Raw genomic sequence first — 142,275 nt, 5'->3', positions numbered from 1 at the left:
AAACGAATCCAGTCCCTCCTTTCTGAGTCACAATGTCGTCTTCCCTAAGTATGAATGAATAGATACCTGAAATTTGAACATTTCATCAGCCTGGGCATTCATAATGTTACAGATCTGAAAAAGGACCAGAAACACAGTTTCACTTGAAGCGGCCAAATGTACGGTACGACGCTAACATAGACTCTGTCCAAGCTGAGGAGCTTCCAAGCGAGCAAAGCCGGGGCACACAGGCCGGTGGGAAGGGCTCCGGGGACTCACAAAGCCACTTTCTGCCACGTAGGTTGGAAGGCCACTGGCGAGGGCCCAGTGGTCGGCGGGGGGTGAGCTGTGGGAGAGAAGCAGAGGGTCAGAGGACCAGACGCTCAGCTGTGTGTTCGTGCTGATTCCCGCCTCTGACCCCAGGTGGGCTGTGGGGAGCTGGCAAGCACTGGAAGAAGACGGGGGAGGCCAGGGGTGAGGTCTGGGGGCGCCTGAGCGGCCTCACTCCTCTCCTCTGCCCACGCTGAGGCCCCTTGCCCTACAGGGGCCGCACGCATCCCAGTCCCTGCGTGGGACCTGCGGGCTGGGGTCCTGACAGGCTAAGGGGGCCACGGAGGCCACACGGCCATGCGGCTGGAGGGCTGGTAATGGCTAGCTGCCGCCTGCCAGTCTCTCTGGGCTGCCCTGAGCTCCACGCGGCTCTGCTGCCCGCTGGGCTGGGTCCCCTCCTGTCCCGCCCCATTGGGTGTGCAGTGTTGGGCCTCCCCTGCCGGGGGCTCCACCTGCTGGGCTGTCTGGGTCAACCAAAACGAGACCCTGAGGGCCTCCAGGGCCAGTCGCTGCTGACAGGGCTGCCTGGACAGCTCATCTGACCCCCTGGACATCCGCACCAACAGCCGTGGGGCTTCGGGCCTCCTCAGGCCCCCACTCATTTCCTCCCAGACCAGTAAGTGGGCCTCCCTCCCCACCGCATCCTGCCGCGCCCCCCAGCTCAGGGAGCACCAAGGTGTGCGGGGCTGAAGCTGGGACTGCTGACTCCGCCGTGACAGGTCCTCAGGCCAATCCAGCCGGGGTCCGGGGTGGTCCTGCCCTTGGGCGACGCTCCTCATAAAACCCCGACACTTACGGGATGACCTTGATGTCTTCCTTGCCGTGGAGGATGTAGTCGATGACTTTGTAGAAGACGATTTCCTGAGAAACAGACCACAGCAAGCGTGAGGGGCTCCCCGACGGGAACCCGTCACACATATGCCCACATAGGCACACAGGTGCACACGGTGTACACACACGCCACCCGTCGTGGGACACACATTACACACTGGTTTACATCTGTCTTCCCTCCGTCTGTGTCCCACTCAAGCCCATGCAAAAACTGGGCCCTGTGCTCCTTCACACATACGCACGCAGCTGACCCAGGCCTGTACGTCTGTGACACACACACACACACACACACGTAACTATGAGAAGCCGTGGTCACAGCCAGCCTTTGTGCAGAGAATCCTGCGTGCACTTGGCACACAGAGCCCATGGAATCCTCTGATGCCCTGTCATTATCCCCGTTTGACAGGAGGGGAGACTGAGGCATGGCCACGCTCTGAAGTGTGACCCGGGTTGGACACACGATAAGTGACAGAGATACCTGCCCATGTCCCTACCCTGCTCACACACACCCACGAAGCCCCACTCAGGCAGATGTTACAATGATTTAAGAATAGGGCAGCAGGAGGTTAGGGTCAACCAGAACCAATGTTGGCCTTTACAACCAGGCTGACAACCCTTGTCAGGAGACCAGGCCTGGCCCTCGGCCCCAAAGCACCGCAGGGCTGGAGTCAGGGGAGATGGCCCCCGGGGGCCTGACCTCTGCAGCGGTCAGATAGCCAGCCGGCCCACAGCCTCGTCCTCGGCCCCCACACCCTTCCCCTAGCCTTCCTTCCCTCTCCCACCCTGGGTCGGGCCGGGACAGGCCCCTTCCCACCCTGGGGTTGGAGTCAGGAAATCCAGGCTGCGCGGGCAGGGCCTGTCCCTCCCCCCAACCCCATGACTCACACGGCCGTCAGGTGTGCGTGGGCCTGAGTACGGCGGGGCTTCCCCCATCAGCACAGGCCACACGTCAAAGAATTCCTGGGTGGAGGAGAGAAGGGAGTGAGTCATGAGTCAGCGGCGGAGCTGGGCGAGGCTGGCCGGGAGGTCTTTGGGGCGCTGAGGCCTCACCTTCTCCTTGGTCATGTCCAGGAGGCCCACTGAGTATCGGTCGCAGTTCAGATAGGCCCGCACAGTGTAGAAGGCCTTGTGGAACTGCCTCTCGATGTCCGTCAGCTCCTCAAACACCTTGTTGGCTGACCACAGCAGCACCTGGGGAGTGACATACCTGTGGGTCGTGGCCACACCTGCCCACACCCGTCTGACCACAGCGGCACCTGGGTGTGAGCTGTCACGCCTGAGACACACACATTCACACACGCTCTGACCTCGGAGCCCTGGGGGACACTGGTGACGGTGCCTCTCCCAACAGGGTGCCGGCACCAGGCTGTGATCCAAGCGCGTGACTCCCTGCTCCCTGCCGCAGGGGCCCTGCAAACCTTCTGGAAGGTAAAGTCTCCAGTCTTTGGCCACATCCCTGCCGCTCACTGCCTGGTGCTGGCCTCAGGCTGGGTTGGTGAGGGAATGAGTGAAAACTGAAATCGATTGCTGTGAGCTTGAAGGGCAAAGATCTGACCAGCCAGCCCTCCATAATTAGCCTGTGAGAAGCTGGGGCTTGAGAACATGAATTCATTGTTTCCTGGATGTCAAGTGCTTTTGTGGTCTCTGCAAAGTGAGTTGAGAGTGGCCCTGGCCAGACCCTGCCCCAGACATTGACGCCCACCTGGGCCCCAGGCTGCTGTCCAGGGCCACCCATCGGGCTCTCCTCCCCCCTCCTCAGCCACGGCCCACGGGCAGGTCCCTCTAGACCCCACCCTTTCACACTCACTCACCACCTCCGTGCCCTCTGACCTTTAATAAGGGCGGCCTGGTGCCCAGCCCCTCCGCCTCCACTGCAATCTTCCTTGCCTGGCTTCCTCCCTGCCGGCCACCCTCGGGGCCCTCTGCAGCACCTGTACCCTTTGTTGTTACAGGTAGGGATGGGCACTGGAGACCCCACTTGCCCTAGAGTCCTTTCACCAGGAGGCAGCCCACTGCCCATCTCGCTCTATTGGTAGGGGAGGCTTTCCCAGCAGCCCGGCCCCGCCCCCTCTGCGCCCACTTCCCCCCATTGGTGGAGGAGGCTTTCCCGGCAGCCCGGCCCTGCCCCCTCTGCACCCACTTCCCCCCATTGGTGGAGGAGGCTTTCCCAGCAGCCCAGCCACGCCCCCTCCGTGCCCACCACTCCCCAATGGTGGAGGAGGCTTTCCCGGTGGTCTGGCCCTGCCACCTCTCTGCCCGTGTGTCTGAATCGCACTCCCACTGTGACCTCAAAGCTCACTCTGACCAACCACAGGGCCTTTGCACAAGCTCTGTTCTCTGCCTTCACAGCCCTCAGCCCAGAACTTTCTCATCCTTGAGCCTCAGCCTAAAGTGGCTCAGGGAAGGCCCTCCTTGAGCACCTGCGGCACCAGATGCCCTGCAGCACCCCATCTCGTCCCCGGCCTCTCAGATGTACAGTCTCATTGTCTCCGGACTCGACCGCAAACTCCATGAGGTTGGGAGGCACAGGTTTTTCATGGCTAGAGCAGTGCCTGGCCCCTGAGTGCTCAGCCTGCATTTGCAGAGTGCATGGGAGGCGGCGAGATTCGCTGTTCTAAGGATCTTTAATCCTCCCAGCACTCACAGGGCAGAGCCTCGCTATCCCATTTTACAGGTGGGGAACCTGAGGTCTCGAAGTTACTTGACTTTCCCGAGGTCACAGAGCTGGGGAGCCGCAGATCGGCATCCTTACCCACTGCGCGTGGGGGGGAGGTAGAGAGTTCCGTGCCGGGTGCATTCGTTTCCAGGCCGTTAGCGGCAAGGGACTGAGGTGCTTAGTCACCAGCTGACAGAGGAAGGACATGCAGGGCAGTGGGTGTGGGTGACCATGGAGCCCCCCTCCCCTGACACATGTGGGAGACTCCCAGGTGGCAGACTCTCTAGGAGACCCGCGTGCCAGTGAGAGCAAGTCTGTGAGTGTGGGTGTGTGCGAATGTCAGTCACCCGTGCATCCATCCCACAGGTACTCGCTGAGCTACCCCTGGGTACCAGTCCTGGTTGGGACCAGAACCCATGTCACAGATGTCAGGGTGGGGGAGGTCGGGCGCTCAGGGATGTCCTGGACAGCTGAGCTCAGGGGTGGGTGAGGGTATCTGGGCCACACACCTAATTTCTGAGCCATCTGAGTAATTCAGTCCCCGAACTCATCCCCTAGGAGGGGGACAGAGTGAGAAGGTGTCCCCGCACAGCCTCTAGGCGAGACCTTCCTCCACTCTCCACCCTGTCCCCTCCTTCTGTCCCAGCAGAGAGGGTCCTGTCTCCCCTGCCCTTCCAGTGCCCCAGTCGGACCAAGGACCAGTCCCCACGTTGGACCCTGCTCTGAAGCAGGTACTAATATGGCCCCAAGGAAACGGGGGCTCAGCGGGCCAGGCAGCGTGTCCACGGTGGTCTGAAGCCAGAAGCGCGGGCCACCCTAGGCCTCTGCCCTTCCCCTTCTTCCTGTTTCCATTTTTAACTCTCTGAGTTGAGTCCAGGGTGCACCCTGAGTGAGGTGCAGGCATCTTCGGAGGCACCTGTAGCCACTGCCAGGTCAGGGTTTAGAGTTTTCCAGCCTCCAAGAAGGGGGCTTTCACTGCCAAGGGAGTGGGTTCAATCCCTGTTTGGGGAACTAAGATCTCACAACCCATGCGACCAAAAAATAAATTAATTAAATTAAATTAAAAATTAAGAAAATTACATTAAGGCAAAGGTAATAAATACGCAAATGAACTGCTTCCTCATTATTTCGCTACAGTTCACTGTTATTCATACTCCTAAGGTTTCTGATGGTGGAAAGAAGGTCCACACTGTGGCCCGTCTCTTCCCAACCTCATGTCCAGTGACATCGCGGTGGGAGCTGCAATGACAGAACCAGCCTGCACCGCCCGGGGGTGGAGGAGAGCCAGCCCCTCCTTGCTGCTTCAGACTCACATATCCTGACCTCTGAACGCTCCACTTGTTCACAGATCAGGGCTGCGTGACAGCATTTGAGCCTGTATGCTCTCTCTGTAGCTCCTGCATCGGGACGTCTCTCACCCCATCCTGGGAGGGGCAGCACACATGCTCCAGTCTTCACACCAGCCAGTGGGTCGTAGACAAAAGCACAGCCTGGGGGGCAGCACGGAGGCCAAGGCCCTGCACCCCTGGGGACTTTCATCCAGTTGTGGTGCAACATGGACTGTTGGGCAGGGGGAACCACAGCTAAAGCTGGCCAGTCAGCTTGATGCAGCAGGTCTGAGATAAATTCCAACATCCCAGGGCCAAACCTATGACTTATTTGTTGCTTCTATGGCCTCTGACCAAAGTGGCTGAGACACTCTCAAAAAGGGATTAACGGGAGGCCCTGAGCCAGAGTCCATGGAGATAGTGATCAGGAAGGACTGACAGTGGTTCTTGACTAGGACCCTGGAGGGCTGCTAAGGTCCGGGGGAGGGAAGGATGGGCACTGTGCTGAGAACCGCTTTAATTGGAGGCCGGGGCTCCCCTACAGCACGAGGAGGAAGCGGGCACCAGGCTGAACTACAGGCAACGTGGCCGCCAGGCTTGGTTCATTTTAGACTTTTCTTTTCAAAAAGAGCTGTGAGGTAGAGCTGTGAAGTAATTAGGTTTCTTTAAAATGCCATTCAGAGTGTAAGGTCTCAGAAACGGCTTTCTACTGGGATTAGGCGACGTCTGAGGGGAAATCAAAGTACTTAATTGAGACGTGTATGCCCATTGTTGGAAGTCCCCTTTAGAACCCCCACCGAAAGCACGTCTGTACGCGCACGCGGTCTGAAGAGCTGGAAACGAGTCTCCAGGTAGTCGTGTTTCCTAAGTGTCAGAAATTCATTTGCTGGAATGATATTTATTGCCTGCTTTAGGTCTGGTAAACTGGACAACAGAACAGACAAAAATCCCCAACTCTTAGAATTCACTTTCTAAAGCGGGGAGGGGTTGGCAGCTAGAACATGAACAAACCGACCAACCAGATGGCTTGGCACAGGGAGATGAGTAAATGCAGGGGATACGGCAGGTGGAGTTGGGTAGGGAATACAGGGCCAGAGTGTGGGGATGCTCAGGTCAGGGGAGATCTCTCCACGGAGGAGCCATGGGGTGTGTGGGACAGTATTCTTGGCAGAGGGACCTGCAAATACAGAGGCCCCTGAGGGGAGCATGGCTGGGGCGGAATAGTGGAATGGGGTGAGCCAGAAAGGTGCAGGGGAGTCCCTGAAGACCACCAAGTGACAGGACCTAAGTTTTCAAAGTATGGCTCTGACTGCTGAGTTGGGGTGGCTGATGAGAGGTGCAGAAGGACAGGGACCCTGAGACAGTCTGCATGAGGGGGAGCAGAAAAGCGGGGTATCCAGAGAGGGAGGTGGGGACTCAGGACATGACAGGCAGAGAATCAAAACCCTGGCTTCTCCTGAGACCTGACTTTCCTATAGAGGGAACACAATCCCCCTGGGGGAGATCCACTGGGGGAAAGTGTGTGTGGTGGGGTAAGACCCAGAAAATGCTCCAGACGTGCCTCACTAGGCCCGCACCTGGGGTATGTGGGGCTGCATTTGAATCTTGCCTTGAGGCAACTGTTACGGAGCTGCTGATACAAATTTGGGGAAATGTCTTCACAGCAGTTAGGTTAAGGGGCTTGGCTGAGAGGAAGCTGGGAGAAAGCAAGCCTCAAAGCAAGGGCAGAATGAGAGCCACTCAGAACACCTCCTCCACGGGAGATGGGCTAGACCTCACCTAGGGCAGATGGACACACAGCGAGACTATTTGGAGAAATAAAGCCTGGAAACCCCTGGAATTTGATGAAAGACATGCATATTTCCACCCAAGAAGTTCAAAACACACCAAGTAGGATGAACTCAAAGACACCCACACCAAGACACATTATAATCAAGCTGTCAAAAGACAGAATCTTGAGAGCAGCGAGAGAAGTGACTCATCGCATACAAGGGATCCTCAGTAAGTTTATCAGCAGATTTCTCATCAGGAACTTTGGGCCCAGAAGGCAGTGGCCTGATGTATTCAAAGTGCCTAAAAGAAGAAGAAAAAATAACAGCAAAGCTGTCCTTCAGAAGCGAGGGAGAAATTGATGTCCCCAGAAAAACAAAGGCTGAGGGGGTTCATGACCACTAGACCTGCCCCGCAAGAGCTGTCCTGCAGGTGAAATGAAAGGACCTCAAAGCTGTATGGAGAAATAAAGATCCCAGCAAAGGTAAATACATGAGCAATTACAACAATTGCTGGAATTATTGTAATGATGAAAACTATAAAACATCGCTGAAATAGATTAAAGGAGACACAAATACTTAGAAAGACACCCTTTGCTCATGAATTGGAAGACTTAATATTGCTACAGTGTCAATACTACCCAAAGTGACCTACAAATTGAATGTAATCCGTATCAAAATCTGAATGATGTTTTTGCAGAAGTAGAAAAACCCATCCTAAAGCTCATATAGACGCTCAAGGGACCCTGAATAGTCAAAACAATCTTGAGAAAGAACAAAACCGGAGGCCTCATATCTTCTGGTTTCAAAACATAGTACAAACCTGTATTAATCAAAACATGTGATACTGGCATAAAGACAGACCTACAGACCAGAAGAATAGCTTATAGAGTCCAAAAATAAACCCCAGCCTATATGGCCAAATGATTTTTGACAAGAATGCCAAGACCATTCAGTGGGGAAAGGGCAGTCTTTTCAACAAATGGTACCAGGAAAACTAGATATCCACATGCAAAACTATGAACTTAGAAGAAAACACAGGAAAAAAACTTCATGACATTGGATTTGTCAATGATTGCTTGGATATGACTTGAAAGACACTAACAACAAAAGAAAAAAATAGACAAACTGGACTTTCTGAAAATTAAAAACCTTTTTGCATCAAAAGACACCATCAACAGAGTAAAAAGGCAATGCACATGGGAGAAAATATTTGCAAATCACACTTCTGATAAGGGATTAATACCCAGATTATGTAGAGAACTCCTAAAATTCAACAAGAACAAAAACAAACAACCAGATTTAAAAATGGGCAAAGAACTTGAATAGACGTTTCTCCAAAGAAAAAATACAAATGACCAATAAGCATATGAAAAGATGACCAATATCACTAATCGTTAGGGGAATGCAAATCAGAACTACAGTCAGAGCTAACTAACAGCCATTAGGATGACTAGTGTTAAAAACAAAACAAAACAGAAAACAAGTATTGGCAGGGATGTGGAAAAATTGGGACTGCTTTGCACTGTTGGTGGGAATGTAAAATGGTGTAGACACTTTGGAAAACAGCATGGAAGTTCTTTAAAAAATTAAACAGAATTACCATATGATCCATCATTTCCACTTCTGGGCATACACTCAAAAGAATTGAAAGCAGGGTTTCAAAGAGGTATTTGTACACCCGTGTTCACAGCAGCATTATTCATAATGGCTAAAATGTGGAAGCAACAAATGCGTCCAGCAACAGATGAATAGATAAGCAAAATGTGGCCTATACATACAATGGAATACTATTCAGCCTTAAAAAGGAAGAAAATTCTGTAATATGATACAACAGGGATGAACCTTGAGGACATTCTGCTCAGTGCAAGAAACCAGTCACAGAAAGACGAATATTGTCGGGTTGCACCTGTATGAGATAACTCATAGAAACAGAAAGTAAATGTGGCTCCCAGGGGCTGGGATGGGGGCACTGGGGAGTTAGCGCTTAACGAGATAGAGTTCCAGTTTGGGAAGCTGTGTAGAGTTCTGGAGATGGACGGTGGAGATGGCTGTGCAACATGAATGTACTTAATACCACTGAACTGTAGATTAAAAATGATTAAGATAGTAAAATTTTTGTTATGTGTATTTTACCACAATGAAAATAATGGGGAAAAAATTAAAGGGATGCAGAAATATATACCATGCTGACACCAAGCAAAAGAAAGCTGAATAGTTATATTAATTTTATACAAAGCAGACTTCAGGAGAAGAAAAATGATCAGGAGTAAAGAGGGCTATTACATAACGATAAAGGGGTCATTTCTCCAAGAAGACATAACAGCCCTTACTGTGTATGCACGTAACAACGGAGCATCAAATTCCATAAAGAAAAACTACTAGAACTGCAAGAAGCAATGGCTAAATCCACTACTATAGCAGGAGACGTCAATGTTCTTCTTTCAGTGAATTGATAGATCCAGCGGGCAGAAAATCAGTCAGAAAATAGTTGAACTAAACAGCAATGGGTATAATGAATATCTATAGACTACTTCATCCAACAACAGCAGAATACACATTCTTCTCAGGGTCACATGGGACATTCGCCAAGAGAGACCATACTCTGGGGCACAAAACACATTTGAAAGAATTAAAAATCATAAAGAATACATTCTCATACCACAGGGCAATAAACAAGAAGTCATTAACAGAAAGATGTTGGAAAATTCCAAAACAGATTAAGCCATACACTTCTAATTAATACATTTCTCTTGAGAAGAAATCTCAAGAGAAATTTAGAAAGATGTCGAACTAAATGAAAATGGAAATAAATACATGTCAAACTTTGTGGGATGCAGTGAAAGCAGTGCTTGTAGGGAAATTTACAGCATTGAATGTACATATCAGAAAAGAAGAGCGATCTAAAATCAGTAATCTAATCCTAGGAAACTAGAAAAAGAAGACTAATTTAAGCCTAAAGGAGGCAGAAGAAAATAAGTAATAAATTGTAAAACTCTCTGCCCCCCAATTTAATAATCTAGATTAAATAGCTTAGATTAAATGAATGTTTCAACGCCTTGAAAGACACAAACTACCAACACCCACAGAAGGAGGAATAGAATAATCCTAGTAGAGCTGTAAGTATTAAAGACATTGGATCAATAATTAATAACCTTCCAAAAAGAAAGCACCAATCCCTGATGGATTCACCGGCGAATTCTACAAAACATTTAGGGAAGAAACGACACCAATTCACTACAATCATTTCCAGAAAATAGAAGCAGAGGAAGAGCTTTTAACCCATTCCCTGAGGCCAGCATTACCCTAATACAAAAACCAAATAAAGCCATTACAAGAAAGAAAAACTACAGGCCAAAATCTCTCGTGAACATAGGTACAAAAATTCTTAACAAAATATTAGTGAAACAAATGCAATAGTATATATAAATAATTATGCTCTGTGACCAAGTGACAGTTATCCCAGGTGCGCAAGGCTGGTCCAGCATTTGAAAATCAATTAATGTAATCCACCATATTACCAGGCTAAAGAAGAAAAAAATAACACGATCGCATCAATTGATGGAGAAAAATATTTGACAGAATCGAACACTCATTTGGAATAAAAGCTCTCAGCAGAGTGGAAACAGAGGGGAACTTGGTCAACTAGATAAAAATTCTACAAACACCCTACAGCGAATGTCATACCTGATGGTGAGAAACCGGTCCTTTCCCTAATACTGGGAGCCAGACAAGGATGCCCCTCTTACCACTCATAGTCAGCATCATACTGAAAGTCCTAGCAAATGCAATAAGACAAGGAAAGGAAGAACAATGGATAGAGATGGGTGGGGAAGGAGAAAAACTGTCTTTGTTTGCAGATGACATGATCATCTATGTGAAAATACCAAGGGATCAATCTTTAAAACCTCTTGGAACTAGTTACTGTCTTAAGGTCACAGGATAACAAGGTTGACATACAAAAGTCAGCTGCGCCCCTTTATACCAGCAATGAACAATTGGAACTTGAAATTAAGAACACAATACCACTTACATTAGTATAAAATTAAATTCTTAGGTACAAGTTAACAAAATATGTACAGAATCTATATGCAAAATCAACAAAACTCTGAAGAAATCAAAGACGGTCTAAGTAAACAGATATTCTCCGTTCATGAGTTGAAAACTCCTTATTGTTAAGATGCCAATTCTTCCCAACTTAATGTGTCAGCAAGCTATTTTGTGCATATGGACAAAGTGATTTTAAAGTTTATACGGAAAGGCAGAACCCCACAAAATAGCCTGCACTAGACTGCAGAGAAGAAAGTTATATGGAAAGGCAGAACCCCACAAAATAGCCTGCACTAGACTGCAGAGAAGCAAGTTATATGGAAAGGCAGAACCCCACAAAATAGCCTGCACTAGACTGCAGAGAAGCAAGTTATATGGAAAGGCAGAACCCCACAAAATAGCCTGCACTAGACTGCAGAGAAGAAAGTTATACGGAAAGGCAGAACCCCACAAAATAGCCTGCACTAGACTGCAGAGAAGAAAGTTATATGGAAAGGCAGAACCCCACAAAATAGCCTGCACTAGACTGCAGAGAAGAAAGTTATACGGAAAGGCAGAACCCCACAAAATAGCCTGCACTAGACTGCAGAGAAGCAAGTTGGGGGGTTGAAATTACCAACTTCAAGACGATAAAGCTATAGTGATCAAGACAGTATGGCATTGGTGAAAAAAATAGGAACATACATCAATGGAACAGAATAGAGAGCGCAGAAGTAGACTCACACAAATACAGTCAACTGCAGTTTGACAAAGGAGCAAAGAAATTCAATGGAGAAAGGCTGGTCTTTTCACTAACTGCTGCTGAACAACTGGACATCACATGCAAAAAACGGTGTATGTAGACACACCTTTCATGAGATTAACTCATAGAACTGAGTGTAAAATGCAAAACTATAAAACTGCTAGAAGGTGACATAGGACAAAATCTACGTGACCTTGGGTTTGCTGAGGTGTTTTAAGATACAACACCCAACTACAATCCATGAAGGAAAAGTTTATTAAATAAATTTATTAAAATTTAAAGCTTCTGTTTTTCAGACTCATGGACATAGAGAACAGACTTGTGGTTGCCAAGGGGGAGGGGTTGCGGAGGGATGGAGTGGGAGGTCGGGCTTAGCAGGTGTAAGCCTTTATATAGGGAATGGGTAAATAATAAGGTCCTACTGTACAGCACAGGGAACTATATTCAATATCCTGTGATAAACCATAATGGAAAAGAATATTCAAGAAGAATGTATGCATATGTATAACTGAATCACTTTGCTGTACAGCAGAAATTAACACAACATCGTAAATCAACTACACTCGATTTTAAAAAAAGAGAATGTAAAGGGCTTCCCTGGTGGCGCAGTGGTTGAGAGTCCGCCTGCCGATGCAGGGGACGCGGGTTCGTGCCCCGGTCCGGGGGGATCCCACATGCCGCGGAGCGGCTGGGCCCGTGAGCCATGGCCGCTGAGCCTGCGCGTCCGGAGCCTGTGCTCCACAACAGGAGAGAGACCAAAACAGTGAGAGGCCCGCGTACCACAAAAAAAGAAGAATTACTTAAAAAAAGAGAATGTAAAACTTCTGTTTTTCCAAATACACTGGTAAGAGAATGAAAAGACAAGCTGTACTTCTGGAGAAAATATTTGCAAAATACATATCTGATAAAGGACTTAAACTCCAGTTTTACCAAAAAAACTCTTAAAACTAAACAGTAAGAAAACAGACAACATAATTTTAAATTGGGCAAAGGATCTGAACAGACACCTCACCAAAGAGTAGGATACACAGTTGGCAAATGAGTATTTGAAAAGATCCTCAACATCATTTGTCATTAGAGAGTTGTAATTTAAAACAATAATATGAAACTCCTATTAGAATGACTAAAATCTAAATAACTGACAATACCAAAAGCTGACAAGGATGCAGAGTGACAGGAATTTTCATTCATTGTTGATGGGAATGTGAAACGGTATAGCCACTTCTGCACAGTTTCTCAGAGTTAAACACAATTACACCATATTATCCAGCAATCACACACCTTGGTATTAACTCAACCGAATTGAAAATTGTACCCACACAAAAACCTGTCTACAAATGTTTATAGCAGTTTTATTCATAATTGCCCCAAGCTGGAAGCAATCAAGATGTCCTTCCATGGGTGAATGGATAAATAAATTGTAATGCATGCAGACATTGGAATGCTATTCAGCAACAGAAAGAAATGGGCTGGGAGGAGATATGGGGATGTATGTGTACATATAGCTGATTCGCTTTGTTATAGAGCAGAAGCGAACACACCTTTGTAAAGCAATTATACTCCAATAAAGATGCTTAAAAAAAAAAAGAAATGGTCTACTAAGCCATGAAAAGACACGGAGGAACCCTAAATGCATATTACTAAGTGAAAAAAGCCAGTCCTAAAAGGTCCCTACCATATGATTCCAAGTGCATGACATTCTACAAAAGGCAAAACTATGGAGACAGTGACAATATCAGTAGTTGTCAGGGCTTTGGTGGAGGTGGGTATCTTTAGGGTGGTGAAATGATTCTTTATGACACTGTAATGGTGGGTACATGTCATGATGCATTTGTCAAGACCTATAGACATTTACGGCACAAAGAATGAACCATAATGTTTGCAAATTTAAATATCATTTGGTAGGTTGGGGGACTCCAGGAAAGAATGCAGACTGTGACAAGAGAATGCAAGAGATCTCACGGAAGCAGGTGGGGAAAAGGTGCTGACCTCAGCGTTTTTGGAAATGCGTGACATCTGCAAGAGTAAAGGCAAAGGAACTGCACACATCTCTGTGCTCCAGTGATGAACTTGTTTCTCATGGGTCACAGGTACCCTGCTGTACGCGTGCAAGGGGGCTGGACAACAACGTTAAGTGGATGGCAGAGGACGGGAGCCAGGGGTCTCCATGTAGCGTGGGGGGGCGGGGGGCGGAGGCCAGAACGATCCACATCGGGATGACTGGGGTTGGTGGCATCAGCAAGAACTCAGGCTTAACTTAATACAGATTCAGATGGTTACACGCAGAAGTATTTACAGACGTGCACCTGCACGGGCTTGTAGACACACACCTATCTCCTCGCTCTGTCAGCTGAGAGGACCTAGAAGCTATGACACGCCAAGCCAAGATCACACCTGGTGCCCAGGTCGTTGTTTCTAAGACCGTCTCCAGCAAAAAGAACCAGTACTCCTTGAGGAATGGCTAATTCCAGGACTGGGCCGGAAAATACAAATGAGATGGAAGCATTTTGTAGTGCCAGAGAATAAGGAGGTACAGAACCCCCAAACCAAAAAAATCCACCCACCAAACAACCAAACAGATGGGGTCGATGGGCATGTCAGAGGGCGCAGGAGCTGCTGAGAAAACAAAGAAATCAGTCGGGTCGCGGCGGAAACACCCGAGAGTCCCGACTCATAGACAAATGTCGGCAGAAGGAAAGAAGCGGGCCGAACAAATCCCCCGTGCAACCCCGTCCCCACAGCGTGGGGCTGAGTCCACCTGGTGGCCTTCCGACGTGCCCTCCGGAGCCCCACGCTGCAGTCCCTCTGGCCGCAGGCTTCCAGCTCCTCTGCAGCCTCAGGCCCTGCCCAGCGCCCTCTCTCACGCCCTGCCCGCCCCACTGTGTCCGCGCCCCCTACCGCCTTCTGCACGGGCCACAGAAGGTGGAGCGCGTGTACCCCCGGGGCCCCCAGGCCTCCTCGCTCAGGGGGAAGCCGACTGCAGTCCTGGAAGCCATTGCTCTCCTGTGTGGCCAGAGGCAGAGCCCACCGGGAGGCTCGGCCGCGGACTGTGGGACCCTCAGCCCCTGCTCTAAGTTCATAATCCGCCCCTGCTCCTTCCACAGAAGGCTTGAGGCAGCTTCTAAGGAGGAATGCTGACGCCCGTGTTTGCAGGTGGTCACAGCCCTGGGGACCGAGGGCGAGGCACCCGGCCTCGCTGCCCTCAGCTTGGCATACTCACAGCTCCACGTCCACAGCCACGAAAGCCCCGGGCCCTCTCCCTCGGCTGCCCAGGTGCCCACAGAACCATGTGCCTCTGTCCAGAGAGACCAGGGTGGGGGGACCTGGCCACACTCAGGCAGCCCGGGGGGCCTGGAGCCAGTGGGGGTGCCCTGGCTGGCAGCACGTGTGGGTACCTGGCCTCGACGTGTCTCGCAGTTGTGCAGGTAGCTTAAGTGGTAGATCTTCAGGTTTAACGTCCCGAAGTTCAGATACTTCAAGAAAACCTGAAACAGGAGTTGTGACAACAGCAGATCAAAACCCTGGTTTTCGGATGTGTGCCCAGGTGTGCGTTTGTGGAGGAGAGACCCGGCTGCCTGTAGATGAGCCCTCGGAGCAGAGCCTAGGAGAGGTGCCTACACAGACGTCACCCGCCAGGCATGGGCCCCGCCAGGCACAGGACCGTGAAGACCCCGGGGACAGACGCGTGTGCGCGTCCAGAGGGCTCCCGGACACTCACGTCTTCATCTTCACTTGTGAAACACGGGCCGTCCAGCTTGTTCACAGCCATGATCACAGCCACAACATCTTTGCCGTTCATGATGGGCGTGGCCAGGATGTTCCTTGTCACGTAGCCCGTCAGCTCATCAGCAAAGGAGCTGAAGTGGGGACACTGCAAGGCAAGAGGAGAGAAGGGAGAGGCCGTCGCCCTGCGGACCTGGAGGCTTGGTCTCCCTGGTCCCTGGGGGTCAGGGCTAAGCTGCCCAGGCCAGGGCTGAGACCCAGGTGGCTATGCCCCGGGTATCAGGAGCCTGGGAAGCACATGAGGACACGGCCAATGGTCTGCCCTCGTGCCTCCAGCCTGCCTCAGTCTCTATCACCCCATCTCAGAGCGAGCGACCCCCAGCTCTCGATCCACGGGCTCTGCAGAGTCCTTGCAGGCTCTGCACGCCCCCTGGGCTGCGGGCAGACCTAGCTCCTCCCACGTCTGCTGCCATCTGGCCGACTGGCCTTCTAGATGCCTCTTGACTCTGTCTAGTCCTCCTGTCCCCAAGCCCCTCCTTGTCTAGGCTGCCGTCTCCTGCTACCCTCAGCCACCCTGGGCCACCTCCCATACCCAGGACCTATCTGCCAGGCCCCAGGGGGCGTCTCCTGGGCCCACGCTCCAGCGGGCTTCCTGCCCCCACGATGAGACCTTTGCCCAACTCTGGCCCCCAGGGCAGGTTCCCCCAGCCTTAGAGTTGCTCTTTGGGGCCTCTCCCTAGTCAGGGGCCAGTTGAAGGGCTCTCAGGTCTGTCTCCACAGGGAACAGTTCATCTGAGCTTTGTCCTGGCCCAGTTGATTGAGTGTGACCAGCCTCAGGCCCATTGCCCCTGAATCTCACTGCCAGAGACACCTGCCCGCCCCTGTCCCCATTCCGAGGATTGGCATCCACCCTCCGCCCCACAGAGAGGACCTGGGCCTTGGTGCTTCCCTGCCCCTCCGACCCAACCCACTTCTTTAAAGTGCCCCCAACTCTCTGCTTCCGCTGCCCAGACCCAGTCATTGGTCACCACAGCATCCCCGGGCCCCCCCGCCTCCTGGCCCAACTGTGCTCGGCACGGCTTGCTCAGTCCTGCCCCCTCCTCCCTCCTCTGAGCCATCCCGGCTCCTGGGAATTTCCTCCCACGGCCAGCCGCCCACCTCGACAGGGTCTAGATGCCTTGGCGACATGCCGGACCCTCTGGGACCTCCTGCCCGGCTGCCTCCCCATGAGCCCTGGGGTCTCAGGGGCCACAGAGGGGTGGCGGGGTGACATCACAGCCCTGCGGCGCCCCCTCTGGCCACCGCTGTCCACACACTCCCCCCCCCCCCCCCGCCACGGTGGGACACAGGCTCTGCCTCAGTTTCCCCTCCATAAAGTGACATCTGGGCTTCATGATACACTTATTGGAGACTCGACTTTTTGCTGATTTTGACCCTGCTCTCTGCTCCACTACAGCGTAGCCCTGAGGATTAAGGTGAATGCCATGCCCCTGCCCCATGAAGGAGGCGTCTAGCATGCTGGGCAGTTGTGGAAACATCAGAGGGAGCTGTCCCAACGAGGCTGGAAGAGAAGCTGAGCCCCAGGGAGAGACAGCCCCGCCCCGGGGCGGGCACAGGCAGTTTGAACCAGACCCTCAGAGACACCAAGAGCACAGGTGGGGGGTGCAGCTGGAGGCTCACAGAAGGGAGGGGGCAAGATGTAGTGGGAGAGGCGGGGGTGGCAGGGGAGGCACTCATTGTAGCCCCCCCATTCCTGCCGGACTTCTGTTCCTGGTAATTTATGCTCCTGACATCCCAATTCACGGGTGACCCGTTTCCTAAAAAGGAAGCGAAGATGAAGGTAATCCGAGAGATTACTCTATTCAGGTCGCTGGGCCGAGGCTTGTTTGAGCAGATAAGTTTAAGAGGATTGCAGCCAAGGAGCCAGGGGTCTGGGGGTCCGTCCACACGTCCGTTTGTCTCCAGGGACGAGGGGACATTGGCTGCTTTGGGAGAGGCCTGTCCCGCTGGATAACGCCCTCTGGATTCCGTCACAGAAAGTGGAGGAGGTGAGCCAGCCCAAGGCTCCTGCTTCCCGCTCCCAGGCCATAGCAGCAGCCCTCTCCGGGGTGGGACGGAGGGGACGGGAGAAGGCGGCCGGCTCTCCCTGCGCCCCCTCGGGGCCCTGTCCCTCACACGTGTCCAACAGGCGTGGTCCCCCCAGTCCCAGCCCCCCTCTCCCCTGGGGCATCTGTCCTCCTGGCACCCCGCCCCACCCCCAGAAGTGTCATTGGCCTCCCCCTCCTTCCCGTCCAACCAGAACCTGTCCTCCCAGACTTCTCCGCTCCAGGCACTCACTGCGTCCACCCCTCCTGCCCCCTCCTGGACCAGCTGCTTCTTCTTCTTCTTTTTTTTTTTGGCTGCGAGGCCTGCAGATCTCAGTTCCAGGATTGAACCCAGGCCGTGGCAGTGAAGCTGCCGAGTCCTAACCATTGGACTCCCGGGGAACCTGGACCAGCTTCTCCTGAACCCCCAAACTTGCTCGCCCCAGTGAGCAGTATGGTTAGGGCTCTGGGGTCCACTGGCCCCTCCATTCTGGGCCTCTGCGCCAGCCCCTGCTCAGACGCCGTACTCCCAAACCCCCATCCAGGGAATCATAGGTCAAGGGGGCAGCAGGGCCTGCCCAGGCTGCCCTCCCAGCCACCCCAGGGCCTCCTTCCTTCCCGCGAGCTCTGGCCTGGACCTGTTCCACTTGCCTCTCTGGCCGCCTTCCTAAAAGCCGAGGGCCCCCTCATAGCCAGTGGGCTGACCCGTCCTTCGGGGACTGTGGGAACCCTTTGCCAACTCCCACGAGGCCCAGGACCCACCTCCGTCACATCCTTGACATTCACCACCTTCTTGGTCTGAGCCACGTGGCCCACGACCCCAATGTCCAGCGGGAAGAAGATCTCGGAGTCGGGAGGCACCAGGCAGTCCTCCAGGGCGCTGCCGGGCTGCACGCTGAAGAGGCGTGTGGCGAGCTCGGCCGTGCCGTTGCGCTGGCGGTACATGAAGAGGCTGCAGCGGTCGGCATGCAGGATGGAGCAGAGACGCCGCAGGATCTTGAAGACCACGCGCTCCATGTTCACGCTCTCCTGCATGTCCTGCACCAGCTCGAACAGGGCCGTGCTCTCCTCCACCTGGCACAGCTCTTGGAAACTGGTGCAGCCCGCCGGGCACCCATCCTCGCAGGTGCTGGCCACATCCTCAGGGCTCAGCTTCTTTCCAAAGTACTGGTCCGCAAAGCCAGGGTTCTGGTCCAGGAACGTCTGCACCTGCTCCTCGCTGAGGCTCATGGTGTCCGGCTTCCCGTCTGAGAGAAGCGCCAGACCCCAGCGCACAAGGCCCTCCCGCAAACACTGTCATCAGCAAAGCCTTTCTTAGCGACGATTACCGTACCAGCTGGCACGCCCACGCCTGCTCGCCCCCCTCCCCTTAGGTCCCGGACTGTCCGCTTCCTGCCTGGGAAAATCAGACCCCCTGGACTGGGGGCTGCAGTGTAACAGCTCAGGACCTTCTGCCTGAGGCAGGGATCCCGGGCGCTGGGATAAGCCCTCACACCCAACCCCTGGAGAGGGGTAACCCCTGGAGTGCCATGACCCCTTCTGCCTGAGCGGCCACCCGAGGACTTGGAATGCTCCGACAGGTAGCTCCAAGTCTCTTGGGCCCCCAGACCCGGGCTGAGGTGTGGTGGGGTGGCAGGGCACCAGCTCTGTCTCGGGGAGGTGGAGGGACCCCCGACAAGGCTGCCCATGCCCACGGAGGGAAGTGGGAAGAAGGGAGGAAGGTGTCGGGGTGCGACTGTAAGGGGGGCCTTTCCCTTCTCTTCTGTGGCGAGAAGCCGGCTCTTGCCTGTTAAGAGACAGCAGCCCTAGATAGAAATGGTCCTGGCGAATGCCCAGCACGCATCTCCCTTTTGGCCTAATTCCTACTCATTGGGACCCTTATTCGTGCTGCTGGACCCTCTCCTTGCACAGCGCCCACAGCTGCACTGCCGGCACTGCCATATTTTACCGCCGGGATCATTCCTGAGCGTCCGTGCCTCAATCAGGGGTCCATGGGCCCAGACGCCAGCAAGCTCCTTCCGCTGAGGGCACGGCCGTCCTCCCCCGAGTCAGACAGTTATTAGCCTCCCTGCGAGCCAGGGTGCGACAAGAAAGGTTGGGGGCTACGACTGGAGGACTCATCCCAGGTCAGTCTGACTCTCTGGTCGCAGGAGTGCCCTTCACGCCACACAGAAACCACGTGCAGATGTGTGTGTGCGTACACGTGCGTGGGTGCTGGGTGCGCACGAGGACGAGGGTGTGTGCGTGCGTGAGTGCGCACGTGTGCCCGGGGACTGCCGGACGGCTGGGGGTGGGAGCTCTGTCCACAGTGTGACACATCACACCGCGATGTGTGTGTGACCAGCCGTGCACATCACTCACGAAGGTTGGGTGGGCACCTGGCGTTCTGGGCTCGCCTTCTGCAGCAGCCAGAGGGATGCTGACCACCCTGTGCAGGGACGGCAGCAGAGCAGCTCAGCTGGAACCGGGAGTCACCGAGGGCCAGGAGGGACAGAGCCTGAAGTGCCTCTGTCTTCCTCATGCTGCCTGTGTCTATATTGTTATCATGCTCCGGACTGGGAGGCACGGTTTGCGTGCACTGAGCTGGTAGAAACGTGCACGCGCCCGTTTGCGTGTGGCGCCTGCGCCCCTTGTGCTTGCACGAGTCCGTTCCAGGGAGCCTTCTGCGTGCGCCCCGGGCGGGCTCCCGGCAGCTGTACCGGCCACAGTGGGCCCGGCGGGCTAAGCGCGGTCACTGGCCTCGGGCCGCGACGTTCCTGCCTCCGCTCAGTCACCAACAGATTCTTTTCACGGGTCGGCTCTGAGGTCCCCCACTTCCCTGAAAATAGTGACTGTGACTGGGGCCGAGGGACAGCCACACGCGTGGGAAGTGCTGTGGGCGGGCGCTGCTGCTTGGCTTTGCGGCCAGGGCTATGGTCACCGCGCTTGATTTCAGCCCCAGACGGCTTCCAGAGGCCCCAGAGCTGGAGTCCAGGTCACGCCTGGATGTGAGGCCAGTGCCCACGAGGCAGTCATCTGGCCGAGCGGGTCTCTGGGGGGATGCTTCCCAGACCCTCCGCTCACGCCACCCGGGCCCACCCTCCCTGCTTGTGCCTCTTTCCTCTCCGCCTCCCGCAGGGCTGAAGAGGGCGGGGCGTAGGCGTGGCGCTCAGCTGTGCGAGGCGTGCCCGCTTCTGCCGGGGCTGGGGGCACGGCCCTGGGCTCAGAGGCAGCCCCGCTGGAGGGGCTCGGTGGGGCTGCAGCTCAGGGTCGGTGCGGAGCGCTCGCGCGGGACACCGGGGGCAGTGAGTGATCTACTGGTGGGTCTTGCTGCCCCCAGCCCTAACGTGCTTGCAGGTGTGGGAGCAGAGGTGCGGCTCCCGGGGTGGAGGTGCCCAGCCGCCTCACCTGCAGCGCTCCTCCCCTCTCACTTCGCAGTGTGCCCACTCGTGGTGCCTGGGCCCCTGAGCAGCCCCCAGGGGTGGGCTCGATGCAGTTAGATGCACCACTTAGGGAGTGCCTGCAAGGTGTGCAGAAAGGCGCGTCTGGAGGGGCTCCTGTAGGGTGCGCCTGTGAGATACACCTTTGAGATGCACCTGTGAGGTGCTGCACCTGTGGGGTGCACACGTGACGTACACCTGTGTTCAAGGGTCCATCGGATACAAGAGGTAACTTCTCCACAGGTGAGCCTGGAGGGCGTTTGAGGAGAAATGGGATTACTCCTTCACCAGGGTCCTGCTAATTTTACCTCATTATCATGTGGGATTTTGTCAGCAAGCCCATCCTGGGAGCCATTTACAACAAGGCGTGTCTCAATAGCTATTACACGGAGAGAGTTCTAGGTTCTTGTCCCAAACTATGGAGAGGATGCAATTTCACCAGGAGCAAATGCCCTGAAATTAAAATTAACCAGTCAAGAGGAATGGCAAGAGGTGGAAAGGGTGAGAAAATCGGAGCTCCCATTCAGAAATCTCATGAACTTTGTGGTGCAGAAAATGGACACATCAAGACCTTTTACAGGGTGGTTTCGCTGGAGAGATGATGAGGAGGCGGTAGCGGTCCCGCCGTGAGAGGATGGGTGCTAACGGGGGCTGGGGTGAGGGGAGCCGCTCAGACTCTGACCCATGCACCCCTGCCCCCCACCCCCACCGCGCTGCCTGACTCCGGGGCAGACTCCAGCCAGCCAGCACCTTGCCGTGTGTTGTTGTGAGCTGGGGTGAGGGGAGCCGCTCAGACTCTGACCCATGCACCCCTGCCCCCCACCCCCACCGCGCTGCCTGACTCCGGGGCAGACTCCAGCCAGCCAGCACTTGCCGTGTGTTGTTGTGAGCAGTGGCGGCATGAAGTGCGTGGCGAGGACCCACTAAACAGGCCACGGAGGGCCGGGCGAGCAGGCTGGGACTGGGGAGAGAGCAGAGGTCAACCTCGAGGGGGCCTGGGGGGAGGGGGCGCAGAGCCAGGAGCAGTGGGATGAGGTGGCGACGTGGCCACCCGTCTGGGGTCTGTGTCGGTCTGGGGGTGCCAAAACGTGGGTAAGAAACAACATCAGACCGAGAAGAGAAAGCAGGGCCAGCGCCTGGCGTTTGGGCGGTGGCGTCCAGGGGAAACTGGAACTTCCTCACCCACGTTTTGTCATCATCTTCAGTGTGGCACGGAGGTGGGACCACACACCTAGCGGGGCTGCGGCTCTGGAGCCGCCCAGAGCACAAAGGGCAGGGGCAGGAGGGAGAACACGTGCCCCCCGAAGGTTGGGACATCCCTGGTCCCATCCCGGCAGGCTCTGCGGTGCCCCCAGGGAGGCTCAGGGTGACTGAGGTCTCTGTGAGCCGGTCCCCTGCGGCAGGCAGGAGCGGGGGCGTGCGGAGGGGGCCCGACCCCCAGCCAGGGGCCGGCCCCACTGCCAGACGTATGAGTGTGGCCATCTTAAACTGTCCCACCTCAGGCCAGCGGCCAGCTGACCACGGCCCCAGTGTGACCTCAGGTGAGACTGGCAGAACTGCCCAGCTGAGCCCCGCCCAAATGGGTGACCCACAGATCATGAGACAGGAAGTGCTTAAGCCATTAAGATTTGGGGCGTCTTGTCCTGTCGTGCGTGGCTGATTCCCTGAAAACAGAGCCGGGGGCAAATACTTCACAGGAGAGGTACGATCCCGGGGGTAGTGGGGGTGGACGGAGAGTGAATCCTGGTTCCCAAGGAGCCACAGACACAGTTGGCCGAGCAGCAGGTGTGACCATTCGGTCACGTACCCCAGGACAGCTGAGGAAGCGGGAAGGAGGGGACCTGATCTCCTCTTTTCCTCCGGTCTCCCGCTTCCCATTGGCCAAGGCTTGCCTGTGCGGAGTGAGGTTCCACACCCTCAGGGGCACCCCAGCTCTGTGGGCAGCCGTTCAGAAACCCTGGCACCCTGCCATGGGGTGGCAGTCCACTCTCGGCCAGAAGTGGCAGGAGAGGCAGCCAAGGGGGACTGTGCCTCTCACGCAATGTTCCCCGTGGGTCACCACCCAACAGGAGGCAGTTCTCCAACCGAAATCGGACATGTTAGAAGTAACACGAGAAAACACGTGTCGTTGGAGAGCTAGCAATGCAGAGAATCACCCTGCCAACTCCCACGAAGGGGCTGTGTCGGGTCCAGGGGGCAGATGCAGCCACGTTTACTGGCGCCGTCTCCCGGCCAGGAGCTTTGCTGGTGATGTTGGTCCCTGCTCTCTGCACACAAGTCCAAGCCAGCGATTCTGTACTGGGAGCCAGGGCACCAGCCTTTTCTGGCCTGCCCATCACCATTTTTAGTGGCTGCACAGAATTCCATCTGGGGGAGGTTCCACACTTATTTCATTAGTCTCCATGGACATTTACGATGTTCCTGTGTGAGTTTTGATGGGAATTAAATGCTGCCTTGTTCTCCGCCCCACTTCTGGAACAGCGGATGGAGGGGACTGGCACCTCTGTTGCTGCCAGCCCTCCAGAGAAGGCGTGGCCTCGGGTGCTGCCAGGTGGCCTTGCTAATGCTGCCTGCCTCCCAGGTAAGGGCCTCCCAGGCCATTACCGACATGGATCCAGGGGCAGAAGAGATGGAATCCCTCAAGCTTTCAGAATTTTAATAGCTTCGCTTGGCTCAACCAAAAAAGGACCTATGGCTGTGACTGCCAACCAAGTAGCATTCCGCCTCCATGGGGTGGGTTGAGAGGGGCACATGGAGAGCTCAGGGGGGCAGGGGTGTGGGAGCAGGCATCCCCTTGGCACCACAGGGCTTTGTCTTTTCTGTTTAAAACTGTAAAGAAGGCCTTGGTGAATTAACTTCTGCCTTTCTGGTTTTTTTTTTTTTTTTTTGCGGTACGCGGGCCTCTCACTGTTGTGGCCTCTCCCGTTGCAGAGCACAGGCTCCGGACGCGCAGGCTCAGCGGCCATGGCTCACGGGCCCAGCCGCTCCGCGGCATGTGGGATCCTCCCGGACCGGGGCATGAACCCGCGTCCCCTGCATCGGCAGGCGGACTCTCAACCACTGCGCCACCAGGGAAGCCCCCGCCTTTTGTTTTTTTAACCTGGAATCTGTGAATGGGAATCTATTTGGAAATAAAGTCTTTGCTGCTGTAACCCATTTAAGATGAGCCCTACTGGACTAGGGTGGGTGGTGCCTCTATAAGAAAAGGCACAGAGGAGAAGGCCACTCGTGGATGGAGACAGAGACTGCAGTGCTGTGTCTGCAAACCAAGGGACGCAAGGACAGGCAGCCCACACCAGAGCTGGAGAGAGGCCTGGACTTCTGGCCTCCAGAACTGAGAGATAATAAACTGTTCAAGCCCCCACGTGGTGTACTCGGTTAGGGCAGCCCCAGGAGGCTGACACAGGTGGTGGGCTAGGTTTGGCTGTGGACTGTAGTTTGCCTGGTCTAAGCCAGCCTCATCTTGGGGCCAGAGACTGGCTGGGGGCCAGCTTGGAGCTGCCTCGAATGTTTCCTGACAACTGCCACCGGTGCAGAGGGAAGCACCCGGGCCATGCTGGCCAGTCATGATTCTTTGCTCTGGGACATGCACAGTGGTTGCCCAGTTGTGGCTGTACTGGAGAAGGCAAGTCTGAGGGCAGGGCCGAGACCCGAGGAGGGAAGCGCCGAGAGCTTCAGAACTTGAGGGGACTGGCCTGGAGCCCACCCTCCTCAGTGGGTGTTCATTCAGCCCTGTGAGCAGCTTTTCTCAACCTGTGGGGGAAATTCAGCGGTTACCGTGTGAGCCCAGGCTCCCCAGAGAAACAGACCAGTAGGCTCTGTGGCCTGAGTGTGAATCTCACAGCGACACTCACCGTGGGAAGTGTCTGGATGCACAGAAAACAAGCTGAAAGGGATGGGCCTTCACCTCAGATGGGGTGTATGCTTGACTGAGATAGGAAACTCAGGCGACGATCTCAGGCCAAGAGGAACGTTGCAAAGCCCCGTGACAGAACATTCTGGTTCAAAGGATCAGTCTGCTCAGAAGAAGCCGTGGCTGCACATAAGGTGACAAGTAAGGAGTCGGGATAAAACACTACTGCCCAGCGGGGATCGTAAAAGCGGCGGCTGACAGTCTGGTAAGAGGATTAAGCTCCACCCCCCATCCCTGCGACTGACCTTAGGCAACTGACCTGTGGCTTTGGCTAATGGAATGTGGAAGGAAGCAAGAATGGCCCTTCTCAGCAGCCGTGGGGGCCTCCAGGGCCCTTTAGCCCTCTTCTATGAACGCGTCACATCCCCAAAGGGGCTATTTGGGGTCCTAGAATGAAGAAGACAGACCACAGCCTCCTGCAACCATGAAGTATGAGTGAGGGATACTTTGATGGCTGTAAGCCACACTCACCTGAGGCTGATTACTACCCCAGCACAGCACGGGAAGTTAACTTCCTCTTTAACCGCAGATCAGGGTTGAGTTGAGTTGACCCTGTTCCCCAGCTCGTGACACACTGTCACCACTGGTGCTATAGTCCATCTTGCGTCTTATTTTATCCACTTATCCTATTTATTTATTTATTTGGCCGTGTCGGGATCTTCGTTGCAGCGCGTGGGCTTCTCTCTAGTTGTGGTTCGTGGGCTCGGTAGTTGCGGTGCACGGGCTTAGCTGCCCTGCGGCATGTGGGATCTTAGTTTCCCAAACAGGGATCGAACCCGTGTCCCCTGCACTGGAAGGTGGATTCTTAACCTGGACCACCAGGGAAGTCCCCCACCTACCCTATTTATCCATCTATCCCTCCACCCACCATCCATCCGTTCTTCCAGCTCCTGTCTTTCAGTTTGAGTACTACCTTCTAGTATCTTCCATCAGGTACCACCTTAAAAAGTTATGGGGGCATGTAAAGAAAAAGTGAATTTTCTTTTATGAATTCAAGTTCAAACTAAGGGATTCAATTCACTCAGTGTTGATGTAAGCCACTAAGCAATGTTTAAAGGGAAATTTATAGCATTAAAGGACTACCTAAGAAAAGAAGAAAGGTCTCAGATCAGAACCAGAAAAAAAAAGAGCAAACTAAAGCCAAAGTAAGCAGAAAAAAAGGGGGAAAATAAAAGAGCAGAATCAATGAAATATAAAACAAAAAATAAAGAAAATAATGAAACCGGAAGCTAGTTTTTGCAAACGGTCAAAAACTGACAAACCTCTAGCCAAACTGATCAAGCGAAAAGCACACAGATTCTCAATATCAGGAACGAAAGAGGGAATTTCACTACAGACCCTACAGACATAAAGATTTTTAATTTTTAAACATTTTATTCTTTCAGCTTTATTGAGATATATTTTACATATAATAAAAATCACAACTTAAAAGGGAATATTGTGGACAACTTTATGCCAACAAATCTGAAAACTTAAATGTAATAGACAAATTCTTCAAAAGACACAAACTACTAACGCTTCTTCAAGAAAAACATACAACCTCAGTAGCCCTATAACTGATTTAAAAAATTGAATGTACAGTTAAAATCATCCCAGAAAGAAAAATTTAACCCCAGATGGTTTCACAAGTGAATTCTACCGAACAATTAAGGAAGAAATAATACCAATTCTACACAGATTCTTCAGAAAAGAGAAAATAAGGGAGCACTTCGCAACTCATTTATGACGTTAGCATCACTGTGACACTAAAACAAGACAGAAACATTACAAGAAAACTAAAAATAGTAACCCTCATTAACCTAGAGACAAAAATCCTCAACATCACTTTGTTATAAAGCAGAAACGAACACACCATTGTAAAGCAATTACACCCCAATAAAGATGTTTAAAAAAAAAATCCTCCACGAAATAATAGCAAATCGCATCCGCCCCAGGATAAAAAGGACAACATGTTATGACTGTTGAGAAGGGCAATCCTGTGCACACAGTCTTTTAATCCCCCACTTGGCCCATAACAATGGGCCTTGGGCCTGGAGCAATTCCTCACCAAGAGGTAAAGAGTCCTCAAGCCTGTACTGGGCTTGCCACCTTGTGTGGGAATATTTTCCCGTTTTGGGCTCAATATGTGTTCCTTTGTTCTGCTTAAGAGTGTGTGCCGTAGGGCACCTGACCAACCCCACATCTACTCCTTGTAGGGAGGAGACGGGGTCCTTCTGCCGCAGCACAAGCAGGGTGCGTGCAGGCTAATGGCCACATGTCAGCTGCTGGGAAGGACCCGCCGGCCTCGGGAGACCAGCACTCACTTGGGAAGCTGCTATTTGGCTCTGTCCCTTCTCTGTGCGTAAAGCTTGTTCCGTGAGTGCTTGACTGCATTGTGTTTTCTTGGTGACTCCTAAAGCAAGATGCAGTGGGCAGAAGTGTCTGTACGTCTCTTCCTGATTATAGGCAATAGACGCTGCTTGCTTGAGAATGACCAAGTGGGGTTTAGATTAGGAATGCCATAAATGTAATTCACCATACTAACAGACTGAAAAAGGAAAGCCATATAATCTCAACAAATACAACAGCAACAACGACAAATTGACAGAACTCATCACCTGTTCATGATTAAACAAACTCTCAGAAAACTCGAAGTAGATTTCAACCTGATGAAAAATTTCTCCAGAAAAGCATCGTACTTGAGGATGAAAAATCAAATGATTTCCCACTGAAATCAGAAACAATGGGGAATTCCCTGGTGGTCCAGTGATTAGGACCCTGTGCTTCCCTGGTCAGGGAGCTAAGATCCCGCATGCTGCGGTGCAGCCAAAATAAATAAATAAACAAATAAATAAAAGATAAAAGGCATGCAGATAGGAAAGAAGCATTAAAACTGTTTCTACTTACTGTGATATGATTATCTACATAGAAAATGTTGAGGAATCTACAAAAATAGCTGCTAGCATAAGTCAACTTAGCAAGGATACAGAACTAAAAGGCAACTTAAAAAATCAGATGTAGGGCTTCTTCCCTGGTGGCGCAGTGGTTGAGAGTCCGCCTGCCGATGCAGGGGACACGGGTTCGTGTCCCGGTCCGGGAAGATCCCACACGCCGCGGAGCGGCTCGGCCCGTGAGCCATGGCCGCTGAGCCTGCGCGTCCGGAGCCTGTGCTCCGCGATGGGAGAGGCCACAGCAGTGAGAGGCCCGCATACCGCAAAAAAATAAACAAACAAACAAAAATAAAATGTATCTCCATATACTAGTAACAAACAATTGGACAAGAAAGTATTATTTAAAGTAGTATTTACAGAAGGATTAAATATACAAAATACTTAAAGGTAAATTTAACAAAATGTGTGCAAGGCCTGTATACTGAAAACTATAAAACGTTGAGAAAAATTAATGAAGACCTAAATAAATGTAGAGATAAACCTTGTTCATGGATCAGAAGATTCAACATTGCTAACATATCAGTTATGCTCAAATTAATCTATAGGTTCAATATAATTCCAATCAAAACCATCTGGTCAGCATTACTAAGAAGACGGCTGATAACACCGAGGTTTGGTGAGGGGATGGAGTGCTGGGAACTTTCATTCTGCTGAGGGGAGTGCAGAATGGTACAGCCACTCTGGAAAACGATTAGTCCGTTTCATATAAAGTTAGATGTAAAAGTAAGACACAACCTAGCAATTCCACTCCTAAGTGTATACCCAAGGAAAATTAAAACACGTTCACAAAAGACTTGCACGTGAATGTTAACTCACAGTAACTCCACATGGACAAACTATGTCCATCATCTTGTGAATGGAGAGTCAAAGTTTGGTGGAATTCTACTCAACAATAAAAACAAAGCATTGTCAAGTGAAAGAAGTCAAAAATGAAAGACTACATACTGTATGATTGTAGGAGCATGAAAGTTTTTACGAAAACTACAGCAACAGAAATCCGATGAGCAGTTCTGTAGGGCCTGGGGCGGGGGAGAGCATGACTGAAAAGGAGAACTTTGGTGGGGGGTTTGGACTGGTCCTGTATTGTGACTGTGGTGGTGACTCATACCAATGTGTACAGTTGTCCAAACTCGTCGGATCGAACACTTAAAATCAGTGATTGCTATTGCACATAAATTGTGTCTCAGTAAAAACGCGCACGAAAATCTGAACATACACGTTACTCACGAGCCAACAAAATGCAGGCTCAAGCGCATCAGTGCACAAGCGTAAGCAAGTTCAAAGCAGCTTATTCATAACATCCCCAAACTAGGAACAGTCAAGCGCTCGTCATCGGTGAAACGGATAAACAAATTGTGGCTCACTCACACGATGGCTTAGTACCAACATCAAAAGGGATAAACTAGACACAACAACAGGCATTCCGTTGGACGAAAGAAACCAGATGTGCAACAAGCATGCTCTATGATTCCATTTGTAGAAAGTTCAGAAAACAGGCCAAGCCAAACTGAAATGTTTAGGGGTGCACGCTTAGGTGATCAAAGTACAAATAAACACGAAGTGGTTTCACTGAAGTCAGCAGAACCTTTGGGGGAGGGCAGGGCGAGCTGCATCTTTGGATCTTCAGTGTTCTGCTTCCTGATGTGGGGGCAAGGACGCAGATGCTCACATATAAGTCATTAAACGGTTACATGCATATTTTATGGAGTTTTCTGTGGCTGTTATATTGCACAAGACAAAAGCTTATAAAATAGTAAAGTGCATGCTGTATCTCCAGTAATTCACTGGCTCTGGTTTTGTGAGACTGAGTGCTTTATATTAGCCATCACTTCTGCAGCGTTGGCACAGAGACGCACACACTGCACCTATACGTGAAGACCAATATTGATTGTTCCTGGGAAAAAAAGGGGCTTAGAATTAATAATAAAAGAAAAATTTGAGCATTTAACCAGTTAAAAAGATAAAGGATAAAAACGCTGGAAAGTTAAATGAAAAACAAATTAGAAAAAATAATTAGAATCAGACAGATTAATTGAAGTGAACACAGCAGGAGGTTGGACTTTAAATGCTAATAAATATGTGAGATTAAAATGCAAGTTAAAGTTAATAGGGAAAATATCTTCACTTGACACATGATTGCCTCTGTAATCAGAAAAAAAACACAAGACGGTTTAAAAACATCGTCATCTCTGCTCTCTGGGCCCTGTTTTTACTTTTTTTTTTTTTTTTTTTTTGCGGTACGCGGGCCTCTCACTGCTGTGGCCTCTCCCGTTGCGGAGCACAGGCTCCGGATGCGCAGGCTCAGCGGCCATGGCTCATGGGCCCAGCCGCTCCGCGGCATGTGGGATCTTCCCGGACCGGGGCACGAACCCGTGTCCCCTGCATCGGCAGGCGGACTCCCAACCACTGCGCCACCAGGGAAGCCCTCTGGGCCCTGTTTTTAAAATGTGGCAGTGATGTGTCCCACGCACTGGCGACTCAAGTGTCCCTGTGAATTTGCTTGGCATGTGGTAGGGTCTGTGATTTTAAAACTTACTTCTTCCCACCTGCCCCTCACCACCTAGAGACGCATTTCTCACGAGGGCGGTGCTTCTTTCCGGAGGGAGCTCCCTGCCTCAGAGTTCACTGTGGGGGCCCCCAAGTCACTCCCTGGACCGCAGCTGTGCCAGGGTCCCCTCTGGCTGCTGCCGGGTGGCTGGGAGGGGAGGAGCTGCACAGGTGAGCCTGTCAGGGGTTGGGGAAAAGGATTCTGTCAAAAAGCAATGGAATTAGCTTTCAAAATGTGCATGGGTTGTTTTAATTTACATCCCTGGCCGTAGGTGTCAGAAAGCAGCTCAGGTGCAGAGGCGCTCACTGTGAAAGTGGGCGGTTACGGGCCCTGTGAGCTGTGTATGGCAGGGACCCCAGACTTCTGCCCCTCCCTCCCGCGGACACAGAGGGGAGACAGACACACACTCGGCAAGATAGCTGACCATCTGCTGAGTGCCAGGCGGTGGGAGGCTGGGCAGGGGGGAAACCCGAGATGAACACCGTGATGGGGGCAGGACTGTCCACCTGCATGAGACCCCCCACATGCCGCCATTTCCGCAGCCCAGCCTTCTCGCAGCAGTGCTTCTAAAACACAGCACAGCATCCTTTGGCCCTTCTAGGGTCTCCCCATCCTCAGGATGAAGTCCGAACTTGCACAGCTCAAGACCCTTTACGACAGGACACCCGCTGGCCGCTCTCTGCCCGCAGAGCTCCACAAGCTCTCCGCAACAGGGAGGTGGGTCCTCTCCCGCCTGCTGGCCTGGCCTGTGTCACCTGGCCCTGTTCTCCTTGTGAGCAAAACTGGACTGACGTTAGATGCTGTCACGGGACAGAGCAACCCCAGGTTGGCTGCCATCAACCCATTCATCCATCTGCTCGCTCGTCCATTCCACTCGGCTAGGGCAGCGCCGGGTCCTGACGGGGAGAAGGTGGGGACAAGTCGGACATGGACCCTACCTGCACCGAGCTCCCAGTCTGGTCGGGAAGACAGACGTTGAGACCACTGGGAGATCCTGCTTGTTATGGGAGACTCTTTGTTAGGAGCTGGAGGGCAGGGAGGTGGGGTGCCGGGTGGTGGGGTGCAGGGAGGTGGGGTGCCGGGTGGTGGGGTGCAGGGAGGTGGGGGGCAGGGAGGTGGGGTGCCGGGTGGTGGGGTGCAGGGAGGTGGGGTGCAGGGTGGTGGGGGGCTGGGGGAGGGCACAGAGTCTGGGTTTGAGTTCTGTCTCTACAGGTCACCCGATCTTGGGTGGGAAGCCTCTGTTAGGATCACAGTGCCAGGTGCTTCAGGGTTTGTTGCAAGGACTGAACAAAAGCCCTGGGGAGCACTCTCTACATTGCCGGCAGGACAGAGGGCACCCAACAAAAGTTAGGTCCGATTAAGGGAGCTGAAGCTAAGGTCTAAGAAATGAAAAGGCTGAGGATGTGGCAGGGGGGACATAAAGCAGAAAAGCACGTGCCGAGGCCCTGCTTGTGGAAGAGGCGCGGCTCACTTAAGGAACACAGAGGTGGTCCAGGGGAGGGAAGTGTCTAGTGCGGGGGGGGGGGGGGGGGGGGGGTTAGGCGGGTGGCGGGCTCGCGAGGAGAGAGGAGACCAGATCCCGGAGAAATACTAAACCACAGACCTGCCTAGCTCAGGTCTTCCGATTTGAGAGGCTGCTACACGATCTCGCCTGCCAGCCCGCCCAGGCCGACTCAGGCCTCCTTTCGAGGCCCGGCGCAGGACCAGGCGACGTCAGCTCCCTTCTCCCCGCAAAGCCTAATCAATCGGGCTGCTGCGGCACCGCACTGGGAATGGAGAAGCGGCTGCGTCCTTCACGGAGGTGGCTGCAAACCTCGTCTCCCTGGAAACCGAAATAATCATTGGAAGTCAGCTCATGGCAACTCCGCTTACGCGCGTGGGTGCCACGATTATTATACAAGCTGATTTACACACTGTCCTTTTCAAACCTATACACCATAAATGTGAAAGAAGACTCACTACCCCTACTTTTCTGGCAAGTCGTCATGCATGCGGAGCAGGACGGAATCAGGAGGTTCAGCCGATGTGCTAAAATCTGCGTCCCCCGCTAAAAATACAGCGAAACCCGCTCCTTCTCTGCGCAGCTACTGACGTTCAAGTCGATCCCACGCAAATGTCCAGAGAGCCGCATGAAGGGCGCTCACATATATTCAGTGGGCAGATGGCTTCCGTGAAACGTGGGCGAGGGACCCCTGCGCGCGGGCTGCCTGGCGAAGGCGGGTGAGGCTTTCTCCGGAGGCAAGGGGCCTCTGGGGGCTTGTGCCCCTGCCCGCCGGGCACCGTGGACACTCTATGAAGGAAGGGGCACGATGCTGTGAGTTCTGGGGGACGTCTTCACAGGCCTGAACTTGCCAAACGGGCGGCAGGAACGCGGGTGTGTTCTCAAAGCACCCCTGCACCTCCCCCGTCCCCTCCTCCCCCAGCGCGTTCCCTAGCCGCTGCCACTCCCGCCTCCCCTGGATCCAGCGCAAAGTTATTTAACGCTGCAATTAGCCGGCAGGGTGAGTCATCGGCTCCCCGTGCCTCGCTGCAGCAGCCGCAGCGACGGTGTGGAAAGAGCCGAGGGCGCGGGCCCAGCCGCTCGGCCCGGTGGGACCTCAGAGGGCTTTCCAGAGACGCCCCTCCCAGGCCTGGTTCCGGGAGGAGGATGGGGGCCCAGAGAGGCCTGGGGGAAGGCCATCTCCACGCCCCACGCTTCCCCAAGCCTTCCTCTTCCTCATCGGGAGTTCTTCTCGGCCCGCGTCGGTCGGAAGGAGGCGATTTACCCTCCCCCGCGCTGCACCCCCCTCCCCCACGTTGCTCTCAGGCCATGAACCGCCTTCTGATGAGTTAACTCACTCGCACCCGCATCTGGGGTAAATTCCTGCATGATCCCTGAGAAGGGCTTTTGAGACTAAAGCGCTACGAGACTCCTCCGAGGTTCTGCCTGAAGCTTCACCTCCAGTTCCGCAGCACTTCCACCCCCTCCCCCGCGCACTCGAGCCAGAACTACCCGGGCGGCGCCGGAGGGTCGCAGCACCTGAGCTCCTCCTCCAAGCCCTCCCCCCAACCCCGCATCCAGACTCCGGCCCTCATCCCGCCAGCAGCCCGGCTCACCCCTCCCCCGAGCTCCCCTCTCCCCGTCCCTTCCCGCCCCACCCCCCGCGCTCAAACCTCCTTCCCACCCGGGCTCTCCCTCCTTCCGCTCTCCCCCAGACTCGCCTCTTCCCCTGTCCCGCAGTCAGGCTCTCGCCCGTAGCCCCCTCAGCGCCGGGGCTCCCCTATTCCTGCCCCCAAGCTGACTTCCCAGGCTTCCTGATTTCTAGCGGGCCGGTGGGCACGGAGTGAGACCCCAGCCCTGTGACCAGGGGAACGCAAACGCAGGGTCTCGAGAGGTGGGAGGTGCCGGAGGTGGGGCCTGGGGGCATCAGGGGAGGGAGGCAGGAGTGGGGGGGGGGGTGTTCCCAGAGGGGGCAGGGGCGCCGATAGGGGGAGGAAGGCGGAGAGACGCGGCGAGCGGGCACCTCTCCTTGGGGAGGCGACAGAGGGGTGTCTTAGGGGCTACGGGGGTTGGGGGGAAGGGGGGAGGGCGGCGCCTGGGCCTGGCGCGCCGGGCCGCGGGTGGTGGTGGGGGAGCTGAACGTCCTGGGAGGGGCGCCGCGGGCTGGGGAGTGGGCGCGCGCGTCCTGCGGTCCTCCGCGTCGCATCGGTTCCCTGCGCGGGGCCGCGGCGGCGGCGGGAGGCGGAGGATGCGGGCTCCGGCGGCGGCGGCGGCGGCGGCGGCGGCGCGGGCCCGGGAGGACGCGGGAGGATGAGGAGGAGGCCGGCGGTCCGGCCGCGCGGCGCCGGGAGGAGGCGCAGGCGGCGGGGGCGGCGGCGGGCGGCGGCGGGCGCGCGGGGTGCGGGCCGGCTCGGGCGCGGAGGATGAAGTGGAGCATCCGCGGGGCCTGCGCCGCGCTCTCCTCCTGCCTCCTGCTCGCCTGCGCGCTCAGTGCCGCCGCCGTCGGCCTCAAGTGCTTCTCGCTGGGCTCGGAGCTGCGCGGGGAGCCGTTCAGGCTGGGGGCGGCCGCCGGCGCCTTCTACTCGGGGCTGCTGCTGGCCGCCGGCCTCTCGCTGCTCGGCGCCGCCCTGCTCTGCTGCGGGCCCCGGGACGCCGCCCTCGCGGGGCCGGGGCCGGGGCCGGGCCCGGCGCTCGGGGGCCCCGCGGCCCCAGCAGGGGCTCCGGAGGCTGCGCCGGGCGAGCCGGGGAGCGCAGCCGGGCCCTCGGGGCGGGTGAACAGCCAGAACCTGCTCCTGCTGGGCGTTCTCGTCTTCATGCTCGGGGTCCTCAGCGCCTTCGCGGGCGCCGTGATCGACGGCGACACCGTGTCCCTGGTGGAACGCAAGTACTCCCACTACTGCCTGCCCCCGCGCGCGCCGGCCGCGGCCCCCGGCCCGGGCCCCGGCGCGCCGCGCGGCCGCAGCACCCTGGACAGCGCCACGTCCGCCAAGTGCCGCCAGCTGAAGGACTACCAGCGCGGCCTGGTGCTTTCCACCGTCTTCAACTCGCTCGAGTGCCTCCTGGGCCTGCTCAGCCTCCTGCTGGTCAAGAACTACAAGTCCTCGCAGGCCCGGCGCGGCCGGCGCGGCCGGCGGAAGGGAGGCCGGGCCCTGGCGCGGCCCCGCGGCGGCCCGGGGTTCCGTGCGCAGCCGCCAGCCTCCCGGGCGCGGCGGGGCCGACGGGGTCGGCGGGGGCGGAGGCTGCAGCAGCGGCCGAGCGAGGCTTCCATCCTGTCCCCGGAGGAGTCGGACTTCGCCGCCCCGGGGGACTGCGCGGGCTTCGCGGCGCGCCACGCGGTCTCCTACATCAACGTGGGCGTCTTCCACGCGTTTGACGAGGCGGGCGTGGAGGTGTGCTGCGGGGGGCACCCGTCTGTGGAGCTGCCGGGGTACGCGCCCTCGGACCCCGACCTCAACGCCTCTTACCCCTACTGCTGCCGGCCGCCCTGCGAGGCGGCCCGCCCCTGGGAGCCGAGCCGGGCCTCCTGAGCCCCCGGGCCGATCCGGATGTACTGCGGCCGCCTCCCTACCCGCCACCGCAGCGAGGGAGGTCGGGGGCTGGCGGGGCGCGAAGCCAGGCCTCTCCGTGGCGACGCATCTTCAGGGGCGGTCTGGCCCAGCGCCTCTTGGGGCCCCCCGCCACGAGACTGGCCCTCCAGTATGATTATTTCTGTGTCTGGGAGGTTTCTCTTCTTTTCTGTGTCTGTTCGTATCCGGACTCCATTTTAAAGTTTACAATAAATGTTTTGGGGTTGGCTCGCCCCACCGCACTTCTCTTTGGCAAGTCCGTTCCCTGGGCGCGTTCCCTGGGCGCCCTCCGAGACCCGAGTGAGAGCTCACCCAGAGAGGGTGATTTCGCGGCCGGAAGAACGCTCGCTGAGAGGACAGAAAGACAGCGCAGCTGGTCCTTTAGGAATGGAAGTGGAGAAGCACCAACAGCAACACTTTGTACACGGATGTGCCTGCTTTTGTTGACACTTTCTTACTGTAAAGCTCTCCATAAACAGTGAAAATGTTTGGTAAATTTATTGCAATTTAAAATTGGTGAGTTCCTTTATTAAATTATTGCCATGTTATTGGAGATATTCATCAAATTGGGGTTAGAGGATGTCAACACAAATCCGTTTTGGGGGGAAATGATTGGATTTGGTCAGACAAATGTTGGGTTTGAACAGTTGTATTATGCTAGTTGGTTGACTAAATCCAGCCTCTTTCTGAGGCTAAATTTCTGTGTGTATATCAGGTCCCATACATTTCTTTTTCTGGAAACTGGCGATGGGGTTTTTACAGCAAAGCTGACCTTATTTTGGTTAATACATATGAGTAATCCAATCCTGGAAAATCACAGTCGTAGTTTTTCTGGCAAAGATTATTCTGTTGATTAGCTCATTAATCTGGTGATTTTGAATATTATAGCATTTCATTTGAAATATACCCCTTAAATAGCCTTAACTGATGTGAAGGTCATACTTTCAAATCATTAGAATATGCATGTGTTTGCGTGTGTGTTTACACATGCAGTATGAAATGCGTTCCAAATGATGGTGAAGTGTGTTTCCACCCAGTCTTGTGGGCTGACTGGGAGCCGGGCAGGCTCTGAATCTTGGGAAAAGGTGACCCGACTCCCATGGGCTGGAACTGTGGTGCCCGGCAGGTGTGCTGCTAATTCTGAACGCGCTCTAAGCAGAGCCCCACCTTGACCCAAATGGTGTGTGCCTCCTGCAAAAGGAGTTGAGGATACACTCTGTGCTCTGCTAGGGTGAGCACAGCACAAGACACTTGAGGTGACAAAAGCTACGGAAATAATGTGTAATCTCTCTAGAGTGTATAGGGGTCCACTTCTAACTGTGAAAAAGTAGCCAGATTTAGCGTTAATGTAGTTTCCAGGTGCGGGCTTTGGGGTGAGACCTCTCCTAAGCTCCCAGGTGCACTGCCTGCAGCTCGAGTTCCCATGTACCCAGGTGACCGAGGCCCACGTCCAGCCGGGACCTGGCCACACTGCCCAGCGGCAAAGGAAACTGCTGGAGAGAGGAGGCCCTCTTTCTACCCAGAGAAGCGAAGACCTGTCACCATTCAGTGGAGGTGGCAAAGCCGTGGTGCTGATGCTTGGACAATTACTTTGAAACCTGGGGATTCTGATGGAAGAGGCCATGGGCAGTGTCTTCTCCTTGTTATGCTGATGCCACCCGAGGAAAAAGAATCATTCAAAGCCAATCTACTAGGTCCTCATCCGCAGACCTCTTCAGATAATGGTCCATATTGGGCCTCTTTCAGCCAGGCTGAGGGCCCGGCCCAGCTAGTCCCACTGCCGGTCCTTATGGCCTGGGGCCCCCTGCCCCCCCACCCCCGGCCCACTGGCCATCAACGTAAGTAGAAAAAGCAATAAATGGCAGCAAAAGTGACTTGTAAAATACTGAAGCCCATCTACCTAAGCCAGATCAATACGGCACTGCCAGGCGTTTCCTGCACCCTGAGCGAGGCTGCTGCTCCGTCCTGGAGCAGAGCCCTCACTGGCAGCTGCAAGGCTTACCTTCCAGAACTGCACAAGGGGGAAGCCTGGCCAGAGTGTGCCCATTGGCTGGGCACACGGTGGGCTCTTGCGGAAGGCAGCTGGGCAGGGACCCCCGGCACGGAGCAAATACGTGTGCAGCACAGACATCAGATGTCAGACCCTCCCGCCTCCTTCCTGTTTTCTGAGGTTCTGTCTTACACGGTCTGTACAGCTGAAAATGTTAGATGCCTTATGAGTCTTCAAATTTGCAAGCAAAACCAAGTATCAAACTTTCCTTGGGATAGAGCAGAAGGCAGAACGGGGCGGGACAGCAGAGAGCATCTGGGGGTGCAGACAGCGGCTTCTCCCCTGTCAAATGTACGTTTGACCAAGAAGCCAGATGGGATTTTTAAAGACGTGTTTCTAACTCCATGAATATGGTTAAGTCCACGTTATAGAAGCTGATATAATGATGTGGGATACCAGGGTTTTAATTTTTAAAGTTTACTAGAGGAAAGAAAATCTCAAATATGCCTACATTCCAATTGTTCCAAAGACCAGTACTCGGGGAAACGAGTGGAGAATCGTGAAGCTGCCCAGCTTCCTTCCACTTGGGACAGACTTCCTGTGATGGCTCCAGCGTCCGGAAGGTTACCACCGCGCAAGCCCTTCTCATTCACGCTTGTTCTCCTTTTTGAGAGTTCAAGTTAGTTGTTTAGAATTGATTCTTTCTGCTCCTTGGAAAATAATGCCAGTCCTTGGAGCTTTCTTAAAATATGGGTCTTATTCTATTTCTCAGAATTATAATAAACTCTTGGCCTGGTGGAGGCCAGACCAAGAGTTTATTATCATGGTGAAATGCCAAAATTAAACTAAACACATTTTAGTGTTTTTACATCACTTAATGCTGAGTTCATAAGTTACTATTTTAACCATAAAGGTTGTTTACATTTAAAAGAATAATTTAATTAACACACACATGACACAGTCACCAAACAAGCCGTGTTTTCTTGAGACTGATGAACCAGTGATCCCAGAGTGCCTGTGTTTACGTCCTCCTCAGGCAGAGGACGTGCTCTCGGCAACACAAATCGCAACCACACAACTGAAGTTTTGACTGATATTCGATGAAACAATCATTTAATTAAAAAGATCAGGCAGATGGTGTTTGTGGTGGAGGTGAAACTGCCGGCGAGCAATGTTTTTACTCTTGGCTGGTGTCGTGACACCGAGCAGGTGGGAGCCTCCAACGTGCACGGAGCCACACACATACGTGTGTACGCACACACATCACGTGAGCGCACGTACACGTAGGAAAGCCCACAGCTGCACACGCGTGCACACACACTGGTTTGCAAGCACATGCACCAGTGATGAACACTCACACACACACACACACACACAGCCTCCCTGGCGATGTCTGAGGGCCAGGCCAGTGGCCCTGCCTGGGGCACCCAGGACGCCAGGTGCAACGTGTCGGGTGGAGTGGCCTGGCCGTGGGCTGCTGCTTCCCTTGACAAGGCATCATAGGAGCACTGCTTGGAGGGCACCTGTGGGTGCTGAGTGGCACCACATAGACCCGCACACTCTGTCACATCCAGGTGTGGCAAGCTGGTGGGACGGCTCCTCACCCAGAAGCCAGCACAGCACAGCCAGCCACGGCAGGGCTACACCGGGGTCAGGGAGGCTGGGGGCAGGCTGAGTTCCCAGGCTCCCAGGCGGCAGTGTTGCAGAGACACTGCTGGGCTTGGTGGGCACTGACCTCTGGGTGACCTCCGGGCCGGGGGAGGGCTGCACGCAAGCCCTCAGTGTTGTTATTGCCCCAAAGCACTGTTTTCTCACCGAGATATGCATGAAAATTAATAAAAGAGAGATGAAGACAAATGAATTCTGGCATATAAATAAGTATAAACTCTTTATATACCTGTGTACCTATTTTTATAGGAGACAGAGGCAGCAGCCTAATCCATTGGTTTGTTTTCTAGATGACCCAATATCTTTGCTTAATTTGCTACTTTTCAGCCTAGTGATTGACAGGAAAAAACCCACCAAAATGGAAAGAAAAGGTAACTTTTGAAAACAGTGCCCATACATCATTATGTCCCCAGTTTGAATTCTAAGGACTTACTGGGGAGGTGGGAGAAAGCCTGGTGGTTCCTGTCGCTGTTTTTAATGTTTGTTTCATCTAGAGAAGCTGTGATGTGAGTTTCATGTAGAGAAGCCAAGATCTCCACTTTACCTTTTTATCTAGTATTGATCCTCAACAGAATGTCAGTAGAAATGCCGTTACGTTAGGACCAGTGAGATCTGTGTTAAAGCACAACACATCCCACAAAATGATCATTTCCTTCCTGTCTCTGTGCGGCGCTTGTCCTGTACGAGCAGACTGCGTGGTCACGACCACTTGGGCTGTACCGAGGGCAGGAGCTCCCAGCAGACTGGGGGCGGGGGGGCGGGCGGGCGGGAATGGGGACGGCTCTGGCACCTGGAGGGGTGCCTTTCTCCCTGACCCCAGGCTGGCTTCGGCTGCACACCTGCCATGCCCTTCCAGTATTCCTACACTGCCAGCCTGAGCCCTTTCTCAGCTCCACTCCTGATACAACTTTCTCCTAAAACGTGTGTCAGACCATGCTGTCCTACCCAGAAACTTTCAAGAACTGCCTTTTCTGAAGAAAAGTAAACCCTCGTGGACCTGGCCCAGCCTGACCCTTCAACCTTCTCTGTGGGCCACAGGGGGCTCCTGTCTGGTGGGACCGAAGTAGGTGTGGCGACCGAGGCTGGTGTGCTTCCTTGGGGAAGCTAACGGAGAGGCATCGCTGAAGCAGAGAGGAGAGAAAGGGGCGCGAGGATGTGGGCCTGGACCTTCGCAGGGGTCTGTGCTGCCTCAGGCGCCTGGACGTTTTAGGAGCTTATCTTAGTTTCCTGGGGCTGCTGTCACAAGGCTTCACAAACTACGTGGATTAAAACAGCAAGTATTTATTCTCTTACAGTCTGGAGGTCATAAGTCTGAGGTCAGGGGGTCGGCACGGTTGGCTCCTTCTGGAAGCTCCGAGGAAGAATCCATTCTGTGCCCCCCTCGAGGCTCCTGGGGGCCGGCAGTCCTAGGCGTGCCTGGGCCTGTGGACTCACCGCTATCTCTGCCCGCCTTTGGTGGCCTCCACCTCTGTGCGTCCTTCTCTGCCTCTTAGAAGGACACCGCTGGCTTTAGGTCCTGCGAAGACCCTATTTCCAGGTAAGGCCATGTTCTGGGTGAACAAGAATTTGGGGAGGACAGTGTTGAACTATATTGAATCCAGTAGAGAACTCCGTCGAGGCTGAGTGGTTTGCTCCTTCCTTCCTACCTGGGGCCAGCTCTGAGGACCCCTGGGGACAGGCACCCCTCCCCTGAACCGGGGCACAGGCATGAAGCTGGTGGAGCCCTCATCAGCCCTCAGATGAACATTCTAAAAGAAGCTGAAAGAGTAAAATTAATCCCCCGAGGCGAAAAACTTTCTGAAAATAAGTTCCATTTGGTGTATTTGCAAACATTTTCAGATACGAGCCCCGGAGACTGCGATATTTGGTGAATCCAGCCTGGAATGGATCACCCTCCTCTTCTTGGCAGGTCGGGGAGTGGGTGGCCTTGGTGTCAGAGGCTCTCCTCCTGCTGGGATACTCCACTCGTGTTGAGGTGAAAGGCCACGGACTGTGTGCTCCCTGCCCCAGGCTGCTCTGAAAGGGGGCTCTCCCATCTCCAGGCCTCTCTGCCTGAGGCAGCGTGGGACCCTGCTGCGGCCTCGGTGTTGCTCATTTTAAGGGCTTTCTCCCCACCTGCTCTTTCACCTGCCAGCTTTGGTTCCCACAGTCCCCCCAGCGCCTCTGCCCATTCCTGGACCTTTGTCCCCCCCGCCCCGTGTCATGGCCCCGCTGGGACGTAGGCTTTGCTGGGAGCGCCCCTCAGGTGCACCTGCTGGACCACCTGCTCCACCGGCCCTTGAGGCAGCGCCCCTTGCCCCTGCCCAGTGGAGCCGCCCACAGCTGTGAGCTCTGCCCCCCTCCCACCTCCCTCACCTCTTGCCATCCCCATCCCTTCCTGGAGGCTGGGAAAAGCTCCAGGGGCTGCCGGAGACCTGGCCCTCACCTGCCCGCACAGCTAGCCTTGACGGAGCCTGCGTGCCAGCCCCCGGGGGCCCACACCCGCTGCCATCTCTGTCAGCACAGGCAGCACCTGATCAAGGGCTAATTGTCTTGAGGGCTCACCATGGGCCAGGCCCCCTGTGGCAAGCACTTTGCAGCCACTGCCTCCCCTAATCCTGGAAATGGTACTTTACAGGTGGGAAAACCGAAGCTTAGGGAACGTGCTGTGTGCCCGGGATGGAGCTGGTGTGAGAGCAGCGGTCTGAGCGCAGTGCTGCCTGGTGCCCGGGCCCCTTGCCGGGTGCAGTCACAAGCAGGGCCATCTGTTCCCAAGTGGCGTTTGTGGGCGTTGTGGGCCCAGGCGTGGGGCGGGCGGTGTGACAATCTCCAGCTCCCTCCAGACCTCTGTGCCTTCAGCCACTGGCCTTCTCACTGCCCCCTTCAGGGTCTGCCGCGGACCAGCCAGACGAGGAAGACCAAACCGCCCAGAGCCAGAAGGGAAGGGCTCAGGAACGGAAGCAGCGCCGACGAATGGGGTCAGAGGACCAAGACAACTGCTGGCTGCAGGCAGATTTGATTGCACTACAGCTGCAGATTACACAGACTAGAAGAGGGAAGGTTGCCAGATGGTGCTTTACATCATCTAATGGCTGTCTCGGCTCAGGGTTAACTTCCCTGGGAGAAAACCCATAAACCCAGAATCATCAAAAATAACCTGCACGTGCCGGGGGGAGACAGCTTTGCTTGTCTCAGTTTACATTCTTTCTGATCTCTGGGCCCTGGTGATTTATCTCTCATGGAATGGAACAAGGATGGGAACAAGCAGGGACAGTCCCCTCGAGCAGTGGCGGCATGCCTGGCACGTCCGCAGCCTGCTCTCATGGCTGACTGCTTCCCACAAGGGTCCCTCAGGACCCTAAACTCAGCCTTTTGCCAAAACTCAGCATCTCCCTCTTCCTGGTTGAGGGACTCCATCCCTACGCCTGTCACCAAGCCCCTCAACTCAGCCTCTGCTAATTCATCTCAGTGTTCATTCAACAGCTACCCACTGGGCCAGATGCTGGGAATTCCGGAGGGAGCTGCGCGTTCCCGCCCTGCCGCTCGCCCCGGTGCAAGTGCATGTGCTCACTCTTGGGGGGAAAAGAGACTTTAATATTCTTTTTTTTCCCATACTAAGTGCACAAATCTGGTTGTATTTTACACATAAGGCACATCTCAATTTGGACCGGCCACGTTTCAAAGACACAAGAGCTGCCGTGGCTAGTGGCTGCTGACCAGCCTAACTTCGGGCAGTCTCCTCCCCACACGCTTCCTTTATTTTGATCAGTAAAAATGTTAAATACGATGTACCTCATGTAATATAATACACACATATCCACTGTTTAGATTCAGTTTACATTGCATCAAAAATAAAACAGAAGGGCTTCCCTGGTGGCGCAGTGGTTGAGAGTCCGCCTGCCGATGCAGGGGACACGGGTTCGTACCCCGGTCTGGGAAGATCCCACATGCCGCAGAGCGGCTGGGCCCGTGAGCCACGGCCTCTGAGCCTGCGCGTCCGGAGCCTGTGCTCCGCAACGGGAGAGGCCACAACAGTGAGAGGCCCGCATACCGCAAAAAAAAAAATAAATAAATAAAAATAAAACAGAAAACTCTTTTAACAGTCTAAAATGTCATTCCCCATACTTGGTCCCCATTTCTCTTCTATTTTTAAATATGTAAAGTTGTACATGGGCAGCCAGGGTGTCCCCCTTATCCTCTGGGTCACCACTCACCTCTCGTTCGTTGTGGGTCATGCCTGGGGTGTTTTCGTGCTTCCACAACAAAAGTGTGTGTCTGTGCATATTATATAGTGTGGCTTTGAATTTTTTTTTTTAATCGAACTATAGTTGATTTACAATGTTGTGTTAATTTCTGCTGTACAGCAAAGTGATTCAGTTATGCATATATATACATTTTTTTGATATTCTTTGCCATTATGGTTTATCACAGGATATTGAATATAGTTCCCTGTGCTATACAGTGGGACCTTGTTGTTTACCCATCCTGTATATACTAGTTTGCATCTGCTCATCCCAAACTCCCACTCCTTCCCTCCCCCTTGGCAACCACAAGTCTGTTCTCTATGTCTGTGAGTATGTTTCTGTTTTGTAAATGAGTTCATTTGTGTCATATTTTAGATTCCACATATAAGTGATATCACAGAGTATTTGTCTTTCTCTTTCTGACGTACTTCACTTAGTATGAGAATCTCTAGGTCCAGCCGTGTTGCTGCAAATGGCATTATTTCGTTCTACTTTATGGCTGAGTGGTATTCCATTGTATATATGTACCACATCTTCCTTATCCATTCCTCTGTCGATGGACACTTAGGCTGCTTCCATGTCTTGGCTACTGTAAATAGTGCTGCAGTGAACGTTGGGGTGCACGTTTTTAAACTTTACATAATGGTGTCATACTGAGAAGAGTTCCTGGACCCAATTTCAATGACTGTGTGTGGAGGCTTGTTCACACCAAGCAATTCTTGATGCCAGCGTGGAATCTGAGAATTCCACTCAGTTCTGACACTATCAACCCAGAGGTAGAGTCTGATTTTGCCCTCCACTTCAGACACCAAACACAAGTCCAGGTTGTACCTCTGACCGACTGACTATAAATCAGAGGTTCCCATGAGTCCCTCCTCTGGGTCGTTCCATTAATTTGCTAGAATGGCTCAGAGAACTCAGGAAAACCTTATGTTTACTCAGTAGTTTAACGATTTATTATTAAAGGATATTAAAGGATATGAATCAACAACCAGATGAAGAGACACACAGGGCCAGGTCCTGAACAAAGGCGCTTCTGTCTTTGTGGAGCTGGGGGCCCAGCACGGTGGCACCAGGAACCTTCCTGGTTCCCTGACATGGAAACTCTCCAAAAAGGGTCAAAAAGAACTCCTTTTTTTTGGTTTTTATGGAGGCTTCATTAAACATAGTCATGATTGACTAAGTCATTGACCAAGAGTGATTGACTCAACCTCAGCTCCTCCCCTCCCCTCCCCAGAAATGAGGGGGTGGAACTGAAAGTTCCAGCTCCCTAATCACCTGGCTGGTTCTCCTGGCAACCAGCCCCCATCCTGGGGTGGGATACAAAAGTCACCTCATTAACATAAACCCAATTGTGGTAGAAAGGGCTTGTTACGGATAACAGGACAGCCGCTTCACCTTCATGGCTGTGAAACACTTTCAGAAACTGAAGACAAGAGGCCAAATATTATAACAAAGGATACTCCCGTTGCTCTCATCGATATGAAAATTCCAAGGGCTTTGGGAAATGGAAGCCAGGAACTGTGGGTGAAGAGCAAATATATCTGAGAAACACATTTTCATCACATGCACATTTTGTAAATGATAATATCACAGGACGCGTAGTGTGTTAACCTCAACATCATGTCTTTGAGATTTGTTTGTGGTCTTACTGGTATTCTTGTTCCTGCATTCTAACTGCTGTGCTGTGTCCGATCGTGTAGCCAACCCTCAGCTCATGTGCCATTTCCCCACCGAGTCACTCCTAGGGGATTTCCTTTCTCCCCTTACAATCCGTGCTGCACAAAACCCCTCACCTGTCTCATTCTCAGGGAAGGCTTCTCTAAGCCCCACACTCAGGTGTGTTCCTGGGGCCTGTGCCTTTCTGCCCTCCCAGGAGCTGCACCATGGGGGCTCTGGGTAGGCGTGTGTAGGGCCTGCCCGCCCTGCAGCTCAGGGTCGTCTCCTGAACCTGCCTCAGAGACCCTCGTGTTTCCTCTTGTTAGTTGCTGTGAAATGGTATCTCACAGCTTTCACCTGCATTTCCACAGTTACTAGTGAGGTATTGACTGCTCTGTAACTCCTACATTCTTATTCTCTAGCATGAAAAAAATTTCTTGTCTTTTTACTGATTGATTTCTAGACACATACGCTGGGTACACTACTCCTTATCCCAGAGCTGAGTTGCCTTTGCGTTTGTCTGGGGTGTCATTTGTCAAAAAGTAAATCACATTTATTAATCCTTTCCTATATGGCTTGTGATAAATAAAGAAAATGCAGATTAAGTCATCAGCCACTGCAGTGCTGACCGACACGCACCCTGAGAGGGATTTAGGAAGAAAGCAGGATGGGCGATGTGTGCTCTGGACAAGCAGGCTCCTTACATCGTTAGATGCATAACTCAGGAAGAGTTTTAATGAAGCCAGGCTCTTGCATCTTCCCCTACATAGAAAAGCACTAAAACCTTTAACTTGAGTTGCCTGTTCTTTGTGAATAGCAGTAGTCTTTTACCAGGATGTAAGCTTTACTGCACATGTTCCCAGGCCAAAGATGATATATAAACTAGGCTTCTCCCCTGACCCCTTCAGAGCAGTCTCTCAGAGCTACTGAGTGGCTGTCTCCCAGGCCGCTGTCCTCCGTAAGGTCCCTGAATAAAACTTAAGCTCACAACACATATGTTGTGCACTTTTCTGTAAGTCGACGCTTGTCTTCTTGTTTCTCGCTTAAGAAATTCTCCCTATCCTGGTGGTTTTTTGTTTTTTGTTTTTTTTTTTGTTTTTTTGGCCCCACAGACTCTTCATTGCAGGGCTCGGGCTTCTCTCTAGCTGTAGTGCACGGGCTAAGTAGTTGCGGTGCGCGGGCGTAGTTGCAGTGCGCTGTCTCAGTTGCCCCGCGGCATGTGGGATCTCAGTTCCCTGACCAGGGATCAACCCGTGTCCCCTGCATTGGAAAGCGGATTCTTAACCACTGGACCACCAGGGAAGTCCCTATCCTGATGTTTTAAAGATATTTTTCCTTTTCTTGTAAAAGTTTTACAGTTTTGCTTTTATATTTAAGTTGTTGGGGCCCAGGGTAGGCTGCCCCAAAATATGCCTCAATGGCATGTGGATTATTTAGAATTAAAGTTACTTAAGAAATGGCCATTGCAAAAGGGACACTCTGAACGTCCTCTCTGTGCCCTGAAAGCAGGAAATAAGTCTCCCATGTGAAGGTGCCCTCCCTGCATCTGGACGTAGAAGGACACCCTTATCTCCAGGGACAGGGAATTAGGACTGAGAAGCTTGTCTAAACAAACCTTGTTACTTTTAAAATTTATTCCCCAAGCCCAGACTCTGCTTAGATTCTTCGCTAATTGAGCACTAAAGCCTAAGTTTTTTTGTCCTCTCAATCCTTCACAAAATTTATAGTTTCTTTGTCTAAAAAGCATAAAACCTGCCTACTTTGGCCACTTCTTAGGTACTATTTCTATGAAACCTCTGTGCACATGTATTAAATTTTGTTTCCTTTTCTCCTGGTAATCTGTCTTGAGTCAGTTTTATTACTAGTGCAGCCACAAGAACTCACGAGGGATAGAGAGAGAAATTTCCCTCTTCCCAATAAGGCCTTTAATCCATCTGGGAAGTTATCTTCGTTTATAATTTAAGGTAGAGATCTCACTTTATCCTTTATTATTAGATATAAATGTACGTGTTAACCAACAGTTTAGAATCTGAGGTGAGACCTGATTAAAATAAAAAGGTGTTTAATTGGGGTTTGTTAGAACTGTAGCCCAGGAGACACAGATTCAAGATTACTTGCATTGTGTTCTGTGGGACTACAAAACGGGGGGTGCGTATGATGGCAAAATCAGCAAGGTTACAGTTAGTTAAACGAGTTTTTGATCAAGAATATAACTGGAGCTGGCAAGAAGTAAGGATGCTAGTTAAGCAAGGATTGGTTGGAGTCCGAAATGTTTGCATAGTTAGAAGGGGAGACCTTGAGATCATAAGGTTACAGCTGGCAGTGGCCAGCAGATACTGTCTTGAGAACGGCTGGTAGTGTCCTTGAGTTTAATACGGTTCAGAAAGTTCACGTTCTCAGTGGTGCGGGTAGTGTCTGAGACCAGGTCCTCAGTGGTTGCCTGACTCCATTTTCGTATGCCTTGAGGCAGGAGATAGATGGGCCCCAGGCTGAGCAGTTGGAGTCTGTCCCCCGTGGGCAGATCCTGCCGGATGAAGAGGCGGACCAGCTGAGCCCCGCCCAGATAAGAGGCCACGTATTTCTCATGCTTGAGGTCAAGGAGACCTTCCCGACTACACACGCACAGAAAGACTCCTTGGAGGTCAAAAAGGGAGTGATGTCAACCTACCCATAGGCCTCTTCACTAGAATCCATCTTGGCTAAGAGATGCATGCACATACATGGGAGGATCCTGAGATAAAACAAATACGGACTCAAAATGAGGCAAAGCAAGATGATTGGCCAAAGGAAACCTGGAAGAAATGCCCCATAAAAGTGGTTCAAACTACCACGAAGGGGCTTCCCTGGTGGCACAGTGGTTGAGAGTCCGCCTGCCGATGCAGGGGACGCGGGTTCGTGCCCCGGTCCGGGGGGATCCCACATGCCGCGGAGCGGCTGGGCCCGTGAGCCATGGCCGCTGAGCCTGCGCGTCCGGAGCCTGTGCTCCGCAACGGGAGAGGGCACAACGGTGAGAGGCCCGCGTATGGCAAAAAAAAAAAAAAGAAAACAGAGAACAAAAAAAACTACCACGAAGGCCACTCTCTCAGCCTACCCGTGTGCCTATTCACACGTACTCTTTTTCCTCCTAATAAACACTTCACTTATTTCACTACTTTCTGTTTCTTTGTGGAAATTCATTTTCTGCAAAGCCGTACGGGCCAGGGCCTTGTCACTGGCCACTGGTCTAGTGGCTAGGATTCAGCGTTCTCACTGCCGCAGCCTGACTTCAGTCTCTGGCCAGGAATCGAAATCCTGCTTCAAGTTGCTGCAGGCCAAGGCCACCCAAGATCATAGCCTAAGCTATTGTTGCCGAAAACTTGGCGTCTGTGCACTGGTGCCGAATCAAATCTCAGAGACGGAGTTTTGTGTGAAGTAGAAAAGAAGAGCTTTATTGCTTTGCCGGGCAAAGGGGGCCACAGTGAGCTCATGCCCCTCAAAAACTGTGTGTCCCCACCCAGGAGGATTTGGTGAGGGGTTTTATAGCAATGGTTCAAAGGCAGGTTGCTGGTAGGATCAGGGTGTGTGCAGGGCCTGCGCTCCTTTAATCTGGCCTCAGGTGGTCTTCTCTGGAATGAAGAATGCTGACATCTTCCATTTGTTGGGGGTTTTAGTTCTGTAAGAAGCTCAAAGATATTGGTGTTTTAAAAAAATTATTATTTATTTTATTTTTGGCTGCGTTGGGTCTTTGTTGCTGCACACGGGCTTTCTCATGTTGCAGCAAGCGGGGGCTACTCTTCGTTGCGGTGCACGGGCTTCTAATTGTGGTGGCTTCTTGTGTGGCAGAGCATGTGCGCTAGGCGCTTGGGCTTTAGTAGTTGTGGCACGAGGGCTCAGTAGTTGTGGTGCACAGGCTTGTTGCTCTGTGGCATGTGGGATCTTCCCGGACCAGGGCTCGAAGTCATGTCCCTTGCATCGGCAGGCGGATTCTTAACCACTGTGCCACCAGGGAAGTCCAAAGATATTGTTATATGCATCCCTTGAGGGGGAACCGGACACTCCCCCAAGGCTGCGCTATTGTTTCTTGGCCACTCCTCCCTTGTTGTCTCTGCATCCCCTCCCTTCCCTGATTAGCAACTGTTTGGACCTGCCATTTAGGACTCAGGGAAGGTCATGGAGGCTGGAGTCTGTTCCCTATAAACAAGAAACGGGACACAGAAAGGCTTCTGTGTCCAGGAGCCCCACAGAATCCTCTTCAGTTTCACTATGATTACTCTATTATAATTTTAATTTGTCATCAGATGTGTGTGTGTATCTATCTGTCATCTATCCATGTATCTCCTTTATCATTTTATCTTTATAGTATGGGTAGCTAATTTTTCTCACACCTTTTCTTTTTTATTTCAGTGCCTTTATTAAATCTATTATTTTTAAGCTGTTTGTAACATCATCTCTCACTTAGGGGAACAAAATTTGCCACCCTAAAATGTGTGTTGTGGGGCCTTTAGGGACTTTCCACCCCCTCACTTGTTCCCGTAAACCAATTCTTCTCCCTATCGTGCGCCACTCCTTCTCCCTATCGAAACCAATTCTTCTCCCTATCGTGCGCCACTCCTTCTCCCTATCGAAACCAATTCTTGGAGTTTTTCAGTTGACGGGGACTTGCCAGACAGCGGGTAATTTTCCAGTTGCCCGTAACAGGTATACGCCCTAACCGCCACAATGAACAGACAACTATAACGGCCAGAAGGTGGGACAAAAGTTCCTAAGCCAATGAATTCAAAAGTCACCACATTTACCCAATCATTGTGAGAATATACCCGCCCTATGAGTAAATAAACCTATAAAAAGTATGTGATTCCGCTTTTAGGGGTTCCCCATCGGCCTCCTGCGTGAGGTTCAGGGAACCCCGGTGCATCGGCTCCTAATAAACCTCTTGCGTGTTGCAGCGGCTCTCGACTCTTGGCGGTTCTTGGGCGAGTTGGAATCCCTCGTAGACCGTTTGGGTCTAACATTTGGGGGCTCGTCCGGGATCCCCTCTCGCCCCCGGGTCACAAGAACATCGGGAGTCGGAGGTATCAGGTAGGCTCGAGCCCAATTGTCTGTTTGTTTGTCGTTTGTTTGTTGCTAGCCGCCATTAGGAAAAAGCCGTGCGAACCGGCTTGCTGTGGAATCTGTATTGGACTCCTGGCTAGGCAGACGTGCCGAAAGCTGGTGTCCACGGGCCCCGGGGGACGCCCTGGTGGTCCATCTGGAAGGAGAAACAAATTTTGTCTCCCCTTCATCTGGTTCTGGCAGGTTATATAAGCTGCCATCTGAATTTGAGTTGGTTTCGGGTTTAAGTTCGCGGCGGCTGGTTCTGGCAGGTTATATAAGCTGCCATCTGAATTTGAGTTGGTTTCGGGTTTAAGTTCGCGGCGGCTGGTTCTGGCAGGTTATATAAGCTGCCATCTGAATTTGAGTTGGTTTCGGGTTTAAGTTCGCGGCGGCAATATCAATGTGTGTCTTTTGAAATTTTATTGTTTTTCTGTACTATTATCTTTCTTTTGACGGACGACAATGGGACAAACTATGACGACTCCTCTTTCTCTTACCCTAAGCCACTGGACCGAAGTTAGGGCTAGGGCCCACAACCTTTCGGTAGAAGTAAGGAAAGGAAAATGGCAAACGCTGTGTACCTCTGAGTGGCCTACATTTCAGACAGGGTGGCCACCCGAAGGATCTTTTTTGTTAGATAAGGTTGGGCTAGTCAAGTCTAGGGTCTTTAACACAGGACCCCACGGACACCCAGACCAGATACCATATATCTTGGTCTGGGAAGATCTAGTTCTCTCCCCGCCTCCGTGGGTCCGGCCCTTTGTTTCCTCAACAGGCACATCTGCATGCGCTCCAGCACAATCGGAGATATTGGCCCTGAAGAAAACCCCAGACACGGAAAAGTCATCTGCTGCCCCGGACCCGCCAAAGGCGATATATCCTGACCTGCAGTCTGATTTGCTTCTTCTAGATTCCCCACCTCCTTATCCTCCGGCCCTAAATCCCATGTCGCCCCTAGGACCCCCAGCTTCACAACCCTCCGCACCAGTAGGGCCACCTGTTATGGCGGAAAGGGGGGGGTCCCTCGGCGGGCACCAGAAGCCGGAGGGCTGTTTCCCCGGATCCTACTGCTTTACCCCTTAGAGAATATGGCCCCCCCGATAACCACGGGAATAGGCCCCTTCAATACTGGCCCTTTTCCTCCGCAGATCTTTATAATTGGAAGATGCATAACCCTACTTTCTCTGAAAACCCACAGGCTCTTACTGCTCTAATAGAGTCTCTTGTCTTCTCCCACCAACCCACCTGGGATGATTGTCAACAGCTCCTCCAGACTCTCCTCACAACTGAGGAGAGGCAACGGGTTCTCCTGGAGGCTAGAAAGAATGTGTTAGGCGCCAATGGACAACCTACCCAGTTGCCTAATGAGATTGATGCCGGTTTTCCACTCGTCAGGCCGAATTGGGACTTTAATACCCTGGAAGGTAAGGAGCACCTGAAAATGTATCGCCAGGCTCTGGTGGCGGGTCTCCATGGAGCGGCCAGGCGCCCCACGAATTTGGCTAAGGTAAGAGAGGTAACTCAGGGGCCCCAGGAATCGCCAACCGTGTTCCTAGAACGCTTAATGGAGGCTTTTAGACGATTCACTCCTTATGATCCAACCTCTGAGGAACATAAGGCCACCATAGCAATGGCCTTTATTGACCAGGCGGCCCCTGATATTAGAAAGAAGTTACAAAGGCTGGATGGCCTACAAGGTTTCTCCCTTCAGGACTTAGTAAAAGAGGCAGATAAGGTATATAATAAGAGGGAGACAGAAGAAGAAAGAGAAGAAAGAAAGCAGAAGGAACAAGAGGCTCGTGAGGTAAGATGAGATAAGAGGCAAGAAAGACATTTGAGTAAGATACTGGCCACTGTAGTCAGAGGAGGAAACAGTAGAGACAGAAATAGACAGGAAGGGCGAACAACGGATAGAAGGCGGCCATTAGACAAGGACCAATGTGCCTACCGTAAAGAAAAAGGTCATTGGGCAAGAGAATGCCCTAAAAAAAGGAACGGGGGAAGGATCACTAAGCCTTTTCATCTGTACGTGGCCGAGAATAAAGGTATTGCAAAGGGAGTACTAACTCAGAAACTGGGCCCCTGGAATCGCCCGGTTGCGTACCTATCAAAGAAATTGGATCCTGTGGCAGCAGGATGGCCCGCCTGTTTAAAAATAATCGCCGCGGTGGCCGCTTTGGTCAAAGATGCTGACAAACTGACTTTGGGGCAGAACCTAACGATAACAGCCCCCCATGCATTAGAAAGTGTAATTCGCCAGCCACCCGACAGATGGCTAACAAATGCCAGGATGACTCATTACCAAGCCCTGCTGTTTAACTCAGATCGTATTAAGTTTACCTCAGCCACAGGACTCAACCCGGCCACCTTGCTACCCGACCCTGACCTGGAAAGCACTACCGTCATCCATGATTGTCAGGAAGTACTGGCTGCAGCACACCGTAGCAGACCAGACTTGATGGATCAGCCCCTCCCCAACGCCGACGTTACCTGGTTTACTGACAGAAGCAGTTTCCTAGAGGAAGGTAAGCGTCGGGCGGGAGCAGCCGTGGTAGACGGGAAAGAGGTCATCTGGGCAGCCACATTACCGCAAGGGACATCGGCCCAACGGGCTGAACTAATCGCCATGACTAGAGCATTGGAACTAGCAGAAAACAAAAAGGTAAACATCTATACGGACAGTAGATACGCATTTGCTACCGCCCAGGTCCATGGGGCCATTTACCAACAAAGAGGGTTGCTCACCTCGGCGGGCAAAGAAATTAAAAACAAAGAAGAAATAGTGGCACTGCTAGCTGCCCTCATGCTCCCCACTAAAGTCAGCATCATTCATTGCCCTGGACACCAGAAGGACAATACCCCGGTGACAAGAGGCAACAACATGGCAGATAGGGTGGCACGAGAAGTGGCTCTATGGGAAATCATACTAGAACTATCAGATGAGAGTCCTGGGAAACCAAATGATAGGGGAACAAGTACCCCAGCCATAACTAAAGGAACATTATCTCCTCAACAAGCAAAATCCATGCTACAACAGATTCACAGATGGACACACTTGGGAACCAAAAAGATGATGTCCCTACTACACAAGACAGGTTATGATACCCCTGGACTAACTAAATTAGCTGAGCAGATTGCACGAGAGTGCATTCCATGCCAACAGGTAAACTCCCATAAAGGAAAACTTGAGGTCGGAAAAAGGCTCAGAGGAGACCGCCCAGGAGCCTATTGGGAGGTCGACTTCACTGAAATACGCCCTGGAAGGTACGGTAACAGGTATCTTCTAGCTTTTATAGATACCTTCTCAGGATGGGTAGAAGCTTTCCCGACGAAGAAGGAGACAGCTACTGTGGTGGCCAAAAAGATCTTAGAAGAAATTTTCCCCCGGTTCGGGGCACCAAAGGTAATAGGATCAGATAATGGTCCCGCCTTCGTCGCCCAGGTAAGTCAGGGTGTGGCCAAATACCTGGGGACTGATTGGAAATTACATTGTGCCTATAGACCCCAGAGTTCAGGACAGGTAGAGAGAATGAATAGAACTCTAAAAGAGACCCTAACTCAATTGTCCATAGAGACTGGCGGTACAGATTGGACGGTGCTCCTTCCCTTAGCCCTGTTCCGGGCTAGAAATACCCCCTCCCGCTATTATCTTACTCCATTTGAAATACTATACGGGGCCCCACCTCCTCTTTTTACGCTAAGGGAGAAATTAAGTCCTGACTGCCAGAATAACACTGACTTATGTGCTAGGCTGTTGGGACTCCAGTTGGTCCAAAAGAAAGTGTGGTCCCAGCTGGCAGAGGCTTACCGGCCAGGAACACCAGCAGAGGCTCATCCCTTCCAAGTCGGAGATTCCGTGTACGTCCGTCGGCACCGAACCCAGACTCTAGAGCCTTGGTGGAAAGGACCATACATCGTCCTGCTCACCACCCCCACGGCTATAAAGGTAGACGGCATCGCTGCGTGGATCCACGCTTCACACGTGAAGGCCGCACCAGCATCTGCAACATCGGAATGGCTAGCCCAAAAGACCAGCAACCCGCTCAAGCTCAAGCTTCTGCGATCATCAGATTTATAACTTTAACTTTGTTACCCCTACTGACTGTGAGTAATTTTAGTCCTCACCTGCCCCAGCGTTTAACCTGGCAGGTAATTTCCCAGACTGGAGATGTAATATGGTCTGTTAGCAATATCGCTCCCCCATGGACCTGGTGGCCAAACCTTTTTCCTGATGTTTGTAAACTGGCCATAGGGGCTCCCGGTTGGGATTTAGAAGACTATTATGATCAACATAATGTTCCAAAAATTTTATCAACTAGAGCTGATTCCTCCGGAAAGGGTTGCAAAAACGGGATTCGGAGGACTGGGCTCAGAGCTCCTGCTTTCTACATATGCCCCGGGTTCCATCGCCACAGGTCCCTTAATTATAAATATGGAGGAACTGAAAACTTTTATTGCAAAAGCTGGGGATATGAAACCACAGGAGACACCTATTGGAAGCCCACCTCTGGCTGGGACTTTATTAAGGTGACAGCCAATTATACACACCCAACCAACCCCTTAACTTATAGGCCTGAATGTACTAAATGGTGCCATCCCCTTAAGATTTCTTTTAGTGAACCAGGAAAAAAAGATAAAAAACTGGATAAATGGCCATTCATGGGGAATCAGGTTTTATAAAGAAGGATATGATGATGGATTACTAATGACCATCAAACTAAAAATTGAAACCCCTACTCCAGTTCCTATAGGCCCCAACCCTGAGATAGGGCACTCTTTGCTACCTTTGGCCCCTCCCACAGCGTTACCAGAGATAAGAAACCAAACTTTTGAGCCAAAAGAAATGACAATCAAGCCCAAGACCCCCCGGGACCGAATGCTCTCATTGGTCCAGGCGGCTTTTGAGGTTTTAAATGCCACAAACCCGGAGGCTACCAAATCATGTTGGCTTTGCTATGCTGCTCCTCCCCCTTATTATGATGCTATAGGATATAATTCTAATTATAATAATGTTAACACTCCAGATCAATGTCGATGGAAACAAGAAGAAAATAGTAAATTGACCCTGGCCTCAGTATTAGGAAACGGTACATGTGTAGGAACGCCCCCCTCGTCCCACCGACATCTTTGTGCCAATTTAAGCCTCCCACAGGGCTCAGGGTATCTCCTCCCTCCTCCGGATGGATGGTGGGCATGTAACACAGGATTGACCCCCTGCATTTCTTTAGAGGTCCTTAAAGCTTCAACCGATTTTTGTGTGTTAGTTCAGCTAGTCCCCAGACTCATTTATCATTCAGATTCATCCTTTCTAGATGAATATGAGGGCAGAAGAAGGTTTAAGAGGAAACCCATAACACTCACCCTGGCTGTACTCCTAGGACTAGGAATGGCAGCCGGGGTAAGAACAGGTGCAACAGCCCTCATTCAACAACCCCACTATTATGATGCCTTAAGACAAGCTGTAGATGTTGACCTCCGGGCGTTAGAAAGTTCCATAACTCAGTTAAAAGAATCCCTCACCTCGCTTTCAGAGGTGGTAATGCAAAACAGGAGGGGATTAGATCTGCTGTTCCTTAAGGAGGGCGAACTATGTGCTGCACTAAAAGAAGAATGCTGTTTTTATATTGATCATTCTGGGGCTATTACCAAAACTATGGACAAACTTAGGGAGCGCCTGGACAAAAGACAACAGGAAAGGAAAAATCAAAAAGGATGGTTTCAATCGTGGTTTGATAAATCTCCCTGGCTTACTACTTTAGTTTCCACCTTGTTAGGGCCCCTCATTATTTTATTGTTGCTCTTAACTTTTGGACCATGCATTCTGAATCGCCTGATAGCCTTTATTAGAGAACGCATTAGTACGGTACAAGTTTTAATGCTAAGGCAACAATACCAAAACTCGCAAAAAGAAACTGAAATTCCATGATTGAAATTAGTTACAAAAAAAAAAGGGGGGAATGTGGGGCCTTTAGGGACTTTCCACCCCCTCACTTGTTCCCGTAAACCAATTCTTCTCCCTATCGTGCGCCACTCCTTCTCCCTATCGAAACCAATTCTTCTCCCTATCGTGCGCCACTCCTTCTCCCTATCGAAACCAATTCTTGGAGTTTTTCAGTTGACGGGGACTTGCCAGACAGCGGGTAATTTTCCAGTTGCCCGTAACAGGTATACGCCCTAACCGCCACAATGAACAGACAACTATAACGGCCAGAAGGTGGGACAAAAGTTCCTAAGCCAATGAATTCAAAAGTCACCACATTTACCCAATCATTGTGAGAATATACCCGCCCTATGAGTAAATAAACCTATAAAAAGTATGTGATTCCGCTTTTAGGGGTTCCCCATCGGCCTCCTGCGTGAGGTTCAGGGAACCCCGGTGCATCGGCTCCTAATAAACCTCTTGCGTGTTGCAGCGGCTCTCGACTCTTGGCGGTTCTTGGGCGAGTTGGAATCCCTCGTAGACCGTTTGGGTCTAACAGTGTCACAGCATATTATTTTAAGCTGGTTATTTTCTAAGAAGCAGCAGGACATGGGGAAAACTCTGAAAAACAAGCAGGAATTTCCTTCCCTTTTGTAAGAAACATTTACACTTGTAAGGGAAATCTCCCATTTGTGAGGGCGTCTTCACCTCTATACCAGGAAGAGGAGGGTGACCAAACCTCTAGAAACTCTTAACAGTGGAGAAGGCACTGACTTAAATCTGCACCACAATCTTACCCTTGTTTACTGTGCTTTTCCTGTAACTGCCCGTAATTGATTCATCCCACCCTAAACATCCTCTTCTGTCTTTAGCTGAGGATGGTATTAAAGGTGAGGGCTTTGGCCATTTTGGTCAGTTTTCCTGGGTCTCTCCCTGTATACGTATTAGTAAACTTTTGTGAAATAAAATTCATATTTTATGGCAAGACAAGAAAAATTTAAACATAAAAAATTTTCTCTGCCCTTTGGCCTCCTCCCTCCCCTACCGTGCTTTGTGGATATGCATTATGCATCAAACAAACCTCCCCACTGGCAGGAACACCTGCTCAACCGTAAAGAGAAACGTTCTTCCAGTGTCAACAAGGCAACTCCTTAAAGATAACATTCTGTCTTGATCTTCTAAGGGGTCACATGACCCATCACGATGCCGCTTAGATCTGGACTATGTAAACTGTCAATAATACATCTTTTGATGTATAGCCCTCTGTCTCAAGAAACGTATATAACTATGCCTTGACTTCTAACAGGCAGAATGGTTCTCAGTTTTCTGAGATGCTCTTCATGGGTTATAATCCTCAAATTTGGAGCAAATAAAATTTTCCATTTCTTCCTTAGATTGACTAATTAACTTTTCATTGACAGTTTGATTTTCTCCTGTTAATTTGTCTCATGTCAATTTAATTGTTAGACCGGCGGGAAAAACCTAGAAGGGGCAGGAAAATTTCCCCCTCCCAGACACTCACATGTATTTTCTATATTTATACAAATTTTCTTCCACGTCATTCATTTTTTTCTATTGAACTGCGTGTCCAATGTCTTTCTTCAGAATGTTGCTCTTGGCACTTTCCATGTGCATTTCAGATAAGACCGTCAGGTACCCTGCATTACCTTGCCAGGGCGCGGGCTAGAATTGCATGGGGTTTACACATTACTCTGAGTAGAATGCCATCCTGTAATTTTGGGTCCTTCCATCTTTGAATAGGTCTATCTCTCCACTTATTTGTGTCTTCTTTTATGTTTTTCAATAAAGCTTAATACTTTTCTTTGTAACTGCCTTGCCTGATTTTTGTTAGATTTTCCCTGAGATGCATTTTAGTTTTTGTGGCTATTGTAAATGTTGCCTTTTTAAAAACTTCATGTTCTATTTGGTTATTGCTGGTGTAAAGACTGTTACTGACCTAGTGTACTAATTTTGTAACCAACAACATTGCAAAAATTTCTTTTTAGTTCTAATTATTTGTCCATTTCCAATATCATCTGTGGCTAATAATGTTGTCTTCCATCTGGTTCTACAAGGGCCAGGTCATTAACCACTGCAGTTGTTAACCTACTGTTACGGAACACAAGTCCATGTGCCCGACGCACAGTGAGGCCAAAGAACCAAAACGTCGGAGTTTGGAGCAGAGAAAGGTTTATCGCAGGGCCATGCGAGGAGACGGGTGGCTCAAACTCCCTGATGGGAGTATTTCCCAGCCAAAAAATGCACATATACTGACTGCTCCCCTACCTCTTCTGAGCAGTTCCTCAGAGCTACCTGAGAGACTATCTCCTAGGCTATTGTGATCAGTGATGTCCCTGAATAAAACTGAAACTCACAGCTCTCACGTTGTGCATTTAAAAATTTCAGTTGACATAAATGATGTCCTTGGTTTCCAAACACTCTGCAAATGATCCAAGTGTTCTTGCTAAGACCTCTGCTGGGGCCCAAGGTAGGTAGAAAAGTGTACCTCAATGGCATTTTAGTTAGTTTGAATTAAAGTTACTTAGGAAATGGCCAACACAAGAGAGACACTCTGACCTTCCTCTCTGTGCCCTGAAAGCAGGAAATGTCTCCCATGTGAAGGTGCCCTCCCTGCATCTGGACGTAGAAGGACACCCTTATCTCCAGAGACAGGAAATTCAGGGCGAGAAACCTGTCTAAACAAACCTTTGCTTCTTTACTACTCAAACCCAAATTTTGCTTACATTCCTTTTTATTATTTATTTAGTTGTGTTGAGTCTTAGTTGTGGCACACAAACTCTTAGTTGTGGCATGTGGGATCTAGTTCCCTAACCAGGGATCGAACCCGGGCCCCCTGCATTGGGAGCACGGAGTCTTAACCACTGTGCCACCAGGGAAGTCCCATAAATTCCTTCCTAGTCAAGCACCCAAACCTAAATTTCTTTGTCCTGTCACTTACTCTCAAATTTATTGCTTCTTTGTCTAAAAAGTCTAAAAGCTGCCTGCTTTGGCCACTTCTTAAGTCCTTTCTAAGAGACTCATGAAACTCATGAATTAAGTTTCTGTCTTTGTCTCCTGTTAATCTGCCCTGTGTCAATGTTATTAGTCCAGCCACAAGAACTCAAGGTGGGTACAAGGGGAAAGTTTTCCCTCCCAGACATCTCCAACACAAAGTTGAGTAGAGGTGGAATGACAGGCCTCCTCTTCTTTTCTCTGAGCTAAGTCATTAAATATGAGGTTTGCCTGGAATTTTGGTAGATAACTTTTTTAACATTAAGGAAGTTTCTTCTCTTCTAAGTTTGCTAAGAGTTTTTTTTGGGGGATGGATTTGTTTTTTTGTGCGTGTGGTTTTTTTTCCCAATATAAATAAGCATTGAATTCTATCTACGTATTTTTCCATCGATTATCATGATCATTTGTTTTGTCAACCAAAGAGGAAAAAAAGCCACAGAAGCTTGCAATTAAGAAAAGAGTTTATCTGGGGTCTTAAGAATTATAATTCAGGAGGCACAGATTCAGGTAAAACCAAAAGCGTGTTCCAGGGAACAGAAAGAGGCAGAAGCTTATAAAGCAAAAGCCATGAGACTGTGCTCTGACACAAGAAAGAAGATATTTGTCCTTAAGTGACGGCTGTCATTAGGGTGAGGGTCAGATTAGCATCTGGAGTTTCCAGCGGATGCCTTCATTGGGACCTTAACTGGTCAAAAGGTCAGATTCCATTCAGGTTGGGCCCATATAAGCTCCCGCAGTGGCCCCCAGCTCCATTTCAGAGCTCTCTTAGCAATACTGACTCCATTTTGATTTTCCTTCCACAGTTTTTTCCTGGATTAATCTGTTACTGTGGTAAATTATACTAATCCAGTGTTCAATTTTAAGCCAAGCTAATACTACGTGTAATTTGAAAGTCAATTGTACTATTGTTTTATCTGTCTATTCATATTTCCACCCCTGTAAGCAACCATTTTCTTTGATAATATGCCTCCATGTGTATGGAAAAAATGATTACTGTGCTGGTTATTTCCATTTTAGACGATTACTGATTTCTTTTTTAAAAAATTTTTATTGGAGTCTAGTTGATTTACAATGTTGTGTTAGTTTCAGGTGTACGACAAAGTGAATCAGTTACACATATAAATATATTCACTCTTTTTTTTAAGATTCTTTCCCATATAGGTCATTGCGGAGTATTGAGTAGAATTCCCTGTGCTGTACAGTAGGTTCTTATTAGTTATCTAGTTTATACATGGTAGTGTGTATATGTCAATCCCAATCTCCCAATGTATCCCTTCCCCCGCTGATTTCTTACTACTGAACATTGGGGCTACCCCCCACCTGACACACAACCTTCTCTCCCCAGTAGAGTTTTGGGATTTTTAGGGGTCAAATCAGTATTCTCCTTTATTAAGATCATAAACATTGTCCATAGGTGAGGTAAATGGGGTTCTGCGACTACATTCTCTTTCTTGTTTTTGTTGAAATTAACAGCTGACTGATGTTTTCCATGAACCTGTGGCCATGTCATCCCCAACTTTTAATTTTTTTCTTTTTAATAAATGTATTTAATTAATTTATTTTTATTTTTGGCTGCGTTGGGTCTTTGTTGCTGTGCGTGGGCTTTCTCTGGTTGCGGCAAATGGGGGTTACTCTTCGTTGTGGTGTGCGGGCTTCTCATTGCAGTGGCTTCTCTTGTTGCGGAGCACAGGCTCTAGGCGCCCGGGCTTCAGTAGTTGTGGCACGCGGGCTCAGTAGTTGTGGCTTGCAGGCTCTAGAGCGCAGTCTAAGTAGTTGCGGCGCACGGGCTTAGTTGCTCCATGGCATGTGGGATCTTCCCAAACCAGGGCTCGAACCCGTGTCCCCTGCATTGGCAGGTGGATTCTTAACCACTGTGCCACCAGGGAAGCCCCACCGCCAACTTTTGACAGAAGTGAAAACATTCTCTCCATGTGTTCAAATGTTCCAAGTAATCCAGGATTTCTTTTCATACAGACCTCCTTCTTGAGCTCTCATCCCTCCAGACATGGGCTCTGTGGGGGTCTCTGCACAGTTAATATCCAGGGACCTCGCTCTGCTCTGCTCAGGTCCCTGCATGCAGCTCTACACTGTGTCCCAAGATCTTGGTGTGTGGCAAGTGGGGCTGAAATCCCACTGAGCACACTAGCCAGTCACAGATGTTTATAGCAACTTTATTCATAGTTGTCAAAACGTGGAAGAACCCAAGAAGTCCTTCAGTAGGTGAATGGATAAACTGTGGTCCATCCAAACAGTGGAATATTATTCAGCACTAAAAGGAAATGAGCTATCAAGCCACGAAGAGACATGGAGGAAACTTAAATGCATGTGACTGAGTGAAAAAGGCCAACCTGGGAAAGTTACAGACTGTATGATTCCAGCCATGGAGACAATAAAAAGAGCAGGGTCTCCAGGGAGGGTGTGGAGCGCGAGGGATTCTTAGCGCAGTGAAATTATTTTGTATGATGATATACCAGTAGATATATGTCATTATACATTTCTGAGAACCAGTAGATATATAAGACAAAGAGTGAACACTAACGTCAACTGTGGACTTTAGCTAATAATAATGTATCAATATTGGCTCATCAATTGTAACAAGTGTACCACACTAACGCACAATGTTAATAATAGAGCAAACTGTGTGTGTGTGCAGAGAGGAGACTGTAACATGAGAACTCTCTGTACTTTCCACTGAATTTTTCCATACAACAAAAACTATTCTAAAAGATAGTCTGTTAATTTAATATAAAGACAATGGTGAAGATAAAATGGAACACTAAAAAGTATTAAATTAACCCAAAGAAGACAAGAAAGGAGACACAGAAGAATGACAACAATGACCAAAAATGAAACAAAGAGAAAAATAGCAGCTCTAGATCCAATTGTATCAATAATTACATTAAATGTAAATGGACAAAATATTTCAATTACAAGGCAGAGATTGTCAGACTGGATAAAAAATCAGGATGCAAATTTTGAGCTTACAAGAGCCACTTTAAACAGTCACAGTAGGCTGAAATTAAAAGGATGGAAAAAGATATATGCAAACAGTAATCATAAGAAAGTTGGAGTGGCAGTATTAATATCAGACAAAATAGAATTTAAGACAAGGAGTATTACTGGAGATAAATAGGGATATTTCATGATGATACAAAGTAGATATATAAGGAAAATATAACAAACAGTGTATACGTGTCTAATAACACTTTTAAAATATATAAAGAAAATCTAACAGATCTAAGAAACACATAAATCCACAATCATAGGTGTGTTTTTCTTCATTGTTTGAAGTATTTACAATTAAAAAATGACAAAAAATACTACTTTTCCTTAAAAAGGTGGGGTGGGGCAGGCCCTAGGAAGGTAAAGGAGGAGGGGGAAGAGGGCAGCAAAAAGAGAAATAAGAAGGTTCAAGGTCAAGAAAACAGTGCAGGAAATCACAGCTCCATAAACCGTACCACACACGACTGGGCACTGCCTTGTGTGAAGAAGGAGCTGGTGCAGGCTGCAGCATCTGCTGAGGTGAGGGCAGGGTGGCACAGGCCAGGACCAGGAGCTTGGGTTTTGTTTTAAATGAATGAGATGAGCCCTAGAAGGGTTTTGACCAGGGCACTGTTGCCTGATTTTTACTTTCAAAGATGACCGTGGCCTGCTCTATTCAGAACCCAGGCGAGAGACGCCTGTGACTGAGGCCAGGTGACGGGGTGCATTGATGGGTGGCATATGCCGCTGAGGGGGGTGTGATGGGCACCTGGGGTGGGGGAGTGCTGCGATTTCCGACACAGGGCCAGGAGGCGAGGTCTGGAGCCTTCTCCTCTCACACCAGGTCGGGGGTGACCCTGAGCGTTCTCACACACTGCCTGCATCCCCAGGTTGCTCCTCCCCCGCATTCCCGCTGTGTGGCTGCTCTGCCCTCCGCTGGCCACTAAGCCCAGAGGGCCACTGACCCTGGACCAGCTCTCTTGCACTTAACTCTTCATCCCACGTCCTTCACCACAGCAGAGCCTCATAGTGTCTGCTCAGACTGTCCACACATTCACTAGCTTTGTGGCCCCAAACGGAATTTTCGGCCTCTACACCTGTTTTTCATCTGTGGTTAGTTCTGGTAATAATAGTCCAGGATGGTGGGAAGGTCATAGGCAAAGGGCCTTGCAGACAGGGCATTGCCTGCTTTCCTCAGCGGCTCCCCCTGGGGCACGTGCCCCTCTAGTACTCTGGTCAGTCCCCCTTTGTCCTGGCTTTGTGGCACTCTTGCAGCAGCAGCTGGCCAGCCCGCTCCATTCCCTCCCTGTTTGCACATCTCCCTCAGCTCCTTCCTGCCGCGGGGCTGTGCTGACCTAGGTGTAGCTCGTCCTCGCTTTGTTCAGGGCTCTGCTCAAAGTTGCTTCTTCAGAATAGCTGACTGTGAACACCGTCTCTAAAAACAGCATTTTGGCCACTCTTTACACACTTCCCCTCTTTATTATTTACTTCTCGGCAGGGAACAATGGATCTGGGTTTTACCTGCCTTCTTCCATTAGAACGTCAGCTCCGTGAGGGCAGGGTTTTGCCTGTTTTGTTCACTAAGGTTCCCCAGAGCCCAGGATGTGCTGGCACCCAGGAAGCAAATACTTGTTCAGGGGCTGAAATCAGGCTCTAATTCCTAGTACCTCAGCAAGAACGATCAGAGGTTCATTCTTTCGAATAAACCCTACAGGCTGCCTGTGATGGGCACCAAGCACATTAAGAGCAACAGTGGGTCAAACTGCTATGCCCGTGGTCACGGTGCACCTCACCGCCGTAGCTCAGCACAGGGGCACCAGGTCCCTTAGGACATGCTGGCAGAAGCGGACCGATCCCTCACGGAAAAGATCCATTCAGGGAGCAAGACAGATCAATGGACTTTAATGAAGCAGAGCACGAAAGTTCAATGATATGGTTTCAGATTCCACAATGCAACTGATCTGTTCTTTTTTAAAATAACTTTTATTTTGAAAAGTTTAAATCTCACAAGTTATAAAAATATTACTGAGAGTCCCACGTACAATTCACCCAGCTTTCCCCAAGAACAAACAGTACCTAACATGGCCACAGTCCTTGTCAAACCTGGCAGTGGACATGGGTGCCAGTCTGTTCACTCAGGTGAGACCTGAGTAGGTCTTCACCTGTTTTACACACGCTCATTTCTTCTTTCTCCAACTAATCTTTAAGAAACTATCACAGGTCCAATTTTAGTGCAGTATCAAGAAAGAACATCCATGATGATCAGAAAAGGATATTAAAGTACTCTTCCCTTTTCCAATGACATATCTGTGCGACTGCTGCAACCACACACACACACACACACACGCACACCCCACAACAGACAGATGCAGAATCCAACCACCTTCAATTAAGTCAGACATTAGATTCACAAAAATGTAAAGCAATGCCACTCTCCCCGCTCAATATTTTTGTTCTGGAAAAAATATTTTTCTTTAAAATGTTGTATTGACACACAATGGGTTTATAACCTTATTTTCAAATGAATACATATTTTTGAATGCCTTAGTTTTAATTTTAAATGCCATAAATGCTGACAGACGTAGCCCACATAAACCCAAGCAGCTGGGGACCCCGGTAGTTCCTGAGCTCTGCGAGGGGACCCCGGCAGCAGATGAGCCCCGTCCCACAGAGCCCCCAGGCCCCCCGAGGCTCCCGTGCACTGTGACAAACCTGGAAACTTTTTATTCTTCAGTTTAAACAGATATATTTGGGTAACTTATCCAGAGGAAATTAAAAGTTCAGAAGTTTCTGGAGTGATTGTCAACAGGGGAATACAATTCGTATCCAAACTAAGTATTTCAAAATGACCTTTTAAAACCACTTACTATTTAACCTAAATTCAAGTACAGTGGTCAAAGAAATGGAAACTATTATCAACCTTATAGAATTCACACCTTGTTTTTTTAAGAATGATCTTGCATTTAAACAGATTTCTTTCATTATGCAAATCCATGAAGTAAACAGTAAAGTTTAAAAAATATATTCTTTCTAATAACTTAGTCTAAGACTTTGTGTTGGTTTGGTCCATGGCTGTGAAGAATACACAGACAGCAGCTGTGATGAGTAGATGCATTCCCTCATAGAGAAGTTTCGGAGAAAACACACTCCATATAAATAAATGATAACGCAGGGATGTCACAAAAATGATATATGCAGAAACTGGAATAGAACAAATCAGTGCGTAGCAGAAGCAAGCGTGACTCAGCGCCGAACCGCTGTTGATAAAACGGGAAACATGCATTAGTACACGCCACTTCTGGATCACGTGAGGCACGAACGCACACAATCGATATCTGTACTTTGACTACAGTAATTCCTGTTCCTGGGACTTCGTCTGGGGGGCACTGTGGTGCCCGAGGAGAGGACAGCTGCAGACGGGCACCTCCAGTCACTTAGGGCCACCACAATCTGCAAAATAGTTTTGAAAAATACACCCCCAAATTCTACAGTTATTTATTTTAAAATTATACACGTTATAACATATAAACAATGAAGAGAAAATCACGCAAGGATGAGAGATACGCGTGGTGTCCAGGGGGGTGTCTGGTCTGTCTGGTCTGGTCTGGGGACGTTGGCTCACTCCTGAAATACGAACAGTCCCCCTCAAAGCACATGCATGCACTGTCTTTGTTTCCAAGCCATCCCCACACATTACATAAATCCAGCCTGTTCTTCAAGGCACCTTCCGGGGCCTGTGACCATTTCGGGATGACAAATTCCACCACCCAGGCACCTTTCACTCCTCGTCAACCCACAGATCCTCGGGGGCCAGGCTTTCCAGATTCCGGTCCTGGTGCCTCTCTTCACACCCCGCACGGAGTCTCCAGGTGGCCTGTCCGCGGTCATCCGCGACATGCATCGCTGCTGCTAACCCCTCCTGGCGCAGGGGCTCCGCCACGCATGCCGGTGTCCTTGCCTGGCCCTAACTGGCTCCCCACTGGGGCTTCAGTGCCCATCCTTCCTGCTGGGCTCTCCAGCTGCCCGTCACCCTCAGTAGGCAGCGCGCTCTGCTTCCTTCTCCTTGATGCATTACGCAGCCTCGACTCCCACCTGCAGGTCCTCTTCTGGGATGCGGTCCTGACCCCTCACAGCAGCGCTGTGACTGGCTCATTTCACCGCTGCCCCACCAGACCACGCGCTCCTGGAGTGACTCCTCACGCCCACGCTTTGGGTCCCACTTGGGATCCAGTCCATCCCGCAGGGGATCCCTGGAGAACTGGGCCCCGAAGCATCGCCTCCTCCCTCCCCAGGGCCTTTCCCCCAACACCCAGCAAAGGGCACCCTAGGGAAAGGCCTAGTGGACGATGGGCCTCAGCGCGGGCTCTGCTGCCCCCTCCTGGGGCATCAGGGCGTCTGTGCTCAGCTGGGAGCCTGCTGACCCCACTCCCCTCTCGACCAGACAGTGAGGGAGGGGAGCTCAGGACACTCACTTCCTTGTGTTTCGATTTCACACACTCGGAAGACACTGACTGGGGTCCCTTCCAGAGCGACAGCCAGTGGGGTGACAGTTCCCGTAACCTCAACAACTGACAATTTGCGACCTAGGGGATGAACGAAGGACCTGCAGCTTGGACCGCTTGGCTGTCCCCGCTGCCGAGCTCCAGACTGGAGGCCAGCTCCCAAAGCAGAGGGGCACGGGCCACCCAGTGCCCAAATTTTAAGCCATTAGAAATATGTTTTCTTTTTCTACCACTTTAATCTGGTTATAGCTTTCTTATTTTACTAGAAAAAGTAGAAACAATGAGTGAAACTTGAGTGAAAATGAAGAAAAACCTTTTCTAAAATAAAGGAGAAACATTCCTTAATTAGGGAAAACATCATACAACACTCTCCAACTGATTAAAACGCTTCAACTCACTTTAAAAAAATGCTTTCATCTGTCTTTTTTTCTCCCCAGTACAAGTGCAACAGATGAGAAGTGCCAGGAAAATCAAGTTGTGAATTTAGCACCAGGAAGCTGCTCTTCACAGAAGCCCAGGCTCTCACCGTCTGGCCCTCACCCGCCTGGGTCCCCCTGCCCAGCAGACCTGGGGTCTGCAGACGCGGTACACGCAGACAGCCGTGCTCCAGGGCAGGCAGCCCTCTGGGGCAGCGGTGAGCGCACCTCACCGGCTCACCTTGGTCCCCGACATGCAAAGACACCTGTCGGTCAGTTTGGGCCTCTCGACCCCACCAAACCCACCCCCTGGGGCATCTAGGAATCCGCTAATGAAAGAACCCCCAGCTTGGCGGCGATCCTGCGCTGACGTGGGCTCACGTCCAGCAAGAAAGCCTGGAAGGGCGTCCTGGGCCCCCCCACAGCGACCCCACGTCCGTCCGCTCCCGCCAGAGGCGCTCGGCTCGCGGGAGACCAGATAGGCAGCGGCTGGTCAGAGGGGAGTCTGCCCACAGACACCCCAGAGGCCACACGCAGGCACTCCCCTCGTCCTCAGGAGGCCTGTGGCTGGGGAAAGAGAGCCTCTCGCTGGGGAAGCCAAGGCTCAGCAATGGCACTTTGGAGAGCAGGTGGAGCCCACCGGGGGCCGCGGCCTCAGAGCAGAAGCCCACCCTCCTCACGGGGAGCTGTCCCTTGTTTTCTTGCTCCAAAATCTGACGCTCACCTTCGCCCCGTCCACCGATGTGGACGTGAGCTTGGTGCAGAGGCAGAGGGTCCTGGAGGCCTGTGTCTCAGGAGCTGGTCTGGGGGTGACACGTGGGACTAAGAACCCGTGAAGGGGGCTGAGGAAGCGGGGGCGGGTTCAGTGTGGGGTCAGACGTCACCACGGTGAGGCCTGTGCTGTTAACTCGGGCGGGGAGGTGCGGGCCCCGAGGGGGGCGGGGGCAGAAAGCTCGCCCTCCCCTCAGCTGCAAAGTGTCCTCCCGGGGCCTCCCTGACCCGCTTGACCCCCCGGGGTGCGGAGGGGAGCGTGTTACGAGTTCAGAGGCACTAAGGGAGCCTCACACCCCACGGCACCTCACATGGGCCTACAACCCATGGCGGCGACACCATCGCCCGTTTTATAGACCGGGGAGCCAGGGCCCGTGTGGGAAGCGCAGAATCAGGCAGCCACACACCACCTGGGCTGCATTCTGCCAGGTGGGCCCGGGCACCGAGGTCACTGTGTGGGTAGAAGCTGGAGGCCCCTTCCTCACGAAGCCCCCTTTCTGAGGGGAGCGGGTATAAACAAGGAAGGAAGCACTGCATGCGAGGGGCGGGGAATGCTGTGGAATAAACAGGCAGGGGAGGGGTGGACGGATGGACGTGCTGGGCAGGACAGAGCAGTGGGCTGCCCCGTCAGTCTGCTGGGAAAGGAGCCTTTGGGGCTGGTGACCACTGGACTCTGTGGGGGCAGGACAGGGCAACACAGAGTCACACCCCCATGGCCAGCCCCTCAGGACTGTCCAGGCTCCTGTCTCCCTCCAGCAGGGATCCTGGAAGTGAGAAGCAGCATCTCCTGTTCTCTTGTGCCAAAGGGAACGCCCCCTCCCCACCGCCATCCCCCCTGCCCCCGTGCTCCAACCAGGTCACCGGCAAGCAGAGAAAGTGAAAAGAGACCTTCCTTCTTGTCCCTCTGGAGACACACCTTGGTATGAGCTGGAAAAAGCCAGCAGGGGTGTCTGAGCCGCCCCCACACAGGCCAGCCCTGCCACGCACTGTGGACTGTTCAAGGTCAAGGAAATGGATGAAAATCGAGACCTTTAAGCCCTTGGGGTTCAGGCACCCTGTCTCTGCAACACGAGTTAATCTGCCATCAGATTAAAGACGAAGGAGCCTCACCTGCTGGCTTCTGAGGTCAGGAAGTTTACCAGGTGGCTGGCCCACAGCACAGGCCCCGTGTATGTCGCAAACGTCGTCAGGAGCATGGCTGGGATCTCCACATAGGCGTCCAGGCCCACGAAGCCTGCTGAGATGTCCACGGTGGCGATGCTGTTGGAGTTTCCCTGGACACGGGGAGAAACAGGCTGAGCCGGCTGGTCTCATACCATGGCCACTAACAACTGTGAGAGCCGGTCACGGTGACCTGGACACACAGGCGCCCCAGCTGCCCGTTCACTCCTGGTTCCGGGGTGACCCTAGATGCTGTCCCTCCACCTGCCCGCCTCACGCCCAGGCAGGAGCAGCAAGTGGAATGTCTTTTACCTTCGAGAGACTACACAAATGTAAGTCTGATGATGAACTACGGAAAACTCCAAACTTCCCCAGATCTATTTACTTCAGACAGACACGCCGACCTCCCTCCTCAGGGACCCAGTCTGAGGGCTGCACGCGGCATGGGGGAGCTGAGGGCGGTGTTGCCACGCAGCTCGCTCGAGGGTGGACGCCGCTGTTCGGTAGCAGAGGGAGGGCGGGCTGGCTGCCTGGCGTACGGCTCAGGTGTCAGATGCAAGATCTGGGCCAGTAACAGGACAGCTTGCCCCACGCAGGGAGGGTGGGGTTTTGAATCCCAGGGAAGGTCTCACAAGGTTCAGCCCCTGTCCACTCTCAGTCTTTGTTGACGCTGGGGGCCTTTCCTGAGACACTCATGATGTTTACGGGTCTGACGGCACAAACGTCTGTCCCAGCCCAGCAAAGGCCCCTCCCGGGAGCTCCTGACCCGACGGCCTGGGACACAAGTCCGGCTGGGTGAAGCCCACCGCCTTCTCCCTCAGCAGTGTGGCACTCCAGGCACTCACTGGGTTGTGGTGTAGACCCCAAACATCTCAGAGCCGTGCTCTCCCCTCGACAATAACCTCCTTCGTGCAGCTTCCCCCTTGACCCCCTGCTCTGCCCACGTCCGCCTGGGCTTTCCCCCAACTGCACGACTCCCTCCCTGGAGAAGGAGGAGACCCTAGAGCTGCTGAGAGGAGCAGGGGAGGGAGAACAAGAGTCCCAAACGCCATGCTGAGGGGAGGTGGGCCGAAGATGGAAAAGCGGGTCCCACACCAGGCAGGTCGCTGGAGGTCCCACTGAAGCCGATTCAGCCGACCTAAGGCGCGGCCTGCATGCTCTGGGGCTTTCCTTGCGTTAACTCACTAGGTCCTCAACAGTCCTGACACCATGCAGGTGGGGAACCGAGGCAGGGAGAGACCCAGGGGCCCGCGGAGAGCTGTGGATGCCAGCTGGGCACCATGCTCCTGGCCCCATACCACGAGGAGCTGGTGAGCTGAAGGCTGGAAGAAGGAGCGGAGAGCCTGTGATTCTCCTGCCAGGAAACCCGACAGTGAGAAAAGGGAGACGCCCGAGGGAAGGGCTGCGGGAGGAGATGAGGACGTCCCCAGGGGCGCTCTGCTCCCAAGGCTGCACAACCGCTGCTCGTCTGACCTGCCGTGGGGCCCGCCGTGCAAGGGCCGACCTGCGCTGGTCTGCTCCTGAGGCCCCCTAGCACGTTTGATGGCGCCGCCGCAGGGACGCCCGGGGCCGTTGGACTCGTGCGCTCTGGCTGCCCACGGGCAGCGCCTGAGATGTGCCGGCATCACACGCCGTCACGGAAGCTTCGTGCTCACCCCCGAGGGACGAGGCCACATGCCCCCCAGAGGAGCACGCCGAACGTCAGAGTCTGCCTCCCCGCTCGCGAGTCACCTGTGGTCAGTCTTCCTGACCCTGAGGCCTCAGCGCTGAGCCAGGCTGCCTGAGCAGTAGCCGCCTTCTCCGTCTGGGTTCAGAGGGAGACTGTGGGCACCTGCCTGATCAGGCCAGCAGGGTCTGCTGTGCCCCCAGGACGCACCTGCAGCTTGCAGACTGTGTGGGCGCTGCCGGGAGGTCTCCCACGCAGAGCTGTGGGGCTGTGCGCCCCCAGGCAGGGGTGTCCTGCGTTCTTCAGACAGGCCCACGGTTCAGCTGGGCCCTGGGGAGCCTGGAGAAGGCAGAGGGACGAGGCGATCTTCCAATGTGACAGCGTTCCCATTCCCCACCAAGCCACTTGTGCTCAGAGACAGAGTGACCATCATTAACTGACCTCCAGACGGGAGGCAACCCCCAGGAGCAGGCCTGCAAGTGACGTCCAGATGAAGAGAGGAAACAGACTGACATGGGCCATCTGGACATTTCTTGAAATGTGCAGTGAAACCTACAGTCCTTCCGAGGCTACACATGAGCTACGCCAACCGGCCAGCAGGACACCTCTGACGCAGGTGCGCCCGGAAGAGGCACTCAGCCGCTCTCCTCCCTCCTCCCTTGGGGCCCACGTTCACGCTGGTCCCTTCGCTGTCTTCCCATCCCGGCTGGTACTCTGCAACTCTGGAAATGCAAGCTCTGCATTTCCCCACATCCATGACGCCTGTGACATTCTGAGAGGTACGAACAGCTGTGTCCTCGGTGGTGAAACAGCATGAGGCACACACAAGGAACAGAATCCACGGTCCAGTGCTCGGCTGTCAGAGACGGCGCCTTCCCGCGACGGGCGGCTCAGACGCCAGGGAGGTGTGGGCCACGCCCTGGGTCCGCAAGGACCCCAGCTGTGGCGTCGCTGCGGGGTCCTGGTGACAACGGTAGGCACTGAAAGTGGAGGTCCTTGGGGCGAGGCTACAGCTGGAGTGAAAGGGAGATGGAAGCAAAGTGGGGCTGGAGGATTGGGGAGGCACAGACGGGGGGGGGTCAGGTCACATCCCTCCAGGACTTACAGATTTCTAGTACTTTACCCCTGCCCACTTCTGGGCTTCAGGGAATAAAAGGAAAAGCCATGCAACTGTGGTGAGGCTGGAAGCAGCCGGAAACCAGGAGACGAGGAAGAGGCCCCAGGTCAAGCTGCGGGACACAGGGCACCAGACAAGCTCCAGGGTCTGGACAGAGGAGGGAGGAAATGCAGATCCTCACTGTACAGACGGGAAAACACACTCAGACGTTCAGTCGCTTTGCAAAGTTCCTTGGCCGGACAGTGCGGAGCGAGATGGGGACTCGGGCGATTGCGCTCCACCCTCAGGGGTGATGCGTGCGGTACAGGTCGAGGGCGGGGCCCCCTGACCCAGGGCAGCGATGCGGGAAGGCTGGGGTGGAACTCGGTCCCTCCAAGGCCGGGAGCTGGATGCTCTGTTCACCTGTCCAGGTACTTCCCAAGTACACAGCTGCACACTGAGGTCTACCCTGGAGGCAGCTGGACTTGCCTTTACGGGCCCTTCAACACAGGAGAGAAGACGTGACAACCACGGGGCCCAAGAGATTAATAACCAAGTGGGGAGCCCCAGAAATGCCTGGTGCTGACAGCCAGGGGAGCAGGTGAGAGCAGTCATCATCCACATCTGATAAAGCCACGGGAACACGATGCGCTGCCCTGACGGCCCGCTGAAAGCAGATCCAGCGCAGCCACTATACACCGCCACCGAGGATGTCCGTCTTAAATAACTAAATGTACTTTATGCTGTGCGTGCAATTAAGCATGACTCACCACGCCGCACTGACAGCTCTTTCACTAACCATATAGTATAACTTCCTAGCTTATGGTAAAATTTTCTCAAAGAAAAACTAAAAGATAAACGACATAAAAAGTTAATAGTCTTCTACCCACGATAATGATGAAAACCTACCTGAAAATAGAAGAACGCCTGACCGAACCAGTAATGCATCACGGTGACCTCAGCTGCGTTGTGCCTCAGGGGCCGCCAGACGAACTGAGTCATGATGGTCTGGATGACGAGGCTCAGGGCTAAGACGGGGAGATTGTGAGGTCTGAGGAGCAGCGCCGCCAGCAGAACTAACCCGCTGTATATTTCCCAGAGGCCCACGGTCTTGACTGTGAAGTCATCAGCAGTGATCTGAGATTTAAGCAAGCCTTTGGTGCCCGTGAACAGAATGCCAAGGACAAAGACATAAACAAAACGAGCTTCGGTGATGCCCCTAAAGAAAGCAAAACAAGTCAGATTCATTAGCACCAGCTAGAAAAATTCAAACACACGTTTTCCCATGAAAACCACGTGTCTACTGAGCTGACAGTAGAAGCTTCAGGACCCACCCGCCGGGGGGGCTCTGTGGAAGCGAGGGCGTCTGCCCCTGCACATCAGCCTCCCAGGACGCCCCGCCCAGAGGCCGGCAGGCCTGTCCGCTCTGTGCTCACTTCTCTGATGGAGCCGGCTTACAGGAAAACTTGCTCCTGTGGCCCAAGGATCACCTAGGTGTAGGACCAGAGCCATTACTTGTAGCCAAAAGAACTGTCCACCTACTTTGCATAGTTAGTTTGAAAAACCACTGCAGTAGGATAAGGTCCAGCTCTGTCAGGAAATTCCGTAAGTTCATAAATGCTAAGACACAACCGAGCATGTTCACAACCAAGCAGATTTAAGTATGTGCTTGCATGTGTGTACAGACACACACACACACACACAGTGGTGCGGTCCGGACTGCGGGTCTGGAGGAAGGTGGCGCCAGGTTAGTCTGGGCACTGCCACAGACGAGCTCTGCTGTTGGGGCAAGTTAATTACAACTTCTGATGCTCAGCTTCTTATTCATAAAATGAAGAGAAATGGTACCTACACCTCACAAGGCTGTCCTGACAATTAAACGAGAGAACGCACGTAAAGCGTTTGGCACACAGTAAATGTTAAATACTACTGTGGATTAAGTATTTTAGCACAGTCATCATCTGTAAAGGATACAATTTATGGCACTATATATTCCTAAAACATATTTTAGATCAATTTCATAAATCAAACATTTTATATAGTACTAGAAAAGCTGATTATTTAAAGTGACGCTAAGTAAATAAAATTTTAAATGAAATGTTCACCTTAAGAATGTATCTGGGGACATCCTTGGTGGTGCAGTGGTTAAGAATCCACTTGCTAACGCAGGGGACACGGGTTCAAGCAAGCCCTGGTCCGGGAAGATCCCACATGCAGCAGAGTCACTAAGCCCGTGCGCCGCAACTACTGAGCCTGTGCTCTAGAGACCGTGAGCCACAACTACTTAAGTCCGCGTGCCCAGAGCCCGTGCTCCACAACAAGAGAAGCCACTGCAATGAGAAGCCCGCGCACCGCAACAAAGAGTGGCCCCTGCTCGCCTCAACTAGAGAAAGCTGCACACAGCAATGAAGACCCAATGCAGCCAAAATTAAATAAATAAAGTAAATAAATGAAAAAAAAAAAAGAATGTATCTGTGCTGAAAACTGAATTTTCCTATATCAGATTTTCTTAGGAAAAGGTTTATACATTTTTAAAAAATAAACTTATTTATCTTATTTATTATTTATTTTTGGCTGCGTTGGGTCTTCGTTGCTGCATGCGGGGCTTCCTCTAGTCACAGTGATCGGGGGCTACTCTTCGTTGCCGTGCATGGGCTTCTCACTGCGGTGGCTTCTCTTGTTGCGGAGCACGGGCTCTAGGCGTGCGGGCTTCAGTAGTTGTGGCACGTGGGCTCAGTAGTTGTGGCACGTGGGCTCAGTAGTTGTGGCACGTGGGCTCAGTAGTTGTGGCACGCGGGCTTCAGTAGTTGTGGCTCGCGGGCTCAATTGCTCGGCGGCATGTGGGATCTTCCCGGACTGGGGATCAAACCTGTGTCTCCTGCACTGGCAGGTGGATTCTCAACCACTGCACCACCGGGGAAGCCCAGTTTCTGCGTTTTTAAAAAATGCTTTTTTTTTTTTTAGGATGATCAGTTTAATTTAAAGAGTGGAGCACTATCTACTGGCAACACGGAGACACCAGAGGCTGATATGAGGCCCGCCATGGGGCTCACCCTGGTGGAGGAGCTGGGGTCAGATGCAACCACAGCCAAGGTGTGTGCTAAGCTGAGTGCTGATGACGGACCCACAGGGTCAAAGAGGGGGAAATGAGCAAAGGTCCAAGTAATCAGAGAAGTTTCAAAGAAGAAAGGGGCTGGGTTCTGTATCAAGGAGGACTGACTGTGAACAGGAGGGAGAGCGCCACCGGATGCCTTTAATGGATCCACCTCTTGCCCTAACCAGTCAGCTGTGCCTGCACATCCAGAACCACTGAAAATTGGCTTTCTGCTCCAGCCAGGTCTGGGCTTCAGAGTGGAGAAGAAAGTCAAGAGTTAAATGTAGAGGATTCTAGAATACTGATGGACAGCAGCACCTGCGGGGATTGAAAGGAGAGAAGCAGCTTTCAGGCAGACCTAGAATTAGGGCAGCTTTAGAATTGGGGCAGATCTAGAACCAAGAGGGGTCTAGAATCAGGACAGATCGGGGTGGAGAATGGAAGCATTCTACAGGACGGATGTGAACCAAGCAGTGCAGGTTAATGAAAGGGTGCACTGGCCTATATTTTGGGCACCAACAAGGTACATGCTGTTCTATCCCTGAAAGGTAAGGAAGTCATCGAAGTCTTGAAGTGAGTGATGCTGAAATCAGGTGTATCTGAGAGGAAAGAGGAATTTATTCATGTGTTGCACTTTGAGATTTAAACAAACACCCCTGGATTGGACGCCCTCACATGTGACATCCAGCCCTGACATCTGCCCAGAGTCTCAGACTTTGAAGCGAACAGTCTTTAAGATGTCTCCCCACCTGACCTCCCTGCCTCAGGTGAAGGCCTGCCACTCTGCCGTCACCTCAGCCAGGCCCTTGGCATCACCTTGACGTCCCACACCAGTTGACAGGTCTTATTTCCAGGTGTGGCCCTTGTGCCCCTCAGCCACCCAAACAACCGGGCCATAGCCCTCAGAATTCACCTTGACACCTTTTTAGAGAGGATAACACTTGCTTTTCTTTCTCTGATTAGGAAAGCAATACCAAACATCTAGAGAAGAGTTAATACCTATCCTTCTCAAACTATTCCAGAAAATTACAGAGGAAGGAATGCTTCCAAACTCATACTATGAGGCCAGCATCACCCTGATACCAAAACCAGACAAAGATATTGCACACAGAAAAATTATAGGCCAATATCACTGATGAACACAGGTAACAAATCCTCAACAAAATATTAGCAAACCAAATTCAGCAAAACATTAAACGGATCACACACCATGATGAAGTAGGATTTATCCCAAGGATGCAAAGATGGTTCCATATCCACAAATCAATCAAACTGATTCACAACATTAACAAACTGAAGAATGAAAACCATATGGTCGTCTCGACAGACGCAGAAAAAGCAGTTCACAAAATTCAACATCCAGTTATGATAAAAAGAAAAAACAACTCTCTAGAAAGTGGGTATAGAGGGAACATACCTCAACATAATAAAGGCCACATACGATAAGACCACAGCTAACATCATACTCAGTGGTGAAAAGATCTAGATCAAGAACAAGACAAGGATGCCCACTCTCACCACTTTTATTCAATATAGTATTGGAAGTCCTAGCCACAGCAATCAGATAAGAGAAAGAAATAAAAGACATCCAAATTGGAAAGGAAGAAATAAAACTGTCACTGTTTGCAGATGCCATGATACTATACATAGAAAATCCTAAGGACAATACCAAAAAACTACTAGAGCTCATCAATGAATTCAGTAAAGTTGCAGGGTACAAAATTAATAAACAGAAATCTGTTGCATTTCTATAACTAACAACAAACTATCATAAAGAGAAATTAAGAAAACAATCCCACTGACAAATGCATCAAAAGAATAAAATACCTAGAAAAAAATCTAACTAAGGAGGTAAAAGACCTGTATTTGGAAAACTATAAGACACTGATGAAAGAAACTGAAGACAACACAAACTGACGTAAAGATATCCCACGTTCTTGGATTGGAAGAATTAATGCTGTTAAAATGTCCATACTATGCAAAGCAATCTACAGATTCAATGTAATCCCTATCAAAATACCAATGGTGTTTTTCACAGAATTAGAACAAAGAATTTTAAAATTTGTAGGGAAACACAAAAGACCCCAAATAGCCAAAACAATCTTGAGAAAGAAGAACAAAGATGGAGGTATCACATGCCCTAACTTTAAACCATACTACACAGCTACAGTAATCAAAAGAGTATGGTAATGCACAAACACACACACACACATAGATCAATGGAACAGAATAGAGAGCCCAGATGAACCTACACTTATATGGGCAATTAATCTACAACAAAGGAGGCAACAATATACAATGGGGGAAAGACAGCCTCTTCAATAAATGGTGTTGGGAAAACTACACAGCTACGTTTAAAAGAATCAAACTGGACAACTCTCTTACATCATGCACAAAAATAAGTTCAAAATGGATTAAAGACTTAAATGTAAGACCTGAAACCATAACTCCGAGGCTTACCCACTACTGTTGGCCAACTACCTTGTTTTTTTTACTCTGTGCAACTGTAAGGTAATGCTTCAGAGAGCATGCCCGTATCCCAGTCTCTCGCCTCACCTCTGGTTGTATTTTTGAGATAAATTCTAGAAGAGGACACCCAAGTCAGAGGGTTGGACAAAGTCAAGGTTCTGAACACGTTTTACGAACAGCCCTCCAGAACAGGCTCTGCCCACCCCAGCCCACATCACCATTAAAAACAAAAAAGCTGCCACTTTGACATGCAAAAAGTGGTACTGACGATTCAATCACCATGAGCCCCCCGCTCCAGGAACTCACGTAAGTTATGGGAAAGTTTGGTTTTCTGGCATGCTTCACCCTCCAACTCCTAGGCAGCATCCACTCGTTATTATCCTCATTACTAGTTACTTCTTGATGGAGCAAAACTGAATCCTTTAAATTCTTTATTTTTAAAGAATCCCTTACTAAAAAAAAATAAATAAATCTTAGTGACCTTTGTTCCAGGTTACTCGTCTCTCTCCTATCAAAAAAAGAGGCTAACAGAATTGGTTCACTGAGGCATTGTCAGTAACCGTTGACAAAATCACAATTCACAAAGACCAAACTCCAATGTTCTCAAGATTGCATGGCACTTTTTAGTACATAAAACATTAGAACAGATCTAAAAACAAATGCTTGTGTCTGCCAGTACACTTACTTTGAAATGTCTTTGTTGTTTTGCTGCCATGGGAACAGCAGATTTCCAATGGCCACCCTGTAGCAATAGATGCCCAGCAGGCCAAACGCCATGGCCACTTTTGATGCCAGGGAGCACCTCTTCTGAACCAACACAAAAATCATGATGAGGGAAACTGCGGCCAGAACAGAGAGTTCAACCTTATGATCAGGGCTGAAATGAAATGTAAAATGCCAAAAATTACTACCAAGGATAACTAGTGATATTATGGATCTACACCAAGTGGCTTTCTAAGAACTGTAGTAAAAAGAGCTCATTTTCCTGAAAAGCAAAAAAGAAAATTTTTCGTTTTTTAAATTCAAACAGAGGTTCTTAAAGTAGAACAAATAAAGGGCCGTTAACCCAGTCTCTCATTGCTCATTCACAATTGGTAGCTACCATCAGCTCTGCACTGGCCAGGGCAGCGATATATTCAACACTGCCCGCTGGCTCTCCTGGTGCCCCCTTTCTGGGGCAGCCTCATTTTCCCCAACCACAGGTGAGGGTGTGTGCAAACTGCATATTTACCAGCGTGCGCCCACTCACGGGAGACGCACACATCCTGGCACTGTCCTCTTCCATTCACTCGTCAGTGCACACAGACTCACGCAGGAGCGTCTGCCCCCTCCCAGGCGGGGAGACCTGGTGAAGAGGCTGGGCACGTGGCTGTCACGGGCCCTCTCTCTGCCCGGCCCTTGCCCACCGCTCCCTGCCACCTCGGCGAGCTGAGCCCTGGGAAGGCAGGGCTCTTTCCCGTTCTAGTCACTGCAGCTCACACTCACGAAGCCCACGTGTTCACGAGCCGTTAAGCCAAGGCGTGTATATGCCACGCGGAAAGACGAACTTGGGAAGATGCAGAGGAAAGGAGGCCAGTGTCAGGGCACGGGTCCCGGGAATGGCAGACGGTGATGGGGGCCACGCTGGGGCCTCTGCTGTTGCTCTGTAAGCTGCATGTTCCATGCAGATCCTGGATTGTTAATTGCCACAAATGGAAAATGGAGCATAGAGATGGTGATTGGGCGTCTCTCAAAGGCTCTGCCCTGGAGGAGGAATCACCGAAACTGCAGCCTCTTTACCAACTGACAGGGAGCATCGTGCTGCGGGAAGGGAGCGCCCTTGATGGAAAGGGGTGGGTCTAGACCCAGGAGTGGGCACAGCTGCACCCTGGAGAGTGGGCCAGGGGTGGTGGCGGCATCCCTGCACGCCATGTTAGTGCATCTGTGGGTGGAAATCAGCAGATCTTCCCAGGAAAATAAGAAGTGAGGTCGTTGTGCTGCCCCAGCACGCTCTCATCCTCACGTGCTCTGGCTCCGCCTGGTGCTGCCTCGGCTCCCCTCTGCTTTCACACCCCAAGCACAGACGGGCCAGCGCCCTCTCTTCAGGGCTGCTGTGAAAATGAAATGAGTGGGCACACAGCAGGAACCGGAAAAACGCTACCTGTGACTACCATGGTTGCCGAAGGTTTGCTAGTATTGTTAACACTTGGGAGAAATTTATCATGAGGATTATTTGGCCAGAGGAATAAACAATCTTATGGCCTTTGATGTATAATTCCAGGTATCTTCCAAAAGGACTGTGCCAGCGTGTGGCCCCAGGGCTCCCCGGTGCTCGCCAAGCCTGGGTTTTTGTCCCCTCCCTCATCACGTATAAAACCGCACATTCTTATCTAACTGAAGTTCCCGAATCACGAGCAGGAGTGAGCACTTCCTGTTCTCTCCTTTGGCACCTCCTCCTTTAGGAACGTGTCTACGACCTTCCTGAGTCCTGCTTCCTGCTGACAATTCTTACAGAAGCTCCTCCCAGCGATCCGACAGTGACCCTTGTCACTCTTGGAAACACTCTTTCATTTCACTGTTCCCATACTTTAGTTTTCTAAGCCTTCACTGACAGAGAGTAAAACTTATGATATAACCAAATGTTGGTCTTTTCTGTCCTAGTTTCTTCTCTGTACTTCAATCCTCTGTATCTGCTATACTTTCTACTACATTTCCCAGCCACTCGTGAGAGGCCTCAGAGGAGGCTGAAGGCTCACCTACAGGCTCCAACCAACGCAGCTGCCCTTCCTGGGGGCGGGAAGAGAGGAAGGAGGACAGAGAAGGGCGGAAGCACAGGAGGCAAAGCCACTCTCCCAAGGGCTCCTGGGCACAGGCCCTGCCAGCCTGTCACCCCAGCCTCGCACCATCGGGGACAGGGCAGCGAGTGACAGACGACATCCTGCTTCAGTGATCATTTTCAAATTCACAGGTTCGCAAACATGAACACTTACAGGGATTCAGCGATAAAAAACCAAACTATCAAGCTAGCCTCAAATAAATTCACCTCTCAATGTCAAATCATGGGTTAGTTTTCTATTTCTTCAGATCTCAAATACCATTTCTATCCTGAATATGAAAAACAGGCCTATGGAGGGTCTGGCCCGAGGCCACAGCTTTTGCCCTCACCTGGTGAGCCAGTGCCCCAGGTCAGGCCGGTGGGCCCACTGCACACCCGTCTGGTTCAGTGACCGAAGCAGCCGGCAGCAGGTCAGAATCAGCCAGGGGCTCGCCAGCACCATCCACCTTTCAGGGCCTCTGAGCACTCCCAGGGGAGAGGGGTGCCTGGATGCTCTGTCGAGCTCCCACACGTCAGGGCCAGGGCTCTTGCCCTGTGGGGCCGCTGCGACCCCGTCAAAGTCCTCTCCCGCGTGCGGGCAACACTGAGGCGCACAGTCGTCTCCCAGAAAGCAGTTTCTGTAGATTTCATGGCACAGAGCTAGACACAGCGTGTTGACGAGGAAGTACCACGTCTGGGGCTCCTCTTCGATGAAGCTGCTTGCGCCCAGACTCAACGTGTGGCCCACGGTCCCCAGCAAGATGAGAAGATCTAATTCTGACGACCTTGAGTTGCACTGAGGTAGATTCTGTAAAAAGGAAAATGTATTTTATAAGGGAAAAATCTGAACAGCACATCATCTTCTTGCTGCCCGAGCTTACAGCTTTCGCTCATAGGACGTGGAAACAGCAGGGCGGTCCTCCCCGGACGGCAAGTCCTAAGCTGAGCGACAAGGAGACTGAAGCTGTCTGGACCCAAGCAGTCTCGGCAGTGCCGGAGCTTGCAGCGTTGCCCACCAGTCCAGGCCGGACCCTCCTTGCAGCCTGTCCTTGCCCTCTGAGCCACTGCCTGCTACTGGAAACCAAAGAGCTCCAAGGGTATATTCCACCGAACCAGACACCTAAGTTCTCCAAGAACCCTCCAGAAATCCAGAGAGTCTCCATTACAGCGGTTGGCATCACAGTACTAGCCCTTAAATACACTAATTTAAAGCATTTAAAGTAAAATGAGGACTCCATGGCCGTCATTCAGTACTACTCGATATCTGTTCTACTAACTGCGTGCAGCTAGTACATGACAGAGCTTGATACTGTGAGCCTGGTCAGGCCCTGGAGAATCAGACTGCTCTAGGGAAGCCCATGCTCCAGCGGGGAGACATATGTGTGGTAAACGACACCACACAGGTTGGGGGGGGGGCGTCTGTGGCCCTGTGACGAGTCACTGCACTGGGTCCCTCGGGCTCTAGGCACTGTGGACCAGCTGGGACTGCCCACCTCTTTCTCACCACCCTGCCACCACAAGCAGCTGATGAATGAAGGTGTCAGAGGCCAAAGGCTGCAAGAATTCTAAAGGAGAACATCAGTCTAGAAGAGGAAACTGCATTTTATGAGGCAGGATGAGGGCGGGGTCAGCCAGCTGCCTGTCCCTCTGTGCCAGCCGCTCTGGACAGTCCCCTGGTTACAGTCCCAGGGACCATGTCTTTCTAACTGAGAAGGAAGGCATGAGACCTCATAGCACAGGTCTGAGCATGTCAATTCGGGATGCCCAGGGACCCGGGAGACCAGCCACTGTGAGCACGTCCTGTCGGCTCCCATGAAGGGTGGGCCCTTTCCTCGGCCCCCATCAGCACCATGCCTGGTACGCACCAGGGGCTTAACCCGTGTCTCATCAGCTGGAGTAACAAGAACAGCCTATCTGGAAAGCCGGCCTTACCTTACTCAGACGCTTTCCGCCGGCAAACATCCCGGTGAGAGCAGACAGCACTGCGCAGAGCAGTGTGGAAATCAGCACCATCACTCCGCCTGCCGTCAGCCACGGGAGGCTGCACAGGTAGCACGTTCCGCCTGCGGAGGTGCACACGGTGACGTGGAGCGCTGCGAGGCCCAGGGGCAGCAGGTAACAGAGCAGAGAGAACGCGGGCGACGGCAGAGGGACGTCCAGCTCGGCCTTGCCGCTCAGTGCCCGGGGGCCGCTGAGCAGAAGCAGCGCGAGGACCTGCAACAGGAAGCAGCGGTGGCGTCCGCGACTCCACCACGCAGGGGGCTCTCCCTTCGCTTTTCTAGAAACTTTCTACGTCCTTTAAACTACCCGATCCCGGCCGAGCTAGCTGCCCAGTTTAACAGCGGAGCCGCGACACTGCACAGGCAGCCATACCTCCAGGACCAGGACGGTCCCCACCGCCATGGAGTAGACGTCATACTGGGCTGCTTGTCTGCTCAGGGACAGGCTCAGGGCCCTCAGCGCGTCCAAGTACTGCCTGCGAACCTTGCTTCCCAGGTTGGAAAGGACTTCTGAGCTATTCTCCTCCAAGTACAGTCTGACCCAGTTCCCGTGCAACCTTTCCGACACTTTAAACTGCTCAAACCCAGGCTCTGCCGAGAAGAAAAGGCAACACACACGTATCACCGACATGCACGTACACGTGTAACTGTCATCTCAGGGCGCTCAGTTATTCACGGCACATGGCAGAGCCTGACACCTAGCCAAGATGGACTCCGGGGGCGGTGGCCGCCAACACCTCCGGGAACACCCCAACAGCGGATGAAGCCAGCCTGTCCTCTGCGTCCCTCCTGCCCGCCAGCCCTCGGCGCACGCCACGGACAGCAGCCTCTGCGCGCCGCTCGGCCCGCCTCCTCCCCCTTCTCTCTCTCCACTCTTCTTCCTCAAGGTGCAGTATAAAACGTCCCAGGAATGCACTGCATGAGAGCCCTCAGTTCTACAAAATCCTTCCGACCCTCACGCTCTGGGTGAGGACGGGGCAGGCAGGGGCCTGACACCCGCTCCACCGTGTGCCCCTCCCCGAGGCAGGCCGGCCCCTCCTGCCTCTCACTGCCAGCGCCCCTCTTTCACCTGCTCCCCTTCTTCACCAGTCTTCTTTGGGAAGGGATGGCAGTCTCCCAGCCCTCCTACCACAACGCTGAGCTATGTCTCCCATGCACTACACCGGCTGAATGATCCACGGCCGACATAAAGCCAGGGCTGCGTGATGGCTCGTGGATGGAGCCCAGCCCCGGCTGCAGCTGGCTCCCCACTGGGGATGACAGTGGCGTGCCGCCCAAGGCCAGGGGGCTTGCCTTCCTTCCTTTCAGGGCTGGACCAGACTCAACTGTAACTCGGCTGGTCGGCAGAGCAAGAACTTCTCTCCCAAGACTCCCTGGTACCTAACAAGCTCTTTCAACTTCAAGCAGAGCTGTTCCAAGGTGGTCTGGGCCATGCCTTTCAGGGGCTTTGGCCCAGCCCACCAGCAGTGCCCCCACCCCGCTTTCCCTGATCATAGCCCGGCATCCTCACGGCACAACCCCTGAGCATGGGCCCCGATGCCTGCAGCCCCACCACTGCTGCTGGAGCCAGCTGACCTGTACCAAGTGCTGGTGGCAGGCACGACCCTAAGCCCTCACTCAGGTCCTCTCCCAGTGACCTATGGGACTGGAAAGGTTAGACGTCCATTTCAGAGAGGAGGCAACTCAGACACCCGCTCATGGGCAGGCAGGTGAGAGCTGGGGTCTAAGTCTGGATCCAAGCTGGTACCCGTACTTGCTACATTCCACCACCCCAAAGTCAAAGACACGGGGGCACCTGTGTCTGCACCCCACCGCCTAGAGTCCCAGAGACACGGGGGGCACCTGTGCATGCGTCCAAACAAAAATGGGCTGAACACTGACTACACGCGAGATGCGTCAGGATAGGTCCTGACAACGTGGGTCTGTGATCCAGCGGGGTTGTCACACATGCGTGAAACTACAAATAGTGAAAAGTACCACGGAGGGAAAATATACTATAGACGGAACAGTGAGAGACCCTTGGTAACGGGAAGGGAACTGACTTAAGAATGGGGTTGAGTGTGGGGGACAAGCGAGGTCTGACAGTGAAGCTAAAATGTAAAGGATGCCCAGGAACTAACCTGTGGAACAGGTAGAACAGCATCCAATCAGTAGGAAGAGCACATGCAAAGGTCCAAAGGTGATAACAGCCGACACTACGACCAAAAAGTGGTCAGACGAGCGAGTTGCATCAGACTGGGGTGGATATCATGGCAGGCCTTGACATCCTGGATGGGGGTGTGAAGCCCTGGGGGTGCTTTCTCGTTCCGGGGACTGGCCTCTGTTTATTTCACAGGCTCATTACGGCCACAGCCACTGCAGTGCTCAATCCTCCCTACCCTGCTATCCCTGAAATAAGCAAACGACCCCACCGTTTTCTGGTTTTCATTTTTATTGGTTGTTAGTACAGGAGAAAGGACACACACTACCAACAACAACAGATTTGCAAAAGCTACCAAACTCATACGTTATTTGCCTCTGGTCTGCACTGAAACGTGCACGGTGGTCGGGCCTCACCTTTGACAGAGCTGCTGGCCAGGCTGTCTCACGATCTAAGAGCTTGTGCTCCCCACGCCCCGGACATCTGGCTCCCAACCACTCCCCGATGGCAGGGTGTGTCTTCCACAACCAACTCAAGGTCAGTTTACATCTCCCCACAAACCCACAGGCGTTCACTCCGCTGGGCAGTACCCCACCACTTCAAGTAGGCAGACCTGCCAATATCCCATCAAATGTTGCCTCAAACTGGGAGGTGACCTCCTCTGCATTTCCCAGCGAGCCCCAGCCCCAGCGTCAAACATTAGCCTTGACGTCCCTGGATGGGTCAAAGTAAACTGATTGAAGGTATGGTCCTGGGGAGCTGTCCTACCAAGATATAAACACCCTCAAAAAAAAAAAAAAAAAAAAAAAGAGATATAAACACCCTCTAGTTTCTCGCAGTCCTTAAAACTAAGGACACACCCCGCTCGGGCCCCATCCACCTCAGATGCCAGACCGTTGCCCTGTCCCTGGTCCTCACCTGCACCCACGCCAGCCAGGCCGTCTCCACGTGAACCGCTCTGTCAGCAAAGTTGCTGAGACCTCACCTGCCGTATGAGCGGACGGTTCTCAGTTCCTCATTTTATTTTTGGTCACGCCGCGTGACTTGCGGGATCTTAGCTCCCGGACCAGGGATCGAACCCATGCCCCTTGCAGTGGAGGTGTGGAGTCTTAACCACTGGACCGCCAGGGAAGTCCCCTCAATTCCTCATTTTATTTTACCTCGAACCCCATTCGACACATCTGCTCACTCTCTCCTTCTTGAAATTCTTTCTTTACTGGCTTCGTGGACACTGACCCCGCCCCGGCCCCCCAGCACACACACAAGCACCCTGCCTTGCAAGCCCGCTCTTCCCACAGCCTTCCCCACCTCAGTGATGCTCACTGCATCCTTTCACTGTTCAGCTGCAAACCCCAAGTCACTCCTTATGTCGCTGGATTGCTTCACCTCACATCCAGTGCATCAGCCAATCCCACCTTCAAAGCAGACCCAGAACCAACCATTTGTCCCGGATCCCACTGCCTGGGCCCTCGCTCCCTCCCTTGCACTGAAGTAGCACACCAGCCTCCTGGCTCTGCTGCCGCACAGCACAGCCCTCCGCACGCGCACCTGAGAGAGCCTCTGAAAATGCAAGTGGAAGGTTTCAGCTCTGCACAACACCTGCAGGAGCTCCCCACTTACTCAGAATGGAAGCGAGAGCCCCTTCAATGTCCAAAAGGCCCTCAGCCTTCTGCCTTCTGCCAGTTCCAGCCACTCGGGCCCCTGGTCACTCCTTGACTGTGCAGGCACATCCCCACCACAGGACTCTGCGTCTGCCACAAGCTCCCTCCCAGGCCAACCTGCCCCAGTGGCCCTCACCCACCTGCATCCCCACCCTTCCCTGGTTGAGCCTTTTCCTAAGGCGCCCATCACTATCTGACAGCTGTCGTTGCTTTTCTCTCTCCCCCGCTCTGGATGATAAGCTCCACGAGGGCAGAGCTCTCCTCCTGCTGTGTCTCTAGTCCTTCCAACAGCCCCTGGCCAAACAGGAACTTAGTGAAAAAAATTCAGCACTTGCTGAATAAGTAAATTTATGAAAGATTTTGACTTGCATGGTTGCATCTGTGGGTGTTGCTAATGGTGACAGTCAGGGTTCTAATGAAAAGGAACACACAGTCAAAGCCTGCTGTAGTGCACGCGACGGGGACATCAGGAAGACAGCAGGCGCAATGGAACCACACACACACAGCACAACAGATGTTAGCGGCTACTAACCGGCTTACCTTTTTTATATGATGGAACATTCTCCTGCAACAACTTGCTAAGCTGTACTGTATTTAAGTGTAAAAATCTCAGTTGTTCCCTCATTGGCTTTCCTTCTACAACTGGGAATATAAGATTGCCGATGCTGCTCTTTGGAATCGGCAGACCAAGCCCTATTGACAGTGTTGCAGCCAAATCAGTCTGTTGAATATACTTTGGACGTCTGACGTCACCTAGAAAAAAGAAAACGGCTTGAGTGACAGGCTCTAGGACACGTGTGATGGTGGTCACTCCTCAATTTGACCTTCTACAAGTAACGTAAGTCAAACCACCCATCTCTTCAAACCGTCCTTCCTGTGTAGATTCAGACGGAAACCACATGGTTGTTTTTCACGTCAGTAAAAACACTGAATCCTCATTTTTTGCGGAGCCTGGTGCCTCCCTAAAAAGCAGCACACAATACGCGGGAGAGGCACTGACGCAGGAAACTCAACACCGCGTGCATTTCACAGCGTGGGGTGGATGCCGAGGGATGTTCACTTTGGTGAGGTCAACGGTCACCCTGCTGAACGAGGGTGAGGGTGGATCTCTGGCGGCCCTGCCCCGCTGCAGTCAGAGAAGTCCACGCAGCCCCACAGGGAAGCTGAGGCAGACTTCTCCACGCGCCCTGAGCAGCGGCAGGTGCCTCTACTGGGGACAGCAGAACAAGGCTGGGTCCAGCTGGGCCAAGTTCCATAACCAACTCTGACAAGCGAGACACTGCCTACCAACAAGTCCAAGGCCCAGCAGTGGCTGGCCGGCCTCCGAATTCCTGCCAGGAGAACGGGTGTGACGTCAGGACACTGGGCTCAGGCTCCTGCTTTGCCACCATCCAGTGGGAGGCTTCGGACAAGAAACTCAGAATTTTGTCATCTGTAAAGAGAGCATCTGGGCCACAGACCTCAGAGGCTACAATGCAGGTCTTGGGGGCTGGGGGGTCACCAGGAGAGTCTACCCGGGACAGGCAGTGCCAGTGCAAGTCTCTTAGACACTCTAGTGTGAGTTTATAAAGGTTTTACTTTGATTGTGGCAATTTCTGGTTGTATACAATTTTTCTTTTTAATCTGATGAGATGTATTAACCTTTTCTTGACCAACCATTTACTGATGGCTTCTGGGTTCACTCAGAAGAACATTTCCACCCAACATTATTATTTGTTTTCTTCTAGAATTTTCTTACATTAGGTGCTTTGATCTGAAACAAAACAAAACCCAAAACAAAAACCCCACCTTAAATTGCTTTTGCTCTGATATTAGTGATGGTGCTGGTCTTGTGCTGAGACTACTGAGGGCCTCACACGATACTCTGTCAGATCCGAGGGTACTGACAACCGGGATTCTAAGCTCGGGAGGAAGACAGCACAGGTGAAAGATCTCAGGAGGTAATTTTACAGCAGTGAAGTGAAGGGCAAGTTATCAATACGAACTCAAGATCAATTTTATTTTAAAGAGATTTCCTCACTTTGTACAGAAATGAGTAAGCCAGTATGCATGAGCGCTGCTAGCTGTGAGACGGTGGTTCTCAAAGACCCCTTTCCACTGAAAGGAACCAGGGCATCTTGGAGAAGCAGCTGATTTCAGGTCCAGGGAAGGGCTTGTGCACAAGCGGCTGGGACACCTGCTCGGACTAGACAGCAACAGAGCCCTCAGAGATACTAAGGCCTCTGGGACTGTAAGGTCAGAAGGACTCAGGAGGTCATCTGAAGATGTTCCCAGTTCCCAAACATGGGACAAATGGAATATTAGATAATACTAAATAGTATCTATAGTGAATTGAAACAAATAAGCTTAAATCCATGAGTTCAAAATGTCCCCCCAAAAAACCAAAAACGAATTGGTCATAGTTGAAGCATGCTAGTGAAGTCATGGTGAACTAATTCACTGATTTGAGACTGGGAATTAACGGGGAAGAAGAAGCCATCAGTGACCTCCTCTCTCTTATATAAATGGTAATGCTGGGGAACCAAAAAGTAGATGGGGGAAGATTCTCTTTACTGAATTATTTTGGCTAATTAGTGAAAAAAAAAAAAAAAAGGACTTACAGAATTAAAACATCACTATTTGTAACCTCTAGTGAATTAGTGGCCCTACAAGGGCATCAGTGGCTACTGACATCACCACACAGCAGACAAGTCGGACACTCTGTGCCTCCTGCTAGCAAGAGTCTGGTCCAAAGCAACCAAACCAACAGGATCTGAATCTGCTCATGACTCCAGGTCAGGTGGGATTTACCGGATGAGCAAAGGACATGTTAGCAGACAATGCAGAGAGAGACTCCACAGGACAACTGACCAGGTTCTTCAACAGATAATCATAATAAAAGAGGATGGGGATGGAGACCTATAAATTAAAAGAGACTTAGAGACGTATCAACAAGAACTGACATTACTTTAAAAAGAATGTGGGGAATTCAAGCCTAAGGATGCTCTTGAAAACTATGAAGGTTTTGGAGGTAAGCAACTAAGAGGAAGCCGGCAGCTTCATGAGAGCAACAGGTTAAACCACAGGCCAGCTGGAAGTTTACCAGAGGGGATCAGGGAGAAAAGACAGCTAAGAAGGGCTCCCCTGGCATCAGAAGAGACTCAAAGACTGGCCTCGAAATGACTTCTGCAAAGTGGCCCAAATAGTAAGAGACCAGACTGCAGAGCACATTGATTATAAATTGTCGAAAACGAGACAGCAATCATCCTGCAATGAGGGGAGCCAACAGCCGGGTGGGTGTGGCAGCAAGAGACAACAACTTAGAGCCGCCACAGAAAGTGACCGTCACAGAGCTCCGCTGGCTCCCAGGGCGCGGTGCCCTCACGGGAACGACAGCAGACTTTACACGTGGGGGTCAAGGCTTCCCTGGAGCAGTCCAGCCAATCAACAAACCAACACGCAAACAATGACGACAGGCCCTTGGAGGGGAGGGGAGCAGTAGCTAGAGTTACTGCAATATAGTATTTAATGTTCAGTTTTCATCAAAAACTCCAAGCAATTATGCCAAGAAACAGGAAAGTACAATTCAAAGAGAAAAAAAAGCAGGCAACAGAATCTTCCTGGGAAGGGCCCAGATGTCAGAGTTAACAGACAAAGTCTTCCAAGCAGTCATCGTAAATGTGTTCAAAGGACTAAAGGAAACTACGCGTAAAGAAGGAAAGGAAGGTGTGGCGGCAGGAAACTACGCGTAAAGAAGGAAAGGAAGGTGTGGCGGCAGGAAACTACGCGTAAAGAAGGAAAGGAAGGTGTGGCGGCAGGAAACTACGCGTAAAGAAGGAAAGGAAGGTGTGGCGGCAGGAAACTACGCGTAAAGAAGGAAAGGAAGGTGTGGCGGCAGGAAACTACGCGTAAAGAAGGAAAGGAAGGTGTGGCGGCAGGAAACTACGCGTAAAGAAGGAAAGGAAGGTGTGGCGGCAGGAAACTACGCGTAAAGAAGGAAAGGAAGGTGTGGCGGCAGGAAACTACGCGTAAAGAAGGAAAGGAAGGTGTGGCGGCAGGAAACTACGCGTAAAGAAGGAAAGGAAGGTGTGGCGGCAGGAAACTACGCGTAAAGAAGGAAAGGAAGATGTGGCGGCAGTGTGCCATCCAATAGAGATTATCAACAGAGGGGCAGGAATTATAAAAAAGAACCAGATGGAAACTCTGAAGTTGAGAAATATAATAACTAAAATGAAATATTCACTGTAAAGGCCCAACAGGAGATTTTCAACTGGCAGAAGAATCAGCAAATTTAAAGACAGACTGATAAAAATTATGCAACCTGAGAAACAGACAAAAAATCTTCCAAATTTGATGGGAAACATCGAATCGACACATCCAAGAAGCTCGATGAACTCCAAGTTGGACAAACACAAACTAACGGACATAATAAAAATGTTGAAAGACAAGGAGGGAAAGAAGGGAACCTAATTAGATTAATGGCCAGAAGGCAGTAGGACAGCACATGCAAAGAGCTGAAAGAAAAAGACCAGTCAACCAAGAATCCTACATCCAGCAAAACGACCTTTCAAAAAGTCAAGGTGAAATGAAGACATCCACAGACTAAAAAAGCAAAAACGACAGTTCATCACTAGCAAACCTGTCTTACGAGAAACCCTGAAGGAAGCTCTTCAGGCTGAAAGCTAGTGACTCCAGATGGTAATCTGGATCCAGTTTAAAAAAAAAAAAAGCAAAGAGTACCAGAAATTGTAATATAGTTATAAAAGACAGCATAAATACATTTTTTTCTCTTAAATTTCAAAGCAATTATATAGAACCATATATATGTATATATAAAACCATACGTGTGTGTGTGTGTGTGTGTGTGTGTGTGTGTATATATATATATGTTGTCAGCCTACAACATATAGAAATGGAATGTATCTGACAACAACAGCACAGGTGAAGAGAAGCGAAGCTGTACTACAGAAAGAAAATGACACCATAAGAAAATACATGTCCACACAGAAACTTGTTCATAAATGTTATCTACAGCATCATTCATAATAGCCAAAAAGTAGCAACAACCCATCACCTGATGGACGGATGGATGGACAAATGTGGTACATCTGTACGATGGAATATTATTCAGCAACAGAAAGGAATGAGGTCCTGACACCTGCTACAATGTGGATGAACCTTGAAAACATTACCCTAGTGAAAGAAGTTGGTCACACGGACCATTTATTACATGGTCCATTTATTAAAAGACCATTTAGACACTACATTTATTACATGGAATGCCCAGAGGAGGCAACTCTGTAGAGACAGGTAGATGAGTGACTGCCGGTGGCTGGGGTGGGTGTGTTACTGGGTTGGGGGAAGTGGGGGTGACCACTAAAGAGGTGATATGTCCCAAAATTGACAATGACGATGGCTAACCAACTCTGAATGAACTAAAAGGCTCAAAAAACAAGCGTGATGACAAAACAATATAACTACCCTTAAAGCAAACAAACAAGTAAACAAAATAAGAAAGAGCTCAGACTCACTGTTGGCACTGAGGTCAGCCGCGTAAGCAGCCCATGCAGGCAGTTCCTATGCACAGCCGCCCTGGCCCTTCCTATCTGAAGATGTGTCAGGCCTCCCAGGGAGGAGATCCTTAAATACCCATCTGAGCAATGAAACATCAGCACTTTAGTTAAAAATAACCCTAACATTCCTGTAATAAAAGCACGCCAGCTTAGTTGTCTCTTCTCCCCCCAGACTATAAGCTCCCTGTCTGTAGCGCCAGCACAGCGCCTAGCCTACCGTGGGCGCTCAGTACCCCTCTGCTGCATGGGTGGACAGATGGATGTGTTTCTGGCCTGGGGCTCTCACTGAGGTAGAGGAGCCCCACGGGATCCTGCTTTGGGCGTGCAGAGCGAGAAAGTCGGGCGTATGGAGGCCAGTGCTCTGATGGGCACTGCGTGCACTCACTGGAAGGCAGGCTCCAGCTGGGCAGCCAGGAAAGGCTCAGGTTACAAGAGCCAAAAACTTATACCTTAGGAGGTCAGATACCCAAGAGGCGGTGCTGTAAAAAGACAAAAGGAAACAGGTGGAGCTTCCTCCCCAACCAATCCCTACTCAAGTGGAAGGCTCATTCACTCCATAAAAGAAGTTTTCAGCGTCCGCCAAATGCCAGGCAATGTTGAGACCCAAGGCACACAGTGATGAGTGAAACAGACTCTGCTCTGCCCAAGCGCAGCGCACGGCAAGGAGAGAGATGGACGCAGCCACACGATTCAGGCTGTGACTACAAACCACGCGAAGGATGACGGCAGAATACACGAGCACTGTGAGACGACCGGAAGGAAGGTGGTTTGGATTTTTGGCTGAGACCAAGGACGAGCGTACGAGCAGGCTGAGGGGCTGAGGAGCACGGGGTCGGGCGCGTGAGGAAGTTATCACTTGGAGGACCTGCGGGAGAGGTCAGGATTCAGCGAGTAGTGAAGGATGTGGCTCAAGACAAAGCCGTGAGGGAGGCGAGAAGTCTCACGCGGGAGTTTTACTGTATCCGAGGTTCAGCTACTGAAAGGTGGCACGTGTGGGCGCTGGGAGCCGGGCAGTTGGGCTCACGCGAGGAGCAGGGAGAGGGCAGACCGAGGTGGACGCCCACGTTTCCAACTTGAAGAGCCGCGTGAATGGCGCCATCTGTTGACGGGGAAACAGGGAGGGCAGATTGCAGGTGAAGTCACGTTTGCTCTGCCTGTGGAAGATCCAGGCGGAGGCATCAGCAGGCAGTGGAGTAGACAGTCTGGAGGTTGGAAAAGGGGAGACAGCTGGAGGGATAAATCTGACACGTGTGAGCCTATTCATGGCATTTAAAACCATGGGAGTGGATGAGATCATCTCAGGAGTGAACGCAGAATGAAACAAAGGCAGTCCAGAAAAAAGGCCAGGGCAAGGAGGCTAAGCCAGCAAAGAAGACCGGACAGCAGAGGGAGAGGTAGAGGGAGACCAGAAACGTGGAGGTCCCAGGACTAGGGGTCAGCACTGCCGAGCGGTGCTGAAGGGTCACCCGAGAGAAGCCAGAGCGTCCAGTGTGGAAACAGCCGGTGAGCTGGCTGCCTGCGTGTGACGACGTGAGGGGGCGGAGGCTGTGCACAGGTCTGTGCTGGTCGAGGGCGCCAGTGTGTCTGGGTTGGAGAGCTGCGCTGTGTCTGAGCGCTGAACGTGGGCCCTCAGTCCTACTCAGTCCTGCTCCTGTGGTTCTCGCTGACGTTGCCGTTCAACATATAGTCTCAGACAACGGATACTGCTTCTTAACTTAAAATTTTTATGTTTCTCTCAATTCATACATGCACTTCAGATGTCTCTAAGCCACTGGCACTTTTTACTAACAGTTCCAGATATCGAGGCAGTGACGTTCATAGCACACAATTCCCAAAAAGAATATTTGTATTTTAAGAATCGGCAAGAAACGTACACTCCAAATCCTGACTGGCCCTTGTCCCATTAGTTTTCATTCTCACATTGTTCAGGGTTTTTTTTTCAAACTTACACAGCTTCCAAAAATGGTTAAATGGTTTTTAAAATTAAAATCAAACTACAGAAAGCAAAGAAATAAAGTACAGTTTTAGAGTGTTAAACATTCCCAAATTCTCACCAGGTTTCCTTTCAAATGCAGAGCTGATTAAGATCATAGCGGTGTTTACTTCCTCCACAGAAGAGGCTCCGTGACCCCCAGCTTCAGACATGCCATGATCACCACAGAGAACCAGCAGATTGGGTAACAGAGTCTCTCTCTCCTATAAGGTAAAGGAAATACATTTCAGCTGAACCCAGCCTGGGGAGAAGATCATGTGTTCTCAGATTTCACCTTTACTTTGTAAATAGTAGCTCTTCCTCAATTTTTCTTTTCTTTTCTTTTTAACCTATGAGCTTATAGTCAGATCGAAGGGTCAACGTCGAGTAATGTCATAAATAAAACAAACGGAATCACATGGAGGTCACGGAGCACAGGAGGGTTGTGTTAGGCCTCTCAGGGCAGAGAATCAGGGTTTGGTTTCTGTCTTTGCCGTTTCCAAGCTATGGGCGCCTGGGCACATTGCTCTTCATGCCCTAGTCTCCTTATCTGTCAAACAGAGCTGCCCCTGGCCCCTGGGGCTCTGGCCAGTGGCTTTTGCTGCCCCTGCATGTACCTGACAGGCTCTGACTTGCCCTTGCTGCTTTTGCACCTGGAATACACCTTCACAGATGGCGCGGCGGCACCCCTGCCCTTCAAGTCTCGGCTCACGTCTCCCACGTCCTTGAGGACGACTGCTCTGACCACGCAGTTTAAAATTACAGCCTTTCTCTCAGATGTTGTGCCCTCCTCCTGCCCTACGTTCTGCTATGGCACCGATCACTGTCTAGAATACCTATGTACTCATTGATTATGCTTCCTGTTCTTCCCTCCTGGCTAGAGATTAAGCTCCACAAATGCCCAGACAGGAACAGTGACAGAGAAGCCCTCCAGGAAACATGAGCTGGATGAACAGGTAGAGATATTAAGAGCCGCTATTCTGCAGGGCTGCTGGGTACGGTGCCCGGCACACGGCACGTGCTCTGTAGGTGAAGGCTGCTTGAGTGATGGTAGGTATGAAGCTCACACAAGGTCACCCCAGTTCACTTTAGAAGCTACATTTCTTCTAGGAAACACTGGCACCTTGACATTTTGGCCCACCTCTGAGAGCAGCGAGGTGTGGATCTTCATCAGGACGCTGTCCATCTCACTGAGCTTGCGGCCGATCAGCGGGCTGCTGGGCCCAGAAGTGTGGCCGATGTGGTCCAGCCCAAGGTAGTGGAGGATTAACACATCCCAATCACGCCTTTTTAATACTTTATCCAAATGTCTTGTAACATTATCATCCACCTTTAAAGGGAAAAAGAGTACATATGAATAGCCTCCCTGCTTTCCCTGGTGTTCACTCTGCGAGGAAAAGTGATATGGTCATTTTTAAATCTATGGGCTTATTTTAGGTACTAGGACTCATGGGAGTTTGAAAAGACCAAAACCAAAACACCAAACAAAGCAGCCCCCAAAATAAAAACTGTCTTAAAAAATGTTTGCATTAGATTAAGCTTTCACTAATATTGTTTTTATGTCTCTAAGTTATGGATAGAACATATTATAACTTAAACAAACAAAGGCTGTTCTCACAAAACAATTCTTCAGGATCACCACTGGAGCTTAAACTAAAGCTGACCAGATAACCAAGTTAAATGGGTGCCAGGCTGTTACGAGGCAAGTGAGGGCTAAGGGCAGTTAGCTAAGGCAGGACAGTGCCCAGAGTTCAAGAAACCAGCGGGGTGAAGCTGGGGACGTGTGCCTGTGTCCTAGGAGAAGGCTGTCTGGGGAGGAAAGAGGCACACACTCAGCGGTTCCCAGCCACACAGCCCCTGACAGAGCCACTAGCCAGCTCAGCCCTGACCCCTCCCTCCCCCTGGAGAATCTACTACGAAGACAAGTGCTTCTGAGCTGTCACACACAGGGTGGTCAGTGACTGCTGTGTCTATACGGTCAGTTTTGGCAAAGGGTGTCGGTGTAACAGGACGGCAGGCGCTCCCTCGGGCCAAGCGAAGGGGTCCATCCAACTCCAGCTCAGACGGTGCCTTTGCCCTGCGGGCCTCCCTCTGCCCCAGGGCCAACACGGGGCGGGGTGTGGGGGGGTCTAATCTCCTTGTCGGACGCTGCACACGCAGCACAGGGCCGATGCTCTCCGCAGCAGGTAGGCTCGCCCAGCTCATGTCTGCCCTCATGCTGCCGCCCTCGCAGGAGAACAGCAGCAAGGCAGGATCCCAGGCAGACCGTGGGGACCTCAGGCTCTGACTCGCAGACTCTGCCACCCCATTCTGTCCACTTGCTAAGGCCCCACTCACCTGTCAAAACTCCGGCTGAGGGGCTCCTCCTGGGAAGCCCTTCCCGACCCCCGGTACCCATCAGTGGGTGCTCACCCGGTCTGGGCTTTGGGCTCAGAGAACTATGCTCACACTTGCATTAGGGTTTATGGTCCTGGCTTGTAGCTGATTATGGGAGGAACAATTTTTTCAATCTCTCCATACTACTCTCAGTATATCGATAAAAGCCACATACAAAAAAACGTTGCCTCTCACTGTTAGAGGGTACCAGGCTCTGTCTCATAGGATACATTTTTCTTAAAAACTGACCTCTGTATAATCTGACACAAAAAAAGACGTTGTTCCATCATATTCCACAAAATGCTTTGGGAATAACTTCACCCATGTTTCATCTCCGTAAAAGATGATTCTTTTCCCCGCTGCTTTTGCTCGTGTGATCACGTTGTCTTCCAGCAGTGTGGGAGAATTGAGGTTCCTGACGACATCGATGAAGCCGGGGAGGCTCCCTGTCATCAACGCCTGCAGAAGGAAGCATTCAGGGGTCAGACCACAGAATCCAAGCACAGCGTGGGAACAGGCACAGAAGGTGATTCCAACGAATGCAAGAGGCAAGCATAGAGCTAAAGCAACACCAGTGGGGAAGGCTGGGCCAGTATTAGGACAAAGGGGGAAAAGCTACACAGATTCTTGGCAAAACCAGCAAACTCAGTAAGTGAAGAACTGACCATATTTCAGCCGATGAGAGGACAAAGGAGGAGGCCGTGGGGTAGCTAGAGGGCTGTGGTCAAAAAAGCAGTGACGGATGATAAGAAATGAAACAAATGGCAAAGGGTGGTATGCACTCTGTATACCCAAACCCACTGTCAGGTCCTCATCTAAGCTTCAGATCTGCTTCATGTGACAAGCAAACTCCACACACTGATCCTGAAACCCAGCCATTCTACTGTCCCCCCACCCGCCGAGAGAAAGAGCAGCCTCCCACACACCCAGGGAGGAAAGCGGTCCCTAAACAGGAACTCTGAGGAATCCTCGCAGTAAACTCGCCCAGGGATGCTGGTGGGGCCACCTCCCCGCCCCACTCAGCACCGTAATTTCTTGGAGGAGCAGGTGGGTGCGACATGTCTTCACACCTTTCTGCTATAAAGTCAACCACCTCCCTCATTTTACCAGAATCTAAATGGGTCGTGGGTCTCCATGATCTGGAGTTTGCTGACAACCTACAACACTGGCGTCCAGGGACCTGTGCAATGAAAATAAAGAGGAATCTGGACAGTGCTAACAAGTGTAATCATTTTGCCAAGACTTCTTTAACAGCAAAGTAACGCAAAATGAGTTAATCTTGGACTTTGAGAATGAGGAGCTTGGCAAACCCTCTCCCTGAAGAGCAACAATAAAACTGGATAAAACTGTCAAAAACAACCCCTTCAAGACTTTGAACTCAGCGAAGATATACACAAATTGAAATGTTCTTATCCAAAACACGTCCGCATTTCGGTAAGAACTGAGAGCACCTGTGGGGTTTTAACCTGGGCTGCTCCCCTCCCGCACACCCAGTTCTGTGACGCGGCAGCCATGAGGACCCGGAGGGGCCTGCCCAATCCGGCACTCCACGGAGAAGCCCCATGCCAGGGACAAGGCGAAAACAGGGAAGGCCGACGTCACAGCTACCTGAGGCTTCAATGCTGGCTGTAATAAGACACAGCAAAAAGTCTGCAAAGGGGGTCTGGGGAATGGGACAGATGCGGTAGGCTTCTGTGAGCTCCCACATGGTCCTGGAATCTGGAAGGCTGTGTGCACACACAGGGGGAGTGTACACTCAGGGGAGAACAGAGAGGGCCTAGCTGCCTGGTCCTTCCAGCTGAACACAGGCCCTGCTCAAACAAAGTGAGAGTCAGGGAAGACTCATAAACTGCCTGAAGAGTGGCTGATGGCTGGAGCCACACACAGAGACCCCCTGTAGAGAGTGGAGGCCACACCACAATGTGTTTAGGCACAACCTGTGACCAGTCGTTGCCTCACCACTCAGCCATCCCGACCTGGCTGCCCCTCAGGAAGAGTGGCTTAAAAAAAACCCCAGGAATTAAAAAAAACACAACAAGCAGAGACATCAGTGAGTGTACATTTCAGGACTTCAGGAGAGACAGACTCTCTAGAAGTAGCCTCAGCAAGTCAGCAAAACAGCGACAGTCACCAGCACTCCCGGGTGGGGGTCGGGGCCCAGAGCCGAGGTGTACTATACTGTACTATACTGTACAAACTGTACTATACTGTATTGTATGAAAATTCTACCTCAATGAAGTTATTTTTTAAAATGTGAGCCTTTCACCCCAAAATTCTACTTCCTAGAGGTAACCAGTTACTTTGGGTGAGCATCCTTTCATCCGTATATGTACAATCAGAAATATATAAAGTACGTATTTTTTTTTTTTTTTACCAAAATGGTAACAAACTATATAGATAGTTCTGCAACTTGCTTTTTTCACTTAATAACATATCACGAACCCCTTTCCACAGAAAACATACAGGTATTTCACCTTCTTTTTTAAAAACAGCTACAAAGTACTCCAGTGTTTGGATATACGATGTATATATCCAACACGAATTTAATGACAATTGTTTTATTTTTATTTTTGAAAGCAGAAAAGAGAATTTATTTTATGGATACTGAGTACCCACGAGCAGAGAGGAGAGATTTAACTTTTGGAAAGCTAACAGGAACTAAGGCTAGCGGCTCTCTCAGTCACTCAAAGGACACAGTCTCGCATGTGTCCTTTTTATTTCTCTGTATGTCTGTTTTCTTTTTGTCACTCTTCCCCCCCTTTTTTTTTTTACATCTTTATTGGAGTATAATTGCTTTACAATGTTGTGTTAGTTTCTGATGTATAACAAAGTGAATCAGCTCTATGCATATGTGTATCCCCATATCCCCTCCCTCTTGCGTCTCCCTCCCACCCTCTTTAATCCCACCCGCGTAGATGGTTGCAAAGCACCTTGCAAAGCACCGAGCTGATCTCCCTGTGCTATGCAGCTGCTTCCCACTAGCTATCTGTTTTACATTTCGTAGTGTACATATGTCAATGCTACTGTCCACTTCATCCCAGCTTACCCTTCCCCCTCCCCATGTCCTCAAGTCCATTCTCTATGTTTGTGTCTTTATTCCTGTCCTACCCCTAGGTTCATCAGAACCATTTTTTTTTTTTTAGTTTTTAGATTTTTTAGATGTGCTACCATATGGTATTTGTTTTTCTCTTTCTGACTTACTTCACTCTGTATGACAGACTCTAGATCCATCCACCTCATAACAAATAGCTCAATTTCGTTTCTTTTTATGGCTGAGTAATATTCCATTGTATATCTGTGCCACATCTTCTTTATCCATTCCTCTGTCGATGGACACTTAGGTTGCTTCCATGTCCTGGCTGTTGTAAATAGTGCTGCAATGAACATTGTGGTACATGACTCTTTTTGAATTATGGTTTTCTCAGGGTATATGCCCAGTAGTGGGATTGCTAGGTCACATGGTAGTTCCACTTTTAGTTTTTTAAGGAACCTCCATACTGTTCTCCATAGTGGCTGTATCAATGTACATTCCCACCAACAGTGCAGGAGGGTTCCCTCTTCTCCACACCCTCTCCAGCATTTATTGTTGTAGATTTTTTTGTTGATGGCCATTCTGACCAGTGCGAGGTGATAGCTCATTGTAGTTTTGACTTGCATTTCTCTAATGATTAGTGATGTTGGGCATCTTTTCATGTGTTTTTTGGCAATCTGTGTGTCTTCTTTGGAGAAATGTCTATTTAGGTCTTCTGCCCATTTTTTGGATTGGGTTGTTTGTTTTTTTGATATTGAGCTGCATGAGCTGCTTGTAAATTTTGGAGATTAATCCTTTGTCAGTTGCTTTGTTTGTAAGTATTTTCTCCCATTCTGAGGGTTGTCTTTTGGTCTTGTTTATGGTTTCCTTTGCAGTGCAAAAGCTTTTAAGTTTCATTAGGTCTCATTTGTTTATTTTTGTTTTTATTTCCATTTCTCTAGGAGGTGGGTCAAAAAGGATCTTGCTGTGATTTATGTCATTGAGTGTTCTGCCTAAGTTTTCCTCTAAGAGTTTTATAGTGTCTGGCCTTACATTTAGGTCTTTAATCCATTTTGAGTTTATTTTTGTGTATGGTGTTAGAAAATGTTCTAACTTTATTCTTTTACATGTAGCTGTCCATTTTTCCCAGCACCACTTATTGAAGAGGCTTTCTTTTCTCCTTCGTATACTCTTGCCTCCTTTATCAAAGATAAGGTGACCTCATGTGTGTGGGTTTACCTCTGGACTTTCTATCCTGTTCCATTAATCTACATTTCTGTTTTTGTGCCAGTACCATACTGTCTTGATTACTGTAGCTTTGTAGTATAGTAGTCTGGAAGCCTGATTCCTCCAGCTCTGTTTTTCTTTCTCAAGATTGCTGTGGCTATTCGGAGTCTTTTGTGATTCCATACAAATTGTCCAATTTTTTGTTCTAGTTCTGTGAAAAATGTAATGGCAATTGCTTTTAAAAAGCCTCCAGTGGAAGTGCCATTTGAGCTGAGGTGTGAAGGTGGAGTGTTGTCTAGGTGAGGTGAGGTGAGGCTTTTCAGGGCAAAACACAGCAAACTGCAAAAACCCCAAGGTGAAAGGGGGCAGCACACATGGGGAATGGAGCTAGGTGTGATCTGCGTGGATAAAACACACAGGAAGAGGGAAATCGGCTCAGATGAGGGTGAAGAGGTAAACGGGGGAAGACCATGCACCCTGAGGCCTGGGTTAGGAGGCAGAGTGTAAGCCACTGGAGGACTGTTGGGACTAGAGCAGAGCAACGTGATCTGTTTGGACAGGTTCTGGGTGAGAAGTGCTGGGATAGTTTTACAGTCCAGGCTCACACCATAGCAGACTGGCCTACAGTGGGGGTAGTGGAGCTGCTGGCAGAGTCCAGTTAGTCACATAAACGGTATACAGAGATCTGTTCGCCTCATTTCTTGTGAGGAGTGTTTTCATCAGCCTTTCAATTTTTACAGTGTGATAAGACTCTTTAGTTGCCTTTAATCTGATTACCAGTACAGTTAAGAATCTTTTCCTATGCTTACTGGCATATTTCCATTTCTTTCTATGTGGATTTCTTTATATCCTTTGTCCAGTTGCTCCTGGATTGTTGCCCTTGATTGGATCCTCTTTACATATCATGGGGTTCACATCTTGTTTGCTGTGTTAACTGTAAATAATTTGTCCATTTATTGTCTGTCAGTTGACTTTGTTTATAATGTCTTCCACCACTTGGGGTTGAATCTATCCACCCTTTCCTCTGGGCTTTTATAAGGCACTTCCCTCCTCTTCACACTAGTTTGGGTTCACACGGACATTTTTAAGAAGGGCAGGGACTACCTGGTATCCCCTTCACCCCAGGAAACATGCAGGCAGCAAAAAAGTTGCAGCTGAGAGCCCAGGAATTTTGAGTGCTTGTCTGTCATCTCCTTGGAGGTTTCCCTGGGGTTGCTGTGGTCTTGGGAACAGCAGTTTCCTGACTTCTGAGAATTAAGGAGGGCTCTGCAGAGACTATTAAAAGAGAATTTGATCTGGTCACCTTATTCTGTATAACACAGTGTTGCTGTATAACACAGTGTGACCGATCGAGGCTCTGGAACTAGGCAAACATAAGGTTATGCTCGGTTTCTGATGCCAGCTGTGAGATTTCACACTTCAAGCCTGTTTCCTCATCTGGGAAATGGAGAAGAGAGTGGCACCAACATCGTGGAGCTTCCATGGGGCTGTGGTAAGAGTGTACAAGACAGTGTCTGCACCACAGCCAGTGGTAACTGCCGCTGTTACAACTATAAATTCCCAGGAAAAGGAAAGGCATTCAAAAATCAGTTACAACGTTTTAGAAGGAAGCTACTGCAGCATCTTAACATGTGAACATGCTACTAGAGACATTAGTCTTGAAATTTTAAAACTGGTGTCTCGTGGCAATTGTATCAGCACCTCCAGATGAACTAAGTCCCTTCCTAGGTGGAGGCAGGGCAGGGGACACACTCCTTAGCCAACACTACCTGATCCTATCAAATTCCAGAGCAAGGTAACCCTAACTCCAGGATGGACTTCCTGTATACTAGCTCCTCCCTGATAGAGAATGAGGAGCAAGAAACTGCAAAGGACCCAAAACAAAACACTGGTTTGGTAAAATGAAACCAAAGGGAGGACCACACCGGCCAATGTGCAAGGCTGAACAGAACCTGGAGCCACCACGCTCACTTACATTTTTTCTTACAAATCTGCCCAGATTCCTAACAACTCTTTTCTTATAAGAACAAAGGAGGAATGGGCTCCTCCCACACTTCTGACAGGACAGGTAAAGAAAGCAGTGATCCTGGTGGTCAGGAGCCTGGATGCCTTGCTTCCAGCTTCCACAGGACTTGTTTCAGCAGAACGACTGCACCCCAAAAGGCTGTTCCCAAGCATCCTGACTACAGGTGGCCTCCCCGACTCCCCATCACTCTCTATCACATTCTCCTCCTCAATTTCTTCTGTAGCATTTATCACCTCCTGAAACAATTTTGATTATTTATTTGTATACTTACATATTTTCTGTCCCCTCAATTAGAAAGTAAGCTTCATGAGGACAGGACAGTTGCTGTCTTGTTTTTTCACTGAATCCCTCTTATCTAGAACAGCACACAGTACATATAGATCCTCAATAAATATTGAATGAAGGCCAAACCACATCCAAAAGAGGCAGAGAGAATGGGAAACTCAAGAAAAAAAAATCAGCTGAACCCCTTCAATCCCAGACTGCTTTACTCACCCAGTAAACATTTGTTGAGTAACTACTAATGCTGCCCCCAAGCTTTAAATCAAGAAGTGACACCTTTTCACCAACTAATAAGGTGTCACACCATCATCCACAGATGTAAGGTTCAGCCAGAGACTTCTACTCCATACCGGCCTGCAGTATATTCACAAACTTTTAAGGTCCTCTGTCCTTTTCTGATCCCACTTCTTTACTCAACCTTCGGGTCTAAGCTTGAATGCAATTTCCTCAGACAGGCTTTTCTGAACCACCCCAATCTAAATTGAGCCCCCAACCAGCACTGAACATCACGCTCTGTTCTTTTTCATTATGCATTAATCACACTTTGTAACTGCACATTTACTTGTATGTTCATTTGTTTAATGGCTACGTCTCTCATTAGAGACTGAAAGTTCCATGAAGGCAGAGATGTTATTTAAAAAAAAAACTTGTTTTTGAGCAAATCAATAAAGCTTTACTCTTTTCTTTCCCCACAGTTCTTAAGTAAAGCAGTAAAGCATATGTACTTCAAAGGCACTCCCACTAGGCTGAATACCTGAAGGCGGTTTATAGAGTAAAAACAGGTATATGTGAGGCCAGATCATGTTGGTTTGGTCACTGTGTATACTAAAATTTTGTACAAGTTATTTAACTTATCTGAATTTGCTTCCTCATCCATAAAGTCAAATGATTGAACTAGATAACCCTAGAGGCTCCCCCCAGAATTCTAACTGACCCACTGATGATTAAAGAAGATAGCAGGTTAGCAAGGAGCATGGTATCTCTTGGATTAGATTGGCCTAGATGATCTGGCTCTAAATGTTATGCTTCCCATGAAGCATGAGCTTTTGGCTACCTTTACAGAGGGCATAAATCATGGGTCTTAGTCCCATCCTATCTGGAAGGCTTTTTCAGCATTCTATTGCCCCAGCCAGGTTGACAGCACCAAACTAATTTCCACTTAGTTAAAATTGGGACTCCAAGTAACAGACTACAGAGAGCCCCTCTAAACCCCTGAAAGAGCCAAACCATGATCTATATATAATACGTTCAGTCAAACTGTTTACCTTGATTCGAGGCATAGTAACTGTAGGTGGCTTTGCTTCAGCCACAAAACTGTGAGATGATCCTTTTTCCACAAGATAAGTTGTGTAGGGCATAAATTTCACACCCTTTGACCCAAACACGAAGTCATCTCTCAAGGCGTCTATCAGCATAATAACAACTTTACTGAAGAGAGGTGGTGGGAGCTTGGTCCAGTTGGAAATGGCTCCTAAGAGTGTTTGAAAAAGAAAAAGAAAATTGAATTTCACCTTTATTTAGCATTCAAGCACCTTATAATCTAGCTTCTGCACATACTCTGTCACACCTACATATCCTGAGCCAAAGAAAAAGGCCTGTTCTTGGGAAACAACGCTGGGATCAGGGGGTGGGCAACAAGTAAGCTCAGCGAGCCCTAATATTATGTGGTGAATTACCCTTAGCATGATGGGGAGCACTGGCACAGAGGAGTCCCTTCGTGAGTATCCTGGAATGGGACATTAGGGAGATTGCCCTAAAACACAGTGTTGCAGGTAGGGGATGGGCGAGCATTTACAAACTGCCTTCCATGGTTAGTAGCTGGTATTGTGTGGATTTGATCCAAAACGTGAGTTCCTTTACCTAAGATATACTGTTGGGTAGGTGAGGGCTAGGGAGGGGCCTAGACAGGGAGGTCTTAACTACTGGAAAAAACGGGGTCTTGGAGGAATGCCATAGAAGAAAACACGAGAGGTCGGCAGCAATCTTATCTGTTGTGTCTTCCTGAGCAAAAAGGGTGCCTGGAACAGGGAGTGACCCAAACATCTGCTCAGGGAAGGGGGTTGGGGTGTCACTGGATGAGTAGAGCTGGGGAGACGCTTACTCTTTACGGGTATGGAGATCTTACTTTGCGGTGACCAGGGAGGAGGATCTTAGTAGGGCTGGTAGTGGTGCTTGCCACAAACTTGTAGGATACATAAAAGGAGGCTGGAACGGTAAGAAGGGGACCCTAGGGGGATGGGGACCAGAATGGAAGAGACCACCCGGGAGCCGCGGGAAGAAGTCCAAGAGGCGAGGCTCATAAGAAGGGTCCTCCGGGAAGAGTGGGGCCCGGGGAGCAGAGACGCCCGGGGAGCGGTCCATACCAGCCGAGGGTTCGGGCGCTGGGGACTCTGTTTGGTGCTCCGTCCCGGAAAAGGAACAAACGGGAGCCGGGAAGAATCCTCGGAGGAAGAGCGCGACCCCGAGCACCTCGATCACTACGCAGCAGGCGGCGAAGGTCCCGGAGCCCAGCCGCATCGTGCCCACCAGCCGGGCCGGGATCCGGGTTCCCGGACTCCAAGTCACGTCTCGCCCAAAAGCACCGGCTTCCGCCTCCAGGGAGCCGCCTCCGAGCAAGCGCGAACTGGAGGTCAGGACAGGTGCCCGGCGCCCCCGCGTCTGCCGTCGCGCCGGAAATACGCGCCAGGGTCCGGGCGCTTCCGGGGCGGGGCGGTCCTGATCTCACGGGCGTCTCGTGTACTTCTGGGGCGTCTGCCGGCAAGGCACCGCTAGCCCCGTGTTAAGGTCTGAGCCCCTCCGGCTGTCTCGGGTTTATGGAGTCTATGCTGTGTGCCGTGCCTCCTGCCAGGAGCTGTCACGCATTTTGCCGCGTTTGCTCCTCAGCAGCCTGCTGAGTCAGGTGCCATCGCCCTGAGAGCCCTCGTGTGTCTTGGGCAGGTCTGTGCAGAGGACGCCGTCTCCGACCACGGCTTCGAGTTGGGCTGCCGTTACCTCGCTAAGTGACCTCCAGAAGGCAAGCAGACTTCCTGGGTCTGGGTGTCCCTGTGCGGGATTGGACCCCGGGACTTTCTTGGGGCCGCATCCAGACCCCTTTACTGCCTGGTGCCTCCATCTCCGGCTTCTGGGTGTGCTGGGGGCCCACAGCTCACAGCCACCCCCTTCTCTGAATAGTTAATTGTCCTTGGGGAACTGCTGCGCCCTGGAAGTTACCACTCCCCAAACGCCTGGAGCTCATGACTGACTGGGGTTGCAGTATAAAGGCCCAGCTCCTTTGCCTCCAAGAGAGTTGACTCGGGCTATTTGTGCTCCGAGCTTCTCTGGAATGAAGCTGAAGGTAGTCTTAAGCTAAGACCACATCCCTGCTGCTTTCTCCTGCTTTCTTCACATCCTCCTCCCCAGAGCCTTCTCTTGTTAAGGCTTATGCACCCGACCTCCCTTCTAAGGCTGTCCTTTAAGGAGACTAGGTCCAAGGCAGACTCCAAGGTGTGTCTCCGAGCCTTAAATGTGATGAGTCTATAACGAGTCAGTTTTCCCAAGCTCTGACGCTGACAGTTTAAGCTTCTACCACCTTCTCACCAGTACACAGTAACCATGCATGTTGGTAATAACCATTTAATGACAGCTGAGGTTTATCTAGTTTATCACCTGCCGGGCACTAGATCAAGCCCTTTAAATGGATTATTTTATTTGGTTAACACAACAACCCTTTGAAGTAGGTAGTTTTATTATTTTTTATTGCAGACAAAGAAATGATGTCAGAATGTAAAGTAGCATATCCAAAGTAACACAGCTAAACAGCCACAGAGCCAAGATTCAGAGCTATCAGTCTGACTCTGAGCCTGAGCTTTGAATCTCCACACTTTGCTAACATCTCAGAAAAACAAAAAACATCTTCTCCCTTCCAGTGGTTCTTGTTATGGGCTCAATTGGGTGCTCCCCAAAATTCATATATTGAAGGCCTAACCCGCAGTAGGTCTTAACGTGATTTTATTTGGAGACAGTGCTTTTAAAGATATAATTAAGTCAAAATGAGGTCATTTGGGTGGGCTCTAATCCGATGTGACTGGTGTCCTTAGAAAAGAGATTGGGACACACAGGCACGGAGGGAAGACCATGTGCACACATGGTGAGAAGGTGGCCATCTAGGAGCCAAGGAGAAAGGCCTGAGGAGAAACAAACACTGCCAACACCTTGATCTTGGACTTCTGGCCTTTGGAACTGTCAGAAAGTAAATTTCTGTTGCTTAAGCCACCCAATCTGTGGTACTTTATTATGGCAGCCCTAGCAAATAAATACAGTCTGTATTAGATTTATATCTCTTCATAACAAATACCACAAACTTAGTAACTTAAAACTAAGTTTTATGATTTATGATCTCAGTGTCTGTGGGTGAGGAGCCTGGGCATAGCTTGGTGGGTCCTCTGCAAGGTTGCATTCGAGGTATTGGCTAGGGCTATGTTTGCATCTGGAGTCTCGACTGGGGAAGGATCCAGTTCCGCTCTCACTCAGGCTGTTGACAGAATTCATTTCCTTGCAGCAATAGGACTGAGGCCCTGGCTTCCTGCTAGCCGCTAGCCAGAGGCCACCCTTGACTCCTAGACACATAGGCCTCCCTAAATAGCCTTTGACGTTTCTGTGAATTAAAACTATGATGTTCTAGGTTTATGTATGAAATAGATAACTAGTGAGAACCGACTGTATAGCACAGAGAACTCTACTTGGTGTTCTGTGGTGACCTGGATGGGAAGGACGTCCAGGAGGGAGGGGATGAATGTGTACGTAAGGCTGATTCACTTTTCTGGACAGCAGAAACTAACACAACGTTGTAAAGCAACTATACTCCAGAAACAAACAAACAAACAAAACTCCTGGGTGACACAGAATCAGTGATCCCTGGGAATCCCTCTGGCAGTGTGTCGTTATTCAGCTGGGCATGGCTGGGGGAGATGCAGACACTGGGTGGGGGTCAGACCTTACAGGGGCTGCTGAACATCTCTGTTCCTTTTCCTTTGCTGTCCAGGAGTGAGAATCCAGAATAATGAGAGGACAGCCAGCAGGGGAAGGAAGTGCCCGGGAGGCGAGTTGGTCTGTTTGTATTTTCCTTATTTTAGCATGTATTTTGTTATTGTGTGTTTTTGCTAGGAAATCACCAATTTCCTGTGGATTTCCAGTTTGATGCAATAGGTTTCTCTTGAGTTTTAATTTTTCCTCTTTCTCTAGTTTTCAACAGAATTGTCACAATTACGAACAGATATGGGTACCTTATTGATAACTAAACTCCATATTTTATTTGGGTTCCCTTCGTTCTCCCATTTTGTGTCCTAGGATCCCATCCAGGGTATCCCATGGCATTGAGTCATAGTGTCACTTTAGTATGTTTTCAGCTTTGACATTTTCTCACACTGTCCTTCCCTCTATGACCTCAGCAGTGTTGAGGTGGACTAGTCAGGTATTTCGTAGATTGTCCCGCATTGGCATTTACTTGGTGTTTTTCTTGTGATTAAAATGGGGTCATGGGTTTTGAGGAAGCAGATCACAGGGGTAAAGTGCTTTCTTGTGACTTTATGTCGTGGGAACATACATCAGGGCAACTTATCACTGTTCATGTTAGCTTTGCCCTTCTGGCTCAGGTAGTGTTTGTCAGATTTTCCCCACTGTGAAGTTACTCTTTCCCTAAGTCTGTACCGTGTGTCTTCTTTAGGATGAAGCCACTGTGTGGCACCCACACTTCAGGAGAGGGGAGTGTTTTATTTACCGCTGCTGTGTACTAACATTTGGAATTGGGCAGTGTGACCCTCCAACTTTGAATTTCTTTTGAAAAATTGTTTTATCTCTTTGGGGTCTCTAGAAATTCCGTATTTTGGCGTTTCACATTTTGCTCCCCTTCACATGGATGTACCCCAGTTTGCTTATGCATTCATCTCCTGAAGACATCCTGATTCCATTTAGGTTTAGACATTATGGGTGGAGCTTCTGTGCACGATAGCATCCTTGTTTTTGTTTGGATAGAGTCTTACAAAGCAGTTGTGTAAATATTGAAGGTGTGATTGATGGATCTCAAGGTGTGAGACTTGTTTGGCTTTGGAAAATCCTGCCAAACTGTATCTCAAGGCCGTCTACGCGTTCCATCGGCGATGAAGGAGAGCTGTTGTTCCCCACCCTCCAGTGATCAGGGTCGTCCTTGTGGGAGGAGGTTAGTAGTTCTCATAGGTCCGTATTGCTGTCTTGTTTTACTTTGTGATTCCCTAATGGTATATGATGTCGATCGTGTTTTTATCCACTTATTATCTGTTTATCTTCTTTGGCCAGACATCTATTCTGTTATTTACCCTTTTTTTTTTTTTTTTTTTTTTTTTTTTTTTTGCGGTACACGGGCCTCTCACTGTTGTGGCCTCTCCCGTTGCGGAGCACAGGCTCCGGACGCGCAGGCTCAGCGGCCATGGCTCACGGGCCCAGCCTCTCCACGGCATGTGGGATCTTCCCAGACCGGGGCACGAACCCGTGTCCCCTGCATCGGCAGGTGGACGCTCAACCACTGCGCCACCAGGGAAGCCCTACCCATTTTTAATGCAGTTGTTTGTTTTATAGTTCTTTGTATAATTTGAGTACAAATTCTTTATCAGATATGTGTTTTGCAAATATTTTTCTCCCAGTTTATTGCTTGTTTTTCAGTTTTCTGGAAAAGGCATTTCACCAAGTAGAAATTTTTAATTTTATAAAGAACACGTTACTGGGATAAACCATAATGGAAAAGAATGTATATATGTGTATAATAACTGAGTCACTTTGCTGTACAGCAGAAATTAACACAACATTGTATGGTTTTTTTTTTTTTTTTGCGGTGCTCGGGCCTCTTACTGTTGTGGCCTCTCCCGTTGCGGAGCAACAGGCTTCGGACGCGCAGGCTCAGCGGCCATGGCTCACGGGTGCAGCCGCTCCGCGGCATGTGGGATCTTCCCGGACCGGGGCACGAACCCGTGTCCCCTGCATCGGCAGGTGGACTCTCAACCACTGCGCCACCAGGGAGGCCCTAACACAACATTGTAAATCAACTATACTTCAATAAAAAAAATTAATTTACAAAGAACATGTTATTAACTTTTTTCCTTTTGTGCATTGGCTTTTTGTGTTATGTGTTAAAAGTTAAACCTCATGATCTATGTGCCCAAACCCATGGTCATGTAGATTTTCTTCTATGTTTTCTTTTATAGTTTTATATTTTAAATTTGTCTGTGGACACTTTGGAATGACTTTTGGTGTAAGTTGCAAAGTCTGTGTCTACATTCATTTCATTGCATATGGTTTCTGATTGTTCTATGCCTATTTTTTAAGAAGTCATGGCATATTTGCTGCCATATGTTTGAATTTCCACACATTAGTGAATTCAGCAGGACGGCCAGCAGGGAACTCGGTCTCCTCTGAACTGGGAGTGGGTGCAGCCTGCATTTCCCACTTCGCCAGCACAGGGTGACAAGCCCACTCTTCTTACCAGTGCGCACCTGCCTTTTCTGCACACAGGGCTGGCCTTGTGCACAGCTGACAGGAGCCTGGCCTCCTCAGGAACCTCCAAGGATTTGGCTTCGGGACAATGCAGGGCTGCATCCACGTTGAGATGAGCTCGGTTTCCTCAGGACTGGCTGGGAGGTGCCTCCATGGGAGAAAAAGGTGAGGAAAAAGTGGGGAGAAGCTTGCTGTGCTGACTGCCTGGCTGACTGCCTGGGGTGGGTGTTTGTTTTCAGAGGACCCAGCAGAGGAGGGGCTTGATGTGGAGAATTGTGGGTTTTAGTGAGTTCTGTGTGTGGTGCCGTGTCCCGTGTCCTCCTTTGGCTTGTGATGTTCCATTTTCCAGGCAGTTTATTGAGGGGACTGTCCTTTCCTTGGGGTGTGTCCTTGGCAGCTTTGGCATAAATTAACTGACCACATGTGTGTGGGCTTATTCTTGGGCTCTCTATTCTATTCTTATGGCCCCTTTGTCTCTTTTTGTGTCATTTCTACACTGTTTGGTTACTGTAGCTTCGTAATATGGTTTGAAGTCAGGGAGTGAGTTTCCTCCAGCTGCTGTTCTCCTTTCTCAGGATCCCCTTGGCTGTTCGGGGTCCTTTGTGGTTCCATACAAATGTCAGGACTGTTTGTTCAGTTTCTGTGAAAAATGCCTTTGGCATTTCTGTAGGAATTGCATTGAATATGTATATTTGGGTAGAATGAACATTTTAGCACTACTAATTCTTTCTATCCATGAGCACAGGGTATCTTTCCATTTATTTACGTCTTCAGTTTCTTCATCAATGTCATAACATTTTCAGTGTGCAGGTCTTTCACATCTTTGGGTAAGTTTATCCCTAGGTATTTTGTTCTTCTGATGTTACGGTAAATGGGGTTGTTTTCTTAATTTCTCTAATAGTTTTTTGGTGGGTTGATGTGGAAAACTGGAATTAGAAATCCCACTGTTTCTACCACATCCAGGTCATCCAGAACACCCAAGACGGGACTTCCCTGGTGGTGCGGTGGTTAAGAATCCACCTGCCAATGCACGGGACTTGGGTTCGATCCCTGGTCCAGGAAGATCCCACATGCTGCGGGGCAGCTAAGCCTGTGAGCCACAACTGCTGAGCCCGTGTGCGGCAACTACTGAAGCCCGTGCACCTAGAGCCCGTGCTCCTCAACAAGAGAAGCCACCGCAATGAGAAGCCCACGCACGGCAACGAAGAGTAGGCAACGAAGAGTAGCCCCCGCTTTCCGCAACTAGAGAAAGCCTGCGTGCAGCAACGAAGACCCAACGCAACCATAAATAAATAAATTAAAAAAAATAACTAGACTGTCTTTTCTAATCTGCATGTGTTCAATGTACAATTCTTGTACACCTTTTTCCTCACCTCTATTGGAAGCTGATTCAGAACACATACAACCTCCTGGAGAAACTTGCCCCGACCCTGCTATGTACTGCCACCTAGCTGGCCTGGTACTGAGTCACCAAAAACTTTTGTTCTTTACTTGATTCTTAATTCCTTTAGAATTCATTACTTTACTGTTATAAATGTTTATTGTCCTTGTAATAAATTTTTAATAAATCATTTTTATTTTAAAAATAAAATATTGTACTTTACTCCATAGATGAGTGATGAATGGATCACACTTGACGTATGATTGTAATCTTTTTATAATTATTAAAGTAATACACACGTTATAAAAAAATTGAAATATTACCTAAAGAAAAGAGGTTTGCCAATCCCACCCCCAGAAGTGACCATCTTGAATGGTTTGGTGCATGTCTCTCAGGGTCTATCTGTCTCTCTCTGTCTCTGTCTCTCACACACAAGCAGATTTGTTTACATTTATGTTGATTTCACATCTGTGTGGTCTTACAGATGGGGTCCTGGATGCAGATGGTTGGTCCTCGTGCTTCCCACCTACGAGGACCCTGAAGTCTCCCCTGTAATCAGGGGAGTGGGGGCATCTGAGGGCATTTCCCTCAAAGTATGCCTTAGTGACATTGATTATTTTGAATTAATGTTACTTAAGAAAAGTGCCATGCAAGAGAGACACTTTTTACCTCTTTTTTCTTTTTAGGAAGAAATAAATCTCTCCTGTGAAAGGTACCCCACCTGGGGGCTGAGACCTGAGGGCAGACGGCTGCAGGCGTGCTGGCCCCTGCAAATCAATTCATTTTGGGAACCTTCTGTCGAGATTACTGAGGTGCCAGTTAGCTTTGTGATGACCAAAGCCAACTCCTGTCTCTGCCTGTTTCTGAGAAAAGGCCTGAGTCTGAGCCATTATAGATTCTCTATTTCTTGGCATATGGACTGACCTGCACCCTCATCCTGACAGACCCCTTGTAGAAATACCTTCACTTTTTTTAAGAGTTCTTTCACCTCATCCAGAAAATAAACAAATTCCCCATCCCCATCCCCAACAAACAAGGAGACATATCCATCTGCTTTCCTACCTCAGTCACTTCAGAGAGTCACTCTCTTAGAAATACCTTAAGCTCAATGACATACCGCTGTCTCCCTTTCTCTGGCACCATGCCATCCCTGGGTGAGCCCCGTCTTATGTGGGCTCGACGGCACCATTTAGATGAGCCAGAGACAGTACCCCAAAGTGGCCTGATGGTACCACCATACATTGAAAATGACCTACACACCAAATCGGCCTTAAACATGGTGGTTCAGAGACCAGAGATGTGCATGTGCCTCTGATGAAATCACTGCTCAGGAGACCCCAGCATCTATCATCCATCTTCTCCACGTTCTTCTGACCTTTGCTCTTCCTCTTTTCAGCTGATATCTTGCTAGATTGTTCATGGACAAATTAGATCCCATCTGGCAAAAGCAGAATCATCTTCCCAACACATGAGAAGAGAACAGGCACAGGCCCGCACCCGTCTTATCCCTCCTTGCCTGTCCAGCCCGTCATGTCAGAAACGTGTCCCTCCTCCTGTCAGAAGCCAGACGCCAGGTAAAGGACTTAGATGTAAAGGAAACCAGAATATTGTCTTGAGCTACTGACACTTCAAAAAACAAAGCAAAAACAACTCCCCCCCCACCCCCCACAATACAGCAGGTGCAGAAGGGCGTTCTGAGCCTTCTCCTCTTCCTTCCTGGAAGCAGCAGATAACATGTCCCCCCCCCCCCCCCCCGCCACTGCACCCCCACCCCGCAGAGGAAGACGCCTTCCCTCTGCTGGAAGGAGAGTGACATTGCGATCGTCAAGGGCAGACAGTGGAGAGTGAGAGAATTCTGTACAAACAGACCTTGTTCAACATAATTCTCAACCTCCTTAGCCTCCCCACATAGTGTAGGTTCTTTTCCACAATCGCCTCTCTGTGTTCAACCCAACAGAAAAGAATTTAGCTTTTGCCACTTCTCTGGGTCTTTCTTCATTTCCTTAGGAGGGCGCCCTGGGTCAGGTAAAACTTGTGGGAAATATAAATGTGTATGGTTCCCTCCTGTGAGTCTGTTTCATGCCCATTTAATTCTCAGGACAAGCCATCAGCTCTAAGAGGGTGGAGGTCAGGTTCGGTCTCGGCCACATCTTCCCTGCCGGCATCTTTGAATTCTACCTCCTTCCTTGGCTTGACTCCTCAGCATGCTGACATGCTCTCAGCGACCATCTTCAGAAGCTCTGTGAACGTGGGCTGGGTCTTTCAAAATGAAACGCATTCTTCCTCTACGATCCAGCCCTCAAACTCCTTGGTACTGATGGACCTAAACGAGTCGAATGCTTCCGTCTACACAGAAACTTGCTTCTGGACGTTTACGGCAGCTTTATTCATAACTGCCAGAACTTGGAAGCAACCAAGATGTCCTTCGGGAGGTGAATGGACAGATAGACGGGGCTCCATCCACGCAGCAGAATGTTCTTTGCACTGAAAAGAAAAATGAAAGAGAGAGGGAGCCACGGGGTGACAGGTGGGGCACCTTAACTGCATGTCACTCACTGAAAGAAGCCAATCTGGAAAGGTGCCATATCTTAGGGTACCAACTACCTATGACATTTGGGAAAAGGCAAACCACAGAAAGGGTGGGTTGCTAGGGGATTGTGGCGGGGTTAAGGGGTGGGGTATGATAAATAGCTCAAGCACAGAGGACTTTCAAGGCAGTGAAACTATTCATTGTGATACATTCACGGCGAGATACATTTGTCAAAACCCATAGAATGTACAACACCAGGAGTGAACCCTAGTGTAAACTCTGGACTCTGATGACCATGATGTGTCCATGTAGATTCAGCGATAGTGACCAACACACAGAATGTTGATAGGATGGTTGGGGAGAGGGAAACTCTGAGCACCTGTGTGGGTGGCGGGGAGGGGGTGGATGGAGAGAGCAGTAACAGCAGAGCAGGGGCATGAGGCACCTCTCTGTACTCTGCCCAGTTTTGCTGTGAACTCAAAACTTCTTTAAAAAAATAATAAACCCCATTTAAACGAAGAAACAAATGAACATTCCAGTAGCATCACATGACTCCTCCTCTTCAAGTCCTCAGTTTGTCTGGACCACTTGGGAGTCAAACTTCAGGAGGCACTTGGCCTTTCAATCAGCATCCTTTCAAAGTTTCATCTGACGCCCGCTCTTTATCTCACCACACTCTTTTTTACACATTTTTAATTAAAATTTTTTTTTTGCTTGCAGCGTGCAGCTTGCCGGATCTTAGTTCCCTGACCAGGGATTGAACCTGCGCCCTCAGCAGTGAAAGCACAGAGTCCTAACCACTGGACCACCAGGGAAGTCCCTCTTTTTTAAAAAAAATATTTACTTATATATTTGGTTGCATTGGGTCTTAGTTGCAGCAGGTGGGCTCCTTAGTTGCAGCAGGTGGGCTCCTTAGTTGTAGCATGTGTGCTACTTAGTTGCAGCATGTGGCCTTCTTAGTTGTGGCATGCGAACTCTTAGTTGTGGCATGCATGTGGGTTCTAGTTCCCTGACCAGGGATCAAACCCCGGCCCCCTGCATTGGGAGCACAGAGTCTTATCCACTGCGCCACCAGGGAAGCTCCCCTCCTCTTTTTAAGATAGTATTTTTTCTTCTTTTTTAAAATTGGTGTATACTTGACAGGCAATATTATATATTAGTTTTCTGGAACACAACATAGTAACTTGATATTTTTATACTCTACAAAATGATCACCAAGATAAGTCTAGTTACAATTTGTCACCATACAATGTTATTACAGTATTATGGACTCTATTCCCTATGCTGTAAATCACACCCCAGGACATTTGTTTTATAACTGGAATCTGGAACTTCTCAATCTTTCTCAACTATTGCACTCATCCCTCCACTCTCTCCCATCTGGCAGCCACCAGCGTGTTCTTGGCATCTATGAGTCCATTTCTGTTTTGTTGTGTTTGTTCATTTGTTTTGTTTTGTAGATTCTACATATAAGTGATATCGTAAGGTAATTGTCTTTCTCTGTCTGCTACATCTCACTTAGCATAATGCCCTCTAGGTCCATTCATGTTGTCGTATGATTTCATTCTTTTTTATGGCTGAGTAATATTCCACTGTGTGTGTGTGTGTCCAGTTTTCATACATATATATGAAAACTTCTTTATCCAATTGTTTATCGATGGACACTTTGGTGGCTTCCACATCTTGACTATTGCCGATAAAGCTGCCATGAACATAAGGGTACATATATCTTTCTGAATTTGTGTTTTGGTTTCCTTCGGAAAGATACCCCCAAGTGTAATTCCTGCATCATATGGTAGGTCTATTTTTAATTACTTGAGGAACCTCCATACTGTTTTCCATAGTGGTTGTACCAATGAACATTCCCAACAAAAGTGCATGAGGGTTCCCCTTTCTCCACATCCTGAGCAATACTTGTTATTTGTTGTCTTTTAGATGGTAGCCATTCTTTGAGGTGTGAGCTGATGATCTCACTGTGGTTTGGATGTGCATTTCCCTGATGATGAGTGATGTTGACCATCTTTTCGTGTGTCTTTTGGTCAACTGTATATATTCTTTGGAAACATGTTTGGTCTTCTGCCAATTTTTTATTTGGGTTTTTGTTTTTTTGGAGGCTAACTTGTGTAAGTGAGTTCTTGGTCTATTTTGTGTATGAACCACTTACCAGATATATTGTTTGTAAATATTTCTCACATTCAGTAGGCTGCCTTTTTTGTTTTGTGGATGGTTTCCTTTGCCATTGAAAAACTTTTCAGTTTGATGGAGTCCCATTGCTTTATTTTGCCTTTGTTTCCCTTGCTTGAGGAGATAGGTCCAAAAAGTATTGCTAAGACTGATGTCAAAGAGTGTACTGCCTATGTTTTCTTCTAGGAGTTTTATGGCTTCATGTCTTTGTTCTAGTTCTCCTAAAAATTCCATTGGTATTTTTCTAGAAATGGCATTGAATCTCTAGATAGCCTTGGGGTGTGGAATCATTTTAACAATACGAATTCTTCTAATCCATGAGCATGGTATGTCTTTCCATTTGTTTGTGTCGTCTTCAGTTTCTTTCATCAATGTCTTCCAGTTTTCTGAGTATAGGTCTTTCACCTCCTTGGTTAGATGTATTCCTAGGTATTTTATCTTTGTTAATGTCATTGTCCATGGGGTTGTTTTCTTAATTTCTCATTCTGAGATTTTGTTGTGAGTGTATAGAAATGCAGCCGATTTCTGTAGATTAATTTTGTATGCTGCAACTTAACTGTGTTTTCTGATGAGTTCTATTTGGTTTTGGGTGTCATCTTCAAGATTTTCTGTATAGAGTACCATGTCATCTACAAACAGTGACAGTTTTACTTTTTCTTCTGCTATGAGATTCCTTTTATTTTTATTTTTTAAAATCTCATTACTATGACTAGGACTTCTTAGACCATGTTAAATGAAAGTGGCTGGAATGGTTAGGGTTAGAGTTAGGTTTAAGCATAACTGGCCCTCTTCGCCTTCCTCTCTCTCCATGTCTCTGACACCTCCATGAAGGACAGGACTAGTCCACAGTCACAAATGGCTCAGGGAGTTGAGTTGGACCATTGGTTTTCTGCCCCGTAGCCCTGGGCATAGTTTTGTGTATTGTCTGTGTATCTTCTTTGGCCAGGTGTCCATTCAGATCTTTCCCTATTTTAATTGGGTTGTTTGTGTTAGAGTTATTTGTATTTTGAGACAAAACCTTTATTAGATATGTGTTTGCAAATATTTTTCTCCTGGTTTGTGACTTGTCTTTTGATTTTCTGAGTAAGGTCATTCACAGAGTACAAATCTTTAATTAAGTCCATGTTATTGCTTGTTTTCATTTTTAGATTGCCTTTTTGTGTTGTGTGTTAAAACTCCAAAGCTCATGATTTACATGGGCAAACCCAAGCTCATGTCAATTTTCTTCTATAATTTTTTTTTTCTTTTTTTTGCGGTACGCGGGCCTCTCACTGTTGTGGCCTCTCCCGCCGCGGAGCACAGGCTCCGGACGCGCAGGCCCAGTGGCCATGGCCCACGGGCCCAGCCGCTCCGCGGCATGCGGGATCCTCCCGGACCGGGGCACGAACCCGCGTCCCCCGCATCTGCAGGCGGACTCCCAACCTCTGCGCCACCAGGGAAGCCCTCTTCTATAATTTTGAATAGTTTTGTATTTAAAATTTGTTTGTGGGGACTCCCCTGGTGGTGCAGTGGTTAAGAGTCTGCCTGCCAATGCAGGGGACATGGTCTCGAGCCCTGGTCCGGGAAGATCCTACATCCCGCAGAGCAACTAAGCCTGCGCTGCGCAACTACTGAAGCCTGCGCGCCTAGAGCCGGTGCTCCCCAGCAAGAGAAGCCACTGCAATGAGAAGCCCGTGCACCACAACGAAGAGTAGCCCCGCTCGATGCAACTAGAGAAAGCCCACATGCAGCAACGAAGACCCAACGCAGCCAAAAATAAATTATAAAATAAAATAAAATTTGCCTCTGAATAACTTTGAGTGAATTTGGTATAAGTTGTAAAGTTTGCATCTACATTCATTTCATTCCAAATGGTTTCCAATTAATTGTTCCTCAACTAATTTTAGAAAACTTTTGGGATAGAGACTCCACTTCAGTTTGAATTTCCAGTTTAATGGATTCAGCAGTTCTGTCAGTAGGGGGCGCTGTCTCCAGTGACCTGTGAGGGAGGCGCGGCCTGCACTTCCTGCATTGACCACATGGTGGCGCCAAGCTCCCCTCTCTGACCCACAGCGCATGCTCGTTCCCCGCGAACTTGATTGTGAGCGCAGCTGAGAGGAGTTTTTCCTCCTCAGGCGCGGGGGCGGGGGCTTCGGGTGGGACGCCCGGCTCAGCGTCTCTGCCGAGAGGAGCTCGGTCTCCGTCTCCTTAGGACTCGCTGGGGTTTCGGCTTCAGGACAAAGTGGGGCTGCGTCCACGCTGACTAGGGAACAGGTTTCCTGAGGACCCAGGTGATGCCTGAGGGAAAGGTGAGGAGACAGCGAGGAAAAGTGGGGAGAAGCTTCTGTGAGCGACTGACGGCCGAGGGGGTCCGTCTTCATGTGACTGAGGAAGGGCTCGGTGTGCAAAGCTGGGCTTTTGGTCAGGTTTGTGTGCAGGGTAGCCAGCATGAGTTATGGGGTGTCCAGTTTTCCCAGCTCCATTTATTGTGGGGAGTGTCGTGCTCCGTGGTGTGTCCTCGGTCCCTTTGTCATGAATTAACTGACCCCGCCCGTGTGGGCTGAATTCTGGGCTCTCCGTCCTGTTCCTCTGGTCCCTGCGCCTGTTTTGCGCCAGTTCCGCGCTGTTTTGGGGACTGTAGTTTCGTGATGTAGTGTGAAGTCAGGGAGGGAGATGCCTCCAGCCCGTTCTCTTTTCTCAGGGTCGCTTTGGCTATTTGTGGCTCCACACAGATACTAGGAGGATTCGCTCTATTTTGGGGGAAAATACCGTGGAATTTTGGGAGGGATTGCATTCACTCTGTCCATTGCTTTGGGTAGAATGGGTATTTTAACAATATTAATTGTTCCGTTCCCTGAGAACAGGATGTCTTTCCATTTATTGGTGTGTTTTTCAATTTCTCCATCAATGTCTTAAACTTTTCGGTGTGCAGGTCTTTCACATCCTTGGTTAACTTTATTCCCAGGAATTTTGTTCTTTTTGATGCAATTGTAAATAGGGTTGCCTTCTTTCTCTTTCTGATGGTTCATTATTAGTGTTTAGAAATGCAACTGATTTCTGTGTATTGAGTTTGCAACTTTACTGAATTCATTTATTAGTTCTAATAGCTTTTTTGTGGAATGAAGTGAAAAATTGGAATTCAAAAATCCCACTGTTTCTACGGTATCCAGGTCGTCCACAACACGGAGGACAGTGGCTCCTAATATAACCTTCCCCCAGTGCCTCTAAATGACACGTGGACTTTGGGTGAACTGGATCTGGGTAAAGCTTGGCTGCTCTATGGAAGCTTGATGTTTTCTCTGCTTTTCTGGTGTGCTATTGACATACATGATGTTTTGAAAAGTAATTTACTTTCCAGTAATTTCAAACATACAACTTTACATACATAAAACAAGTCTTGTACCTTGATTAAATATACTCCTAAATATTGATGTTGACATTATTTAAAACGGAATTGTTTTCATAAATTCTTTTTCAGATTATTTTTTGCTAGTGTATACATATAAGACAGATTTTCATGAATTGATATTTTGTTCTATAACTTTGCTTAATTAGTTGATTAGCTCAAATAATTTCTTTGCTGATTATAGGTAGTTTTATATATAAGATGATGTGACCTATGTTTTGTGAAGAGACACAGTTTTAATTTTTCCATTCACCCACGGATGCCTTTCATTTTTTCCTCAAGAGTCTGGGTAGAACTTCCAGTACACTACTGAGTAACGGTGATGGAGGTCAGCTTCCTGGCCTTGCTCCTGATTTCAGGAGTAAATCTTTCAGTCTTCAGCATTGAGCATGATGTTTGCTGTGGCTTTTTGTACCACTCTTTTCCATATTGAACAAATTTCCTTTTAGTCCTGCTTTCTTGAGTGTTTGTCATGAAATAACACTGGATTTTCACTGTAGTTTTTTTGCATTAATTGATATGATATTATTGTGCTTTAATACATTGCTTACTTTTAATGTTGAGCAACCTGAAACCTCTGGTGTAGAGATACTTGCTTATGGCATTATCCATTTAAAGTTCTGTTGGTTTCATGTTGCTATTATTTTGTGATAGATTTTTACATTCATATTTATAAGTTATATTGGGGTAGTTTTTTTTTCTTTCTTTATTTTTTATTTCATTTTGTTTTTGCGGTACGCAGGCCTCTCACTGTTGTGGCCTCTCCCGTTGTGGAGCACAGGCTCCGGACACGCAGGCTCAGTGGCCATGGCTCACGGGCCCAGCCGCTCTGCGGCATGTGGGATCTTCCCAGATCGGGGCACGAACCCGTGTCTCCTGCATCGGCAGGCGGACTCTCAACCACTGCGCCACCAGGGAAGCCCCTCAGTGTTCTTTTTACTCATGAGCACAGAGTATCTTTTCATTTATTTTTGTCTGTTCAGTTTCCTTTATCAGTGTCTTCCAGTTTTCAGTGTGCAGGTCCTTCACGTCCTTGGTTAAATTTACTCCTAGTTATCTTTTTGGATGCAATTGTAAGTGGGATTTTTTTTTTTTTTTTTTTTTTTTTTTTTTGCGGTACGCGGGCCTCTCACTCTTGTGGCCTCTCCCGTTGCGGAGCACAGGCTCCGGACGCGTAGGTTCAGTGGCCATGGCTCAGTGGCCATCGCTCACGGGCCCAGTCACTCCACGGCATGCGGGATCTTCCCGGACCAGGACATGAACCCGTGTCCCCTGCATCGGAAGGCAGACTCTCAACCACTGTGCCACCAGGGAAGCCCGGGATTTTTTTTAAAAAATTCTTTTTCTGATGGTTCATTATCAGTGTATAGAATCACAAATGATTTTTGTGCATTGATTTTTCTTTTTTTTTTGTATCCTGCAGCTTTACTGAATTCATTTTTTAGATGTAACAGTTATTTGGTGGTTGAATGTGGAAAACTAGAATTCAGAAATCTCTCTGTTTCATCTACATCCAGGTCATCCACAGCACCCAAGACATAGTGGCTCCCAATATAATCTTCCCATGGTGCCTCTTGTAGTATGTGGACTCCTACAAGGGTGATTAGCATCTCCACTGTGGGTGAACCGGATCTGGGTAGGACTTGGCCTCTATAACAGAGTTTGATGTCTGTATTTCTGGCGTGGTATGACATGGTTGTTTGATAAGTACTTTATTTTCTACTAAATTTCAAGTGTATAAAAAACTTTAAATAGCAGTATAAAGTATTCCACCTTCACAAAATACTCCAGTTTGTTTTACCCTGTGAGAGTGGGAGGACCACTCTCCCAGGGAACCAGCACATAACCCCATAATGAGGAATAATTAAGGTTTCCACATTATAATCCTATCCACAGACCCGCTTCAACTTTCACCAGCTGCCCCAGCCTTGTGGAAATGTATTTTTCTATTCGAATCCAGTTTTCTCTTCTTGGAACCATCACTGGGGCTTTTCCTCACTTTAACAACCTTGCTGGATTGAAAGTGTACAAGATGAGCATGATCTGGGTGGTTTTCTGTGTGGCTTCTTTCACTTGGGATGTTTTCAGTGTTTATCCGCATTGTAACATTGATCATTATTTCATTCATTTTTTCCATTGTGATTAAGAACACATAACATTTGCCATTTAAACCATTTTTTAAAAGCTTTTTAAAAAAATTATTTTATTTTCTGTTTTTTTGGCTGTGTCGGGTCTTTGCTGCTGCACGCAGGCTTTCTCTAGTTGCGGCGAGCGGGGGCTACTCTTCGTTGCCGTGTGCAGGCTCCTCATTGCGGTGGCTTCTCTCGTTACGGAGCACGGGCTCTAGGCGCACGGGTTTCAGTAGTTGTGGCACGAGGGCTCAATAGCTGTGGCTCACGAGCTTAGTTGCTCTGCGGCATGCAGGATCTTCCAGGACCATCGCTTGAACCCGTGTGTCCTGCAGTTGGCAGGCGGATTCTTAACCACTGTGCCACGAGGAAAGCCCCATTTAAACCATTTGTAAGTATATAGTTCTATGGCCTTAAGTACATTCACATTTTTGTAAAAATATCCTCACCATCCATCTCCAGAACTTTATTTTCCACATGTGAAACCGTAGCCATTAAACACTAACTCCCCTCAACCCCCGGCAACCTTATTCTACTTTGTCTTTGGATTTGACTTATCTGGATACCTCATACTAGCGGAATCATAGAACGTTTGTCCTTTTTGTGTCCGGCTGGTTTCACTTAGCATAATGACTTCAAGGTTCATCCACATTGTAGCATGTGTGAGAATTACCTTAGTTTTAAAGGTTGAATCATATTCCATTGCGTATATACTACACTGTACTTATCCATTCATCTGTTGAAGGATGTGTTGTGTTGCTTCCACCTTTTGGCTATTGCGAATAATGTTGCTGTGAATGTGGGGTACAGATATCTGTTCCAGTCCTTGCTTTCTAATATTCTGGGTGTACACCCTGGAGTGGAATCAAGGGATCATACATTTTCCATGTTTCTGAGGAGCCACCATACCGTTTTCCACAGCAGCTGTATAATTTTACTTTATTCCTTTACATGACAGAATAATGCAGCTTATGGATCTACCTTACTTTGCTTATCCGTTTACCTGCTGATGGACATTTAAATCTTTCCTACCCTGGGCTATTGTGAACAGTGCTGCTATGAATAACTGGTGTACAAGTTTTTGTTTGAGCGCCTGTTTTCCATTTTTTTGGCATATATCTAGGAGTGGAGTTGTTGAACCACATGGTAGTTATATTTTTGAGTAAATGCTAAAGGTTTGTACGCATAGACTGCACCATTATACATATCCACAAGTAACTTTTAAGGGTTCCAAATTCTCTGCATTGTTGCCAACATTTGTTATTTTTATTTACATATTTTAAAATTTATTTTAAAATTTATTTTTATTCTAGTGTGTGTGAAGGGGCATCACATTGTGGCCTTAATTTGCATTTTCATCATGACTCCTGACGTTTGACATCTTTTCATGTCCTTGTTGACCATTTGTATGTCTTGCCTGGAGAGCAGTCCATGCAAGTTATTTGTCTGTTTCAAAAATTGTATTGTTTGTCTTTGTTGATGAGTTGGAAAAGTCCCAGTATATTCTAGGTAAAGAGTCTTATCAGATATATAATGTGCCAATATTGTCTTCCATTCTGTGGACTCTCGTTTTTACTTTCTGGATAGCCTCTTTTGATGCACAAAGGTTTGTAATTTTGAGGAAATCCAATGTATCTATTTTTTTCTTTCATTTCTTATGCTTTACTGTCAAATCTAAGAAACCATTGCTAAATTCGTGGTCGGGAAAATTTAATTCCTTGGTTTATTTGAGAGTTCATAGGGTCCTTTCTCCGTACCCACTAGGCCAGGCTTTAGGCCTGGGGCTGAGTCAGTGTGAGGGTTCAGCGGTCACGGTTTAGGGTTATGGGTCATTGTTGGAGAGTCATGGTAGAGGGTTGTGGTTAAAGGGTCAGGGATTAGAGTTTAGGGGTCAGTGGCGAGGGTCTAGGGGTCTGGGGCTAGGGTTGTTAGGGGGTTACGGTGAGAGGTTAGGGTTCTTAGGGTAAAGGTTAGAGTTAGGTTTAAGCACAATTGGCCCTCATTGCCCTCTCCTCTCCTTCTCTGTGAAGCCTCCAGAATGGATAGGACTTGCCCAGGGTCAAACAGGAGTCAGGGAGCTGAGGTCAACAACTGTTTTTCTGGCCTCCCTTCGCCCAATCCTGGGCTCTGAGAGAAGAATGAAATGTCTGTTCTTGTCTCGGACTGTTTCTTATCCACCTCAACCTCTGTCAAGCATTGGGGAGGGTGTCAGAAGTCACGCATGGTTTCCTTCTGCCCTCCTACCTGGGAAGGGTGATGCTGGCCCTACTCTGCCTGGGCAGCCCCAGGTTCCAGCACAGCCCAGACAGGAGGGCACTCAGTGGACATGTGTGGATTTATACAGGACTGGGTGTAGTGACCTGCCAGCCCCCAGATGCTGCCTTATTAAGGGCTGGTGGGGCCCTCCTGGCACTGGAGGCATCCTTTGTCCCATCTGAGTGGGCATGAATAGATGATCAAGTCTCAGGCCGGACAGCCCTCGACCTCTGACTATCCAGGCAGGCATCTGTGGTCCTCTGGCTCAGTCCAGCCCGGGCACTGTCAGGCCCTCATGTACAGTTACGGAGCTGACCATGATGCCGGGCAATTCAAGAGCTACCTGGGCAGTGTAGAATTCCTTTGAGAAGTTTCAACTACCAACATGTATGTGGCTGAGAAAAAGGCCTCCCCCTCACAGCCTCATAGACTGCCAAGAGAGATAATAATCCTCTAGGCATTGGAGTGTGGCCCTGACACAACACCCATGCAGCAGACCATGGCCCTGCAATCCTCTGTCCTTTCAGTCGTTAGAAACTTTTGAAATGCATATTCATTAAGAATCAAAGATATGGGAGCAACTGGACCTCCCAGTGGGAGGTTTACACTGACACTGCCATTGTCTTGGAGAGCCACATGCATCCATGTGGCCTCTGGAAAGTCTGCCGATTATGGGTACCATGGCATGGAGTAATTCTTGAGCCTCCCGTTACTTCATTGCACAAGAGTTTCCTTACCACCCTAGCATTTGGTTTCTTCCTCTTAGTAAAGGAGAGAGAAGAAACTGGAAAAGGAGCAGTATTGTTTTTCAGGGATGGGCAATTAATATGGCCAGGGAGATGGCATAACTCAAGGACTCCCACCTCTCAGGGGCAGGAATGAGGTCTGTGTGTCTTCTGACGGCACATGGGCTGTTCTGGGCCAGCCTCTGAGATGTGAGGACCTGATGCCCAAGGAAAGAGACTTGAGTTTACCACCACCAATGATCCTGACTTTTCAGCAAGTGAAAGAACTTGCAGTCTTGGCAGGGACAGTAAGAGCACTGGATGAGTTGCTGCAGCCCCTGACCCTAAGTGAACCCCTTTCTTCCTTTTGTGTCAGATTCCGTGCTGTGCAGTGAGCTGGTCATTGACATAGAATCTGTTGCTTTCTCCCAGCCAGCATCTGTTCTCAGGCCCAAGTGCCTCAGTTTTGCTTTGGGAATTATATCTCACCTGCTTCCAGTCCAAACAGTTGCAGAAGGATGACCCCATGTTCCACCCAGCTTGAAGATGGGTTTACAACCCACATCTAACCAGTCCCAGTTTCCATCTTCTGGTGATGGGTCAAGGATGAGAATGCAACCCAAGCCAGATCAAAGCATTTAAAACCATGACTTTCTTGGAATCCAAGAAAAGGAGAAACTCTTTCTCAGAAAATGAATGGTGAGTGGTTGTCAGCCTAGAACTGCTGTTGGCCCAAGGGCAGTGAGAGAGCCTGTGCCTGTGAATGGGGTCCCCCAAAGGCACTGAGCGGGACAAAAGTTTGCAGAGAAGCAAGGTCACACTGAGACAGTGTGAGCCACTGGAACTGCCAGGTCCAAACCCATTCTTCAACTTGCCACTTGCAAGTGTTAATGTATTTCTACCCTTACAATAAATACTAATTTATTTTACTTCCGTAAGTGTGTCCAGTCACTGGGAAAAGAAAAAGTCCTGGTTGATACATCTGAGTCAATAATCCCTGACCCTTCCTCAGGTGTCCTCACTGGGTAGGCGTGGCTGGGGTAGGTGAAGACACTGGGTGGGGTCATATATTAGGGGAGCTGCCAAACAGCTTTGTCCCTGCTCCTTCCCTGTCCCGGGCCTCTCACTATTGTGGGAGAGGGAAAGCCTGGAACAGTGATAGGATAGCCAGTAGGGGAAGAGGTTCCTCAGTGGTTAATGGCCTTTTTGTGTTTCCCTTAATTTAGGGTCCATTTTGGTAATGTGTTTTTACAAAGAAATCCCCCTTTTCCTCTAGATTTCCAGTTTGTTACAGTAGGTTTCTCTTATTTGACGTTTAATTTTTCCTGTCTAATTTTCTACAGCATCATGACAAATAATGAACAAATACTGATACTTTACTATTAACTGAAGTCCCTATTCATGTTTCCTTTGTTATACCTTTCCTTGTTACAGGATCTGAGAGGACATGCGGTCATCATGTCTGTTTAGACTCTTCTGGGCTCTGACAGTTGCTCAGACTCTCCTTGTTTCCATGACCTTGACAGCGTGGAGGAGGGCTGCTCAGGTATTGTATAGACTGCCGGGCGCTGGGATTTGCTTGGTGGTTTTGTCGTGGATAGACTTGGCTTTGAAAAAGCAGACCACAGAGGTGAAGTGCTTCCACTTCACTATATATCAAGAGGACAGGCTCTTAAGGGAACTTCTCCCTTATATTCTTAAATTTGGTCACCTAGCTGAAATAGTGTTTGTCAGGTTTTCCCACAGTGAAGTTATTTTTTTCCCATGTCCATCCTGTGTGTCTTATTTAGGAGGAAATCATAATGCAGAAGCCACACTTGAGGAGAGAGGGGTTAGCTTCACATCGTTGATGGACAGCTGAGTGGCTATATACATTGTTTAGAAGCTTTCTGCATAGGAGATTTCTATTTAACACCATTCATCAAAACTATGTAATTTATTTTTACCAGTTGGGACATGTGAATATTATTGTAAACTTTTGGTTATAATGCAGCACTACATTATTAGACTGCTTAGTTAATTCTTGCTTTGGCTGTTGAGAGCTTTTCCATTTGCTCTTGTTTTCATTTTACATAATTTTTCTTTTGTGGGTTTTTACAATTTTTGGTACTTCTTTACTTTCTGATTTTTTTTTTCTTCTCTTTTTTTTTTTTGCAGTACGCGGGCCTCTCACTATTGTGGCCTCTCCCATTGCGGAGCACAGGCTTCGGATGCGCAGGCTCAGCGGCCATGGCTCACGGGCCCAGCTGCTCTATGGCATGTGGGATCTTCCCGAACCAGGGCACGAACCCGTGTCCCCGCATCGGCAGGCGGACTCTCAACCACTGCGCCACCAGGGAAGCCCAACTTTCTAATATTCTAAGATTATCCTGCTTCATATATTTACTGTCTCAGTCCTAGCATCAGCCCTTTCTTCAAAGAGCCCTTGTTCCTTTTATTAGAGAATGGTATTAAAAACTTACATGTGGGAGCTAACTATGCTCAGCTGACAGTACATAGAAATAAATACATGCATGTATCCCAGCCTGTGCATGTACACATAATTATAAAGATTTCCATGTGGAACTATGTGTAGGCTAAAGAGAGTTTATACTGATATCTCCAACCGGATCTGTTATGACATGGATATTGTAACCTTCTCCCTTTGTTTGACTGTAACATCCAACTCCAGTGGTAAGAAACCTGGCTTCCACCATTTGTCATTTATGAAATTCAGTGCTTGTTCCCATTCGACGACTGATATCGTAGTTTCAGTACTGTTAGCTGCTACCCCTCATGGGAAAGAACATAGAGTCCACTGTGTATGTATGACACATTTTGTCTTTGGCCACAGATTCTGTACATTTCCATAGTTAACTTAGGTCAGCCCATTTGTCCCACTACCAACAGCAAGTTTTTTCATACATTTCTGAATCAGTTAGATTCTTTGTTACCTTCTGTATTCCAGTCTTTGACACTCCCATATCCTAGGTAGCTAAGTTTGAATAGATTGTAAATTACTTGTTGGGTTGTAAAAATCTGTGGGTGTAGCCAAATGCATAGTGACAGGTATTCACCACTAAAGTATCATATGGACTATTTCAACCACATATTCCGTAAACTGTTTACCATGTCAGTTTTGCCTTTTCTAGAATGTCATATAAAGGAGGTCATACAGTGTGTAGCTCTTCAGACTGGATTCTTTCACTTAGCAATGTAAGTGTTAGATGCATCTATTTTTTTTTTTGCACGGGTTGATGGTCATCCTTTCCTTTATATCTCTGAATAGTATTGCACTCCATGTATATGAGAGGAAAAATAATTTTCCCTCTACACTTCTATGTTCTTTATTGAGATCCCCCTTGTAATGAAAAAGAGATGAACTGGAGAAAAAAATCAGAAGTTTAATATATACCATGCGTACCTCCTGTATACTTGAAAGATATCCAGGAAAACTGAGTCACTCCCTGAAATGGCCCAGGCCGTTACCTTAAATGCTATCTTCAGAACAAAAGAAAGATGTTAGGGAATGGAGGCAGCCATTTAAGGGATGTTATTAGTCAAAGCCCAGTAAACAAGGGTATGGTTGTTACACAGATTTACATCCAGGTCTATTTCATTGAAAAGCTTTTTTTTTAATTTTTTAAACATTTATTTATTTGGCTGCCCTGGGTCTTAGTTTGCGGCCTGTGGAATCTTTAGTTGCGGCATGTGGGCTCTTAATTGCAGCATGCAGGATCTAGTTCCCTGACCAGGGATTGAACCCTGGTCCCCTGCATTGGGAGCATGGAGTCTAACCACTGGACCAGAAGGGAAGTCCCAACAACTTTTCTTGATATTTAGTCATCATTCAATTCCTGGTCCAGAGAGAGACATAGCCGTACAATGGAGATATCCTTAATAAATGTAAATTTACCTCCTAAAAGAGCATTTTCTACTTGGTTTTTGAAAGATACTCCTGGTTCTGGTGTTTCTTAAATTAATCAGTCCAAAATAATCCTTTTGTCAAATGGGCATATTTTGGGGGTGGTGTATTCTGCTCCCCTTGACATGTATGTGCCCTAATTGCTTACGAATCCATCTACAGAAGGACATCCTGATATCTTTAAGTTTTTAGCCATTGTGAATAGAGCTGCTGTGCATTACTTGATGCTAGTTTTGGTTTGAACACAGTGTTTCAAAGCAGTTGTCTAAATACAAGAGGTACACTTCTTGGATCATAAGGTGAGACTTTTTAGATTTGGAAAAAACTGCCAAACTGTCTTCCAGAGTTGTTTGTGCATGCATTCCACCAGCATCTTGAGTATATTCTTGTATGCTTATTTACTGCTTGTTTATCTTCTTGGGCCAGGTGTGTGTTTCAACCTTTACCAAATTTTAATGGCGGTTGTTGGCATAATTTGAGTACAAATCCCTTTATCAGATATGTGTTTTGGAAATAGTTTCTTGCAGTTTGTGGATTGTTTTCCGGTTTTCTGAATAAGGTCACCAGACCCAAAGTCATGTAGATTATCTTTTTTGTTCCTAGGATTTTTATAGTTTGGTAATTTAAATTTGTCTATGGGCATTTTGAGTGAATTTTGGTTTAAGTCGTTAAAGTTTGTGTCTACATCATTTCATTACATATGGTTTGCAATTAATTGCTCCTTAACCCTCTCTTGGGAAGATACAGTGAGATACTTGGCTCCATTTCAGTTTGATTTCCAAACTTAGTTTATACAGCAGAACTGCCTTCCAGATGAGGCCTCTGGGTTTGTGAGTGCGGCACTCCCGGCAATTTTCTCACAACCCACAGGGGGCGCCGAACCACCTGTCTGACCCTGGGGGCACAGGTGCACCCTGCCCCATACTTTGCTCTGTGACAAGCAGATATGAGCTTTGTCTCCTGTCAGGGCTTAGGTTTCTGGACCATTAGGCATTGTCCACACTGACAGGAGCTGGGTTTTCTCAGGAACTACTGGTGAGGAGACTCCACAAGAGGAAAACATGAGCAAGTGTGGAGAATCCTCCTGTGCAGCTGACTGCTGGGCGGGTGGGGTGCATCTTCAGGGCACTCAGCAGAGCAAGGGTTTAATGTGGAATACTGTGCGCTTTTAGTTAGTTTTATGTGCAGTGTAGATGGTGACCAGTGTCGTTCTTTGGAGACTGGTGTCTAGTATTCCTGGCAGTGTTTGTTGATGGCTTTAGGTAGAATAAACATTTTTTTTTAACATCCTTATTGGAGTATAATTGCTTTACAGTGGTGTGTTAGTTTCTGCTTTATAGCAAAGTGAATCAGTTATATATATACTTGTGTTCCCATATCTCTTCCCTGTTGCATCTCCCTCCCTCCCAGCCTCCCTATCCCACCCCTCTAGGTGGTCACAAAGTACTGAGCTGATCTCCCTGTGCTATGTGGCTGCTTCCCACTAGCTATCTGTTGTACGTGGTAGTGTATATATGTCCATGTCACTCTCTCACTTTGTCACAGCTTACCCTTCCCCTCCCCATATCCTTAAGTCCATTCTCTAGTAGGTCTGTGTCTTTATTCCTCTCTTACCCCTAGATTCTTCATGACATTTTCTTTTTCTTAAGTTCCATATGTATATATGTCAACATATGGTATCTGTCTTTCTCCTTCTGACTTACTTCACTCTGTATAAGAGACTCTAGGTCCATCCACCTCATTACAAATCACTCAATTCCATTTCTTTTTATGGCTGAGTAATATTCCATTGTATCCATGTGCCACATCATCTTTATGCTACATCCGATAATGGACACTTAGGTTCTTTCCATCTCCTGGCTATTGTAAGTAGAGCTGCAATGAGATTTTGGTACATGACTCTTTTTGAATTACGGTTTTCTCAGGGTATATGCCAGTAGTGGGATTGCTGGGTCATATGGTAGTTCTATTTGTAGTTTTTTAGGACCTCCCTACTGTTCTCCATAGTGGCTATACCAATTCCCATTCCCACCAGCAGTGCAAGAGTGTTCCCTTCTCTCCACACCCTCTCCAGCATTTTATTGTTTCTAGAGTTTTTGGTGAGGCCATTCTGATGGTTGTGAGGATGGTATCTCATTCAAGTTTTGATTTGCATTTCTCTAATGATTAATGACATTGAGCATTCTTTTGTGTGTTTGTTGGCAATCTGTATATCTTCTTTGGAGAAATGTCTATTTAGGTCTTCTGCCCATTTTTGGATTGGGTTGTTTGTTTTTTTGTTTGTTTGTTGTTATTGAGCTGCATGAGCTGCTTTGTAATTTTGGAGATGAATCCTTTGTCAGTTACTTCATTTGCACAATATTGTCTCCCATTCTGAGGGTTGTCTTTTCGTCTTGTTTATGTTTTCCTTTGCTGTGCAAAAGCTTTGCAGTTTCACTAGATCCCATTTGTTTATTTTTGTTTTTATTTCCATTTCTCTAGGAGGTGGGTTCAAAAAGGATCTTGCTGTGATTTATGTCATAGATTGTTCTGCCTATGTTTTCCTCTAAGAGTTTGACAGTTTCTGGCCCTAAATACGTCTTTTAATCCATTTTGAGCTTATTTTTGCTGTATGGTATTAGGAGTGATGTAATCTCATACTTTTGCATGTACCTGTCCAGTTTTCCCAGCACCACCTATTGAAGAGGCTGTCCTTTCTCCACTGTACATTCCTGCCTCCTTTATCAAAGATAAGGTGACCACATGTGCGGGGGGATTATCTCTGGGCTTTCTGTCCTCTTCCATTGATGTATATTTCTGTTTTTGTGCCAGTACCATACTGTCTTGATTACTGTAGCTTTGTAGTATAGTCTGAAGTCAGGGAGCCTGATTCGTCCAGCTCTGTTTTTCGTTCTCAAGATTGCTTTGGCTATTCGGGGTCTTTTTGTGTTTCCATACAAATTGTGAAATTTTTTGTTCTAGTTCTGTGAAAAATGCCAGTGGTAGTTTGATAGGGATTGCATTGAATATGTAGCTTGATTTGGGTAGTAGAATCATTTTCACAATGTTGATTCTTCCAATCCAAGAACATGGTATACCTCTCCATCTCTTTGTATCATCCTTAATTTCTTTCATCAGTGTCTTATAATTTTCTGCATACAGGTCTTTTGTCTCGTTAGGTAGGTTTATTCCTAGATGTTTTATTCTTTTTGTTGCAGTGGTAAATGGGAATGTTTTCTTGATTTCACTTTCAGATGCTTTCATCATTAGTGTATAGGAATGGCAGAAATTTCTGTGCATTAATTTTGTATCCTGCTACCTTACCAAATTCATTGATTAGCTCTTGTAGTTTTCTGGTAGTATCTTTAGGATTCTCTATGTATAGTATCATGTCATCTGCAAAGAGTGATAGCCTTACTTATTCTTTTCCGATTTGGATTCCTTTTATTTCCTTTTCTTCTCTGATTGCTGTGGATAAAACTTCCCAAACTATGTTGAATAGAGTGGTGAGAGTGGGCAACCTTGTCTTGTTCCTGATCTTAATGGAAATGCTTTCAGTTTTTCACCATTGAGGACAATGTTGGCTGTGAGTTTGTCATATATGGCCTTTATTAAGTTGAGGAAAGTTCCCTCTATGGCTACTTTCTGGAGGGTTTGTATCATAAATGGGTGTTGAATTTTGTCAAAAGCTTTCTCTGCATCTACTGAGATGACCATGTGGTTTTTCTCCTTCAGGTTTGTTACTGTGGTGTATCACGTTGATTGATTCGCGTACATTGAAGAATCCTTGCGTTCCTGGAATGAACCCCACTTGATCATGGTGTATGATGATCCTTTTAATGTGCTGTTGGATTCTGTTTCCTAGTATGTTGTCGAGGATTTTTGCATCTATGTTCATCAGTGATATTGGCCTGTAGTTTTCTTTCTTTGTGGCATCCTTCTCTGGTTTTGGTATCAGGGGGATGGTGGCCTCGTAGAATGAGTTTGGGAGTGTTCCTCCCTCTGCTATATTTTGGAAGAGTTTGAGAAGGATAGGTGTTAGCTCTTTTCTAAATGTTTGATAGAATTCGCCTGTGAAGCCATCTGGTTCCGGGCATTTGTTTGTTGGAAGGTTTTTAATCACAGTTTCAATTTCGTGCTTGTGATTGGTCTGTTCATATTTTCTATTTCTTCCTGATTCAGTCTTGGCAGGTTGTGCATTTCTACGAATTTGTCCATTTCTTCCGGGTTGTCTGTTTTATTGGCCTAGAGTTGCTTGTAGTAATCTCTCATGATCTTTTGTATTTCTGCAGTGTCAGTTGTTACTTCTCCTTTTTCATTTCTAATTCTATTGATTTGAGTCTTCTCCCTTTTTTTCTTGATGAGTCTGGCTAATGGGTTATCAATTTTGTTTATCTTCTCAAGGAACCAGCTTTTAGTTTGATTGACCTTTGCTATCGTTTCCTTCATTTCTTTTTCATTTATTTGTGATCTGATCTTTATGATTTCTTTCCTTCTGCTAACTTACGGGTTTTTTGTTCTTCTTTCTCTAATTTCTTTAGGTGCAAGATTAGGTTGTGTTTTCGAGATGTTTCCTGTTTCTTAAGGTAGGATTGTATTGCTCTAAACTTCCCTCTTAGAACTGGTTTTGCTGCATCCCATAGGTTTTGGGTCGTCGTGTCTCCATTGTCATTTGTTTCCAGGTAATTTTTTGATTTTGTCTGTGATTTCTTCAGCGATCATTTCGTTATTAAGTAGTGTATGGTTTAGGCTCCATGTGTTTGTATGTTTTACAGAACTTTTCCTGCAATTGATGTCTAGTCTCATAGCGTTGTGGTCGGAAAAGATACTTGATACAATTTAAATTTACTTAAATTTACCGAGGCTTGATTTGTGACCCAAAATATGATCTATCCTGGAAAATGTTCCATGAGCATTTGAGAAAAATATGTATTCTGTTGTTTTTGGATGGAATGTCCTATAAATATCAATTAAGTCCCTCTTGTTTAATGTATCATCATTTAAAGCTTGTGTTTCCTTATTTATTTTCATTTTGGATGACGTGTCCATTGGTGAAAGTGGGGTGTTAAAGTCACCTACCCTGAATGCGTTACTGTCCATAACCCCTTTTATGGCCGTCAGTATTTGCCTTATGTATTGAGGTGCTCCTATGTTGGGTACATAAATATTTACAATTGTTATATCTTCCTCCTGGATTGATCTGTTGATTGTTATGTAGTTTCCTTCTCTGTCTCTTCTAATTCTAGTCTTTATTTTAAAGTCCTATTTTGTCTGATATGAGAATTGCTGCTCCAGCTTTCTTTTGGTTTCCATTTGCATGGCATATCTTTTTCCATCCCCTCACTTTCAGTCTGTATGTGTCTCTAGGTCTGAAGTGGGTCTCTTGTAGACAGCATATATATATATATGGGTCTTCTTTTTGTATCCATTCAGCCAGTCTGTGTCTTTTTGGTGGGAGCATTTAATCCATTTTCATTTTAAGGTAAATATCAATATGTATGTTCCTATTCTTATCTTGTTAATTGTTTTTGGGTTGTGTTTATTATCAGGTCTTTTCCTCCTCTTGTGTTCCTTGCTTAGAGAAGATCCTTTAGCATTTGTTGTAATGCTGGTTTGGTGGTGCTGAACTCTCTCAGCTTTTGCTTGTCTCTAAAGCTTTTAATTTCTCCATCAAATCTGAATGAGATCCTTGCTGGGTAGAGTAATCTTAGTTGTAGTTTTTTCTCCTTCATCACTTAAATATGTCCTGCCAGTCCCTTCTGGCTTGCAGAGTTTCTTCTGAAAGATCAGCTATTAACCTTATGGGGATTCCCTGTGTGTCATTGTTGTTTTTCCCTTGCTGCCTTTTAATATGTGCAGCCTGCTATGCTATAGAGGTAAAGGGGAAACTCAACTTGAGTACTTGCCTCGAGGTAAGGCCCTGAGTAGACATGCACAAAGGGAGGAATGCGGCTGTTTCCATGAGGTCTTCATCGGGGTTCTGCCGTATTTTAAAGGAAGTACCCTTTTCAGGACTCCTAGGCCTCTCCGGTGTGCATCAGTTCCCGGCAGGATCACTGAGTACCTCCAGACCGCTGTGGGCTTGCTGAGCAACATCGCGGCCAGTACGTTGGTCCCTCGGAGGCTCTCTGCATGCTGAGAGATGGGCGACACACTGCAAGTTACTTCAGGAGAGCTAAATTTCCAGAGCCCTCGAACAGCCTCAGGACCACATTTCTGGCCAGTAGGACGTGCCATGGAAGTCTTCATCATGGCCCTGGTCTGAGCTGCCATGGGAAAACATTCTGCTTACAATTCCTCGAGGACCTCGTACGTGAAGTCACTCTGCTGGAGGAGAGATTCAGCATCCTATCGTGCTGTGTCTCTAACGGGACACTCAGCGTGAGCAAGTGCCTCAAGGTAAGGCCCTGAATTCCCATGCAGAAGCGGAAGAATGCAGAGGTTTCCATGAGGCCGTAGCCGCTAGCTCTGCCGTATTTTAATGAGTACACTTTTCAGGACACCAAGGAGCCTCGTGAGGGCACCCTATCCCCTGCAAGAACACTGAATACCGGCATGCTCCCCTGGGCCTGCTAAGCAACATCCAGGCCTGTAGCCCTTTGGAGTCACTCTGTGTGTGCCGAGTGAAGGGAACACACTGCACCCTTTCTTGGGAGAGCCTGATATCCCCAGCACTCCCGCAGGTTCATGAATACTGCTCTAGCAAGTTCCAACATGCCATGGGAGTCGGAATTACTGCCCTAGTCTGAGCGGAACTGAGAAGAGCACTCGGCTTCGCATTTCATCTATGACCTCCTACGTGAAGTCACCCTGCCTCTAGGGGAAAGTCAGCTTGCGTCCTGACTGCCACTAAAGCCCGGTTGCTCATGTAACACTGCCGGCTTTTGAAGAGCCACAGGCCTGGAGGCCTAGCTAGGGCGTACCTTGGTTGAGGCAGTTCGCTAGTTGCAGAACACACTGCTTCGAGAAGTTGATTGAGGGAAGGAACCACTGTGTAATCTGTGTCTCTTTTGAGTTGTGAGAAACCACAGGGATGGATGCTGCATGTGCCCATGGAAATGGGGACCTGATGGAACTAGCCTTGGTTTCCCAGTTTGAAAGCTCCATTCGTGCTGCCTTGAATCTACCTGAAATTGACTGCTCTTGACAGGCCTCTAGCCATTGTAGGCATGCTCTGGGAAGAAACGAGATTTCTGTTCCTAAACTAGTTGCTTCCATGGCCGTGGTGGAGCTCATACTCCATGCTCTAGAGCTGACGGGAAACTCAAGGTGACTATTTGCCTGGAGGTAAGGCCCTGAGAAGCCTTGCAGAAAGGGAGGCATGCGGCTGTTTCCACGAGTTCTTACTCGCTGTTCTGCTTTATTTTAAAGGAAGTACGCTTTTCAGGACTCCTAGGCCCCTCCGATGTGCATCATTTTCCCTCCAGGGTCACTGAGTACCGCCAGACCCCTGTGGGCCTCCTGAGCAACATCGAGGCCGATAGGTTCCTCAGAGGCCCTCTGTGTATGCCAAGTGATGGGCAACACACGGCACGTTACTTCAGGAGAGCTACGTTTCCAGAGCCCTCGTACAGCATCAGCGCCACATTTCTAGCCAGTCCAACGTGCCCTAGAAGTCTTCGTCATGGCCCTCGTCTGAGCTGCCATGAGAAAACACTCTGCTTAAAGTTCTTCGAAGACCTCGTACCTGAAGTCACTCTACTCAAGGAGAAAGTCAGCATCCTACCATGCTGTGTGCTCACGGGACACTCAGCGTGAGCACTTGCCTCGAGGTAAGGCCCCGAATTGCCATGCAGAAGCGGAGCTGTGCAGCAGTTTCCATGAGGCCATAGTCGCTGCTCTGCATTATTTTAAAGGCAGTACACTTTGAAGGACCCCTAAGAGCCTCGCGTGTGCACCGTATTCCCTGCAAGAACACTGAGTACCCACAGGTTCCCCCGGGCCTGCTAAGCAACATCCAGGCCCATATCCCTTCGGAGTCTCCCTTTATATCCCAAGTGTACGGCAACACACTGCACTCTTTTTTGCGAGAGCTTGATTTCCCCAGCACTCACACATGTTCACAAACTCCGTTTTAGCACATGCAACATGCCGTGGAAGTCGGACTCATTGCCCTAGTCTGAGCTGCACTGAGAAAATCCCTCGGGTTCGCATTCCATCTAGGACCTCCTGCCTGAAGTCACGCTGCCTCGAGGAGAAAGTCAGCTTGCGTTTCGACTGCCACTAAAGCCCAGTTCTTTGTGTAACACTGCAGGCTTTTGAAGAGCCACAGGCCCGGAGGCCTAGCTAGGGTGTAGCTTGGTTGAGGCAGTTCGCTAGATGCAGAACACTGTCCTTCGAAGCGTTGATTTAGGGAAGGAACCACTGTGTAACCTGTGTCTCTTTTGACTTGTTAGAAACCACAGGGATGTATGCTGTGTGTTCCCATGGAAGTGGGGCCTGATGGAACTAGTGTTACCTTCCCATTTTGAAAGCTCCATGCATGCTGCCTTGAAGCTACCTGACGTTCTCTGCTGTTGACAGGCCTCTAGCCACTGTAGGCCTGGCTCTGGGAAGAAAATGAGTTTCCTCTGTCTAAACCAGGTGCTCCCAAGGCTGGGGTGGAGCTCAGCCTGTCATGCTCTAGTGCTAAAGGAAACTCAACGTGAGTACTTGCGTCAAGGAAAGGCTCTGAGTATCCGTACAGAAAGAGAGGCATTCAGCTATTTCTATAAGGTCATATTCACTCTCCTGCTGTAGTTTAAAGGAAGTACCCTTTCAGGACTCCTAGGACCTTGGGTGTGCATCATTTCCCTCCAGGATCACTGAGTACCTGCAGACACCTGTGGGCCTGCTGAGCAACATCGAGGCCCATAGTTTGGTCCCTCGGAGGCTCTCTGTGTATGCCGAGTGATGGCCAACACAGTGCATGTTACTTAAGGAGAGCTCCATTTCCAGAGCTCTCGAACTGCCTCGGGACCACATTTCTGGCCGGTCCGACGTGCCATGGTAGTGTTCGTCATGAATGAGCCTCCATGGGAAAACATTCTGTTTACAATTCTTCGAGGACCTTGTACCTGAAGTCACTCTGCTGAAGGAAAAATTCACCATCCTATCATGCTGTGTCGCTAACGGGACACTCAGCGTGAGCGCTTGCCTCGATGTAAGGCCCTGAATTGCCGTACAGAAGCGGAGGCGTGCAGCGGTTTCCATGAGGCCGTAGCCGCTGCTCTGCATTATCTTAGCAGCAGTATGCTTTTCAGGACACCTAGGAGCCTCGCGTGGGCACCCTACTCCCGGCAGGAATAGTGAGTACCCCCAGGCTCCTCTGGGCCTGCTAAGCAACATCCAGGCCCGTAGTCCTTCAGAGTCACTCTGGGTATGTTGCGTGTAGGGCAGCACACTGCACTCTTTTTTTGGAGAACTTGAATTCCTCAGCTGTGGAATCAGTTGCTTTTTCATGGTGCCTATTCTTCCCCTCAGCGTCCCCTGCTGGTTATTCTCTGGTCTGGTGACTGCCGGCCAAACCAACACCTGTAGCTGTTCAAGGAAACAGCGTCCTTCCTCAAGGAGGCTCACCACCCCACACCCTGGTCTGGCCTGCCCACCCCAGCCCCTTGGCCTCCTGTTGACTTAGTTGTTCCCCTGAATGTTCCGTGTCATAGCACGTGTCACACCACACTGTTATTTTCTGTCTGTCCTTTCCACTAGTTGTTGGTTTCCTGTTGGTCTGCCTGGCTGGCTGACAGAGGAATGGATCCTGGACCTGTTGTCCTAGAACAGAACGGGCAGGGCAAACCTTTCTCTCTCCATGTGCCCGCAGTCTTGGTGGAGTACAGGGCCTGGGACAAGGTGGGCCTGGGATCTGGGGGACCTTCCAGATACAAGTTGTTCTGTGAAGGTGGATTCTGCCTGATATCTTTAGCTAACCACGTAACGTGGCCGTTACTCCGTGGCAGAAGGCGTTTAGGCCTGTAGAGGAACTGCTTGCAGATAGGAATACCTACCAATGTTTAATTCCCAAGGGACTTCCTAAATAACCAGCTAATTCCCAGTGAAAAAAATCATTCTTTAGTCTTTAACTACAGACTGGTTAAATGTTATTATGTACAATTAAAGGTTGAAGGACAGACACAGTGGAATCACCCCAAGAAAAATAGTTCCAGAGAGAAAGTGTAGTTGGTAAATGGAATTGGTGTGGAGTATAGATCTGAAGCACCTGTGTTCCCACAGTGGCGACTCATGTGATCATGCAGTGCCTGGGAGTTGTAATGCGATCTACTAGCTACACTTTTATGAGCTCTTGTGGGGGCAGGAGTCTGCCAGCGTTGACAGAAGAGGCTTGAGGCTACTTGGGGCGCCCAGTGAGAGAGAGTGCGGCCAGCTCTGCACTCAGGCAGACTGTCTGGATACTTGTCACTATGGCTTGACCTATACAGCCAATCTCATCGTTTCTGCCCTCCCTCCTCTCTCCCCAGATTGCTGCTCCTAGACGCTCCCCGTGATGTGCCCCCTGTCTGCCATCCCACTCCACCTGCCCAGCAGTCACCCAGTCTCATCTACCGCCTGTACATGGTCCCCTGGCGCGATATTGTTCTGGCGTCTGCTTGGATGCGTGCAGCCTTTCCTAGCTGCTCTCTTTGGGGCCTCGCTCCCCTGCATCGTCCTCACAGGGGCCCAGGGCTCGCTCTAAACCCTGGAGCCTCCCAACGCTCTATCAGGGCCGCTCCCCTGTTCCCACCAGCAGCTCAGCCCCCGTCCTCAGGGGCCTGTGGTCCTGTCCACACAGTGTCTCCCAGGCCTGTCTTGTGAGGCAGCCTCACTGGCCGGAGCCCTGGGTCCCTTCCCTACCTCACCAATCCTCCTCCTCCTGCAGCTGCCCCTCCCACCCCGCATCCCCCATAGGGATCCTCGACTGTGGCTGGCTCTGGCACTTCCACTCTGGGGAGGGGCACAGGAATTATCCTCTGTCTCCCCCATCAGCCAGCACCTTGAGAACAGAAATTCTGCTTTTATGTATTTATTTATTTAGGCCGGGTCATGCAGCATGTGGGATTTTAGTTCCCCCACCAAGGACTGAACCTGCCCCCCTGTGGTGGAAGCCCTGAGTCTTCACCGCTGAACCACCAGGGAAGTCCCAGAGATTCTGCATTTGAACTCTGTATCTGCCCAGTTTCTGTGTCCTGTGTTCCTGAACGGCACGTGTTTGTAGAAGGGAGGTAAGATGTGTGGACTCTCTTTTCTGGTTGTTGGCTGAGTATCTAATGTCCACTGTGCGTCATGTAAGGGCCAAGACCAAGTACTCGGTTCCTGCTGTGACCCGTGCTTCTGCTAACACATACTGCACAGGTTAAGTACCTCAGAGTCCTAGCTGAACAGCTAATAGAGAGACAGGTCTCACCGTTCCTTCTCCACCTGTATCTTACAGAGGTGGAAAGTAGGAACTAAAGCCTAGCAAGGCACGGACCAAGGCAATCCTAAAACTGCAAAGTCACCTGTGTTGATTCCAGCCAGCTTTAATAAGTAAATCCGTGACTCTTGTAAGAAGAGATTTCAGAAGATGTGTACCTTCTACAGAATTCACATTTAGTGAGGGGCGTGTGAAAAGGTATACACAATTTTAATCCTTTTATTTTACTAATAGCGTATCTTAATGATTGAAAAATAGACATTCCCGTAAATAAAAAGAAAACCAGAAAGTACTCATACTTTACACACCTAGTGTTCACGATCTAATGGGCCTGCTTTGCCTTCCCTCTCTCGTCTATCTGAGTCTCCACGATGGACAGGACTCACCTGGTGCAAGTGACGTGGGGTCTGAGTCTCCACGATGGACAGGACTCACCTGGTGCAAGTGACGTGGGGTCAAGCTTGACTGTTGGTTTTCTGCTCCGCCTCTGCTTCCTCTCTGCATCCTGGACTATAAAAAAGATGAAAGAAATGTCTGCTCTGGTTTCTGACTGTTTCATCTCCAACTTAACTTCAATCTGTGGTTGTGGAGGGCCTCAGAAGTCGGGAAGGTCCCCGCCGCCAACATGGGGAGGGTGGGGCTGGACCCAGGTTCCAGCCCAGCTCTGACATGCAGTTCACTCAGTGAGACATGTTGGCATGCATGCAAGGCTGTAGCGCTGCCAGCCCCTGTATGCTGCCTTCTTGAGGGATGGCGGTGCCCTTCAGGACTGGCTGCATCCTTCGTCCCATTTGAGTGGACAGTAGCAGATAATAAAACCTCAGAATATTCCTTGACCTCTGACCATCCAGGCAGGCATCTGTGGCCCTCCAGCTCAGGCCTGCTTGGGCCCTGTCAAGCCCCTGTGGCCAATCACTGAGCTGACCTTGCTGCTGGGCAATTGAACAGCTCCCTGGGCAGCGTAGACGGCCCCTTGAGATGTTTCAGTTCCTTACATCCACGTGATTGAGAAAAGGGCCTCCTCCCTCGTAACCTCCCAGCCTTCCGAGAGGAAATAACCCTCGAGACATTGAGTGTGGCCCTGGCCACCATCAGCATACAGCAGACGGTGGCCCTGCAATCCTCTGGCCTTTGGGTTGTTGCAAACCTTTGCCATTCATACTCATGAGAAATCAAAGGTATGGGAGCAAGTGGCTTCCCAAATGGTGTTTTCCCACTGAGGCTGCGTGGTCTCCAGGAGCCATGTGCATCCTGGACCCAGTGCCTGTGTTCTCCGGAAAGCCAGCCTACTGTGGCTTCCACGGCATAGAATAATCCTTGAGACGCTGCTCCATTGAGTAACCGTTTCCTTACCACCTACCATTTGGTTTCTGTTCTCTGTAAAGGAGAGAGCAGAGACAAGAAAATGAGCAGATGTGTTCTGTGGAGATGGATGATTAATATAGTCAGAGGGCAGGGGTGACTCCTGTACTCTCACCTCCCAGGGACACAAATGAAGTCTGTGTGCCTTTTGAGGTACACAGGCAAACAGGGCCAGCCTTGGATGTGATGCCCAAAGCAAGAGTGTTGAGTTTACCACCAACAGCAAAGTTGCTATTTTAGCTAGTGGAAGAGCTTCCTGCCATCAAGGGAGGACAGCAAAAGCCCTGGATGGGTGACCACAGTCACTGACCTTAACTGAACCTCTTCTGTTACCATGGACATTGAGTGTGAGTCGCCTGCAGTTTCTGGAAGCCTTGGATGCAGTGAGAGAGACTGTTCCTGTAAATGGGGCCAACCCAAAGGCATTTACAGGACAAAGGATTGGAGAGAGACCAGACTGCACTGCAAGAGAGTGAGCCACCAGAACTGCCAGGTCCAAATCCACTCTTAAATCTATCTCTTGGAGTTATTCGTTTATTTATATCATTTAAAAATAATGTTTTTATTTTACTTTAGTAAGTGTGTCCAGTCCACTGGAATCAAAAAAGTCTTAGCTGGTACATCAGAACCAATAATCCCTTAGGGACTGTGTCAGGGCCGGATTTAGGACGAGCATCTAGACCTTAGTTAGGGACAGTGTCATGGCCTTGGGATTAAATTCAAGGCCTGAGTTAGAGCATAAGGTCTTCAGTTAGCTTAAGAGGCAGGACAGTTGCAAGGGACAGTGTTAGGGTAAAGTTTAGGCATCGTTTCAGGAAATGACCTAGGGATAGAGTGAAGACCTTAGTTATTGAGAGCATCAAGGCCTTATTTAGAACCAGTATCATGGCTGCAGGTAGGGACAGCGTCAGTGACTGACTTAGGGAGAGCGACAGGGCCTGAGTGAGGCCTAGCGTCAGGCCCTTAGCTGGGGACACTGTCACGCCATGGTGTAGGAGCTGCATCAGGGCCTTTGTTGCATCAGCAATAGGGTCTTAGTTGCTAAGCAACATCCAGGCCCGGAGCCCTTCAGAGTTACTCTGTGTATGCTGCATGTAGGGCAACAGACTGCACGTTCCTTAAGGAGAGGTACATTTCCAGAGCCCTCGAACTGCCTCAGGGCTACATTTGTGGCCAGTCCGACGTGCCATGGAAGTCTTCGTCATGGCAATCGTCTAGGCTACCATGAGAAAACATTCTGCTTAGAATTCTTCGAAGACTTCGTAACTGAAGTCACTCTATTCAGGGAGAAAGTCAGCATCTTACCATGCCGTGTCACTAACGGGACAGTCAAAGTGAGCACTTGCCTCGAGGTAAGGCCCTGAATTGCTGTGCAGAAGTGGAGGCGTGCAGCAGTTACCATGAGGGCATAGTCGCTGCTCTGCATTATCGTAATGGCAGTACGCTTTTCAGGGCAACTAG

The 142,275-nt window shown here is 49.4% G+C and overlaps 3 protein-coding genes and 2 long non-coding RNA genes across 15 annotated transcripts in view; 3 read left to right on the top strand and 2 right to left on the bottom strand.

Moving 5' to 3' along the window:
* Nucleotides 1-18,765, bottom strand: part of PDE6B (phosphodiesterase 6B) — a 30,439-nt gene extending 11,674 nt beyond the window's left edge. The window contains exons 1-8 of the mRNA XM_032632683.1: nucleotides 18,255-18,765; nucleotides 15,404-15,556; nucleotides 15,081-15,170; nucleotides 2,191-2,331; nucleotides 2,026-2,100; nucleotides 1,106-1,170; nucleotides 259-325; nucleotides 67-114 (exon numbers count right to left, since the gene is read on the bottom strand). Coding sequence (XP_032488574.1) covers nucleotides 67-114; nucleotides 259-325; nucleotides 1,106-1,170; nucleotides 2,026-2,100; nucleotides 2,191-2,331; nucleotides 15,081-15,170; nucleotides 15,404-15,556; nucleotides 18,255-18,722 — 1,107 coding nt within the window. The 5' untranslated portion in view covers nucleotides 18,723-18,765. The remainder of the gene's footprint in view (nucleotides 1-66; nucleotides 115-258; nucleotides 326-1,105; nucleotides 1,171-2,025; nucleotides 2,101-2,190; nucleotides 2,332-15,080; nucleotides 15,171-15,403; nucleotides 15,557-18,254) is intronic.
* Nucleotides 18,766-34,205: 15,440 nt separating this feature from the next.
* On the top strand, nucleotides 34,206-35,309 carry TMEM271 (transmembrane protein 271). Its single transcript, XM_032633188.1, has one exon. The coding sequence runs from the start codon at nucleotides 34,206-34,208 to the stop codon at nucleotides 35,307-35,309; it is 1,104 nt and encodes a 367-aa protein (XP_032489079.1).
* Nucleotides 35,310-63,839: 28,530 nt separating this feature from the next.
* PIGG (phosphatidylinositol glycan anchor biosynthesis class G) lies at nucleotides 63,840-104,744 on the bottom strand. Of its 11 annotated transcripts, XM_032632347.1 has the most exons (15): nucleotides 104,454-104,607; nucleotides 103,356-103,561; nucleotides 95,795-96,004; nucleotides 94,311-94,499; nucleotides 93,252-93,393; nucleotides 86,186-86,398; nucleotides 82,218-82,435; nucleotides 81,777-82,058; nucleotides 80,195-80,652; nucleotides 77,736-77,927; nucleotides 72,397-72,706; nucleotides 68,675-68,838; nucleotides 67,518-67,596; nucleotides 66,348-66,458; nucleotides 65,479-65,499 (listed from the first exon to the last, which is right to left on the bottom strand). In XM_032632347.1, exons 1-15 carry the CDS (start codon nucleotides 104,605-104,607, stop codon nucleotides 65,494-65,496), a joined length of 2,934 nt encoding a protein of 977 aa, XP_032488238.1. In that variant the 3' UTR covers nucleotides 65,479-65,493. The 11 variants fall into 11 exon arrangements, 10 of the variants coding, with proteins under 10 accessions (XP_032488236.1, XP_032488240.1, XP_032488239.1 ...); XM_032632345.1 differs by having other exon boundaries at nucleotides 63,840-66,458; nucleotides 104,454-104,733; XM_032632349.1 differs by lacking the exon at nucleotides 104,454-104,607 and adding an exon at nucleotides 102,080-102,163 and having other exon boundaries at nucleotides 63,840-66,458; nucleotides 103,356-103,481.
* Nucleotides 104,745-104,804: 60 nt separating this feature from the next.
* Nucleotides 104,805-111,197, top strand: LOC116754122. Its single transcript, XR_004349962.1, has 4 exons — nucleotides 104,805-105,424; nucleotides 107,111-108,283; nucleotides 109,609-109,755; nucleotides 110,554-111,197. It is a non-coding gene; the product is annotated as an uncharacterized LOC116754122 (long non-coding RNA).
* Nucleotides 111,198-135,331: 24,134 nt separating this feature from the next.
* On the top strand, nucleotides 135,332-139,789 carry LOC116753853. The gene is made up of 3 exons (XR_004349886.1): nucleotides 135,332-137,350; nucleotides 139,075-139,261; nucleotides 139,471-139,789. It is a non-coding gene; the product is annotated as an uncharacterized LOC116753853 (long non-coding RNA).
* Nucleotides 139,790-142,275: the final 2,486 nt, after the last annotated feature.

Source organism: Phocoena sinus, chromosome 5 (assembly GCF_008692025.1).
Source record: "Phocoena sinus isolate mPhoSin1 chromosome 5, mPhoSin1.pri, whole genome shotgun sequence".
Taxonomy (NCBI): domain Eukaryota; kingdom Metazoa; phylum Chordata; class Mammalia; order Artiodactyla; family Phocoenidae; genus Phocoena; species Phocoena sinus.
The sequence above is the reverse complement of the archived record's forward strand: the minus strand, read 5'-3'. Positions and strand labels throughout refer to the sequence as shown.

Excerpts from the sequence above, each read along its gene's own strand:
- PIGG (XM_032632345.1), bottom strand. The coding sequence starts at position 104,607 with ATGCGGCTGGGCTCCGGGACCTTCGCCGCCTGCTGCGTAGTGATCGAG. Across the intron at positions 103,562-104,453 it reads AGCGCCCGAACCCTCGGCTG|GAGCCATTTCCAACTGGACC; the intron begins GTATGGACCGCT and ends AAACACTCTTAG. Across the intron at positions 80,653-81,776 it reads GCGGAAAGCGTCTGAGTAAG|AATCTACCTCAGTGCAACTC; the intron begins GTAAGGCCGGCT and ends TCCTTTTTACAG.
- TMEM271 (XM_032633188.1), top strand. The coding sequence starts at position 34,206 with ATGAAGTGGAGCATCCGCGGGGCCTGCGCCGCGCTCTCCTCCTGCCTC.